Raw genomic sequence first — 124,587 nt, 5'->3', positions numbered from 1 at the left:
TGCCAGATGGCAGCAGTGACTGCCATCTGTTACGTAAGCAGACACACCAGTCCTAGTCTCAGGACATGAAATCCTGGCGGGCGTGGGATGGGGGAAGGTGGTGTGATGGACACTTGCGTAGGCAAAAGGCTAAACAGAGAAACTCCTTTCTCTGCACCCTCCCCCTCCAGGATGGTGTATCCTGAAACCCACATGTTTGTGCCTGGGGGACCATGGCGGGACACCTGGGACCCTTCCCCACTGGTGATTGGTCAGTCCAGTGGGGCAGCCTGGGCGGCTCTGTGCATGGTGGTCCTGAACTGTCTCTCCATGCCCCAGCCTTGACCTTGTGTCAGTGCCTGGCACAAAGCGGAAGTCATGTTTAGAGAGGGAACACATTCGTCCAGACACAACTGTGGCCTCTATCTACGGGGCGGTCCTCACTGCCAGAAGCACCCTCCTCTTGTGTAGCTAGGTATTATTAGAGCCCCTTTTTCAGAGCAGGAAAACTAAGTAGATGTATCGGGGACCCCACCCAGGTCTTTCCTACTCCAAAAACTCGATTATGTCCCCCGATTTCACACTGCCTCTCAAATGCCACAAGTTTGCTGAGCACCTACTAGGGGTTGGTCACTCCCACCCACCCCCACCCAGACCCCGGGTCACAGGAGCTGCACAGTGCATCTGGCATCACCAAAGCTGCTTGCGGGGCCGGCAGGGGACAGGAGTTCTGCCAGGCAGGCCCCAGCCCTGGGCTGCCAGAACCAAAGATCATGCCCTCACCATGCTGCCTTCTAGAAGGCCCCCCGCGGTGTGGAGGGGGAGGGGCTTGAGATTCCCTCTCAGGGGCTTCCCAACTGGTGAAACCTGCAGAGATACCCTGCCCGACCCCAGTCCCTGCTTCCTTTTTCTGATCCCTCCCCCTGCATGGCTCACAGCCTCCCTTACTGTCCCCCCAGCAAGGAACGCGAGACCTCAGAGAGCCTGCCGCAGACCTGGACCCAAAAGCCATTTGGTTCCGAGCTGGCCCAGCAGAAGGGGGTGAAAGCAAACACCAGGATAACCCCCACGCAGATAGGCACTTGGGGGCTGCAGGGCCCAGGGCCCATAACTGGCCTTGTGCGTGTATCTGAGCGATCAGCAAGGTGCAGCCAGAGCCCTCAAATGCCTTTCTTGAAATTCCACCCCGAGTACATGGAGAGATGAGAAGCCTGACGGGGAAAGAGGCGACAGCCTGAACTGAGGCCAGGACAGGACAGGCAGTGGGAGGCAGGGGATGCATAGTGAGAGCCTGGGAACGCACAACCACGATGGCATAAAGAGGGTTGCTGGAGTATGGACGAGGCGTATGAAGAAAATGTCACAGGACAGAGCCGCGGGGAGGGGCGCCGTGGCTCTGTCTTGGGCAACACAGCCTCTTCAGTGCGCTTTCCCTCTGGCTGTTGTCGAACACAACCTCTGTTTCCTGGAACCGGACACAATTTCCTTTTCTGCCTTTCCCACGCTCGCCAAGAGTTCCATGGAGTGCTCTGATGTGTTCTCTGATGCCTGACTTGAGCACACGGGTGTCTGGAGGGACAGGGTACTATCGCTACGTGTCTGGCAGGGCCTTCCCAGGGTGGGGCTCACCCGCAGTCATTTTCTTAGGACCCTGATGAGGTGGCAAAGCTATAGGGCCATCAGGAATTACGGGCTTCATTTTAAGGCTCAAGGGAGAGTCTTCAAGGAGCCTGACCGGGGCCTCTAAAAGTCAGCCATGGATGCTGCTGTAAGTTCGAATTGTGTGCCAATGGGACAAATACCCTGGAATCAGTCCCCCTTTGACTAATCACAAAAAACAAACGTGTCCTCTAGAGTGGAGGCCTCTCCCACCTCCCAGCAATGTCCAGGCACCTCCAGAAAATCCAGGAAAAGGGATGTAGCAGGATCATCCAACCTGACTCCCTCTGGGCACATGCCTCCCCCGGGACCATGTCCCCTTCCTGGCTCTGAGTAAATGGTGCTGTGGACACAGTGATTTTACTGGTGAGTCATAATGGCATTTGATAGTTTCGGTACGTGCATCAACCGAGGACTGGGTTGAAGACAGGGAATAAAGTCTGGGAGCCCAAGAGAGCCACTCCCACCCCAGTCTTACAGGGTTCCATTCGGTTCCATCAGCTCCTGCCCCGTTTCCTGTAGTCGGTGGGCAGCAGCTGGCCCTCAGAAGGAGAAAGAAGAGTATAGCCACAGATCCAAAGGCCAGCACTGACCCACAAAACTCCCACGCCTTCCCCAACCCCGCCAGACTTCAGGCCGAGAAACACAGAGCCGGCAGGTTACATGTGACAAGCTAACACGCGCCCTGGAGGATGGGTCTCCAGATCAAAGCCCCCCAGGGGGATGTGCCACCAGGGGCCATGGCTCTGCTTCCAGACCCTTCTCTAATGTGCTTCTTGTGGAGGGCTCTGCATTGTGACAGGCGCATGTGACTTTCAGACGGTGTTTTGGTGATGTTCTCTGCTCTCTTTCTTCCAGCTGGATTTACCCCCTTGGGAAAGGAAGTGGCTGCACCCCCTCACAACGGTGGGCCTCCCGTGGGTTAAGAACTGAAGGACAGGGGGAAATCATCTCCAAACCTTTTCATATTCGGAGCCTCCTTTGTGCCTCACACAGCGCGGGGGGACTGATTATCACTGTCCCCATTGTCTCGATGCAGAAAAAAATGCGGAGGGATTAAGTGTCATAGATGCAAAGTGGCAGCGCTGGGGAGGGGAGGGTGTCGAAGCTGGGAAGGTGGTGGGCAGCAGGCTGAAATGCCGAGGTCTTTGCTAGTAGGAAAGGGGGGATGGGCTTCTGCTCCCCATCAAAGGGGTCTTCCCCGGTGCATCTGTTCAAAAAGCATTCACTGTGGGCCCAGACGTGCTGGGAGACACCGAAAGACACTTGTGGTTTTCTTCACAGCAGGAGGGTAGCTATTTGCCTACTGAGCATTTATGAAGTTCCAGGAGCTGTGCCAGGAGGAGGCAAGGCAGGGATCCAAAAACACCCACCTTTACCCAAAGGAGCAAGCAACCATGGGAAAGCGATGGCTGTGGTCCTGACGCAGGCAGGCCGGGACTAAGAACCCAGAGTGGGGCGGGGGCGGGGGCGGGGGGGGGGGGGGCGCCGCAGACCCAGCCAAGAGAGTCCTTGGCTCCGCGCAGGATAGAAATCAAATGCATGCCAGAGAGAGTGAAAGCAGAGTTTAGTTTAATGAATAGCATGAGTGACAGAGTGTAACAGATGGGAGTGTCTGGGAGATGCGGAAACCAAAGGAGAGTGAGTCTCATGGTTGCTTCGAGTGGGGGCGGGGCGGGGGGTGGGGGATATACTGGAAAGGAGCCTAGGGTAGTGTTCCTTCGGGAATCCAGGGTAGGGTCCGATCAAAGATGAGGTGGGTGATGGGCGAATAACAGGAACTATTTTATAAACCACCGGAGGGAGGAGGTGTTGATGTCAACATCAGCCGGGGTTTGTTCGAAGCTGATGCCCTGGAACCTGTTTGGGATCTGGCTCCTCTTAGGTGTTCTCAGGTGTTTGAGGCCTAGGACAAAGCTTTTTTGCTTCCCCCCTAGAAGTGGGAACATCGCTTCTTTGGCTTGTTCAGAGGCAAAGTGTAGAACAGGAGTGAAGGGGGCGTAGCAGAAAAACAGCAGATAGAGCCTTGCTTTATTTTTTTTTAACTTTATTTATTTTTGAGAGAGAGCACGAGCAGGGGAGCGGCAGAGGAGACAGAGGATCCAAGGTAGGCTCTGTGCTGAGAGCAGAGCCGGACGTGGGGCTCGAACTCGAACTCACAAACCGTGAGATCGTGACCTGAGCTGAAGTTGGACGCTCAACCGATTGAGCCACCCAGGTGCCCCATTTCTTTTTTTCTTTTTAGATGTTTCCTGCATGGTTTGTCCCCTCAGTCAGCGTCCACAGGGCTCTGAGAAGCCATAGGAATATTCAAGTGGAGACTGTGGACCCGGCTTCATCTTTAACATTATGGAAAAGGACTATACATTGTTATGCCCAGAATTCGTGATCCCCAAAGACCACCAGGGAGCCGAGTCCGATGCAAAAGGAAAAGAGCCTTTATTTGAGCTAGCTCGAGCTCAATCCCCTACCTGCACCGTCGCAGCGGTGAGATACCAGGGAGAGAAAGTGAGTTTCAAAAGGACAAAGGTTTTATTGGGGCCTAGGGGCAGTTGGTGGGGTAATGGCTATGGCCTCAGCCGATTGGCTGGGGAAGGGTCCGAGTCCTGTTAGGCAGGTGGGGGGGGGGGGGTGTTACTCAAGGGGAGGAGGTGTGGTCAAGGTGAAGGACACAGAACAAGATGGAGTCGGCCGGCATAGGCCCGCCCTTTCATTCCCCCCTTGTCATGTAGCTTAGGGACCCAATCATGGGACCGGCTGCATTTATGGTGACAAGGGGAACAGAGTTTGGAGGTTTACGCAAAGTTCTGGGAAGCAAGTGTCCCTGGGGTGGCTCTGGAGGTCTGATTAAGTATTGTCCCCGAGCTGGTGTCTATGATCTGCCAGGTGATGTTTTGGGAGGCGTGGGGACTCCCGGCAGCATGAGCAATGACAGGCAGAGTTAACAGAGTTACCAATATTAGGTGGGTCGAATGCGCTGTAGCTTGAGCTTGAGTGGGTTGTGTTGGTCCCGACTGATGGCCCATTGTGTGACGAAGTCTTTCTGGATCGAGGAGGGGTCCGCTGGCCGAACGTGGGTGTGATGGACCCAGGTCGCGATGCCGTCTACTTTGAGAGCGGTGGGGGTTGTCAGCACCACGATGTAGGGTCCCTTCCAGCGCGGCTCGAGGGTCTCTCGGTGGTGCCTCTTGACGTAGACCCAGTCTCCCGGCCTGTACCGATGAGGTGTCGGGGTCGGGCCAGCCTCATAGATGGCACGGAGGCGCGGCCAAATGTCCTCGTGCACCCTCTGGAGCCCGCTCAAGGAAAGAAAAAGTTCTTGATCTTTAAACTCAGCAATAAGTTCAGCTCGAAGGCTGGGAATAAACAGGGGGTGGCCTGCCAAACATGATCTCGTAGGGAGTAAAACCCAGAGTGTAAGGAGTGTTTCTAACCCGGTAAAGGGCGTACGGTAGGAGAGTCACCCAGTCCCCGCCAGTCTCCATGGTTAATTTGGTAAGGGTCTCTTTTAGGGTTCTATTCATTTTTTCTACCTGTCCTGAGCTCTGGGGCCTATAAGCACAATGTAATTTCCAGTTTGCCCCCACCGCCTTGGCTACTGCCTGTGTTACCTGCGAGATAAAAGCTGGTCCATTGTCTGATCCTACCATGGCAGGAAAACCATACCTGGGTAAGATGTTTTCTAGTAGCTTCTTAGCCACCGTCTGAGCCGTTTCATGCTTGGTTGGGTATGCCTCCACCCAGCCAGAGAAGGTGTCTGTAAATACTAAAAGATATTTAAAACCATACTTTCCTGGTTTGACTTCAGTGAAGTCGACTTCCCATTGGGCTCCCGGTCTGGTGCCTCTGAGCCTGGTTCCTTTTTTATTTGACGTGGCTCTCGCGTGGGTGAGTTGGCAGGTCTTGCGGGCAGATACAACTTGCTCTATTTTGGTGTCCCGTTGGTGAATCTTGATTCCGGCATGTCGGATTAAGTCTTTTAATTTTCGGGCCCCCATGTGAGTAGACCGATGCATGTGCTCTAATATTGAGACTCCGAGCCGGTCTGGCAGCACGAGCTCCTTGTTAGGTGTATACCACCATCCCTTTATCTCCTGGTCCGTGGGGAGTTTCTTGATCCGCTGTAAGTCCTCCTGGGAGTATTTGGGCTGGTCTGGTAAACTGGGTCTCCCGGGTCCGGTAGTTGTATGGTCATGGTGGGGACCCCTCTTATTACTTCCCGGAGGTCTTGTACCGGTCGGTAGTCATTTGTGTGAGGCTTTTTGACCGGCAGTAAGGGGTGTTTCCAGGCAGGACTGCAAGGAACTAGTACCCCTAGGCTTCGTAGTCTCCGGGTGTGTGGCTGGATCCCCTTCCAAGCCCTCCTGAGACATGGGGTATTGTTTGATCCTTACCGGACTCTCTCCTGGCTTGAGCTCTACCAGGACTGGGGTCCTGTGAGCGGCTAGTCCCCTCCCCCCCTCCCCCTCCCCCCCTCCCCCCCTCCCCCCCTCCCCCCTCCCCCCTCCCCCCCCTCCCCCTCCCCCCCCCCCCCCTCCCCCCTCCCCCCCCCCCCCCCCCCCCCCCCCCCCCACCCCCCGTTCTCTGCCCAAACCGAGGGGAATTCTTGTAGCCATCTGTCTATATTATCCTCTCTCGGGAGCGCCTCCTGGTGGAGGAGATATTCATCCTCCAGTTTCATGGTCAGGACCTGGATGGGGTGGCCCTTGCCATCGGTGACCTGAGGCCCCCCTTGTCTGAAAGTTATCTGAGCTCCAATCTTGGTCAGTAAGTCCCGTCCTAACAGCGGGTAGGGGCATTCTGGTATTACCATAAAGGAGTGGGATACCCGGCCCGTTCCCAAATCTACCGTTCTTCGGGTAGTTCATGAATACTGGCTCATACCAGTTGCCCCTTGTACCCAGGACTTCTCGCTGGCTAGTTTTCCTTGTGGGGTGCAGAGGAACGAATGTTATGCTCCGGTGTCGACGAGGAAGTCAACAGGGGTCCCCTCCACTTTAAGACTTACCCTGGGTTCGGGGAGAGGGTCCGAACCCCGACTCCCCTAATCACTTAGTTTATCTAGCTCTAGGACTTTTACTCGATCAGTCTCGCTTCCCTTCCCGCCGGCCCTTTTCGGACAATCTCGGGCCCAATGCCCTATCTCCTTGCAGTGTGCGCACTGATCCTTCTGCAGCCTCTGCTTCCCCCCCTTGGTGGTTCCTTTACCTTTTCTTGTGTCGTCTGCCAGCTGCCGGAGACGGCGGTCTCGTTCCTCGGGGAAGTCAGCAGTGGTAGCTAGTAGCATTCTGGCCAGGTCTCGAGTCTGCTTACTACTGCTGGCAGCCGCCATGGCGCGAGCCTGCTTGTCCTCAGGAGGCTCCCGGTTATTATAGACCTTTTCGGCTACCACCAGTAAGTCCTGCAGACTTTTTTTCTCCTAATCTATCTATTTTCTGTAATTTTCTCCTAATGTCTATGGCCGATTGGTTTACAAAGGCCATGATAACAGCTGCCTTGCTTTCCGGAGCCTCTGGATCCATGGGGGTATAGGTATGGAATGCCTCCATGATCCGTTCTAAAAAGGCAGCCGGAGATTCATCTTTTCCCTGTTGTACATTTCCTACCTTGGCCAAATTGGTTGGCTTTCTAGCAGCCATTCGGAGACCCCCCCGTTAGAGTCTGGCGGTAGACCCAGAGCCTCTCCTTACCTTCTGCCGTGTTGAAATCCCACTGGGGCCGAGTTAAGGGGAAGGAGGCATCTATCTGAGCCTGGTTGGTGGTGGGATTCCCGTCTGCGCCCGGAACTAGTTTTTGGGCCCCCATTGAGGATTCTTTCTCTTTCTTCAGTCGTGAACAGGACCTGCAAAAGCTGCTGGCAATCGTCCCACGTGGGCTGATGGGTAAAAAGAACAGAGTCTAATAAATCAATAAGCCCTGCCGGTTTCTCAGAAAACTTAGGATTCTGAGCTCTCCAATTGTACAGGTCACTAGTGGCGAAAGGCCAATAGTGATGGGGCTGATTCCCCTCCGCGTCTGGGGGTCCGGTGGCTCGCAGGGGCGGAATAGTGGAGTCGGCGGCAGAGGCGGATTGCTCCCTCTGAGCCCTTTGTCTGGTAAAGGGCGGGCTTCCCACTGGAGCGTTTCTGCCTCCCGCTCTCGGAACAGCATCTGCCTCCCCCGGAGGGGGAGGATGGTGTTCTTCCGGCATCCTAGGGGGGTTATACGGGGGAGGAAAAATTAATTCTTCTTCAGTACCCCCCTGTAGGACAGGGTAAAGGGGTGCTGAAGGCTGGGTAAGACTTTTCTTCTTCTTTGTCCCCTGCAAAGCAAGAATGGGTTTTGGCTCCGGAGGGAGCGGGGCTAGGAAGGGCTTAAGCCAAGAGGGTGGGTCTTCTACAAGGTCCTGCCAAGTGATAATGTAAGGGAGCTGATCCAGATGGCCCGTCTTAGGCCGAGAGATGATACTCCTGACTCGGTGGATGGTAGGGAGGTCGAAGGTCCCCTCTGGTGGCCATCCGACATTGAAAGCTGGCCACTCGCTAGAACAAAAAAACTGCAACCGACCCTTTCGGACTTCCACACTGAGGTTGTTAGCTCTTCCCCTCACATCCTTAAAGTGATCAATCATAATACTTAGAGGAGTAGTCGGAGTCTGTCCCATAACGTCCGTCCAGTAAGTCCACAGAACAAAACAGAGAAACACAAAAACAGACAAACAGAGGGCCCCTAGAAAGTCTTCCAACTCCATGGAAGCAAAACTGAGAGCTAGCTTAGACATTTGAGGGGATTCCACATCCCTCCAAAGACGATGGCCTCACGCCGACCAGTGGGAGCAACCCACTTCGTCTCAGACCTTTGAGGGGATTCCACGTCCCTCCAGAAGGGAGGATCGGAACGTCTTCCGAAACTCCCGGCCCGTGGTCCTCCAGTGCGTCCACTTAGACCGCGTCGGGCACTACCAGAATTCCAGAAATGAGCTCACACAGAAAAGACAGAACAAACAGACAGACACTAACCATGGCCAGTCAGGCTCTCCAGGTCAGGGGTCCCTCGGGGGTCTTGGGGATCCCGGATGAGCCCCCAAATGTTATGCCCAGAATTCGTGATCCCCAAAGACCACCAGGGAGCCGAGTCCGATGCAAAAGCAAAAGAGCCTTTATTCGAGCTAGCTCGAGCTCAATCCCCTACCTGCACCGACGCAGCGGTGAGATACCAGGGAGAGAGAGCGAGTTTCAAAAGGACAAAGGTTTTATTGGGGCCTAGGGGCAGTTGGTGAGGTAATGGCTATGGCCTCAGCCGATTGGCTGGGGAAGGGTCCGAGTCCTGTTAGGCAGGTGAGGGGGGGGGGGGTACTCAAGGGGAGGAGGTGTGGTCAAGGTGAAGGACACAGAACAAGATGGAGTCGGCCGGCGTAGGCCCGCTCTTTCGTACATCATGGGGCTGAGCCCCTATGCTCCCTGTGCCACCCAGACGGCACCCGGGGAGAGCGACCTCCCGGGATACCCACGTTGCAATGCCTCTGATTAAACAGCATCACCCCCTCAAAACGTTCTCCAGAGATTTCACCTTCCCCCCATCCCATACCACACAAGTGAATTTGAGGAAAGCCTATTTATAAACCGGTCATGGCTCAGTCAGTTAAGCGTCAGGTTAAGCGTCAAACTTCAGCTCCGGTCATGATCTCACAGTTTGTGGGTTCGATTCCCACGTCGGGCTCTGACAGCTCGGAGCCTGGAGCCTGCTTCGGATTCTGTGCCTCCCTCTCTCTCTGCCCCTCCCCCACTTGTGCTCTGTCTCTCTCTCTCTCTCAAAAACAAATAAACATTTAAAAAAATTTAATAAAAAAAAAAACCCAGCCATTACTGTTGACTCTTTTGGGTTCATCCACCTGATCCGTGCCTCATTGTTCTAGGAGTATGGGGGGTACATATGCTCACCTTCATCTCCAGAATCACGGAAAGGGCTTGTACCTGGGACGGAATCCTTGGCCCCCAAAGACAGAACTCCAGGCAGGTTCACATGTTTTCTTTACAGGGCTCCCATGCAAGCTTTGCTAATTGCAACTTGGGTTAAGTCATCCAAACTGTAACAATGTTTCCATCAACAAAGTAGAAGTTTCTACCCTAGTGAGGATTAAAGCCATGATGAGCCTTTCCAAAATGGAGTCCCAGTAGCTTCCCTGCCTTAGGTGTGGTTTTTTTAATTTTTTTAATCTTTATTATTTATTTCTGAGAGAGAGAGAGAGTATGAGCAGGGGAGGGGCAGAGAGAGAGGGAGACACAGCAGGCTCCATCCTCTGAGCTGGTAGCACAGAGTCCGACGCGGGGCTTGAACCCACGACCCGCAAAATCATGACCTGCCTGAGCTGAAGTCTGACGCTTAACCCACTGAGCCACCCGAGCCCCTCCCTGCCCCCACCCCCCGCTGCCTTAAGTGTTTTATCTGTTATCTGCATCCCCCATAACCAGTGCCACTGACCCAGCTTCCTGGACGCAGTCTGACGCTGAGGATAAGCAGGGGGTTGGGCGGCAGGTCTTTCAGATGTCTGTGATCGGGGGTGGGGCACACATATTCGTTCAGTTGGTGTATGTCGGTCCATTCCCTGAGTGCCTACTAAGGCACCAGGCAGGGGGCTGGGCACTGAGGATGTCACACCCTCCTAGAGCTTACAGTCTAGTTGGGGGGGGGGGGGGGCAGATAATAAGCAGTAAGCAAGTACACTGATAGGGCAACACCTTCCGACAGTGATAAGTGCTACGTGCTACAGAGAATAAAAGATAGGACGCTGCAATCACCTTGGAAAGTGGCCTGGCAATTTCCTCTAAAGGCAAATATGACCTGCCATATGATCTGGTCATTCTGCTCCCAGATGTTTACCCAAACAGGTGTTCCATAACTCTCCCCTGAATGAATGAATGAATGAATGAATGAATGACTCGGTGTTCTTCATGTCTCTCTCTGTACTGAAAGTGCAAAGATAAAACTTGGCTGAGGCACACACGGTTGGTGAGGGACGCGACAGATTTAAACTTGAATTCCAAAACTGTGCTCACTAAAGCTATGACCCCAAAGCCTTGTGGGATAGGATTTGGGGAGGGGGGCATTTGTCCTTCCATAGTCGGGACTGGGTCATGGCAGAAACTCTGACTCTTTTGAGAATAGTCACTTTCCTTTGTTCCTATGAGCTACCCCCCCCCCCCCCAACCCCAGCCAGCTGGGTCTTCTGCCCCCTCCCCCATGCCTCTGGCCCCAGCTGGTCGGGATGAATGCAGTGTCACTGTGTGAGCGGCAAGGACCTTCCACAGACCCAGCCTTGTGCTTCATCCGCAATCTGTCTTGCCTCCTCGCCTCCCTCTGTCCTTTGCATCCCAGCCTGGGCTGTATTTTCCCTCCCAAGATGGAGGCAGTGGAACGGAGGGGCTGAATGTCAGGGAGGGTCCCAGAGCCAGACCTCCTCGGTCCCCAGGCCAGTTTCATACCCACCAGTGATTTGGATAATCTTTCCAACTTCTCTTAACCTCCATCATCTTACTGTAAATAAGGATCAGGATAGCACCTACACCATGGGGTCATTGTGAGCATTTACTACAGAACGCTTTTCACACCGTGGGCCACAAAATAAGTACTTAATAAATGTCAGCCCTAATCCTAGGAGTTGTTTTTTATTTTCTCCTTCTAATGGGATTGCAGTCTTATTACACCCCTACAGGCTTGGATGAAACACCTCTAGGATCTCAGGTGGATGGGGACTTTTTCTTAGAAAAAAAAATTGATAAATAATAATATAGTGTCATAATATCCACCATTTATTGAGGAATTACTCTCTTCTCGGTATCCAACAGCAATAATTAACAATAACTAATACTTAATGACAATAGCAGCCAATCCTGATTTAGTGCTTACTATCTGCCAGGCACTATTCTAAACGCTTTTTGTGTATTAATTACTGACAACGCTTTGAGGAAGTTACCATTACGATCTTCCTCTTACACTTGCAAAAACTAAAGCACAGAGAGGTGAAGCAACTTGCCCAAGTTCAAACAGTAAGTGGCAAAGCCGGGATTCAAACACCTGTTCCGCTGGGTGCTAAATCCCAAAAAATCAAACTAGGTGTAGCCGTTTACCAGCTCTCAACCACGGTGGCCAGTTTGCACTTCTCTGCCCCCTGGGCTGGAGGACTGCATCTCCAAAAGGGCATTAAATTAGGCCAATGGGCCCTGGAGTCTTGCAAAAGTCTCCCTTCATGTCCGGAGAGAGTATGTGTCTTGTTTTTTTTTTTTGTTTTGTTTTGTTTTTTAAGGTTTGTTTGTTTATTTGGAGGAAGAGTGCGTGTGTGCAGGCGCGGGGCAGAGAGAGAGAGGGAGAGAGAATCCCAAGCAGCACAAAGTCCCAGTTGGGGATGGATCCCATGAACCGTGAGATTATGACCTGAGTCGAAAACGCTTAACCGACTGACTGAGCCACCCAGCCGCTTCCAGAGGATGTGTCTTGATTTGATCTCAGGACCCTCCCACGCTTCACCTCCCACCGCCAATCCCAGTAGTTTTGTAGCCTCCCATGAGGTTTCTCCCTCCTAAGACCAAGAACAAGCACTCAGACGCATCCGAGGGGGTCTCTTACCCCAAGTGACTCTAATGGAAGCTGGTGCTCTCCAAATGAAAATTTTCTCTGGTTACGGGTGAAGGATGAGGTGGGGAGGGGGATGGAGGTAGGGAGAATTAATGTTCCTGTCTGGGTTGGGGAGAGGGTGGTCAACAGTCTAAGAGGGGTGCCAGGTAAGATGGCCCTTTCCTTCCTCAATTCTTTCCATTTACAGCTGAGGGGCAGACAGTGTTTAGATAAAATCTTTTGCTCTCCAATCTTCTTCTTTCTGGAGACAGTTGTGTCCTGTAGGTTTTCTGCTGGTTTTCCAGCTAGATTTTCCAGCTAGCTTTTGGTATACTGACTCAAGTGGGCCCAACCAGTATAGTGATAATAACCTTCTGTATCGCTAATAACAACAGCTCATGTGTATTGCTCACTTACTAAGTGGTAGGCACTGTTCTGGGCATTTTACCTTCACAAAGACACTATCCGTGATCAAATTTTAGCTAGGTTCCTCTGAGCCCTCTTCCAGACTAGGCCTGGCCTTCTGTATCCAGCCTATCCTTGCTGGGACTGCAGAGCCCTAAGAACCCTGCTAAATCAATTTAGTGAGACTCTCCCCACCCTTGATATCTGATCACCCTCCATATCTGATCAAGTTCCCTATCCCCCACCTTTGGTGTCCTCGGCCCGCCTTTAGCAAGAATCCTGTTGGGTCAGTTTAGCAAGAATCTCCCTACCCTTGATGTCTGTTCTTGGTATTTTCCATCCACTGACCCTCCCTCTGCGCCTGTCCTTGCTGTCCTGGGAGGTGAGCTTCCTCAGGCTTCCCCATTGCAATACCCCTACGGCAACAGTCTTCCTTACCCGTCCAGCAAGTGTCAGAATAATGTTTTCATTATCAACAGGAATCAGTTCATTTAACCTCACCAGGATCCTATGAGGTAGGTATTGTCAGTGTCTCCACTTTGACGCCAGGAAGCAAGGAGGGGGGTACCCGCAGGGACGAGACGAGACACCAGCTGTGGGCACCTGGACGTTCCCCCCAATTCTTCAGCTGCAGGTGGTCCCCTCGATCCACCTGTCAGGTTACTAACCAGGCGAGATACTGCGCCCTTGGCGACAAGAACCCCAGCGTTCTCCAACCGCCTGCGGGAACTGCCTCCGAGGCGGCCGGAGCTGGAAACCCGGAGGAGGGCGGGCGCCGCCCGACGCCGTCTCCTAGCAACGGGGCAGCGATCACGTGGCCCGCCTCACGTGGCCCCGAGCGGCTCTGGAGGTGGAGTGGCCGAAGCGGAGCGGGGCGGGGCGGGGCAAGGCAAGTTTGCGCCCGGAGTCCGGAGCCCAGGAGCCCCCGCGGCCGCGGCGCAGGTGCCCTCCGCCTAGCTCGGGATGGAGCTCCCTACCGTGAACTTGAAGGTGGCGACGGGCAGGGCAGGGCGGGGCGCGGGCGGGGCGGGCCCTCCAGAGTGTGTCGGGCGTTTGCTTTTTTTTTTCCAAGAAGGATTTTAGAGGTGAGGGGATCAAGAGCTTGGGGCAAGAGGGGTAGTAGAGAGAAAGAGTGCGTGGAGCCGAGCCGGGAAGGAGATGCGCAGACCGGAAAAGGAAAGGGATCCAGGGAAGGGCCGGCAGGGAAGACCGCGAGGGAGCTGGAGGCGGCGGGGGCGGGAGGATCGCTTCGGCCCGGGAGCCCAGAATTCCCCGTGGAGAGGGTGGGAGGGGCGGACTTGGGGGCGGGCGCTGAGAGCCCGAGGGGGGTCTCGGCGGCTGGACACCTGCCCTTTCCCAGAGAGAGGGGGGCAGACCTTTCACCTGCACGCCCAGCACCGCCCTGCGGCTTTGTTGGCTTAATCGGGTTAAGAAAAGCCGAAATTCCCAGACGAGTGCTTTTTCCAAAGTTGATCAGTGCAGCGTCCCTGTTTCTTAAGAAAACGGGAACTCCGAGAGAAGTTACTTAAAAGCAGAAAACCCCCACCGTATACACTTAGGAGGACGCTGAGAGCCTTTCTGGGGTGTCTTCATTTCCTGTGGCGTGTCCTCAGCTCCTCAAGATGCCAGCGGCTTCTTCATTTTCTCCCCGCCCACCGCCGGCGCCTCCGCTTCTGGGCTGAGTTTGCCAGCGAGGGGCTGGGACCTTTAGCTCTGGGCAGCAAGGTGTGAGCCTTGGGCCAGACCTGCCATTTTGGGTCTGGGCGCCCTCCCCCTTGAGGCTATATCCAGGAATGGCCTCTTACTCCCCAGTGACGAAGCACTTAGCACGCGTGGCGTCCAGCACCAAAGGAATCTAACGCCTAGAGGGCTACAAGACAACACGTGATCCGTCTGCGGCTTGTTAGACGGGGTCGTGTTCGGACTCCACATGGGCAGGTTTTCCTTAATGCCATTTGCCTCCCTGAAGCTTCCAGCCCAAGAGGTTTACAGGAGGGCAGCTGCGGTTTGTTGGGGTCAACATCCTCTGTGCTCCGGACAGTTGTGAGTCAGTGCCGGCTGCCTTTTCTCTGATGACAGATTTGCCTACAATAATCGCTAGGAGAGAATCAGGTGAGGGGCAGAGCTGCGGGAATGGAGAGGGCAGGGAACCCTCCTCATTCCCGGGCGCCAGGTTGTTAACTCGATCACAACCACCTTCTGAGAAAGCCGATACTGTCACCTTTTTACAGAGGAGCACACTTCGGCTCAGGTCCGATAAGTAACCTGCCGAGGTCCCACAGGGATTCAGTGGCAGAGTCAGGCTTTGGACCAACTGGGGTCAGACTTCAAAGCCAGGTCCTTTCCTGGCCTCCAGTGAGGACTGACTTCTGCCTTGATGGTTTCCATCCACTGGGGGAGCCTTAGTCCCTTTGGGGCTTCCTTTGTTTTTGAGCAACTTCATGTGCCTAACAGGTCAAATGCACCCACAGGTATGTCCTGGTATTCGGTGCCCCAGAGTGACATGGCTGGCTGTTCCCTAGGCAGAAACAAGACCCCATGTTTCCAAAGGTCACCGATGCTACCAGTCAGAGATAAGGAAGTACTAGGAGGCTCTGAGGGGACAGGTTTGCCAGGTAGCATACAGGACATCCAGCTGAATTTGAATTTCAGACCAACAACGAGTAATTTTTAGGCATAGTATTAGGCAATATTCGGGACATACTAACAAACTGTTTATTAACCAAACTTCAGAGTTCACTGGGCGTTCTGTCTTGTTGTTGTTAAATCTGGCCACCCTATAGAGAGCGGCTGTTGACTCCTTCCCTGGAGGCACCAAAGTGGGATGTTCTGAGATCAGGACCCCCGGGGAGCTGGGAAAACGCACCCCTGTGGCCCCGCACCCCCTCATTTCATACATTCCTTGGCAACTGGTTGGATGCCGGCTTGTGCCCAGCCCAGCCAGAGTGGTCAGTGGTGACAGGTGAAACAGCTGCCACAGGCCCTTTACCCAAAGGGCAGCCCCTAACCGAGCCCCATCTGAGAGGCAAGTCCTCAGCTGCAGAAATGACATTGCGACAAGCTGAGAACAGAGTAGACTTGGGTCCATGAGGTCTGGCGAGAAACGATCTTCGGGAGGAGGGGCCAGGGAATAGCAGCATTAGGTTAAAAATTAGGAAGCCGACTTCCTGACGGGAGTAACGAGGATGGCCGTGTGCTGAGAGCTGCCTCCCTGGCAGGCACTGTGTTGCGTGTTTCTACCTCCCTGTGCCACTAGATCCACATGACAACTCTATGACCCGGGCATTATTGTCCCTACTTCACAGATGAGCAAACAGCAGTTCCAGGAGATCCGGTAACTTGCCCGAGATCACACAGCTTCTACATCATGGAGCCAGGATCAGATCCAAATCTTTGGCCTCATTGCCCAGGCAGTTAACCACCGCCCGACTCTGCCTCCCCGCTGTGGCGTTCCTGACGTGGGTCCCTCAGCCTTAGCTGCCCTGGGCGGTCTTACTGCCTCACGTAACAGGCTGCTGAATGTTTACATAGGACTAATAGAACTATATTCCAGACATTGAGCTGTAGGTTGACCTTAGGTCTGTCTACCACCTGTCTAGGAATCTCCCCCACACCCAACCCCATTCGTCCATGGGCCCTCTAGTGGCAAACAAGGGGTCTAAGTCATGGTCCACATGACCGCTTGGGTTCCCCTTAGCCTTCCCTTCTGCTTAAACCTCATTTCCATCCACCCTTCCCTTTCTCCTCCAGATCCCGACCGTGTAGCATAGACTTTGCTACTTATTAGCTGTGTGACCTTGAACAGGTTTCTTAACCTGAGTATCAGTTTCCTCACTGTAAAAAGAGGATAAAAATAAACCCTACCTTCTAGGGTGCTAAGAGAAGGATCCAGTGGTCCAGAAGTTGGTGGAGCATTACATTTTTTTTTAATGTTTATTTTTGAGACAGAGAGACAGAGCATGAACGGGGGAGGGTCAGAGAGAGAGGGAGACACAGAATCTGAAGCAGGTTCCAGGCTCTGAGCTGTCAGCACAGAGCCCAACGTGGGGCTCGAACTCATGGACCATGAGATCATGACCTGAGCCGAAATCCAGGGTCGGACGCTTAACTGACTGAGCCACCCAGGCGCCCTGGGGCATTACATTTTTATTAGCAGAAAAACTCAGACCAGACAGACCGATTCGGAGATTTGCATCTGAGCTCTCTTGTTTATAAGTGTTCCAGTTTGGGCCAGTGACCTAATCTCTCACTGCCTCCGTTTCTTCACAAGTAAAAGAACCTTCATACTCTCCCCCCCCATACAGTTGCAGGGTGACATGGTCCGAGTGTTCAGGGCAGTGTAGACACATGGCAGATAGGTCCTCATCAGTAACAGGAATTGTGTTATTGACGCTGTTCCAAGATGCCTGTTCACGGGGGTACTTGGCATGACTGGATACGTACAGTAACTATCAGACGCTGTCTCTCTACAGTTGAGGCACCCCGCTGGGACATATGGGGACATAGGTATTGCCTCCATTTCACAGAGAAGGACCCTGGGGCACAGACACAAAGGGACATGGCCCCTGGATCAGAACCCAGGTCTCCAGTCCAGCATCCTGTGACCCCTGGCTGCCGTGGCCCATTGGCCCTCCCCTCCCCAGTCTTCTGACACATTGGATGCTGCCTGGGGAAGAGCCAGGCAGGCCCCCTGTGCCGAGCACTGTATGAAGAGTCCAGGAGCTCAGGTCTCTGTCCTCTTGCCCAGCCAGGAAGGGCTGCCCAGGCACGTTCTCAGAGCCCAGCGCCCCCCATCCCCCAGTCTCTCAGGCAGTACCTGAGAATCCCTGGTGTCCCCTTGGTTCCCAGAAACCTCCCCAACAGCCGGCAGACAGTTCTCTGTGCTGAGATGAGTCACTGTTCCCTCCTGTGTCGGGAAGGGCAGCGCCCATTTGGCTCGGTGTCTGGTTGGAGCTCTCCTGGACTCTAGGCCTGGGTGGGCGTGTCCTCTCACTACAAAGATGAGGAAACTGAGGCTTAGTCTTCTGTGGGTTCCTTTTCCCAGGGCCTTAAGAGACATGATCAAAAGGTGCTTAATTTCTTCAGTAATTATAAAACAAAAATGATGTCTGTCACATGGTGGGGACACCCTGTGTCTTCAAGGATCCTCAGTATTTCCAGGTTGCACTCTTTTCTTCCCCAAACAGATGGCATAGTTTTGGACGTTAGGCAGGCGCTCACTGCATTTACAGGTCTTTTCGGCTCCAGGACAAATCTTGATCTCACAGGTGACACAGAGCGATTTCCCCACAGGCTTGCCTGGGCATCGGCGGGCACCCTGGGGGCCTGCTCCTCATCCAGCTCCCCTTAATCAGGCAGAGCTCTGCGGGGCCCGTTGTGTGCATGGTCTGAATGGAGGAAGCAGAGCACTTGGAAATTAAGACGGTTCCTGGAATAGAAGCCAGCAGTGCGGAAGGCTTAGGTGTTGATTTTCAGGAGGAAGGTGGTGATGTGAGCCGCCTCCCCTGTGCTGTCTTTCTCAGTGTCTTCTCTTAGTCCAAAAGCCGGACACCAGGACTCTCGCGACTGGTCACGTGCTGTGGCCTTCGAGGCAAGACTTCTCCCCTCTTGTGGGTGGGGTTTCCTGTTAAGACAGACCGGGTGGTGGTGGTTAGCTCTTGAGATAAAGATCAGAATTCTTTCCCACACCTCCCAGGCCCAGCCCTGCCCACCCCCCAGCTTCCTGTCCGTCCTCTGCTCTCCTCTTCGGTCCGACTGCATTGGCTTCTTTTCAGGTTCCAGAAGGTTCCATGTTTCCTTCTGCCACAGAGCCTTTGCAGGCTCCGTCCCTTCTGCTTGAAAGGCTCTTCTTTGATCTTTGCCCCTAGTTAATCCCCTGCTTAAAAGTCACTCCCGGGGCACCTGGGTGGCCCAGTGGGTTGAGCTTCCGACTTTGGCTCAGGTCATGATCTTGCAGTTCACGAGTTCGAGCCCCGTGTCGGCTCTGGGCTGACACCTCGGGGCCTGGAGCCTGTTTCGGATTCTGTGTCTCCCTTCTCGCTCTGCCCCTTCCCTGCTCGTGCTTTCTCTCTCTCTCTCTCAAAACTAAATAAACATAAAAAAAAAATTTGTTTTAAAGTCACTCCCTCAGAACCACCCCACGGCCCCACTCCACCCGGCTGTAGAATGGGTCTCCGGTTCCTTTGCTATCACCCTCCTTCTGGAAGAGGTTCTCACTGGAGCCTTCGTTTCTAAGGTGATGATCTGATCAGCAGGTGTCCTCCACCATGTAAAAGTTCTGGAAGGCCAGCAGGGCACCACATCTCCTCTGCTCACCGTTGAGTCCCCAGGGCGGGTGCCTAGCAGGTGCCAGGGATGCCGGGTTAAAGTATAAATGCCTGAGAAAAGGAGCACCATGAGATCGCATCTCTTAAGCCTCTGGGGGAAAAAAAAAAAAAAAAAAAAAAAAAAAAAACCTATGGCAGGGGTACCCGCGTGGCTCAGTCGGTTAAGCATCTGACTCTGGATTTCAGCTCAGGTCGTGACCTCATGGTTCATGAGATCCTCTATTTTCTCATGTTGCCCTACTTTATGCCCCGTGTCAGGCTCTGCACTGACAGCATGGACCCTGCTTGGGATTCTCTCTCTCTCTGCCCCTCCCCCCTCTCAAAATAAATAAACATTAAAAAAATAAATAAAAGGAAAGGGTGCCTGGGTGGCTCAGTCAGTTAAGCGTTGACTTCAGCTCAGGTCATGGTCTCATGGCCTGTGAGTTCGAGCCCTGCGTGCCCGCGGTGCTGACAGCTCAGAGCCCGGAGCCTGCTTCGGATTCTGTGTCTCCCTCTCTCTCTCTCTGCCCCTCCCCTGCTCACGCTCTGTCTCTCTCTGTCTCTCAAAAATAAACAAACATTGCAAAAAACATTTTAACAACCCCGTGGCAGACTAAGACTTCTCTGCCTCAGTTTCCTCATCTTTGTAACGGGAAGAGCACATCTGCCCGGGCCCAGAGAGGCCTGGCAGTCAGACAACACTGGGCTAATGGTCAGATTTGAATCTGTTGAGTGGCTCTGCCACTGACTTACCTCTGAGCCTCAGTTTTCTCAACTGTAAATGGCACCTCCACGGACTGTAAGAATGAGGTGCGTCCGTGTATAGAAAGTACCTAGTATGGGGGTCTGACACTTAGGAAGCGCTCGGTAGTAAACAAAGGTAGCCAGTCGTGAAGATTCCTTTTTCTTTTTTAAGTTTTATTTATTTGAGTAATCTCTACACCCAACGTGGGGCTCGAACTCCCAGCCCTGAGGTCAAGAGTCGCATGCTCTAACGACTGAGCCAGCCAGGTGCCCCGCGAAGATTCCTTCTAGCGCCAGCCTTCCATACTGTACAGACTTGTTTTTTTCAGAGTCTTGGGACCTCCATAAAGTCAGGAGCATCAGTCCTTACAGAACTGTTCTCCTAGTCTGTTGAGCTTTTGGGCCATGGCACCAAAGCTTTTTTGGTTCACTCGCACTGGGCACGAGGGGTGAAGGCGGAACATCCCAGCCATCTGCTCTGGATTTCACCTCCCCCATGTACAGAAAATGTCCACATTTGTCGAAAGTTCAATGGCTTTTCTCCGCTGAAAGCCCGGGCCTCCGCTGCAAAGTTGGGTGCCCCGGAGGCACACTTACAATTGAACCCTGGTTCTACCACTTGCCATCTATGGAATCCGGATCGACTTAATATTCCTCGGACACTAGTTTTCCCATCTGTAAAATGGGAATGATCTTTCATTTTATTTTATTTTTTGAAGTAATCGCTACCCACGCAACGTGGGCTTGAACTCATGACCCAGAGATCGAGAGCTGAATGCTCCCCCAACTGAGCTAGCCAGGCCCCCCAAAATGGGAATGAGCTTCGTGTCTGTTCCAGAGGCTGTTCTGAGGCCCCAAGGAGGTTGTGTAAGGCTTTTGGCACAGAGTATGTGCACAGTAAGTGGTAACTCCTCTCGAGGGGCTTCTCCCTCCCTAGCCAGGGTTCTTTCTTGCAGGTGGCGACCCCCACTTCTTCCCTTTCACCAGTCCAGAAGCCGGGGCCGTTCGCTATACACCCTTGCTCTGCCTGCCCTGGCTCTCCGCTCTCCGGGCCGGCGGGCACGCTATCCCCTCCCCATGCTCTCGGCATTCCCCCCCCTCCCAGCTTGACCCCCACCAATCCCTTGAGTAACTCCTCCAGGGTCCCCCATCCACCACTGGGACCCCATTGAAGCTCCTGACTTGGGGCTCCTGGCCCCCCATGGGTTCAGCACCACTCCCTCTTCCCCTTCCTGCCTCCCCGTTCCTGTTGTCACGCGCCAGCTCAGAACACCTTTCTCTCCTCCCCTTTGCCTGGCGGGTCCCCGCTTACCCCTTAGCACCGAGTGCCCTCCTTCGGAAACGCCAACTCACAGCCGCCCTGCCCTCCCCATAGCATCTGCTCCCTCCTCCGTCTGCTTTCCAAGCAGGGCCCGTTTGATTACCAGGAGTAGAGACCAGTTCCAGTAATGGGGGCTGTGATTTTAAGGACATCTGGGGCGATAAGAGGAGTGGAATAGTGTAGACATTTAGAAAAGAAGCCAGAGGGATTTTTTTTTTCTTAAACCATACCAGGTTACTTCGTTGCAGAAAAGCCTTTGGTGGCGTCCCCTCCATGCACTGAGGATGAAATCCACGTTCCTTGCCGAGACCCTCAAGGCCTGCCTCCCCACCCCCAACCCTCCTCCTGCTCTTCCCCTCCTGTGTTTGCGAAGCCCTCTTAGGTGCTAGACAGGGGCTTGCGTCCTGTGTTTTCTGGCTGCAAAAGCTCCGCCGCGCCCCCCCCCCCACCCCTGCCATCTGGTGGTCACATTCATAGATCTTTTCTTTCCCTCTCCCCTATTCTGTGCCGCAGACGATCCTCCTGGTTCACTGGCTGCTGACGACCTGGTGAGTGACTCCACAGGTGTCCCGGCTCTGTGTCCACCTGTCTCCCGGGATCTGGGTGCACATATTGCCAGGGTCTTGTCCGTGTGTCGCTTGGGGTCTTGTCCGCGAGTCTCCTGGCCAGTTCCAAAGCCAAATAGCACCTCTGCCAAGAACGTCCTCAGCAAGCTCCCCACGTCCCAAGAATGTATGAGGGGCAGGCAGTTTCCAGAGGAAACTTAGACCCCCTGAGTCATTTTCTCACCTGCAAAATGACGGTATTACCGATACCCCTCCTTACCTCGTAAGGTCGCTGGAAGGTGAAAGCATAGCTTTAGAAACTGTCATGACCGCTAACATTTATCGAGGGTGTCTCGGGGCCGGCCGCTGGGCTGAGCGCCTTCTGTGGCTTAACTCAGTGGCTCAGCAAGTAGATATTGTATGAGCTGAGAGATGCAGGGTGGTCACTTGCTTGGGGACAGACCCTTACTCTTCCATCACACTCCTGCCCAGAGATGGCAGATTCAGGATTAGATGGACCCGGGCAGGTCCTGGCCCAGCCGGGGTCCAGCCGGGTTGCCTTAGGCAAGTGGCCCAGCCACCGCTTGGGGCCTTGGTTTCCATCTGTCAGATGGGTATATGGATGGCGCATCGCTCAGGAGCTGTGGGGGAGGGGCGTGGCAGTGCTCATCCCACACTCCCTGGGGCCACAAAGGGAGACTCGAGGATTGCAGGGCTGATTTTCATTATTGCCGCCTGATGAAATAGACGGTTGAGCTGCTGGGGAGATTTCTCTGCCAAACCAGGACTGGAAACAGGTGAGCCTCTGTGTGCGTTTTGCAGACTTCAAGGTACACTGCCTGCGTCAATGGCGGTGTCTTCCAGTGTCTTCTGGAAAAGGGCTAAGGCTGTTGGAGTTCAAATCCCAGCTCCCCCACTCAGAAGCCGAGTGGCCCTGGGCACGTTACCTGATCTCTCTGTGCCTCACCTTCCTCATGTTTAAAAACGAGGCCGGTAATTTGTGCTCCCTTTCTAGAGTTGCGAACATAAATGCACATAGATGAGTTCCTTTAAAGCATCTAGAACTGTGCTAGTCGCTAGCAGGGCCTCTGTGCTAATAGTGTCATTGGGTTGACAGGTCGTAAACACATCCGTCGGGAGTTGGTAACGATCCCCCAGAACAGAAGATACGGGCAGGTGTTGTGTTAGAAAGTGACAAGGTGGTACTTAAAATTAGGTGGTCGGGGGGCACCTGGGTGGCTCAGTTGGTTAAGCGTCCGACTTCGGCTCAGGTCATGATCTCACGGTCCGTGGGTTCGAGCCCCGCGTCGGGCTCTGTGCTGACAGCTCAGAGCCTGGAGCCCATTTCAGATTCTGTGTCTCCCTCTCTCTCTCTGCCCCTCCCCTGTTCATACTCTGTCTCTCTCTGTCTCAAAAATAAATAAATGTTAAAAAAAAAATTAAAAAAAAAAAAATTAGGTGGTCGGGGAAAGAGTCTCAGAGGTAACGTTTGGGCTCAGACTAAAGTAACACAACGGGGCCAAGTGTTCAGGGTAGAGGACACAACACGGGCAGTGGCTGGGCCGTAAGAGAGTCTGTGTCACGGGCCAGATCCCACAGGGCTCCTTAGGCCACAGGAAGGGTCTGTATTTCACTGCAAGTGGGACGGGAAACTGCTGGAGAATTCTTAGCAGGAGAGTGACATCGTTGCCCCTGGAAGGGCAGGAATGGAAGTAAGAGACCGGTGGGCAGAGGCCACAGAGATCAATCCGTGGATGTATCCAGGGGAGGATGGTGTTTTGGAGCTGGAGGGATATGGCCGGATTCGGGGTCCCTTTGGGAAGTGACGCCAAGGGGATTTGCTTGCTGACATTTCCAGGGCAGGGGAGGTGCCCTGGAGCCGGGCAGACGGCTCGTCAGAGGACCCTGAGGCCCGGGAGCGGGAGGGGGCGGGCACCTGGGGGGCGGTCACCTCATGTGACTCCGGTGCCTCTTCCCACAGGGGCTGCATAGCGTTCGAGGGCCCCTATCCCTGGGCAAACTTCACCATCCTGGCCTTGGGCGTGTGGGCCGTTGCTCAGAGGGACTCTATCGACGCCATAAGCCTGGTGAGGCGGGGGACGCAGCGAGAGGACTGGCTTCAGGGTGGTCGTGGCCCCCCCCCCCCCGGTCTCCCCCTCACCCATCCCGATCCTCTCTCCTCCTCGTGCCCCCGTTTTCCATTCTCTAAAGCCTTGTGAATAAGCCCACCCAGGCTACCAGCCCACGTGTGTCTTCACTAGCCTGGCCTGCTTCTCGGCCTGCTGGGCCCAGAGCGCCCCGAGTCTGCTCAGGGCCTTCCCCGAGAGAGTGGCACGGGTGGGGTCCCCCCAGGTGCCCCAGAGTGGCCGCTCCTCGATGGCACTGGACCCCTTTCCTGTAACCCACCTCTAGGTTCTGGTGGGGAGGGATGTGGCTGGAGACCCACGAAGAGGGAGCTCCTGTACTTATGAGGTCAGAGTGGACACAGCCCTGCTGAGCTCTGTCATGGACACCCACTACGCCCCGGCGGGCGGTGGGCGCTCCAGCACCGGCCCGTCAGGATGACCGAGGAAGGGCTTCCCTGGTGCTGGAGACAGATTGGGTGAACTCCAAGGGACCTCTGTCTTGGAGGTTCTGGAGCCAAGTCTCGTGCCCCATCATGGCCTCAAGGGCAACAGGGGCAGTGGTGGGGGGTGGGGCTCTGGTGGAGCCACAGGCTAGGTCCGGACCGGGTCCCCACGTCCCCGCGCTCGGTGCTGCAGTCCTCGGGCAGGCGCCTCATCCACAGGGTCCTGCCTGCTGGCTGATGTGTTTTGCAGCAAAGCCTAAGGACACAGGAGGGCACAGACAGAGCTTCCGGTCTGGTAGATGGGAGGGGTGGGGGGGGGGGGCATGAGGGCATGACAGGGCGTCGGCGCGCTCTTAAGCCCTGGTGGCACGTGGTCACCGCGGGCCCTGCGCCCGGCCTGTCTTGCAGTTTCTGGGTGGCTTGGCGGCCACCGTCTTCCTGGACATCGTCCACATCAGCGTCTTCTACCAGCGGACCGGCTTCTCGGACACGGAGCGCTTTGGTGCCGGCATGGCCATCCTCAGCCTGCTCCTCAAGCCCTTGTCCTGCTGCTTCGTCTACCACATGTACCGGGAGCGCGGGGGTGAGCTCCTGCCCCATATTGGTGAGGCCACCACCCGCGGCCGGCTCCCTGACTGTCCTGTCCCCGGCCCAGGTGCTGGCAGCGTCTTCCTCGTCTCCCCTGACTCTGTCTAGCCTGGCCCACAGCCCCTGCCCGAGTGGGCCGTCCTTGCCCTGGGGACAAAGGCTCGAGGCGCAGGGAGGAGTGTGGTGTGGACGCTGAACCCCAGGCCAGGAGGCGTACGAGCTCCGGCTTCTGCTGCACCAGCCCTGTGCTCCCATCCCAGCCTGCTGGGAGCTTTCCCCGGCATCAGGCCGCGGGCAGAGTTGGGGGTGGCGACCGGACCCCCACCCCCCTTAGCCCGAGCACAGATACAGCTGGGTGTGCCCCAGTTCCGAGGCAGCTCTGGGCGGTAGCAGCCTGGAGCCTCCCCTCCTGCCGTGTGGGGTCTGGGTGGCCAAGGAAGAAGGCGCTGGCATGGCATGGGCCGCGGGAGCCTCGGCTGAGCCCCAGGTGCTCTCCCTGCTGACATCTGTGTCGCCCCGCCCCCGCCCCGGCCCCCCGCTACCCCTCCGACGCCGGCTGGGAGCTGTACCCCTCTCGTGGTGGCCAGGCCGTTCTCCTGTTCTCTCTGACATCTCATCTCAGACAAGTAGGGAGAGGCTGGGGGGCAGTCTTGCCCTGTTCCGTCTGGAGAAGAGAGGCCCAGAGGGGCCCACGACCCCGCCCAGGGGAGCAGCCAGGCCAGGGCAGGGGTGGCCTGTGGCCTCCCCCTGGCTGACCTCAGCACTGCCGGGGGGTTGGGGGGAGCCAGTAACATTCCTCCCGTTGGACACATGAAGGAGCTGGCGCCCTTAGCCCTTGGGACCTGCTCCGGATCACGGGACAGATGTGCCGGGCAGGGATGGGAGGGAGGGCATGGGCACCTCGAACCCTCCCACCTACCCGGCACCCGCAGCCCAGCGCTCTGGGCTCTGCGGCTGTGCCAGCTCTGGGCCTTCTGGACGCAGTAACACGGTGTCCGCTGCGCCTCGGAGAGGAGCCTGTGGGCCCGGGGCTGGGCACCCTCTCCTCGAGTTGCTAAGCGTGCACTGTGCAGGGCCGAGCGCGGTGGCCGAGAGCACTCGTGCTGCCTTGGCTTGACTCTTAGTGTCCCCAGCTTCAAGCTCCCTGCTCGCAGGCAAGTCAGTCCACCTCTTTGACCCTCAGTTTTCCCGTCTGTAAAGCGGGGGCAACAAGACGCCTGCTCTGTAGGGATACGGGAGGATTGGCTGCACGTATGCCAGTAGCTTGGGGGCGGTGCTCTCGCCATCCCTGTCCCAGGGCCCTCCTGGTGGGGGTGGGTGGGTAGAACATCTCGAGTCCTCACCCTTCATTTTTTTCTCCCCTACCCCCACGTCCCCTCGCCCCTAGGTTTCCTCGGACCGTCACAGGAGCGCAGCGACTACCAGACGATTGACTCACCAGAGGCGCCCGCGGACCCTTTCGGAGGCTCGGAGAGCAGGGGTCACGCCCCGCAAGGGTACTGAAGCCAGGCTGCTTTGCCGGGCCCCAGCCTGGGGCCAGTATGACAGGCCGTGGAGGCGGCTCAGGCTGCACCACCTTCCTTGCGCCTCGGATGGTGTTCTAGATGCCCCCCCGCCCCGCCCACCTTGGACTGTGTTCTCCTGTTCCTCATCTCAGGGGTTGCCTGAATCAGGTGCCCCGAGTGGCCAGGAGCCCCATGCATACCTGTCCCAGACTCCCTGAGACCTCCTCTCCCTTCAGGGTAGCTCACTGGCCCGTGCCAGTGAGGCTGGGAACCTGGTCTCTCCTCACCCGCCCGTGCAGCCCCAGGCCGAGCTCTGCCTGGGCCGGGCCTTGCCCACAGTTTGTTGACCCCACCCGCAGAAGCTCTGAGAGCTTTAAGTGGTACTCAGCCCTCAGTCCCAGGAGCAGTGCAGCGTGGCAGTGAGGTCCCTGGGCTTCTCGCTGCCTGGTCACTCGGTGCTTGGGGACCTTGGGGCCGGAGACGGAGGGGTGTCGGCAGCACCTGAGACCCTCTGCAGCCTCCAGCTGCCCTTCCCAGAGCCACGGCATTAAAAGCTTGGGGAATCTGTAGCTGGGTGTGTTTTGAGCCACGTTTAATCTCCCAGCTGGGCTGGGTCCGGGACCTGTCATTCCTGAGAAGGTTTCTCCTTTGAGTCCCCAGGGAAACTGGGCTTAGTTGCCAGTTCTGTCGTGGTGGGAGGAAGCCTGGGCTCACGACCAGCTGGGCCTGCCGTGCACCCAGCTTTGCCCTCGCCGGGGCCTGGGCAGAGGAGGGCCCTCTTTGGTGTGGCAGACGGGCATGTGTGTCTCTGAATCAGATGACTTGGGTATTGGTTTGAATCCCTCTCTGCCACTTCCTGGCTATGTGCCTTTGAGCAACTTAACATCTCTGACCTCAGTGTGTCTTCTGGAAAAGGGCTAATGCCCGCCCGGAGGGTGATGCCACACACAAAGAGCGCAGTGCCTGGCCCTTGGAAAGTTCCCGAAGTAACAGCGTTGGTGGGTTGCTCCTTGAGCCTGTGATGGTGTGGGGTCAGTAGGCAAAGGGCGACATCTCCCTGGCAGACCCTGTGTCTGGGTGTGAGGGCTGAGCAGGACCAACACCTGTCCAGAAGCCCCAAGCGTCCCGTGGCCAGGGTCCCGCTCCACTCCGACTGGACTGAGTGTTGATCTCCGGGCCTCATGTGCCTGGACTTCCCCAGGCCGTCCTGGAACAAAGAGATCAAAGCCTAGTGCGCAACCCCACCATCCTCCTGTGTCCGTCTGTCCCAAGGGGCTTAGTGCCTGCTGCGGCAAGTGCCCGGGGCTGCAGGGCTGAACTCTGGTGCCTGCTCTCAGGGAACAGACGTTAGGAGTCCGCTGTCAGGAGGCAGGAGCTCCGAAAGGAACCTCTGGGACCGAACCTGTGCTCTGGACCAAGGGTTGGTGAGTGGCTGCAGCTGTAAGAAACCTGGAACTAGCTTCACCATCAGAAGGGGACGGGTAGAGGGGCGCCTGGGTGGCGCAGTCGGTTGAGCGTCCGACTTCAGCCAGGTCACGATCTCGCGGTCCGTGAGTTCGAGCCCCGCGTCGGGCTCTGGGCCGACGGCTCGGAGCCTGGAGCCTGTTTCCGATTCTGTGTCTCCCTCTCTCTCTGCCCCTCCCCCCGTTCATGCTCTGTCTCTCTCTGTCCCAAAAATAAATAAAAAACGTTGAAAAAAAAAAATTTAAAAAAAAGAAGGGGACGGGTAGATAATCCGTGCTGTATTCATCCTGTGGCTCTGGTTCAGCAGTTCAAATGAATAAACCAGACCAATTTCTTTTTTTCTTTTAAAGCTTATTTTATGAGAGAGAGTGAGAGTGCAAGCAGGGGAGGAGCAGAGAGAGAGAGAGAGAGAGAGAGAGGGAATCCCAAGCAGGCTCCTCCCTGGTAGTGCAGAGCCCATCATGGATCTCGATCTCACAAACTGCCAGATCATGACCTGAGCCAAAATCGAGAGTCGGATGCTCAACCAACTGAGCCACCCAGGCGCCCCAGACCTATTTCTATGGACAGCGGTCCCCCTGTTGTGAGCAAAACAGGTTGCAGAATGGCGTGTGCAATATGAGAGTGTTAGCATGACTTTAAAAACCTCCAAGCAATCCTGTATGTCGTTCATGAGGGTACGTGTGGTGAAATATTGAAGAGTGGACTGGAAGGAAACACCCCTCAAGGTCATGGTTGAGGCGGCCTTGGGTTGGGGAGGGGTGTGGCCTTCGAGGAATGGGACTAAAACCCAAGTTCCAATTCTCTGGTTTCTACCACTTCCTGGCACATGGGAGGCCTCCAGTGGGCGCATGCTCCCGTGTGTATGTTGTGAATATGTCAGATTTCCAAAGGGAATGAAAAGGTGAGGGGGGTGGGGGGGGGGACAGCTAAGAGAGCCTGTGTCAAGCAGAGGAGATAGTATAGCCAGAGATCCCTCAAGTCTGACCGGATCTTTATGGGGGGCAGAGGAAGGTTCCTATCCTAGGTGGGCATCCCCAGAAGCAGACCCTGAATGCAGCGTGTGACTCAGTACAAAGCAAGGGAGCTGGGCTTTCCGGTCACTGACCAAGGGCTGCTCCGGGGGCGGGGGACCGTGACTTAAACTTCCAGGCTACTCTGGCGCCCTGACCATGCAGACCAAGTGGCCCCAGGAGCCAGAGGACTGTCCTGCAAGAAGAGTGCCATCAGAGGCCCAGAGAGACCGAGGGCCACCGGCAGGGTGCCCCTTTCCACGCAGCATGTCTCAAGACTGATTTTGTAACATCCATTCAACAAGCAGCCAAGAGCCTATGGGAACTGGGAGGCTTCTAGATGCTGGGCTACCAGAATCAGACCAAAAAAAAAAAAAAAAAAGCCCCAAGTGTCAGGGGATTGCACCTGGCATGATGTTGCAGGCAGGGGAACAGCTCATAGGAAGGCCTGAGCGGGTGTGTTCCTGTCCAGCCTGTTACCGAGCATGGCCAGGAGGGCCAGGAGGGCCAGGAGGCCGATCGGCTGGAGCCAAGGGAGGGATGGAGGAATGAGGTCAGAAAGGCAGCAGGGACCAGCTGGCAAAGGGTTAGTAGGTCATTTCGAGGACTTTGGCGCCTTTTTTTTTTTTAATGTTTATTTTTGAGAGAGAGAGAGAGAGAGAGAGAGAGAGAGTAAGTGGGGGAGGGGCAGGGAGAGAGGGAGACAGAATCCGCAGGAGGCACCAGGCTCTGAGCTGTCAGCGCAGCGCCCGATGAGGGGCTTGAACCCACGAACTACGAGATCTGACCTGAGCCGAAGTGGGACGCTTAACTGACTGAGCCACCCGGGCGCCCCAGACTTGGGCTCTTTCTGAGTGAGATGGGGGCCACTGGAGGGCTTTGCACAGAATGGGACACAATCTGACTTACGCTCTGAAAGGACAATGTTGGTGGCTTGGGCTGGGAGGTGGGGTGGGGACAAGTGGCCACATTGACCAGAACACCACGCACCGGGTATCAGTTTCAGGGAGGACATCAGACAGCTCTGCCCGCTGCACCCTGTGGCCAGAGGCACCCGGGAAAGGGATGCAGTCCAGCACTGGATGAATCATGCTTTGCTCACGCCGAGGAGGCAGCAAGATGAGTTTTGGCGGTTGGCGACAGTCCCCTGTGGCCAGCAGGCCTCTCCCAGTAACTGGCACGGGGCCAGTGGCTCGCTCTCCCCGCCTTCCTGCCACAGTGGCAGGACGCTCCCCTCCCCCGAGAGGACAGATCTAGCAGTGGGGCTTGGCCGGCTGTCCTATGACACGCACCCGTAAGCAGAACAAAAGAGCTCACCTTGGGCCTGAAACCGGGAAAGATATTCCCGCTCGAGGTGACAAGGTCAGCACGGGCTGTGTGGGGTGGGCTCTTTATCTCTTGGTAAGGAAGTGTTCCAGCCTCAAGGCCCCTGTTACCAGGCATGTGGGGTTGAAAGACCGCATGGAAGGGGTGGCCGGGGCGGGGTTCAGTCCGTAAAGCGTCTGACTTCCGCTCAGGTCAGGATCTCGCGGTTGGTGGGTTCGAGCCCCGTGTCAAGCTCTGTGCTGACAGCTCGGAGCCTGGAGCCTGCTTCCGGTTCTGTCTCCCTCTCTCTCCAACCCTCCCCTGCTGGCTCTCTCTCTCTCTCAAAGTAAAATAAACATTAAAAAAATTAAAATAAAAAAGACAGCATGCAAGAGACTGCCTTTCCCCACAGGGCAGCTCAGGGGTATGTTTTGGAAACTGCCTGCCCCAGGAAGCAGATTTCCTCCTGCCTCTGGTCTCTGGCTAAGGAGGGCTGAAGCCACTGGTCTGGTTCCCAAATCCTGTATTTCTTGCTTACACAACGCTGAGCCTTCCAGATGAGGGAGCCAGAGACGAGCCCTCCTCCTCCTGGGAGAGATCGAGGTCTTCTATTGGCCCAAACTAGACCAGAGCCAGCCATACATGCAGGGCCCTTGCTTTGGGCCCGGGGGACAAGTCTCCAGAACAGCCTGGAAGTTCCAACTCTCCCAGCCTCCCTCCAAAACAGCTCTAGAGCCAGCAAGGCTTGGTCAAATCCCTACTGCACCCTGTGACTGGCTGTATAAGAGACAGGACAGTGTCCTAACCTCACCGTGACTCAGTTTCCTCATCTGAAAAGTTGGATAATAAAGGTCTGAAAATGTGTCACATCAGTGTTTCTCATTACCTGTGTTGCCACGTTAATTATTCAGAGAGAGGGAGGGAGTGAGGTAAGGAAAGAGTTTTCCTCAACCCTTTTAGGGTCACTGGCTGGGTCTGAAAAGTGAACTGACAAAATTACCCGGGAAATCGTGTACGTTTTATGGGACGTTTACACGTCTACGAGAACCTTCACAAGAGAAGGAAGGCCTGAAGTGACAACAGCAGGAAGCGTTTCTACCTTTCACACAAAGAAACAAATGTGTGAGCGGGGCGCCTGGGTGGCTCAGTCGGTTGAGCGTCTTACCTGGGCTCAGGTCATGATCTCGAGGTTCAGAGTTCGAGCCCCACGTCAGGGGCGGGGGTCTCTGGCACAGAGCCTGCTTTGGATCCTCTGTCTCCCTGTCTTTCTGCTCCTTCCCTCCGCACCCCTGCTCGCTCACTGTCAAAAATAAATAAACATTTTTTAAAAATGTGTGAAGAACCTACAGGACAAAGGGGTGTGGGCTGGGGTAGTGAGCGGTGAAGAAGTGTCTAGGGATATAAGGGTCCGTTTAACAAAGGTTGGTTTCTACAGATTGCTTGGCCATACGTTCCCTGTCTCCGGTGATAAGAATGTCCTCTTTCCTCCTGGTTCAGGAAGGGTAACTTTCACGTAGTAGATTTGGGACCTGTTTCAGGAAACGACAGGGGGAGGGGTCAGAGTGACTTTCCTGCTTCTGCCATTTTTTCAAACGCTCAGGTTAAGATGTCCATGATGCCAAGATGTCCACGATATCCAAGATGCCGTATTCTGGGGGTAGCATGTCGTGAGTCCCATCACCAGTCTGTCTGACTGCCCATTCCTTTATTCATTCATTATTAGTCCTCTAAACATTTATTGAGTGCTTTCTACAAGTTTTGAAAAAATTGTCAGGAAGGAACACAGAGGTTTTCCTCTGGCAACAGCAGACCTCTGAGAGTCCAGTTCTTCAGGTAGTTGAGGGCTTACGTTCATACCTATTAGTCTAGCGACTATGGACAGAGCCAACACGTTATTATAAAACATTATCAGGGTGCCTGGGTGACTCAGTTGGTTGAGCGTCCGACTTCGGCTCAGGTCATGATCTCACAGCTCATGAGTTCAAGCCCCACATTGGGCTCTGTGCTGGCAGCACAGAGCCTGGAGCCCGCTTCAGATTCTGTGTCTCCCTCTCTCTCTGCCCCTCCCCTGCCTGTGCACGTCCTCTCTCTTTCTCTCTCTCAAAAATAAACATTAAGACAATTTTTTTAATGTTTATTTATTTTTGAGAGAGAGAGAGAGAGAGAGAGAGAGCAGGGGAGGGGCAGAGAGAGAGGGCGATGCAGAATCATAAGCAGGCTCCGGGCTCCAAGCTGTCAGCGCAGAGCCCAGCGCGGGGCTCAAAGTCACAGACCGTGAGATCATGATCTGAGCCGAAGTCGGATGCTTACCTGACTGAGCCACCCAGGTGCCCCTAAAAAAGTTTTAATTAAAAAGCAAAAATCCCAAAAGCAACCAGGTAGAAACGATGTTGTCCTAAAAGAAATGACAATTACACTGGCAATTGATGTCTCAACAGCATCAAAAGGAGTCAGAAGACAGGGAACGATATGTTCCAAGTGATGTGAAAAATAACATAAACCTGAAATTGTGGACTAGGAGTTATCTTTCAGGAACGAGAAAAATAAAGGCCTATTCAGAGAAATGACAATAGGGTTTATCACAAACAGACCTTTGATACAGAAACGTATAAAGAATCTTCTTGTAGAAGAAGGACATTTTTCCATGAGGAAGATCTGCCATTCACAAAGGAAACAGTAAACATGTGGCTTAGTGTTCAGAAAAATGCTGGTATATTTCAGGAGGAGCTCACCAGGCACAAAGTGTAATAAAGACCTTTTCTGTCTGGAAGGAGAGTAAACACTGGATTAACTTTAGGCTTTGTTAAATTAATGTCTTGGAGAACCACTGAAAGAATAGAAGTAGAATGTGTGATTTCCAAGACACCATTGGAGGGAAAAAAGGAGGAAAAAGAAAGCCTTGATCAACTCCTTTGTTGTTGCTATGTGAGCAACTCTTCAAAAGGCAAGAAAGGAGAAGAAAGAAACATGAAGTCTGACCACTAGCTAACACAAAAATAGATGTTTTCATAGATACACATCATGATCATACCTTGTAAATGATTTTCCAGGAACTTCCAGCTCTATTGTGTTTATAAAAGACACACCTAGGGGCGCCTGGGTGGCTCAGTCGGTTAAGCGTCCGACTTCGGCTCAGGTCATGCTCTCACAGTTCGTGAGTTCGAGCCACACTCTGGGCTCTGTGCTGGCAGCTCAGAGTCTGGAGCCTGCTTCCGATTCTGTCTCCCTCTCTCTCTGCCCCTCCCCCGCTCACACTCCGTGTCTCTCTCTCTCTCTCTCTCTCTCTCTCTCTCATAAACATTAAAAATTAAAAAAGTAAAAAATAAATAAATAAAAGACACATCTAAAATATAAGGACACAGGAAAGCTGAAAGTACAAGAATGAAAAAAGTTAAAGCCTGGCTGGCTCAGTCTGTGGAGCACAGGACTCTTGATCTCAGGGTTGTGAGTTCAAGCCCCACGATGGGGGCGGAGATTACTTAAAAATAAATCTTAAAAAACAACAACAACAACAACAAAAAAAAACTTTAGGGACATCTGGGGGCTCAGTTGGTTAAGCGTCAGACTTCGGACTTCGGCTTGGGTCATGATCTCTCAGTTGGAGCGTTTGTGTCCCACGTGTCCGGCTCTGGGCGGAGCCTCGAGCTCTGTGCTAAGCCCGGAGCCTGCTTCGGATTCTGTGTCTCCCTCACTCTCTGCCCCTCCCCTGTTCACACTCTGTCTCTCTCCCCCCCCCCAAAATAAATACACATTAAAAAATAATTTTAAAAAAACTTTACTAAATTAGTATCAGACCAACTTGCCTTTAAGGCATAAAGTACTACTTGAGATCAAAGAACACCAAGATCTAAATAACAAACGATTCCATCCACCAGGTTTAGGAGGAAATGTCGGATACACCGACTCAGGAAGTAATAAATACCCCTCCTTTAAGAATTGCTTTAGACTTTTAAGAAGCTCTTTGGCATTTATTTATGAAGTTCTCACGTCAAACCTGTGAGATGGTAGAGGAGGCCTTACCACACCCTTTTTGCAGATGGGAAGCTTGAGGGTCAGAGAATCGAAGGACTTGCCTCAGGCACACAACTGCAGCACCCAGGTAAGTCACCACCGGTCACCTGCCCGGAGGCCGAGGGCTCTTTGCCCTCCCATCTCGGGGAGGAGAAAGCATGAAATCTGGACTGAGGGTGGAAAGGCAAGGCAGGACTCCCAGGGAACAGCATGGGCAAAGGTCGCAGGTGGAAAATGCCGAGAGGGCAGTGGGACCGGGCGTCACGGGGCACTGGAGGAGTGGGGAGGGTGCACTCCGGGCGGGTCCAGCGGTACACGGCCACGGCCAGCTTGGCCCGTCTTCCGCACGCCAGCCACTTGCACGAAGCCACGAGGCTGGATCTCAGTCCCCGGATGAGGGGCGGAGCCGAGACTCTGGCGGAGGAGCACGCGCTCCGCTCGTGCCCTGTAGCCCACGCCATGGGAACCTGCGGCCACGCTCGCGACTCGTGGAACCGCCCGCGCGCCCCCAGGCTCCGCGAGTTCTCTGACGTCCCGCACCTTACCCGCCTGGGTCGTTAGCCCTCGCGGGAGGTCCCCTCCAGGTTCAAACCGGACCAGGCGGAGGACCTGAGGAAGACAGACGCCCGGAGGACGGGTCCCAGAGGCCAGGAGCACTGACCACCGGTTCTTTGGGGGGAAGAGGAGGGAGGCTCTGATGTCCCTAACTGGACAGGGATGGGGGTGGGTAGCCAGGGAGCAGAGGGTGGGGGTGAGGAGCACGCAGATGAACAGATGAACCCAGCCACGGGGCGGGGACACTAAAGGTAGGGATATTGTGGGTTAGCTGTTGGAGATCTCCTTTGGAAAGAGGTGGGGGGCAGGTGGTCTTGGTTATGAGCATGCGCCTGGAATCAGCCCCTCCTCCATCCGTGGCCCCTCTGCCGCCACTGACCAGCTATAGGCTTTGGGCCGGGCACGGAGCCCCTTTAAGTTCCAGTTTCCTCATCTCTAGTTCTTAGGGTTAAATGACAGGGTGTCTCCTAAAGCTGCATGAGGTTTACCACGGTCAGTCGCTTGTTTCACACGGTGTAGAAGCCCCTGTTATGTGCCCAGCACTATTGCATGCAAATACTGCAAATACTGCAGGGGAAAAAAAAAAATAACAGTGGCTCATAGACCCCTGGAGGGATAGGAGCAAACAATACTTTCTTCAGTCTGTTAGGTGGTGGCAAGTCATGGAGAAAAACCACGAAGGGTAAAGAGAGGACAGAGTGGAGAGGGTGCTAAAGTCTGGGAGAACAGTCATGGAAGGGCTCACTGCTGCGTTTGAGGCAGGCCTTGAAGGAGAGAGGGAGAGACAGTTCTAGGCAGCGGGGACAGCAAGTGCAAAGGCCCCGGGGCGGCAACATGCACAGCATTTTTGAAGGACAGCAAGGAGGCCGGTGTGTTTGGAGCAGAGAGAGCAAGGGGGTCTAGGGGTGAGGCCGATAAGGTAACTGAGGGCCAGATGATGCAGGACAGGGATCAGAAAACTTTCGTAAAGGCCTAAGAGTAAATGCTTTAGGCTTTGAGGCCCATAAGGTCTCTGTTGCAACTACTCTGCCTGTATCAAGAAAGCAGCCAGAGACAAGCCATTAAACCACTAGATGTGGCTGTGTTCCAAGAGAACTTTACTTACGTAACAGGCACCCTGCTGTGGGGCCTTGAAGGCAAGAGCTCAGCAAAGGAGGAACCAGCAGAGGTGACTGGGAAGGAGCTGGCAGGCAGGAGGGAGGAAAGGAAACCCAGTCAAAAGCCAAACTCAGCATATTGAGTAAAAGCAGGAAGCCTGAGTAATTGCAAGGCTCTCAACCTGCAAGGCAGGAAACTCAGGGCTCAGGAAGCAAGGAGGTCCGATTGCTCGTAAAGGGTTTTTATGGGATAAATACAGAAGTGATCTGGCTTTTAGAGCTGGTTGGCTGTCTAGTGGTCATTTTTATTTGGATCAGGGTAGCTAAGTCAGAGGGACAAGGACGTCCAGAGAGACTTGAACAGGCATGAACAGACTTGGTGGTTGGGGGATTGGCTGGTGACCTCTGCTGATTTCTGAGAAGAGCTGTGAGTTCCTGTAAGGTTAGGTTAAGTGTCCTTTATGCACCTGCGTTGACCTGTCTCCATTCCGTTCTTGATATAAGTGACTCCCTTTGCATTTGGTTCGATACCCAGGGGGGAGCACCCTGGAGTCAGGGAAGCAAGGGGTCCCAGGAAGATGAGTGAGTGACCACTGTCCTGCTGTTGCTGCTGCCTTAAGAGAACCCAGGGCCGGCCAGGGGTGTGATGTCTCGGGGATCACCTGGAGGAAAGCAGCCTCGGGCAGGTGGGGGTGGGGTGCCGAGTGCAGCGAGGCCAGCAGTTGGAGATGGGAGAGAAATAGGGGGACTCGGGTGTGGTGTGAGGGAGCGATGACCTGGGACCTGAGGCTCAAGAAGGGTGGGGGTGGGGGTTTTGCTTTCTGTTTTTAATTTTGTTTTTTTAACATTTATTTCATTTTGAGAGAGAGGCAGAGCGCGAGTGGGGAAGGGGCACAGAGAGAGGGGGACAGAGTATCTGAAGCAGGCTCCAGGCTCCGAGCTGTCAGCACAGAGCCTGATGCGGGGCTTGAACTCGTGGACCAGGAGATCATGACCTGAGCCGAAGTTGGATGCTTAACCGACTGAGCCACCCAGGCGCCCCTGCTTTCTGTTTTATAAAGTTGGAAGAAATAACCGCCTGCTTAAGTGCTCATGGGAATGACCTTGTAAAAAAGGGGGAAGTACTGATGGGGGAGTGGTTTCTCGAAGCAAGGACATGGCCCTGACCCACCATAGCCTGTGTCCCACCCCCCAAGCTCTGTGTCCAGGTTCGGGCCTGAGTCTGCCGTGGGGCTGTGGGGGTCATGGGTACCTGTCTTGATGTCCAGAATGGCACCTCAGAGGCCAGTGGTGGCTCTGGGTGCTTTCCTTGGGGAGATGAGATGGGATGGCCCCCAGAGTGCAGGGGAAGGTCAGCCTGGGAATAGGACCGCACGGGATGGAGCGGGGAGTTGGGGGGAGGGCAGGTGGGGGAAGGCTGTGTCCTGGAAGCTGGCCAGGAAGGAACACGGAGGCATTTCTCTTCTGTTGCCCTATTTTGTGAGTGCAACAGAAAGTAAGGTCTGCTGGGGGGAGAGGGGAGGGGAGAAGAGGTGGCAGGGGTTTGAGGACAGAGGGGAAAGTGTGATTGGCATCTAGGAGGGAGGGGGGAGGGAACTAGTCTCATTCTCCAGCAGCCTTTGCACCCACGTGGGATCAAAGGCGGTCATTTGGAGCGAGGCTGTCGGTGCAGCAGTAGGGTGAAAACCAGTCATCAGTGTTGTGCAGAGGGAGGAGGGGCGCGGTCCAGGGGCGAGGTGTGCGCACGGGTGTTTTTACGTGGAGGGAAGGGAGAGACAGCAAGCAGCAAGGGACAGTCAGAGGTGGTGGGGCCAGAGGATGGGGTCTGATGGGGGAAAGACCACCGGCATGGGGCACTAGAAGGTGGGGGTGGGCTCCAGAACTGGAGCAGGTACAGTTATTTAGGATGCTAGAGCCTGGGGGCACCGTGGGAGTGGATGGCTGAGGTGGGACAAAGGGCAAGATGGCAGGAAAGGAAGAGGTCAAGGACTCCGCAGGCCAGGAGTGAGAGGCATCCGCCATGTGGATGGTGAGATCGCCAAGGACTGAGGCGTGTGTTGGTGACTGCCACAGTGAGCCAGAGCTGAAACCTTCAAGGAACGAGGGGACGGGGCCTAGACTGTTTTCAGTCCCGTTCAGCTTTGGGCTGCAGTGTTCTGGGGTCGGCGGGGAGAAGGAAGGAAGTGGTCTGAGAGAGCCCCCCCCCCCCCCCCCCCCCGCCCCAGGAGGGCTGTCTGGGAAGCAGGGGCCACAGAGAGGTCTGGGGTCAGTGTTAGAAGGAGGGGGCGCTAGAGGACATTCGAAAATCATCAGGGGAAGGTGGCGGTGTGGGGGCCTGACCAGGACAGCTGGGGCTGGGCCCCAGGGCAAGCAGAGGTGCTGACGGAGGGTACGGTGCGGGCCAGGGCTGGGGTGTGGCCCGGTGGGAGCTGGGCATCCTGTCCTTGCCCTTCAGGACCTATCCGATGAAACAGGCCAGACCGCTGGCCTTAGTGTGGACCAAGGACGCCTCCGCCTTGGCTTTGCCCTCGAGTCCATGGAGCTGAGACACGACGCCAGCTGCAAGGAGAATGTGCCCCCCAGGCCTGCGACGCCCCTGAGGCCAGGCAAGAGGCTTGGTGGGTCTGGGTTGGATGTGGCGGGAACAGGGTCCCCTCTCGCTATTGGCCCAGAGCTTCTTTTCCGCCAGGCCAGCCCAGGGCCTCTCTAATTCCAGAGGTTAACCGTACAGGGCCAGCTGGGCCGGGACGAAGTCTTCCTAGCCTGGGACGGAGGGAGAGTCAGGATGTCAGGAAGTGAGGCCAGGAAGAGGAGGACCAGGAGTGGGCCTGGCTCCCCGCCCGCCGCCCCCTGCTAAGGCGCTTGGCTACAGAGCCAAGGCTGGAAGCCGCCCCCAGACAAATTCAGATTCTGATGCACATGCCAGTTTCTCCAAGTCCTAGCTGCGTGACTGTGGGGCAAGTTGCCAAACCTCTCTGGGCTTTAGTTCCTGTCTTCAAACGCACACCTCCTATGGCCCAGTATAGCTGCTAGGTCCCCAGGCGTTTCCTGGTCTCCGGCTGACGCATGGTCCCGGGAGCTGGGGAGACTAAGCCCCACCCTGAGTCACCCAGAGCAGCTCACCTGCAGCTGTTTGCTGTGTGGGTCTTGGCCCTGACCCCCAGCGCTGCTTCCCCATCACCCCTGCCCAAGCCAGGAATCAGTCATTCTTGATTCTTCTCTTTCCTTCACGGCCCCCAGCCCCCAGCCTCCACGGCAGATCCGCTTCCGCGCCCTTCTCTCCCCCATCCCTGATCCCAGCCCTGTCCTCTCTCGCCTGGGATGCCCTCAACAGCCTCTTTACTGTCCCCCTGCTTCCCTCTGCCCTCCTTCCCCCTCGCACCCCAGCCCTGCTCCCTGCAGCCAGGCATCGAGTCAGACCACCCCTCAGTCCTGGCCTCCTCCTGCCTGGCATCCTGTCTCTGACCCGCTCCCCCCAACCCACCCGAGCACTGACCACCGCGTCTGCCCTTGGCTCACGACTCTGTCCTCTCTTAAGAGCGACGGAGATTTCTGAAGAGCAGAGGTGTCGGCCGGGGCAGCGGACATGGCCGGTGGGTGCGCGAGTGCCCGGCTGAGAGGGAAGGGCCTGCCACCATACGCTCCCCGGGGGCAGAGCGGCACCAGGAGCCCTGCCGGGTCCAGACCAACCTGGCCGGCCCGAGCCTCATCCTGAAGGACGCAACTGGCCGGCTGGTGAACTCAGGCTTGCAACAGCAGAGCAACCTGCAGACCCCGGCCGGCAGGCCCCAGGGGAGACCCCGAGAGCTTGTCGTCCAGCAGAGTAACCTGAGCATAAGGGGGACCAGCTTGGCCGAAGGCAGGAGTCACCTCAGCCCCCGCCTCCGGTCAGAGCTTCTGGACAGCTTCTGGCCCCACCCGATACCCCAGGGAAGCCCTCTATCCCGAGCGTCGCTGGCTAACCCACTCACCAGCCTGAGACAGTCCCGGTGGCTGGGCACAGACACCCCCTGCCCAGACGTCCAGCCTGCTGCAGGCTTCGCCTCTCTCAGTGGGCACACACTTCCAGGCTCCGGACCCTGGTGTGTCATGGGCAACTGGCCCCCTAGGCTCATGGGGGAGCCCCTCACCCTGGAGGACCTGACTGTCCCAGTCCAGAGCCAGGCTCGGGCCCCATCCCAGACTGCCATCCACCAGCTGCTGGCCTCTGTGCGACACCTGGAGCACGAGGTAGCCCGTCTCGGGTGCCGGGCCTCCCAGGAACCCCCAGGCCCTGCTCACCGGGACCCCTGGACCAGCAGTGGCCGGACCCTCCCTGCCCTCCGCCAGCCCGGCCAGCCTGTTCTTGCATCCTGGGAGGGGAGGGAGAAACCCGTGCGAGGCCTCAGGGAAACTGCGGATTTCCCAGGGACACAGGGGGCCCAGGCTGGCCTCTCAGATAGTCGGGCAAGCAGTAAGCCTGCGTCACCGGAGGCCACGCTGAGGATGCCGACGGGGGATTTCCTCGACCCTAAGCAGGGGGCCCTTCTGGCCAACCCCGCGAGGCAAGGAGAGAACTTCTCCCCGGGGCCTACATATGGCAGCAGGCCGAAGAGGGACCCCCGGCTCCCTCCAGGGGTGGGTAACAGGGAAGCCAGACCCTGCTCTTCAGCTTGCTCCCGTGCTGCCCGGGGCGGCCCACCTGGGCAGGAAGGAAGGGAGGTGGCCCTGCAGGAGCTGGTCAGCAAGGAGGAGGAGAGGACAGCTTCCTGCCCACCAGATGCAGCCCCAGCAAGGAGCGCCCTGCAGGTAGAAGCCAGAGGAGGCCGGGTGCGGGACCCGGGGAACCTCAGGAGTGCTCCCAGGAATTCCCTTTGCCAGCTGGCCTCTGCTCCCCTGTTACGCTCCCCGCCCCCAGGAAGGGAGGCCGGGGACAGGCAGGCTTGGTGTCCCGCCCTGCTTGCTCTTCAGCCTGAGAACTGCGTCCTGTTCTTTTGCTTTCCAAGAACAAAGCCCGAAACGTTGGGAGCCTGGAGTCCGGGACGGCCCGGTGAGGCCATGGGCTGTGGGGGTGCGGAGGGGGGGGTGCCAGCCACACTCCCGGGACAGCTGCTCTCCAAGTTGCCTGGGCCAGTGGAGACGAGCACCTGGTGGAGGGCAGGCCCTGGGCGGGGGGCAGATCCACACAGGACTTAAGCGGGGAGGGGACTTCCTTCACCCTGTCCCTGCTGGGGGGTGTTTCAGATGTTTCAGAGCCTGGTGGCATTGGGTGCAGAAGCGGCGGGCCGTGGCTGCGGCGGTGGCCCTGGGCCGCCGGCAGCTGTTGCACAGGGGCCTGCGGGCGCTTCGGTGGGCACTGCGGCTCCGGGAGGCCCAGCTGGAGGTGGCATGGAAGCGACACACTCAGGCCCTGCTGGCCCAGAGCTTCCGAAAGGTCAGGGGCCTCCAGGTTGGGCCGTGGGGAGGTGATGGAAGGCTGGTATGTCTGGGGAGGAGGCCACCTGTTTTATACCTCCTCAGTGATCAGCAGTACAGTGGATGATGGCCCGCCCAGACACCTGACCCAGTTCTGCCCGAATTCAAATCCAGCCTCCACTACTTTCTTTTTTCCACAAATTTTTTGCTGCGTGGCTTTGGGCAGGTTACTTAACCTCTCTGTGCCTTCGTGTGTTTAGCTCCGAAATGGGATAAAAATAATGGTACATACCTCTCGGGGTTGTTGTGAGGTTAAATTAATAAATATAAAGGACTTAGGACCCTACTTAGCACATAGGAAGCACTCTGCCGGATGAGTAGCTGCTATGTTTTTCTAACCGTTAGCCAGCCAGGACTGGGAGGGCACGTCTGTGGTCTTCCCTCCTTGGGAAAGGAGTGCTCTGGGAGGGCCCAGCTCCAGGTTTTGCCCCCCAAGGAAAGCGCTGCATTTCTCCATGCGTTCATTAATTCCCAAAGGGGCAAGGTAGTCTATAGGTTAAGACCGGAGACTTTGGAGTCTCACAGAAATGTCCCACTCCTGTCCGCCATTGGGGCACATTTGAGGCTATGGCCCACATCCTTCTTTCCCTTCTCTCTTGCCCCAGTGGAGAAACCAGACTCTGCAGCAGAAGCAAGGGCAGCCCCGCGTCCAGGCTGGGCCGGGACCCCCACCGTCTGGGACGGGCCAAGGCCAGAGCCCCTCAGGAAGGGAGCCGGTGGCAGACCCCGCCTGGAGAAGCAGGTAGTCTGGGACACCCCGGTGGTCAGTTGGTCAGTGTGGCCTGGGCAGCGCTGGGGGCCTTCCCTCCCCCCGCTTCCTGCCTCAGTGTCCCCTTCTCGACTCCCCCACAAGAGAATGAGAATGACACCAGCAGATGTGGACAAAGATCTCTGCTCAAGTACGTCCACTGCAACATTATTTATACTAGTAAAAACCTCAAAACAGCCTAAATGCCCGACAGCGATTGAGAAAATTACGGTTTAACAACGTGGTGAGCATTTGGCAACCGTTCCGTGTGACGTTTGTCAAGACTTTACAATTTTCTCCCCGTTCTTTTTTGGGAAATTTTTCGTATCGAGTGGCTTTTATTGGTGTTATTTCTAATTATAACAGTCATGCGTGCTTGCTTTGAAGAACATTCCAAATGGTTGAAAGTTTCATCCCTCTCCCTTCCTAGAAGTAGTTTCACGGGTCTTTGCATGGAATTTTTGCTGACAAGGAAAAATGGTTATGATGACGTTAAATGGGGGGGGGGGTGGAGAATGAAAATAGTGTGTAAGATATGCTTTCTGTACGTGAAACAGTACAGAAGGAAAAATCTGTTGCCCAATGAGTTAGCACTATGGAACTGCTCACTCAGAGATGATTAAGGTGGTTAAGTTTTATGTTTGGTGTATTTTACTGCTGTTAAAAATGAACATAAATAAATATTTCACACACACACACACACACACCCCCAAAACATGCTAAGATAAGCAGGTCGTGCTTATCTCTGGAGCGGTGGAATTCAAGTTGACTCTTTTCTTCTCTCTTCCCTCAATCTTCCACCATAGGGGTGTACTGTTTTGTTTTTTTTTCTCGTTTGCAAATTGACTAGACGTGCTTGACATCATTATTCCAATAACATTTGTTTTATTTTATTTATTTAATGTTTATTTTTAAGAGAGAGAGAAAAAGAGAGAGACAGAGTGTGGACAGGGGAGGGGCAGAGAGAGAGAGAGAGGGAGACACAGGATCCGAAGCAGGCTCCAGGCTCCGAGCCGTCAGCCCAGAGCCCGACGCGGGGCTCGAACCCCCCAACTAAGCCACCCAGGCACCCCACTGATAACATTTATTTTAACACACGTTTGTTGCAAGAGCCCAAATAGCACTGAAGAGAAGGGAGCAGAAACAGAACCTCCCTGCAGACTGCTTAGATAATCGGGGTGAAATGAGAAGGGGGTGGGGGAGGGCCAGCTCAGCACATCCTCAGCGTGGCCGGGTTGGGACTGTGCGCCCTCCCTCTGATGCCTGGGCATCGGTTTCTCTCTGGGCAACTTTACTCTCAGTCCAGGGAGTCAGAGGGAGGAGGCGGGAGCCTGGCCGGGACCAGATGGAGGCGATGGAGAAGTACAGATGCTTCAGGCCTTGCAGCAACTGGCTGGTGAGCCATGGGCCTGCGGGGGAAGCAGGGGAGAGGGAGCTGAGCCCCCACACTGGGCAGGGCAGGGGGTCCTGAGCGAAGGTTTGCTGAGCATCTACTCAGACGGCTTTTTGGACATGATCTCATGTGAGCCTTGGGGGACCCGGGCGAGGCACTGTGCCTAGTTTACGGATGGGGAACTGAGGCACAGAGAAGTTAAGTGGCCACCTAGAGGACATGCAGTATGAGAGGCACACGTCCTGCATTGGTGCCACCGATGCTAGTTCGGGTCCAGCCCAGGCTTGCATGGTAGAACCAGAAAGTCCCTCAGCCATCCCTCACTCACAGGGAAACTGAGGTCCAGAGATGGGGAGCAACGTGGCCGCCTCCTGTCCCTGAGCCTCCCCACTCACTCATTCTCTCTTCTTGCTCTCTCTCCTCGCTTTCCAGGCTTCCTCAGGTGCCATCAGAAGGAATGGGCCAGGCAGGAGAGGAGGATCCAGGGAGAGGCCTCCAGGGCCACGCTGAGGACTCAGAGGAAGGGGAGACCCCCCCAGGCCTGGTGCTCTCATGCTGCAGACGCACCCAAGGTGGCCTCGCTGGACACCCAGCAGCAGAGAGCCTGGCTCGGCAGGTAGGGAGAAGGGGAAGAAATGTGGAGTGGGGACCCCTCTCCTGGAGGCAGAGGCTGGGACGCAGCTGGGAGGTACCCTTTGAGTCCGTTCTTGACTCCTGGTATCCAGAAACAGTGATAAAAATAAGAAATGAAAACAGCTGCGGTTTGCTGAGAGCCGAAGGCACCTCCCCGGAACTCTGGAATATGGTCCAAAGCAAAGCTCAGTGGTAGTCCTGCCCCTGCCACCCTGGTGGAACCATGGCAGTCACAGAGGGTGTGCTCCAGTCCCGCTGAGTTCAGTGTTGTGAAAGGAAGGAACACAGATCTGTAAGAGGGGTTTTCTCTGGTTAACCTTTTATTATGGGACATTTATATCTTATACAAAAGGAGAGAGAGAGGGTGTCTGGGTGGCTCAGTTGGTTGAGTGTCTGACTTTGGCTCAAGGCCATGATCTCGTGACTTGTGAGTTCGAGCCCCCGCGTCGGACTCTGTGCTGACAGCTCAGAGCCTGGAGCCTGCTTCGGATCCTGTGTCTCCCTCTCTCTCTGCCCCTCCCCTGCTCATGCTCTGTCTCTCTCTGTCTCAAAAACAAAAAAATAAATTTTTAAATAAAATTAAAAAATTAGAATAGATCCTAAACCCCAGGGTCCCCATCACCCAGCTTCAAGAAAATCACCTCCTAAAAAATTCATTTCATCTGTACCCCAACTGTTTCCCCCTACGTTATTTTAAAGCAGGTCCCCCACATCATAGCGTCTCATCCGTAAGTACTTCTGTAGCATCTCTAAAAGATGGGGACTCTTTTCAATGACACAACCACAATGCCACGATCACCCCGAAAAATGGACAGTTATTCCTTAACACCAGAGAATATCTGGTCAGCATTCAAATGTTCAATTGTTTTTTTTTTTTTTTATTTTTTTTTTTTCAACATTTTTTATTTATTTTTGGGACAGAGAGAGACAGAGCATGAGCGGGGGAGGGGCAGAGAGAGAGGGAGACACAGAATCGGAAACAGGCTCCAGGCTCCGAGCCATCAGCCCAGAGCCTGACGCGGGGCTCGAACTCACGGACCGTGAGATCGTGACCTGGCTGAAGTCGGACGCTTAACCGACTGCGCCACCCAGGCGCCCCTCAATTGTTTTTTATAGGTATGCATTCTCTTATGGTTTGTTTGAACTGGGATCTAAATAAAGTCCACATGTTACAGTCTTTGAAAACGATTCCAAAATAAGAAATACAAAATATTTTGAGGGGTGGTCACTCACCAGAATATGTGTCCAGCTTCCTAAATGACAACCCAGAAGAGGCCGACATTCATTCAAACGCCAAAACTTTGTACTGTGTTTTTAAAGAATCAGTTTCTTTTCTTTATATTGTACCCAAATAGTGCTTCATTAATGGGGACTTTTTTTCTGACAGCCCACAGACTACTTATAGAAAATACTAGTTGTTGAAACATTAAATTTAATATTTTCTCTTTGGAGTACTTGAAGAAGTTAAAATAGATGTTGGGGGGGGGGGGGTGCCCTGGGTGGCTCAGTTGGTTAAGCTTCCAACTTCGGCTCAGGTCATGATCTCACCGTTTGTGGGTTCGAGCCCCGAGTTGGATTCCAAGCTGACAGAGACAGCCTGTTGCGGATTCTCTCGCTCTCTCTCGCTCGCTCTCTCTGCCCGTCCCCAACTCGTGCTTTTTTCTCTCTCTCAAAATAAATAAATAAACATTAAAAATAACATGAAATAGGCGTTAGAATTTCATTAGATTCACTTAGATTCATTAGATTCATTAGATTCACTTAAAATATGATCTATTGCCTTCAAAAAAGAAAGAAAGAAAGGCAACATGTTGAAGTTGGCTGGAATCTTTAGCAGGCTGCACACTTATCATGGAGCTTGACTCCGGGCTCTCTCCCAAGACCCTGCAATCATGACCTCAGCCGAAATCCAGAGTCAGATGCTTAACTGACTGAGCCACCCAGGCGCCCCTCATTATGGGGTCCCCTCTAGTTTTTTTCTCTGCAGTTTATCTGTTGAGGAAACCAGGCCGCTGGTCCAATAGAGTTAACCCGTCGATGTCTGCATCCTGCTGACTGCATGTCCCCCCGGTGCGGTTTTCATTTTTCATATATATATTTTTAAGTTTGTTTGTTTGTTGAGAGAGAGCTCAAGGAGCAGAGAGAGAGAGAGAGAGAGAGCAAGACTCCCAAGCAGGTTCCACAGTTAGTGCAGAGCCCAATGTGGGGCTCGAACCCATGACCTGCAAGGTCGTGACCTGAGCCAAAATCAAGAGTCAGATGCTGGGGCGCTCAGCTAGTTAAGCGGCCGACTTTGGCTCAGGGCACACGATCTCCCGGTTGGTGAGTTCGAGCCCCGCATCCGGCTCTGTGCTGACAGCTCAGAGCCTGGAGCCTGCTTTGGAGTCTGTGTCTCCCTCTCTCTCTGCTTCTTCCTCCCTCGTGCTCTGTCTCTCAAAAATAAACATTAAAAAAAAAAAAAGGGTTGGATGCTTAACCGACTGAGCCACCCAGGCATTTCCCCCCCCCCCCCCCCCCCCCACACACACCGCCAAGAGCAGTTTTCCATGAGACCTTTGAGTGAAGGTTGCTGAGCTAGACTGGGGTTCAGCGGAGACGTGAGGCTGGGTGCTTGGCCGGTTAGTCGAGGGAGAGCTGGCAGGAGAGCGCCCGGCGAGGGAACAGCACAGGCACAGGCCTGTGACGGAGGAGCATGAGAAGCGCAAAGGACACCAGTCAAGTTGGAGCCCCGCGGGGGCCATGCCGGGGCCAGACCTTGCGCGACCTTGTGGGCCGTGCAGCGTAGCTGACATTTTGTCCTAAGAGCAAGGGGGCAGTCACCGGACGATTTCAGCAGGGGAGCGAGATTGACCGCGTTTGAGATTTGAAAACGATCACTCTGGCAACGGAGCAGCGGCTGTCTGGAGAGCCGTTGCAGGGGGCCGGGCAGGAGGCTGCTGAGGCCATCCGGGCACCCAGAGGCCCGGGTGTGGCGGCCTGAGCCGGGGGCGCAGTAAGTCCTTACAGCTGCCCCATTTTACATACGGGAAGCCTGAGGCTCTGAGAGGTGATGCGGTATGGGGCAGGCGGCTGTTGCTGCAATCATTGCTCTTAGTACCAGCACCTTCTCTCGGCTCCCCAGGTGCTTTGGGGCCTGGCAGCAGTTTGTGCAAAGAGGGGCCCGGTACCGGGACCGCCTGGCTCACCGCCGGGCCAGGACCCTGAGGATATGTCTGCAGCAGTGGGTGCAAATGAAGCAGCTCCAGGCCTCAGATGGAGCGAAGGTGACCCAGCTGTCCCTCTGCCGGCAGAAGGCAGGTGAGCAAGCGAGTGGCGGGCGGAGGGGCTCCCTTTCCCTCCCACCCCAGCAAACAGCATCACCTAAGCTCCGTCTGTGATGGGCCCCGGTTGAACCGATGGCTTCTTGGGATGGGGGATGGTGACGCAGGGAGCTTTCCGGGGGGGGGGGGGGGTGCAGTCTGACGGGCGCGGAAGGTCCAGGCGGGGTCCCCGGAGTGGGCAGGCTTTGGCTGGGCCCCATTCTCATCCCCAGTCGTGAGCTTCTCTGGACAAGGGACTTTGTTCTGTCTTCTGCAAGAGGGGGATGTGGTCCCTGCTCTCAGGAAGCTCCTGGTCTGGGGGACACACAGACCTTGTCCCCCACCCCAAAATCTGAAAGGGAAAGATGGGGCCTCTGAAGGGAGGATTTGGAGGCAGTGGGAGGAGGCAGTGCCTGAGAGGGGAAGGGTCCTCAGGAGGGGCGGGGGGAGGTGAGGCAGCAGCCTCTGTGACAGCCTCTGTGACTGCCGTGGGTTCCACCAACGGATTTGGGTGGAAGGAGGTCACTGGGGACGGGACTGATTCGTCCCTCGACTGCTTCTCAGGGAACGTGGCCCTCTGCAGCTCAGCCCCTGGTGTGGCCACAGCCCAAGGCCTGGGGACGATGGCCCAGGTGCAAGGTGGCAGCTCCCTGCGGGAAGCCTGCCGGAGACTGGCCCTCCGCCGGGCGCTGCTGCTCTGGAGGACGCGGCTCTCCCAGCGTCGGAAGGCTGAGTAGGTGTCCGCGAGCCAGTGGCCCGGGGCTGGGCCTGGGGGATGCGTGCAGGGTGGGCACGTGAGCAGTGCCCAGCACTGGCAGGAGTGCCCCATAGGGAACAGGCCAGACCCCGCTCTTCCCCGTGGCACACTGTGGTTCCCAGCAGGTGTGGGACTGGGGGGAGGTGGCCCAGGGACCTGGAGGCCGTGATGGAGCAGAGAGCTGCAGGAGCCACGGGGTAGCAGGGGGCACAAACACAGACTTCTCCCCGAGGGGCTGGAACCCTGATGAGAGAGGTCGGTTTCTTGCTCATCTCCCGGCCGGGTGGGAGCCCCCGGGTGGCAGGAACCGTGTGTGAGGTGAGCCTCTGTCCCCCAGTGCCTGGCAAGTGTCTGACACGTCAGAGGCATGGGAAAAATCCTGTAAGGGAGTAAGTGCCCCTATCTGCCTCATTATACTACTAGAGAAACTGAGGCTCCGCGGGTCAAACAGCTTGCTCTAAATCACGTGAAGTAGGAGCAAGAAGGTCCCCGTTGCTTTTCCACAAGACACTCGCGGCCGGGATTCAGAGTCCCCGGGATGGTCGTGGTGGGTGAGGGGGGTGGAGGGGGTCAGGAGGGACCAGCTGCGTCGATGATACGACAGGTGGAATGTACACCAACAGTTGTAGGGATAAGAATTCTGTCACTGAACGCCACATGCGTAGCATCCATTATCCCCCGCCCGCTTGGTCCACTGGGACCCTCAGTCTCTTGTAATGTACCCCTAGAACTCTCGGGAAAGTCAGTTCACCGTGATCTCCCAGAAGGCAGCTTTCCCTCCTCCAGTCCGTCCTCTACCCTTTGGGCATCAGGGAGCAGTCCATATCTATCTACGACATAGCTGGGGCCACCCTGTGACCTAGAAGGAGTATTTGGGGGTGCCTGGGTGGCTCAGCTGGTTAAGCGTCCGACTCTTGATTTCGGCTCAGATCTCTCTGAGTTCCAGTCCCACGTCGGGCTCTGTGCCGACGGCAAAGAGCTTGCTTGGGATTCTGTCTCCAACTCTCTCTGCCTCTTCCCTGCTTGCGCGTGTGCACACATACCCTCTCTCAAAAAGAAATAAACGTTACAATAATTGTAGAAAAGAAAGAAAATAAAATGAGTATATGGAACCCACATCTTCTGCTATTTGGAGTTTGGGGAAATGACCTTTCACCAAGCCTCAGTTTCCCTGTCTTCCTAACTGAGCAGAGGCAGAAGTGGTTATACCTGTGGCCTCTTGAATCTGGGGGCCTGGGGCCTGGGGCACAGCTCCATACCCATCAGGAGTGTGGCAGGGATCAGCCAGGTGATGCAGGTGTAGCAGTGGTCTCAGCCCGAGAGGCTCACGAGGGTCACTCTGGGAGCTTTGGGAAAGTTAGGAAGCCCAGGCCCCACCTAGGTTGTTAAGTCAGAGACTCTGGGGCTGGGATCCCAATGGGCCTCAGTACTTCCCAGGACTCCCCAAGAGTCCCACGTGCAGCTGGCTTTGAGAGGTGGTGCTCTAGCCTTTGTTTGGCACGCGGTGGCTCCCTTCCAGCCCAGCGCTTTTGCAGGGACCCAGCTGGGGGGTGGCACCTGCTTGGGGCCCAGGGACCCACCTACCCCTTCCTGTAGCTCCTTCCTCCAGGGCATGCGGCAGCAGATGATTCGGCGTATCCTGAAGGGCTGGTGCCTGAGGGCCTGGGCTCCAGGCACCCCGTCAGACAGTGCCAGGACCACCTTGACCCCGGAGCTCCTGGGCAGCATCCCGGGCGGGGAGGACTTGCCGGGCTGCAGCACACCCCGAAGCTCACTAGAGAAGGTGAGGGGCCGGGGGTGGGGATGGGCTAGGGTGGCAGGTGGGAGGAGAGGGTGGGGACGGAGCAGGGGCCCGGGGATCCAGGACTCCATCCCTCCTTCCCCAGGTTTCCAGGGCCCCCACCCTCCTGGAGACGCTCCGGCTGAGCTTTGTGTGGGCAGCTGGGCGGCAGCAGAAGAGGCGGTGCCTTCTGCTCTGGCAGGTGCGGGCACAGCAGTCCCGGAGGGCAGCGAGGTGGCACCGATGTACTCTTCAGAGGCGGTAGGGACCCCTCCCCTTGATGGATGAGCCATGCTGCCCACCACTCCATAGACATCCTGTCTCCCAGCCCCCTTCCCATCAGTCCTTGTCCTTCACCACTCATCCCTTTGGGGTCTGCATCCTAGAGGGCTCCCATCTCACACCCCAGACTCAGATCCTCTGGACGTCTCCTGCCCTCTTGGCCTGCCCTGCTGACAGGGAAGGGGGCCTGAGGCACTCTACGGGGTAATCGTTTCTCCCAGAGACTTCGTAGCTGTGGCGCATTCATTTATTCATTCGTAGCACAATGCTTAATTAAGGGTCGGTCTGCCTGGGTTCTAATCCCAGCTCTGCCCCTTGCTGGCTTGGCTGTGTGATCTTGGGCAAGTTGCTTAACCCCTCTGAGTCTCCGCCTCTCCATTTGTTCAGGGATAATAATAGTACTCCAATGGGAATCGACAAGGTAGGGGCCTGTAATCCCCTAGCACAGTCCCTGGCACATAGCAATGTTTGTCACCAGTGGCTGAGCCCCAGGACTTGGCGCTGGGGTCCGGGATCCCATTTTATCCCTACCGCCTGTCACCGTGACACTCAGAGTAGCGTTTGAGCGGTCCGGCCCCAAGCAGCCCGCCCTCCCCCAGGATGGAAACAGGGAGAAGAGTCACCTGAAGCTCCCGACGGAGGGGAGGGCCGGGAGAGCCTGGGGTGGCCGTGCCCACCCTCAGGGTGGGCTCTCCGCTTCCTAGCATCCTTCTCGGCTGGAGCCACTGGGCAACAGCCCAAGGGGCCCAGAGAGAGCTGGCTGTTGGCTGGGCCTGGGATCGGAGCTGCAGGGCCGCACTGGGCTTGTGGCGGCGGCGGCTGGCACAGAGGCTGCAGACAGAGCGGTGCGTTCGGGCCCGGGGTCGCACACTGGTCCGGGGCGCCCTGCACCGCTGGCACGGCTGCTGGCAGAGTGAGTCAGGGCCTGGGTCCGGGCCCCCGCGGGTGAGGGAAGGGCCAGGGCTCATCGGGGCGACCCGGGATTTTGTGTCCTCCCGCACAGAGTCCGGTGATGGGACGTCCACAGAGCTCACCCGGGATGGGGAGGGGCAGAGCAGAACGTGGGGGCGTGGACACTGTGAACACTGCCCTTCCATTCCCCAGCTGTGTGGACCTTACACAAGCCACTTAAGCTCTCCGAATCTCAGCTTACTTAGCTGGAAAATGGGAATCGGAGCAGCACCCTCCTCAGGGGGCAGTTGTGGGGACACTCGGAGACCATCCATGCACAGCGTTTGGCTCAGAACCCAGCTCCTCGCGGATGTTCCATCGTCCTCGCCTCTGTCCTCATCCTCATTATCCTCACCTGGCCTTCAGGAGTCATGGGTCTGAGCGCTGAGTCACGGTGCCCTCAGAGCCCGACATGGGAGGTGGGGATCGTTGGGGGCCCCTTTCGAGGCTTCCCACTGCACAGATGCATCGTATCGATGGGCTGGCAGGTGGGGACCCGGTGGTTCTGGAGAACCCCTGTCCTGTTCACTGAGGACAGCTGCTGCTCCAGCCCACTTGCTGTCCCAGTGTTGTCAGACCTAGCTTCCAAAGAAAAGCTGGAAGTCTGGATTTTAACGTGAATTCTCCTGATTCCTAAACATTGCCAAGAAACGAAAAACAGCGAGTTGGGTTGATCTGGTCATCACTGGACACTTGTCACCGAAGCATTTATCTATCTATCTATCTATCTATCTATCTATCTATTGTTTAACCTTTATTCATTTTTGAGAGACAGAGAGAGACACAGCATGAGTGGGGGAGGGGCAGAGAGCGAGGGAGACACAGAATCCGAAGCAGGCTCCAGGCTCCCAGCTGTCCGCACAGAGCCTGACGTGGGGCTCGAACCCACGAACCGCGAGATCATGATCTGAGCCACAGTTGGATGCTTAACCGACGGAGCCACCCAGGCGCCCCATAACCCCCAATGGTTAGGGGGCCTCCTCTGTCTGCATTTGGCTGAGGAGGGCCCCACAGTCACCCGGGGCCAGAGGGGCGAGGCTGGGATGAACACACAGTGGCATTTCAGCCTCTCTCTGGCCACAGGGCGGCAGCTCCTGCACGAAAAGTACCAGCAGTGGGTGCAGGTGCAACTCCAGGGCCTGAGGAGGTCCGTGTTCCGGGACTGGCGACAGGCAGCAGCTCGTCGGAGACGCACAGCGGCCCCGCCAGAGCAGCCCCTACTGCAGAGGTGGGTGGGCCTTGCTGGTAGGGGGATGAGGGTCACACCCTCTCTGGAAGAAGCAGGGAGAGAGCCCAGAAGGAGCCAAAGAGCCACAACCACCGACCTTCTATTACCTGCTTTGTTTGAGTGGTGGTGGGGTGGGGGCGGGGGGGTGGCAAGGCTTTAACTCCACCCGATGCCCTGATGAGCCCCAGATCTCCGACTCCCGACCGGGTCAGTCCTTTGGTTTCAGAGGACACGGTAAAGATGGGGGAATTCAGCTCCTCAAACACCCAGCATGTCGTGTGCTCCAATACCACGTGTTGTTCAAACACAGGCAAGCTCTCCTCTATACCATTGCCAAAGGAGTGAAATCTTGAACAGAGACGTTCTAGTAAAACGCCTATACGTCATTCGTGCGCATTTAAAAGCAGAGCGGGGGGCGCCTGGGTGGCTCAGTCGGTTAAGCGGCCGACTTCGGCTCAGGTCATGATCTCGCTCTCCGTGAGTTCGAGCCCCGCGTCGGGCTCTGTGCTGACGGCTCAGAGCCTGGAGCCTGTTTCGGATTCTGTGTGTCCCTCTCTCTGACCCTCCCCTGTTCATGCTCTGTCTCTCCCTATCTCAAAAATAAATAAAACTTTAAAAAAAAATTAAAAAAAAAAAAAAAGCAGAGCGGGCAGATGACGCCTCTTCCCACTGTTCAGCCACAAATACCCCGATGTTCACGATGTCCGCACATGGGCCGCCGGCCACAGACCGCCGAGCGGCTGACTCCTGGGCTTTCACCCCTGAGCAGTGGACACCGTTTTTTCTGGCCCCTCCTGGAGTGGGTGCTGTGCTCCCCTCACTGACCTCCTGCCCTGGAGTGGGCTTGTGAAGGGAGACCAGGCCTGGCTGCTCCCCCGATCGCACTGGGACTGACTGGGACTGGACCCCACATCCGCTGGGTTCCCACAACCTCCCGGAGAGCCCCTGCCGCCCTGAGTCAGTTGGCTCCTGCAGCAGCTCTTAAAAGCCAGCACTTTGACCTGTTAACACGTGGGTCCGTGCATTTTTAATTTTTTTAGTGTTTATTTATTTATGAGACAGAGAGGGACAGACCATGAAGGGAGTGGGGGTGGGGGGGAGGTCAGAGAGAGGGAGACACAGAATCCGAAGCAGGCTCCCGGCTCCGAGCTGTCAGCACAGAGCCCCGACGCGGGCCTCGAACTCCTGGCCTGTGAGATCATGACCTGAGCCGAAGTCGGATGCCTAACCGACTGAGCCACCCAGGTGCCCCAGGATCCGTGCGTTTTTTAAGGTGCAGGGTTGTATGTGCAAAACCACGTATTACCTCTGACATTGTGGAGGGGATTTGCGGGTGTGATTTTGAATTGTGACTTCTGACTCTGAAAGCCCGCCGGGCCCCTCCTCTGCTCCTGTTTTGCAGCCATTTCCAGGCCCCGTGTGGAGTTGTGAGAGACACAGGGGTGTTCCCAGCCATCAGAGCCTTTCGGGATGGCCCGAGAAGGGCCCTGGGGACCACATTTTCCATGTGGCAGGAAGCCGGAGCGGCCAAAGCCTGGGCACAGGAGCAGCCTGTGGCCCGGGTCCCCGTGACCCACTGGAGAAGCCGTGCACGGGGGGGCCCGACGGACGGGCAGCTGAGGAGGTGAGTGGCTCTGGGCCGGCGCTGCAAGGCCCACCGGCTGGCGGAAGAGAGAACAGCTCTGTGCTGGACGCGGTGGGTGCATGGGTCCCACCCACGCTGAGTCAGCAGAGCCCATGCTGCCCAGAAGCTGAGCGCCAGGTGGGTGCCCACGGCCCGCGGGCAGCCCCACACTGTGCTTCCAGCTGGGTTTGTTTTTGAGGTCTTGAGCTTGTTTGGGGCACAGGTAGAAGGTATTTGGTGGCTGGTGACGGGGCTTCGGAGGCGGGGGTCAGAGGGAGAGGTGATCCCAGCCGCTGGGGCTAGTGCTGGGGTCCAATTCCAGACCTGCGCTTCCCAGCAGTGTGACCCCTCTTTGGGCAAGTCTCTAACTTGAAAGGTCAAAGGGAGAGAACAGGCCTGCCTTATAGACATACCGCACGCAAATGCTCAGTTCAGGGGTCAGAAACACAGCAGGTGCTCAACAGACAGTGCTCTTTCTTGTGAAGGAGGGGGAGGAGGAGTGTGGCCACAGGACTACCCACTCTCTGTCCCCTCAATGGGGCGCTTGTCCCCGGGCGTGTGATGTTCTGCAGCTTTCGGTGCCTGTTCGAACCGGATTTCCCCAGAAGAGGGATGAGGGGAGGAGCACTGGCAGGGGGTTGGCCTGGGGCAGGGGAGGGCTCCCTACAGCCCACCACAAAATGGGCTCCTGCCTCTCTCCCAGGGTCCTAGAGGCCTGGGCCCAGGCAGCAGCCAGGGGCCGTGTCCAGGGAGCCTCCATCACCCAGTTCCGGCAGGCTGCGTCCAGACGCCTCCTGTGGACCTGCTGGGCCCAGTGGCGGGCAGTGCTGCTCAGTGGGCAATTGGAACCACAGGAGGCAGAGGCGCAGGAAGCCTGCCCGGTTGACCGCAGGCAGCGGCCCGGGGTGGCCAGCAGAGGGCGCCTCCTAGCACTGATGGACACTCCAGCCCCGTGGAAGCAGGTGAGGTAGCCTAGGTGGGGTGGGAGGTCCAAAAATGACCTGAGGGCCAGTGGCCTCAGAATCAGCTTGTTTCAGCCCAAGGTGGCAAGCGTGGCTGGATGCTTATCCGGGGGCCCACTGACCTTGGGGACAACACCCCTACCTGGTTGTGGGACGGTCTCCTGGCTCTGGAAGACTGCCATCTTTGGGCCCATCAGCCAGTGCCAGCCCAGTGCAGATCTGCCCCAAAGACAAATGCTCTGGGCACCATCTACCAGGGAGACGGGCACCTAAACTCACACATGTCACGGTGCAACCTAGATCTAGATGGGTGCAGGGGAACAGGAGCAACTAGCAAGTCCTTTTTATTCTTTATTGGAAAAATTACGCATGGTCACTACGGGGAAATCAGGAAATATAAATGGAAAAAACAGTTTCTTTCATAACCCTCTCCACCCAAAGATAAACCACCAGTCAGTCACTCTCCAGACCAGAAGCAGTTGGTTCTGTGGGTACCTGGCTGGCTCAGTCGGTAGAGCATGTGACTCTTGATCTCAGGGTTGTGGGTTTGAGCCCCACATTGGGTATAGAGATTACTTAAAAATAAAGAAACAATTGGGGGGCACCTGGGTAGCTCAGTCGGTTAAGCATCCAACTCTTTTTTTTTTTTTCCAACGTTTTTTATTTATTTTTGGGACAGAGAGAGACAGAGCATGAACGGGGCAGGAGCAGAGAGAAAGGGAGACACAGAATCGGAAGCAGGCTCCAGGCTCTGAGCCATCAGCCCAGAGCCCGACGCGGGGCTCGAACTCACGGACCGCGAGATCGCGACCTGAGCTGAAGTCGGACGCTTAACCGACTGAGCCACCCAGGCGCCCCAAGCATCCAACTCTTAATTTCGGCTCAGGTCATGATCTCACAGTTCATGAGTTTGAGCCCCTCGTCTGTCTCTGTGCTGACAGCACAGAGCCTGCTTGAGATTCTTGCTTTCCCTCTCCCCCGCTCTCTCTCAGCCCCTCCCCAGGTCGCACATGTGTGCTGTCTCTCTCTCTCAAAAATAAAACATAAAACATTTAAAAAATAATTTTTTCAATTTTAAATATCTTTAAAAGAAAAACAGTCCTGACACTAGCAAATGGCGACAAGAGCTTGATGGCAAACAGGACTGATTCAAAGCCACAGTGAGAGCCGGGGACAAGGAATAACACAGTATAGCAGCCTTGGGACGTGTCACTGGAGGACACACAGCCCCAGAGTTACCGGCCAGACACTTAGTGTTCCTAAAAAGGAATTGGAATCACCAAGAATCCTGTTTCAGAATGCTAGGAAGCATAAAATAAATTCTAGAAAGAGTCTAAGAAAAAAGATTAAATTGTTTTTTTAAATGGAATAAGGGGCTAGCTTGGTTATTTGCAGAATCCGTGTATTCACACGTATAGGGCTATAGCAACAGCAGATTCTGGGGTTCAGAGTATTTTATTTCTAGATCTGTGTCACAAGACAATTTTATTTTCAGAGTGTGCTTAAGAATATTAACATTCCGGGGGCGCCAGGGTGGCTCAGTCAGTTGAGCATCCGACTCTCGGTTTTGGCTCAGATCATGATCTCAAGGTTTGTGGGATCGGCTCCCACGTCAGGCTTTGCGCTGACAGTTTGGGGCCTGCTTGGGATTCTCTCTCCCCTTCTCTCTCTGCCCCTCTCCTGCTCGCCCGCACTCTCTTCCAAAATAAACATTAAAAAAATTTTTTTTAAATATATTAACATCCTGGGGTGCCTGGGTGGCTCAGTCGGTGAAGCACCTGACTCTTGATTTCAGCTCAGGTCATGATCCCAGTGTCACGAGATGAGCCCCTTGTTGGACTCTGCCCTGTGCGTGGAGCCTCCTTAGGATTCTTCCCCCCCCCCCCACCGGCTCTCTGCCCCTCCCTAATTCGTGCGAACATGCACGTACTCTCTCCAAATAAACATTTAAGATAAATAAATTAACTCGTTATCGTTCCATTCTTATTGGCAAAGGCAGGCGGGGATCCCATTTGCTGGTGGAGAAACAGGCATACGGAAACCAAAAGTAAACGAGACCTAGGGTGCTTGGTTCCAGGCCTCTCCTTTCTAGCACATGAACGCACGCAGCCAGGCAGCCGTCCCCCATCGACATGAGCAGGTTTTTTGCCACCTCATGGTGCAGAGGCCTTCGGACAGCCCCTGGCCTGTAGTCGAGTAGAAGCTGGGTCTCAGGCTCTGGAGTCACACTGCTCCCGAGACAGGGGGCCTCAGACAAGTAATCTCATTCTGTAAAGCCTAAGTGGGGGCAGGGAGGGGGGCAACCTGCTCACAGGCTGTGCTGGCACCGGTACGCTGTCACCAGGTGGTGGCTGTCACTGGCCTGCCCTCCGCTTGAATTTCCAGCCTTGCTGGGGAGAACGGGGAAGAGGCTGTAATGTGTACCGATGGCCATGCTACCCCTTCTCCGTCTCCCCCTGGGAGCCCCAGGGCCGCGCAAGAGCAGGAGGCCCTGCTTCTGGGGCAGGACAGGAAAGGATCCTGCCAGGTCGCCTGAGTGCCAGGGGGTGCAAACCCCTCGGGTTCAGGTTTTGCTCTCCGGCTGTTCCCTCAGACCCACCGCTGCAGGACGCGGCCCAGCCCAACGCGGCACCACGGCGGCGGTGGACCGAAGGAGCAGAGAGAAATGTCCTGGGCTCAGAGTAAGGAGACCTGCCCCTGGGGTCCATCATCTCGCAGGCCTGGAAATCAGCTTCCGGCAAGGTGGCAAATCCATTCTATGTACTTATTCTTTATTAACCTCTTCTTTCCAGGTGACAGAGAGCCTCGCCTCTGCCGTGCCTTCCAGGTCCAGCTGCAGTGGCCTGGACGCGCCAGCCAGGCCCAGGGCCCGCCGCCCGGAAAACCAGGAGGGGACTGCAGCTCTGAGGCCAGTGTCCTCAAAGGCCAAGGCGTGGCCGCTGAGAGGCAGCTGGGGTAAGATCAGCTGCGCGTGCGTCTGTGCGTGCAGCAGGGCCCCGGGGCTTGCCTGAGCCATGGCCGGAGCTGGGCTCTTTCTGGCCGGCGCTCATTCCTGGAGGATCCTGGGGGATCCGTGGCGCTGCCCTTCTACCTGGTCATGAAGGGCTCGTGACGGTCTGGGCTGTCGGGGTGCTCAGCAGGGCCTCACCCCACCAGGAGGAGATACCTGCAGCGCTGGCACCTTGAGGCCTTGCTTCGCCGGCTCCAGGGCTCCCAGCAGGCCAGGTGCCTGGCGGCAACATGGCAGCACTGGGTGGACGCTCAGGGAGAGGAGCAGCTGGCACGGACGCTCGTGAGCAGGCTCAGCCCCGCCCCCCCCCCCCCCCCCCCCCTTCCCAGCCTTGTGCTGAGCTCTCAGCTCATCTCACCTCAACCCTAACCCCTAGAAATGAAGCCTCCCGAAGCATCTTGGTCTGCATCCGTGGGGTCAGGCGACGGGATCTGCGTTAACACGTCTCAGGGGATACCCCCGTCCCCGCCCCATCACGGCCCCTCTGTCCTGTGCTGCAGGGGTGTAGGGGGAAGACGTGGCAGAGGGGCGGCGGGCCAGCTTGGGGCCTCACCACCTGTCCCCACAGCTCAGGCAGTGGCACCTGAAGCGGGCCTGGCGGGTGTGGCGGCGGCGAGTCCTGCGGCTGCGGGCGGCTCGGCGATTGCAGCAACAGGAAGGCGGCCGGGTCCTTTCCCAGGTACTGGGGGGTACCCCCCCCCCCGGCAGGCCTTCCCAAACTAGGGCCACACCTGGACATTTCTGAGCTGGGGGCCCCTTCGTTTCCCGGGGAGGAGTCAGTTCCTTTGAGAAAACACAGCTTGGATTCTGATTTGGCTGCTGGCCATGTGCTCAGCCCAGTCCTACCCTGCCACTCAGCGTGGGAACAAGGCTCAGTCACAGCACAGCTGCCACTCAACGCCAGCCCACGCTGGGTATGGGTCCCCGGGTGCCCACTCCCTCATCTGCCCCACTCAGAACACAGCTCCCCAGATCACAGATCAGAGCTGTTCTGAGCCTCTGCATTTGGCCTGGGGCAGAGCCGGCTGAGTAGCTGGGGCAGAGGGAGGGATCTCCTATTCCCTCTGGGGACAGGAGGAGCTGAGCACAGGCATTCGCCTAGCACAGACAGCACTGACCCAGGAGGGGGCCAAATAGCCTTTCCTTTCTCCTCTCTGGCTCCAGGACTTTGAGAAGTGGTGCCAACAGCTGGCAGCCAGGGGCCGGAAGAGAGGAGCCACCAGCAGCCCGGTACCCCCTGAGCAAGGCGGGCATCGGGAGCCCTGGGAGCAGGCTGGAAGCTGCTGGGGTGGACGTGGGCGGGGCAAGGGGCCCAGCTGCAGCTGTGACTTGTTCCCCTGGAAATAAAAACAGAACTGTGCCCAGCCTTCGTGAGGAAGGAACCACGTCCCACCCATCCGGGGAGTGCAGGCTCAAGCCACCAGGCACTCATCCCACAGCCTGGGGACAGAGCTCTGAAGGACAATAAAACACCCTCCTTGGTCCCAGCTGCTTCTCTTGCTCAGTCTCTCCTAAGGGCTGCCCCTCTGCCTCAACCAGCCACCCTGGGAAGGAAGAGGGTAGGTAACCCACGACTGTGCCTGCCTCTTCTGCCATCAGGCTGCTCTTTGGACACCCACCCCCACCCTTGCTGAGCCAGCGAAGACCAGCAGGCAGGGACGGGGACAGGGACCAGCTTCTGTGCATCCCCCGGTCACTGTCCCTGAGCAGTGGGGCTTGAGGGCTGACTCCAGGGGAGCAGGGCCAGGCAGACAGCTTTGGGAATGGCGAGGGAGGGGGGGGCGGGGAGGGAGCAGAGGGGACAGAGCAGCTGGCAGGAAAAGGTCCCATCTAAAAAAATAAGCCAGGAAGAAATAAATCCTGCTCAGTGGAGCCTCATCTTTGCCCTTGACGGTTAACAGTCAGGGTAGCGCTCCATGGCGGGGGTTGGGGGGAGGGAAGGCCGAGGGCTCCACCAAGTAGAAGGGTATAGATGCCTTCGACCTTTAAGAGACACTTTCCCTCTCGAGCCGCCAGAACATAGAAACGGCTCTTTCAAAAAGCAGCCTTGTGGAAAGGTGAAAGCCCGGCTGGCTCGCAGGCAGACGCTGGCAAGAAATGCCCACGCTATCACGTTTCAGGCCAAGGCCTGTCCGGAGGCCTGGGACGCGAGCAGGTAGGCAGGGCAGTGGTCTGCCCTTCCCGCCCACGAGCACTTAAGTGCCCGGCGGCCAACACCTCGGAGATGAGGGTGCGGCGCCCTCGCTCTATGTCTCTTCTGCAGCACTGCCCGTGCCCGCTACCCAGGTTCGCTTTGCCATCCCCGTGGGTCCCAAGTACAAGGTCACTGGCAGCCCCAGGCCGGCTCCCAGGGGCTGCCCTGGCTCGAGGCCTCGGTCGGCAACAACCATCCTCTCTCCTTCCCAGGGAAGATGCCGTTCCACCCCCCACGGTCCTCTGCAGGAGGGGGGTGCTTCTCACCAAAGAGCACTAGGCTGAGCCACAAACGCCCCGTTCTGACGTGGGGCGGACTCAGGCCCAGCCCGAGCCGGCAAGCCTCACACCAAGTCTAGCTGCCATCACCGTGTGAGGAGTGGAGGCCAGGGCTCGGGGAGAGATGGAGGAGAAGAGGGGTCCCCAGGAAAACCAGGACTGGGGAGGAGGAAGGCAGGACACGAGTGGCCTCAGGCCAAGAACATCAGGGCGCGGGATCACAGGGTCTCTGTCTCCTGCTCTGGCCCGGGTCTGTTGAGCAGCTCAAACGTGTCTTCTACCACTTGCCACAGGCAGTTGTCCAGCGGAAACTCGTTATCTACCAGGTTGACCAGGAAGTAGTTGTCGTGGATGTACTGGATGATCATGCGGGACGGAGACTCCTCCTCGTACAGCTTGCCCCACTGCTCGATCCACAGGGCAAAGGCTTCATCCTGCACACACGGGCACGTGCGGACACACACACACACACACGCACAGACACACACGCACAGACACGGGCAAGGTTAACAGAGCCGCAGGTCAGGGCTCCACGCTCAGCGCCCCAAGGGCTTCCATGCGGCCCAACAGGACATTTCCCGGAATAGAAACGAGGCTCACTGCCAGGGTCGCGTCCCATCCCCCAGCCCAGAAATCAACACCTCGAGGCAGAGTCCACCAGCCCTGGGCTACCGCTGCCACTGCCAGCCTAAGGCTTGCAAGGTGGGCAGGGCAGGCCCGCTCCCAGCGTCCTTACCTTCCAGAACATGAAGCTGACAGGATCCACCACTGTAGGCTGGATGATTTCTCGCCCAGGGAAGATGCCCCAAGTGACTGCATTGGGCTGCAGCTCGGGGGCATTGGTGATGTTTTCACCCTGATGGGGGGGTGGGGGTGGGGGAGGGGGTCAGAACAGACCTGGGCACAGACACCTGCAGTCCTTCCAGTGCCTGCGAACCCAGCTCACCCAACCCACCGGGAGTGCGCTCTGTTCCATCCCCTCCACCTGCCCCTCCCAGCTCTGCCACCCTGTGAGAGACCACGGGCTGCTTCCTTCCTCCTCCCAGCCTCCAAGCTCCACTCCCCCCCAGTCCCATCCCCCACATCCGGTAGCTCCTGCCGGCTTACTCTGCAGTCCGTCCCCTCGGGGCTGCCCAGCCGGGCCTGTCTTTGCCAGCGGACTACCACAGGGGCCTCTGACTCTAGTCTTCCTTGGCCCTACCATTCACACCACCGTCCGCCCTGACTTGCCTACGACAAAACACGGAGCCAAGCTACCGCTGCTGGCAAAGGCTCCTTCCTGTGTTTAGGGGAAAACCCAGCTTCCAAGCCTGACAGTCGATACTTAGCCTGACTCTGAACCCACTCAGCGGCGTCCCCACGGGCTGTGCAGACAATGCCTTCGCACACCCTCTGCCCTCTCCCCGTGATGTCCTTGCCCTTGTCCTCAAAGAGTCCAGCCAGCCACACGGGACCCCTCTAAGCCTTCCCTGACCTCCCAGGTCAGACGTCCCTCCCCTGGGTCCCAGCATCCCATACTGAACTTTATTGTTAAAAGTGCAGCTGGATTTGTAATTACCCACTGACTGGGCCCCCTCACTAGGCTGGGGGCGCTCTGAGCTGAGGGCAGGGGCCTGGCTCTGTGTACGTGTATCCGTTTCCTCCGTGCCTGGCCAGGGCTCGGCGCTCGGTGCTCGCTGAGTGGAGGAGTAAGCGTGGTGCCTTCAGCCCCGGGTGTCTGGGCCTGCTGAGCGCTGTCGACACCCCGGAAGCCGGCCTACCTTCACATCCACGATGTGGTAATTAACCCGGAGCTCGTACTTCTTCAGCACCTGCAGAAGCGCCCCCACCGTCTCACGGGAAGTAAAGAACTCCAAGTAGGCCTGCGGGAGAGGGCGGGCACCGCCACATCAGCCCCGGGCCTCGCACGACCCTGCTCCGTGTGCTGCTAAGCACACCACGTGCTCCGCGACACCGGGCGCTGGCCCTCTGGACCGTCCCAGGGGAGGCGCCCACGCCCACACGTGTGGCAGGACTTGAGGCACTGGGACTAGCGTGGCCGTGCGGATCGCATCATGAATCCAGGCAAGGGGGACAGGAGCAGGTATGTGAGGTGTTTCAGTCTGGACAGGTCTGAGGGACACCTGCCCCCCTCTCGCCACTAGGGAAGGTTCCACGGAGAAGCCATCTCAGAAAACGGACGGGAGGCCCAGTCTGACGAGCTGAGACATGGGAGAGAGGCCTGACTCATCCCAGCCTCCCCGCTCCCTTCACGGTCACACTGATGGCAAGGGCTTCTTGAACCCCAACTGCCTGTCAGGGGTTGAGTGGGGGCACTATTGTCCCCATTTCTCACATGGGGAAACTAGGTTCAGAGACGTTGAGCAACTTGGCCGCACGGAAGGTGCAGCAGACCTGGTACTCAAATCCACGTCTCTGAAATTCCAGAGCCCACGGGCTTTAGTTTATAATGTAATTTTACCTCTAGCACCCCTTTCTAGAGAAAGGTGCCAACTCAGGAGACCAGTAACAGTTCCATTTCGTGAGCGCTTCCCGCGTTCTTCCCACGTGCTAAGCATTTCCCATGCGTTGTCACGTTTCCGCCCCGGAACGTGACGGGATCTATCCCCATTTTGCAGAAGAGGCAGTTGAGGCTCAGAGCGGTCATGCGACCCGCCTGCCCAGGTCTGCCTGACATAGAGCATGAGCTCCTATCTGCTCTACCTCTCAGAATAAAGAGACCCCAGAGAGGAGGGCTTCTCTGTCCTCCTCTCTGGGGAACCCCTGGATGCCGGCCGGGGTGGGGAAGCCCCATGTGTCCCTGCCACACCTTCTGGAAGACATAGCCCCCACTGGGGCCCCAGCCCACAATGGGGTCGGAGGATGGCTTCCCGTTGATGTTGGGCTGGGAGTTGATGGTGAGGATGCCCTGCCGGTTCACTCGAAGCAGCTCCTCCTTCATCAGGCTGGTCTCGGCTGCCAAGGGCTCGTCATTCCAGGGCAGGCAAGTCACCTGGGAGAGAGGGCGGGCCAGGCTGGGGCGGCATCACGCCCGGCAGCCCGGCATCCTCCCTCTTGCGGGCTCCGCCGGTCACCGGGCACCCCAGGCGGGGACTTCCCAGCTCACCCTTCCCTTTGCTGAGGTGCTGTGTCCAGAGAGAGGTGAGGCTTAGGTAAACAGGGGGCGGCATGAGTCCCAGTCCCGAGGCCTGGCCCATAGGGAGACAGGGCAGGGGACCTAACAGGGCCCCCCGCGGCCCTCACCTTATAGCCATTCTGGTTGGGCTCTCCCGAGAGGTAGCAGGCAAAGACTTCAAAGACGCTTTCTTCCCCGGTCAGCTCCTCCCCCCACATCTTCAGCAGCTCCTCCCTCGGGGACTTGCTCGTCAGGTAGAAGAGATAGTAGTCCTTCAGCTCCCCGAAGGCTGGAGAGGAGGAATTGCCCCTGGCCAGGGAGGCACCCGGAGGGCAAGGCACACTCCTGACCCGGGGCTCCTGATGGAGGGACAGGCGCCCCCACCCACCCGGGGGCATTCTTGCGGATCCTGTCCCTGACTGCTCCCCAAAAAGCATGCAGAGAAGCAGGCAAACTCCCTTCAACTCCCTCCCAAGAAACAGGACACACTCGCACTTGCTACGGGGTCCCCAGCAGGTGCTCACCAGCGGCCGTTGGGGAACTCGTCCCACTCCTGGGTGCGGTAGATGTAACTCTTCGGTCTGGAGGCCCAGAAGATGGGACGCACGTCCTCCTCCCGGCGCTTGGGGTGGGCACTGACGGCCCAGGGCAGGGGACGCCTGGGGGAGAATGGAGACAGAGCGAATGAGCAACTGGCCAGAGGACGCAGGAAAGAAGGGCGCACCACTGAGCCGGACGGAGACCTCTGCTCTCACTCTGTGCATGGACTTCCCCCTGAGGCGGAACCCTAAGTGTACCGCTAGCCAGGGGAGACCTCCCTCTGGACGGCTGCGGCGGCCAGCACCACTAGGGCATGCTCACTCTGTGGTTACTGACTTCTCCGCCCACCCGACCTTCCTCTGTGGCTCCTAGGCCTGAATTCGGGGCCGCCGGCTTCACCTGGGGTCCTCAATCCACATGCCCAGGCGCTTCAGCACCTCTGTGGTGGCCATCTCGCGGTTGAGGGTGTAGAAGTGAAGGCCTGGCACCAAGCCACTGGTCAGAAGCTCCTGGCACAGGCTCACAGCTTGCTCGATGCCATAGTTGCGGATAGCAGCGTCATTGTCTTTGATTGGCTCGATCACGTCCTTGATCTGCTGCGGTACCTCCAGCTTGGACAGTTTCACAAGCTGCCGGAGGGAGTGGTAGCCCTGCCCGAGACACAGGGGACTCTGGGTGCCATCTCCCAGCCCGTCTCTTCCCCGAAATACTTACCGCCCTCCCCATCCCTGCCGGGCCTCCTGGCCAACTGTCGCGTGGCACAGAGGGACGCCGGGAGGTCAGACCAGACTGTACACGTGCCCTCGCCCTGTCCTGCTTCTTCCACTCCGCAGAGCATACCGGCTGCCCACGGCATTCCTGCCCTCGGTCTGAGCCAGCCCTTCCGCCCCTAGTTGTCTTTACTGATAACATAGTGGGCATCAAGGCCAGTGGTTCCCAAGCCACACTGATCATCAGCACGGCCTGTAAAACTTAAGTAACGTGAAAGCTCCCAGGCCCTACCTCAGATCTATTAAATCAGAACCTCTAGGCATGGGATTTGGAAACCTACATTTTGAAAAAGCTTTTCAGATGATTCTGATGACGGCCAAGTTTGGGAAACATTGACTTAACCAAGATTTATAACGACAGTGATTATCCCCTTTAGTGACACTTGTCAGCAGGCCCCTCCAACAGCCCCTGTTGCTGTCTGGGAGGGTGGGAGACGAGGTAATCAAAATGGGGTGGCATTTTCCAAGGACTGGAGCATCTGTCAGAAGGGAAATCCAAAGAGCATCAAAGCACTTTACCAGGAACTTGGCATTTCAATTTCACCCCAGGGCCCTGGCCTATGCTTGGACAGCCCTCCTGGGACCCTCACCTGGATAGGAAAGATTCCGGGGAGGATGGGGCAGGTAATGCCTATCTCGCTGCAAGCCTTAACAAAGTGGAAGAATGTGTCAGCCTCAAAGAAAAGCTGGGTGATGATGAAGTCGGCTCCTGCGGATACCTTCTCCTTCAAGTACTTCAGGTCGGCCTCAAAGCTCCCTGCGTCGGGGTGGCCTTTGGGGTAACCTGCCGATAGGGATGACAGTTGGGAGAGGCTGGCTCCCACCTGCTCAAGGTGAATGATGAAGAGATCAGAAAGCTGGGAACCCAGAGTTCTCTGCCTCGGGGGTTCTGGACTCGTCCCCTGCAATACTGCAGCACGAACGGGCCGAAACAGTGGGTGGCTGGGCTCGCAGGGATGTGCCTCTCACTCTGGACATGACCCTCGGTGAGAGGCAGCCTATGGCCACCCGCCAAAGAATTGTGGGGGACAGCTCCCTGACCTGCCTCACGTCCCTTGCAACCAGCCAGGCAAAAAACCAGGCCTGCACTTTGTGGCCACAGAAAAGAGGAAGTACCACATTCAGCACGGGTCAGGCAGCATCTGGGGTCTGGGCAGTGGATTAATTGAACATCAAAATTATTCAGGGATCCAAGAGACTGAAAGTTCGAAACCATGCACACAGAGGGAAGCCTTGACTAAAGTGGAGATGTTCCACCTGAAGGAAAGAACGGACGGAATTCCGTAACTACCGCCAAAAGCCCAATGGTCTGTCATACGGGGAGAAGGGATTCACCTGCATCAAGTTCCTTATCAGTCATAGTCTGTCGCTTGTGATGACAGAGCCAGGATCGGTCCCAGCGAGCAGCCCCACCAGGTAACAAGCTCCTGGAGGGTGAAGCACTGGGGCTGCCGGGGAGGCTGAGGATGGGATTCGGGAGGTGGGACCACATGTCACCTAGGCTCCTCCCCAGCTCTGGAAACTGATTGCTTCCCTGAGCGGCCCTGCCTACAAAGGATGACGGTAGGCCTTGATGACGCTACAGCGGAGAGGGGCAGAGGGAGAGGGAGAGGAGGAGACAGAGAGAGACAGAGACAGACGGAGAGAGGGAGACAGAGACAGAGAGAACCTCAAGCATGCTCAGCACAGAGCATGACACGGGGCTCAATCCCACGACCCCTGGGATCATGACCTGAGCCAAAACCAAGAGTCGGATGCTCAACAGACAGAGCTACCCAGGTGCCCCCATTTTCAACTTTTTATTACAGAAGTTTGAAAACTTACTACTCCCAAGTAATGAAAACAGTATAATGAACTCCCAGATCTCTAACAGGGATCAAACCAGAGGAAAGGAATACAAATATCATCAGGGACTGTCCAGTGAAAAGATGCCCACAGAAGAATGCCCTGCCCGTGGGTGCACAGCTTCTGGAAGCAGAATCTGGTTAGAAACTGCATGCATACTCCTGACTCTGGTCTTCTTATATTTTTATTAAATTTTTTTTTTTTTTTTTGCTTCCCCTCTGTCTTCTTGATGATGAGCCCCAGGTATCATTAAAGTTGAATTATGTCCTGGTGAGGGGTGCTTGGGTGGCTTGGTCGGTTAAGTGTCCGACTCTTGATTTCGGCTCGGGTCGTGATCTTAAGGCTTCTGAGCTGGACCCTGGTGTTAGTCTCTGCACTGACAGTCCGGAGCCTGCTTGAGATTCTTTCTCTCTCTCCCTCTCTGCCCCTCCCCTGCTCATGCTCTCTCTCTCTCAAAAATAAATAAAAAAAATTTTAAAAATATATGTGAAATCTTAAAAAAAGAAAAAAAAAAAAAAATGAAGCTATCGGGAGTGCTGGCTTCCTCAGCCTCAGCCCTGGGCAGGACCCTGAGCCAGGCTGCAGAGAGACAGCCTGCTTTGCTGTGATAAAGGCAGTTTTGTTCTGAAGAAACTGCAAGTCAAAAGGGAAGATAAAAACTCTTGTTTCAAGGGGTGAAACATGGGAGGGACTGAGCACCACAATTTCACTTTCAATAACAAGCTATTCTTCCAGCAGGAATTTTAAAAACAAGGCGATTTTCACAGCTGAGACTAGAGCTGTAAATCATCAGTATCAGCAAACACAGCACATACTTACATTTAGATTTTGCTCCATTTACTGTATTTTCTGTCACAGCCCCAATCTGCTGTTTTCCAACCCTGGGATCAGCCTTCTCACCCACTTTATGACAGGCGAAGCACCAGACCCCTCGGTACCTGCAAGCTCACAGCTCAGCCAGTCTCCATGCATGTAATGCCTACTGCACATGTGCGTGTTCCTCAATTAACTGACCCAAGGGTGGCCAGTGTGGGCAGCTAACACTTGAACAGGTGGCAATGCCCGCCATGTGCCTGACTCCTCATCAGGGCCTCCTACACTCACCTAAACACGCCTGTTGACTGTGAAAAGTGGATACGTACATGGGGGCCTGGGACTAAACCCAAAGCCATAGGCAACAACTGGCTACCTTGAAGCCACGTGGCTTATTTTGTAAAAATCACGTCATTTGGACATGCTACTCCAGAATGTGGCTATGTTTGTTTTAATATAAAAATGATATGATTTTCCCAAAAAATGTTTCAGAAAAGTTGTCACGCTAAATGATGTGTCAAAGCAATCCCTGGACTTCTGGTATCCCTGGCACATTTGCTTCACCGTACCCAAGCCCTGGTTTGAGAAGCTGAGGCCCAATCCCAGTAAGCGGGGGTAAGAGGGAAGGCCATTTCCAGCAAGTGCAACTTGCCTCTTGGCTGTAGCCCACAGAACGGACGCTGAGCTGATCCAATGCTCTCTCCTGAGAATTCAGAACCGATACTGAGACCTGTCAGTCAGTCTGGACTATTGGCTGGACGTGATCATGTACACTTAGGAGCTGGCAGCTGGTCAGTGTGTGTAAAAGCAGACCTATCAGATCTATCGGAAGCATGGAGCAAATGTGCGGTGGGAGGCAGACAGGGGGTCGGGGGTGGGGGGGACTATGTGGCTCCAGACAGAATGAGGGAGGCCTTGGTTTCTGACTGCTTTCTGAGCCGGGGCCTAGTGAGGTCAGATGCCATTTCCTGACTGGGGTTCTGAGATTCCTTGCCCCCCCCCCCCACCATCTTAATAAATATTCTTTTTGTTTAAAGAAAAAGAATAGGGCTAGGAAGCAAGGTAAGAGTGCAAAAAGGCAGAGGAATAAAAATTCAAAGGGTGGGGCAAGACAATGAGAGCAAGGGCATTGTGTGATGCACCCCCGAGCCTCCCTCACCTGGCACAGGCTCAGGCCCACGGCGCCCTGGGATATCGGGTCCTGAACTGAGTGCTGGTGGGCGTTCTGTGCCCTCTGGGCGCGTCATTCCTTCCCTCCCCTGTCCCCATGCACTGGGAAGGCCCAGCCACTCACCTGCCACACAGACGTCAAAGTAGTCTCCAAACTCGCTTCGGATGTGCCTCACCAAGTCTGCAGCATAGCTGAAGCCTCCTTCCTCCTCTTCCCACTGGTCACCCACGGGGTCTGCAGGGGTGGCAGAGGTCACAGTCACTGAGTGTCACCCACCCTCCAGACAGCCTTTCTGTTCCTTCTCCCCACCCCCCACCTGGGTTGTCAGCTCCTCAGAGGTAGAGCCTTGATTTCCTCCAGGGTGCGCGTCCCTTCCTCCCAGCGTGGCACTTGGCAAATGGTGGCCAGGAAGACTGTGGCCATCCTGCCAAACGCTTACCGAGCACCGACTCTGCGGGCAGCGCGCCGGCAGGTCTAATCAGGGGGCAGCTGCGCCTCCTCAGTTAGCCTGGGGCGTCGGAGACCCCTTCCCTACCCAAATCTGGCTGTGTTCAGGCACCCTCACCCAACCCTACTGCTTACTCTCCCGCCCTCTTGGACCTCTTGCCTCCCGGGAGAATGTCTACTCAAGTGAGTTCTTGTGGAGGGCACGAGGCCACAGAATCCCACCCGTCTGGCTCCTCCTTCTCACACTTGGGTGGGACAGCAGGTACTAGAGGCACCGGCGACTGTCTCACCCCTGGGATTAATGCCAGAACCACGCTCTTTGATTGGGCCCAGGGCTGGGTACAGCCAGCGATCGATGAAGCTGTGTGCGGCCAGGGCAGAGGGTTATCAGGCGCTGGCTGCATTCCCGCCTGAACTACGCCGGGGTCAGGAGGTCAAGAAGCGGCTCCATGTGTGTGGTACCCACAGTGCTCACTACCCACAGTGCCCGTGGACACTACTGGCAGGGAGGGGACTGAGCGCGCTCAGTGTGGGACGCAGAGAAAAGTAAAGGACCGCTCCAGGGACAGAAGAGGCCTTCGAGGAAGTGAGATCCCAGATAGCAGGGTGCGGGCTCCACACCTCCCCTCAACGCCAAGATGTTCTTCAGGCCCAGCCGCTTGGCCTTGTGCAGATAGCCTGTGATCTGTTCCCGGCTCTGACAGCAGCAGGTCATGTGCAGGATGGTCTCCAGGCCACAGTAGTTCACGGCGGTGCTGGCGATCACCATGGAGGAGGTCTCCTTGTCTGAGCCGGGATCCCCTGCCGGGTGCCAGGTCACATCTATGAAGAGGGGGCCACCTGCCCCCATCCGATCAAACCTGTATGGAATTTCTTTCTGAAGAGGGGCTCCTGAGAGCACACTACCCTTCACCACCTTCCCTTGGGGCCCAGGGGTTAGGGAACCATCACACGCAGGTGGTAATCGGGCCACCTCCATTCATCTCCTGCTGGCTTTGCTGCTTATTAGCTGTGTGATCTCAGGAAAATTACTTGATCTGTCTGAGCCCCAGTTTCTTCACTGCAAAAACGTGCGAAGAACGGTACCTACTTCGTGATAACCCTATGGAAGTACTACCATAGACAGCTCCACAGCTCTTAGAAAAGTGCCTGGTACACACCGAGCACTCAGGCAGTGTGAGCTTCGATGGTGATGATGACGACTGTAGAGATAACTGATGAGCAACAGCGAAACCCTTTCGTGTGAGAGCAGTACATCAGCCTTTTCAAAGTGTTTGCACGCTCATTATCTCGGGTGAGCTAAGACACTTCGATGGTCAGAGGTTTGGGGAACTCTCAGAGTGGCAAACAGAGGCTCACTCTAGGAACGGGGAGAAAAGAGGGTCGGCAGACACAGGTTTCTTTCATGCTGCCTCCCGGCTGCGGTGCAGCGGCCAGCAACGTTATGGAACAAGGCCACGGTTCCCGAAGAGCCACAGGTGTGCACATGTGCACGAGCTGTAACAGGGTATTTAAACATCCTTGTGCCTTTAAACCTCAAAACCGTGAGAGCGAGCGACACATGGAAGATACAAATGGTAAAAAGCAGACACTTTCTTTCTTAAAAAAGGAACTGCAATTCATAACGTGCTAACGTAACTCATTTCGCGTTTCTAGATTTCAAGAGGCCTAAGTCAAATTCCTAACTTGTGGAAAATGTTCTCCAAGCCGCTGCTTTATGACTTCCTAAACTGTATTTGTGCACCAGCCCCAAGTTCCGCCAAAGAATGCGGTCTGAGAGAATGAACATTTTTAACCCGTTGCGTGCAGTGTGTGACTCTAAAAATTCCAAGTTGCTTCCAGGGACTTTTATTGACAGCCGAGAAGCTGGCGCTCAGATGATCTCCCCCCCCCCCCCGCCCCCGGCTCTTTTCCACCCCCTCTGGCGGCCTTCTTCTGCCGGGTCAAAGTGTGGCCCTGCCCCCGGGGCTGCCGGTTTGCCTCCCCCACCCCCCTCATTCGGCCCCTATTTCCTAAGGACATCAGCGCACCTCGAGATGAGATTGACGGCTCCCTGAGCGGTCCGAGGAGGGAAGAATTCTAGGGAGAACCACTTGTCACCAGATTCTATCCTCCGCCTCATCTTCTCCCTGAGTCTGTCGTGGCGCTCGGGGTCCAGCCCCGGCGTGGAACATCTCGAACTATCCTTGGAGCTCTCGCTGCCACTGCTGCTGCCCTCCGAGCGGGACGTGGGGCCACCATCCCCTCTGGGTTCGTTCACCATGGCCGGGTTCCTGCTGCACGGGGTGGAGGGCAAGAGCGTCAGAGGGCAGGCAGCCAGGACCCAGAGTGGCAGGGTCAAGTGAGAGATGCTGCATTTCCACGCGGGAAGAAGGCTGGTGAGGGTAAGGGTGACGGTGCCCCCACCCAAGGGCTGCACACACCACAGCTATGACTGTCTACACTGCTTCACTCAAAGCTTTGCCCTCCACAGCTGCCTGGCTCTAAATAAACCAGCCCCCACCCGGCACAGAAACACGCTCTTTCAGCCCGTGGATCCTCGGTGACAGCTACCTGATGGAGGGTGGCACTGAGAACCTCCCGCTGCTGGCCTCCAAAGCCCACATTCGTAGGGAGGGGCAGTGGGGCCTGGCTAGGAGGACCTTGGGTGTTGGATGGTCCATCTCCGCCAGCTCAGACCCAGAGTGGGTGGGGACAAAACAGGAGGAACCTTCCCCCAGCCAGTGTGTTTGTCTGGGCGGAGGGAGGTGTGACAAGGGAAGAGCCCAGAGCTAGAGCTGGGGCCCTGCGCAAGGGGGCGGGGCAAGGCTTCTAGGCGAGAGAGAGAGAGAGAGAGAGAGAGAGAGAGAGAGAGAGAGAGCGCGCGAGAGCGAGAGCGCGCTGGGGCTCTAGCAGCAGAAGCTGGAAGGAGGGGGATGTTGACTAGAGGCTGCAGGGGTTGGTGGATATGAGACCAACAGACGTTCAGGGTCACTGGATCACTCTCCCAAGAAGGCAGAGCTCAGCCTGGCCCTGCCTGGAATATCTCCTGTTACTTGGAACAGTTTGTGTGCTTGCAGGATGGAAGGGTGCGGGCATGACAAGGCAGCCAGATTTCTCCTGAGTTCACGCTTCTCCAAAAAAAGACGCGTCATGGCTTAGAACTTGACATTGAGTAGGTTCCACAAGGAAACAGACCCAAATTCAGTAAGGGCATGAATTTATGTTCAACTCAGAACAAAAGCTGTCCCGTCTGTGCCTGCCTTCCAGACTGTCCTCCTTACACACACCACTGAAGTCAGTTAAAGTAATTATAGTGACTGCACAACAACCACATAGGAAGCCCTGAGCCTTGGCAACCACAGGCAGGCCAACAGAGGGCACGGCGTCATTGGCCGGTTTGGTGGGGAAAATAAGACAAATTCTTAAAAACAAAACAGAACGCCACTCTTGCACAGCAATGTGCAAACACACACTTTTGGTAGCGAAAATCCAATGTGTGGTGACTTGGGGTCATCAGAGGAACAACCAGGCCAAGTTCATTCCTTTCAGGGATCATCCACTGCCAAGCCAGTGTTCTTAACTATTTGGGGGCTCTGGACTCCTGAGAAATTGATGGAATCCACTGCTCCTCTCCCCCGAAACACACACAAGTGCACATAACACAAGTTTGCACGTCCAAAGTCAAGGAGTCAGGACCAGAGTAAAAACACTCATACCGACAATTTTTCTCCCTAGAGATGCCCATTTTGATCCTAAAACTCGAGGTTCTCGGCAGGAATGGCCAACGTGAGTGAAGAAGGGAAGAATGTCAAGATGGGCCTAGCTGGCCTTCCTCCTGAACTCAAGAGAGTGGCTCATTAACTGTCTGCTGGAACAAAACCAGGAGAGGGGGCAGGAAGCAGAACCACCCACGAACTACCTGCTCTTTCATTTCTTTAATAAAGACTTACAGCATTCCTAGAACGTGCCAGGCATGTGCCTTCTTTCAACCTTCTACCTCCCAGCACTACTTACCCATTTTAAGCTGGACTCCCATAGCGCCCAACACAGGGCCGTAATTGTGGCTTCACGGTTTTGTCTCCTCTCCTACCCCCCACCCCCACCCCAGTGCCCTGAAAGGAGAGCCCAATATCCTGCCTATGGCATCCCCACGATGATAAAAGCCAGCACTCAGCGCCAACAGGTCAGGCACCGTCACTCTCTTCCCAAAATAACCTTCTGCCATTTACTGACCACTCGCTTAATCTGTGCCAAGCACCGCGCAGTGCGCGAATGCAAAACCCATCGCTCCCAGAAGGGCCAGGGGTGGACACCTGTGCGCAGCCCGACGCAGTGGGCACCGCAGACGGCAGTGCCAGCGGCCCACAGGTGCTCCGCTGGGAGGCAGGTTTAAAAGGCTGGAGCCGGAAAAACGCCACCGGCACCCGGGTGGCTTCCAAAACCGCGAATCGAGTCACCGGGTCACTGGGTCATGGTGGGGGCGGGGACGCGGACCCAGACCCGGTCCCGAGGGTCTGGGTCACCACCCCCGTCTCAGGGCCGCCTCTTCCCCGGGGTCCCTCCGTCCAGGTCGGAGACTGCAAGGGAGTCTTCGTTTCAGGGTTGGAAGTCACTGAGGTTCGCAGCCATTGGAGGTTACAGAGGTCCCCCAGGGGGCGTGCGCCGAAGAGCTGGAGCCCACCACCTCGAGGGCCGGGCCGGGCCGGGCCGGGCCTCCCTCGCTCCCCGCCCCTCGGTGGGTGGTCCCCACTTCCCGGATATCCCTCCCTGGCGACCCCACGCCTCGCTTCCACTCACCCTCCCTTGGCGGGTGACTCAGAGCCCTCGCACCCGCCGCAGCTGCGTGACCGCTGTGTGAGCGCCGGAGGACGGGCAGGGCGCGCGGGGGGCGGGGCGCAGCGCAGGTGTCAGGTTGCAGTGCAGACGGAGGCGGGACGAGAGGGCGGAAAACATCCGTGCGGGAGACCGGAAGCTCCTTCCCCAATATGGCCGCGCCCAGAGGTCTCTTTGGAAGTGGTCCCTCCACCGTCATGTGACGCGGGCCCTCGCCCCACCCGTCTGCAGCCACTCCCTGTCTCGGTCCCAAGCTCGAGAGGGCCACGTGACACTGTCGGGGCCAGTCACGTGAGGCGCGGATTCTGGGTGGGAGGGGGTCGGTGGAGGGTTCCGGAGTGGCAGTGAAGGAGGGAGATGGCGGGGTGCAGGGGGTCCCTGTGCTGCTGCTGCAGGTGGTGCTGCTGCTGCGGTGAGCGTGAGACCCGCACCCCCGAGGAGCTGGTAAGGAGCGGGCGGAGCCCGCCTGGGGAGGGGGCGGTTGCCAAGGGATGGCGAGAGGCGTTGCCGGGGGGGTGGGGCCGAGCCGCGCTGGGGCCTCAGGTGGCAGCGGGTGGGGTCTGGGGACTGCATCCTAAGCTCTCGAAGCATCTGCCGGGCTTCACGTGCCCAAGTCTGGGGTCTTTTCTCATAACCCCTCCCTGGAATCTGAGGGAATATCCAGGCCCGCTCCAGTTAATCCCCTCCGTGTTTTCTTTTATTTCCATGTGAAAAGAGTTTTGAATGAAACCAGCGTTTTCAGAATGAGCCCCTTCACTGGACTTTGTGCTTATCATGCAGCTGGCTTAGTTTCCCCAGCCCTTTCTCACCGTATCCCTCACCTTTTCTGGGTCATTGATAATCCAGCTTCCCTCTGCAAAGCACCCTGGGAAGACTTGAGTTGCTGTGTCCCAGAGTTGACAGGTCCCTTCTGTTTTCAGATTCGCCACATTGTCAGATGGAACCTGATTTTTTTCCCCCTTTAGCTGGCAAGGGACATCTTTGAGGTGTCCTGAAATCGTTATTTGAAGAACACATCAATAGAAACAAAGAGCTCAGCTGGATGACCGTAGATTGCCACCCACAACACCCCCTATCCCAAAAGTGGTTTTTGTTTTTTTTTTTTTTTTTTTGAGGTCTTGTTCCCATTTGGTAATAGTTCGAGACGATTTGGAAATTAGCAACAAATTTCCGTAAATACTTCTGTCTCTTTTTACTTTTAACCGTTAAAAGAGTCTTGCTTTTGTGGATCTGTTTTTCTAGACCATCCTTGGAGAAACACAGGAGGAGGAGGATGAGATCCTTCCAAGGAAAGACTATGAGGTGAGATTCTTAGATGCTGTCTTGGGTAACAAAAGCAGTGAGTGACCTGGTCACTTCCGACGGAAACATTAGGATTTCAGTGAGAATGCTCTTTGTCTCTCCCAGGGAGTGAATGGGTAAGAAGAGGTCATGTGTCTCTCTCTCTCGAGAAACGAGCTGTTTAACAAGTCCTTTTCTCACCATGACCCCAAAACAGGGTCTGGGTATGTCTCCATGCATTCACGGGTCTATGGTACCTTAACCTGGATAGAATATGTTTGCTGTTAACTATTTGCTCTTACAGCTAGAGACCCAGAGTCAAAGCCACTGATAGTGTGTGTTCATAACAGGTGTGGGACAGGAGTGTGTGCTTCTCTTCTGAGAGAACTTCGTTTTCAGATAGATGATTGTTTCCTGCCCAAGGAACTTTTTTCTGAAGTGCTCTTAATTATAGTCCTTGTTTCAAGTATGGGATTTTGTGTGTGTGTGTGTGTGTGTGTGTGTGTGTGTGTGTGTGTGTGTTTAGTAAGGCCAGTGCTGCTGGAGTAAAACCAAACAAATACACCTCTTTATCATTTAATCCGTTTACGATAATGTGTCTGATTTTTGAAATAACAAAAACAAGCCTTGGTTGTGATGGAGAATTCTTAAACTGTTTACAAAAAGAAGCTAGAGAAAAACCCATAACCCTGTTCATTAAAAGATGACCATTAACCTGACTGAATGTCCTTTTCCATGTTCCCATTCCTGCTTTTTTTAAGTAACAAGTGTGATTTTTACTACATGTACTATTTTAACATGTTTTCCCCCAACTTGAAAACAACTTTCGTATTGCTAAGTACTTTCCTACAGTATCTTTTTAAATAGACAAATATTTTTGGGGCGCCTGGGTGGCGCAGTCGGTTAAGCGTCCGACTTCAGCCAGGTCACGATCTCGCGGTCCGTGAGTTCGAGCCCCGCGTCGGGCTCTGGGCTGATGGCTCAGAGCCTGGAGCCTGTTTCCGATTCTGTGTCTCCCTCTCTCTCTGCCCCTCCCCCGTTCATGCTCTGTCTCTCTCTGTCCCAAAAATAAATAAAAAACAAAAAATAAATAAATAAATAAATAAATAGACAAATATTTTTTATTAAGCCACAATTTATTTAATTTGATTTTTTTATAGGATGAACTGTATAGTCTTGACTATCCTTTCTTGTTCATTTTTAATCGCTTCCTTAAGCAATTCTAAGAAGTGTAATTAATCATGCATGTATAACGCTTTTTTAAAAATGTCACATAGGGGTGCCTGGGTGGCTCAGTCGGTTAAGTGTCCGACTTCGGCTCAGGTCATGATCTCATGATTTGTGAGTTCGAGCCCTGAGTCAGGCTCTGTGCTGACAGCTCAGAGCCTGGAGTGTGCTTCAGATTCTGTGTCTCCCTCGCTCTCTGCCCCTCCCCCACTCATGCTCTGTCTCTCTCTCAAAAATAAATAAACATTAAAAAAAATTTTTTTAAATGTCACATAGACTAAAAGTTCAATATTTTAGGGCACTAACAGACTAGTTTTCTTTTTAACATTTTATCTTTTGCTGTAGAATTTAGTACAGCTAATAGGATTTATTAGTATAACATGGAATTTCAAAAAAACCTTTCATTATAGAGAATTTCAAACATAGAGAAAAATGGACAGGATAGTATATTGAAATCCCTTGTACTCATCATATAGTTTCAGCATTCAACTCCTGCCCAACCTTGTTTCATCTGGCTCCCATCCTCTTCCCCTTCCCTTATTATTTTGGAGAAAATTCTACCCATCACATTATTTCACCCATAAATAATTCAACATGCATCTGTAGAGGATAAGGTTTTTGTTTTTGTTTTTTTAATGTTTATTTATTTTTGAGAGAGAGGGAGAGAGGTGCAGAGTATGAGCGGGGAGGAGCAGAGGGAGAGGGAGACACAGAACCTGAAGCAGGCTCCAGGCTCCAAGCTGTCAGCACAGAGCCCGACACGGGGTTCACACTAACAAACTGTGAGAACATGACCTGAGCCAAAGTAGGACATTTAACCTACTGAGCCACTCAGGCGCCCCAGGGATTTTTTTTTTAGCAAAATAGGATATCATGTTCATACCTAAGAATTTAACAATAATGCCTTGATATTAAATGTCCAGTGTTCAAATTTGTCAGTTGTCTGATAAATGTCATATAATTTTTTAACAGTTTGTTTGAACCCAGTTCCAAATAAGGTCCTCACATTGCATTTGTTTGATTATCTTTTAAGGTATTTTTAAACTTTTTTTTTTTTTTTTTTTTTTTAAGTAATCTCTACTCCCAGTGTGGGGCTCAAACTTGCAACCCCAAGGTCAAGGGTCACAAGCCCACCAGGTGCCCTCCTTCTAAATTTTTTTTAATCTGTAGGTCTCTCCTTCATCTTTTTCTTCCCTTGCAGTTGACAGAATAATTTTAGGACTCTGGCATTTGCCAGTTGCACCACCGTGGTATATGCTACACTGACGGGAATGCTTTTCATGAATCAAAATAAAAAAGCACAGTATCTACTGTGCACACATCTACTGATGTGTTTTCCCATATTTCTAAAATATTTGTGTCCGTGCACACTGTCGAGAGGTTTGCAACAATTAGTATAAGAAGCCCCATATTGCGCTGTCACCTTACATTCCCTCACTGAGCCCAGTGATGTCACCCTGAATGTGTGACCATGACTGGAACTTTCTGGCAGCCTTCATCTACCCCCCTGGAACTCACCATGGTTTCTCTGCTCCATTGATCCTGCTATTCCCAAGCCTCCTCTCCTTTTACTAAATTGCACTTACATTTGTAATGCGTTTACTTTCACCTGATATGCATATTTATGTAAATGTTATGGGTTAATGTTCTTTCATGTGAGTCATTAATATTTCTCAATTAACTATCTTCAAGGATGAGCTTCTTGAGAACATTTGCCTTGCATAAGAGCAAATTTAGCTGGACGCTTAATCAGAAAAGTCTGCTCAGATTTTATTAGGGATCAACTAGAAAACCCTTCTTTTGAAAATCTTTCTAAAATGTGCTCCTTCTCCTTCCTGCCTCACTAAGAGTTCATTACACCTACTTGACTAATTTCTTTGATAAGTTGGGGGTCTTACAAGATGTTAGGATTGCTGTTTTGACATCCTTTCTTGAACTGGATGGTTCATCTGTGGGATGAGTCTGTTAACAGACAGTGATGTTTCATGCTGGTCACAGACCCTCTATTGCTGTTCTGAATTAGGGAACGGCACCCCTCAGAGCAGAGGATTTAGAATAAAAGGCCTCTCCCTCTGGGCCACAGCAGCTCCTCTAGCTCAAGACCCATTGAAAGTGCTTCTTGTTGGTGGAACGTGGGCTGCCTTTCAGCCCCACTTGCCCTCTTCCCCCGCTCCCCCCACCGTGGCTGTATACCATTTTGCTTATAACCTTGGGCAGCAGGACACCTATACACATTTTATTAAAAAAAAAAAAAAAAAAGTTGAGGCGCCTGGGTGGCTTAGTCAGTTAAGCATCCGACTTCAGCTCAGGCCATGATCTCATGGTTCGTGAGTTCAAGCCCCACATTGGGCTCTCTGCTGTCAGCACAGAGCCCACTTCAGATCCTCTGTCCCCCTTTCTCTATGCCCTCCCCTGTTCACGTGCACACGTGTACTATCTCTCTCTCTCTCTCAAAAATGTAAACATTAAAATTTATTTTAAGTTGTTAGCCCCCCACCCCCGACCCAAGAGCAGAATACAGCAGAAATAAAAGGAAGTTCGTTGTCACAAAAGAGAAGTAAACGATATCTCGTTTTAATGAATAAATTATCTAGTCCATTGGTACGTACTTAACAAAGTGTCAAACTCAATTTTAAAAAAAGAAAAGATCGATGTCCTGGTGTTAGAATTGTTTTCAAAATGTCCCTTTTAACAGTTTTATTGTTCTTATAACTCATAGTCTATACAGTTTATCCATCTAAAGTATATGATGGAGTGGTTTTTGTAGTATATTCGCCGAATTGTGCCACCATCACCAGATCACTTTTAGAACATTTTCATCACCCCAACAGGGAACCCTGTACCCATTATTGGTCACTGCTCACTCCCCTTGACCTTGACCCTCACCCTAAACAACCACTAGTCTACTTTCTGTCTCTAGAGATTTACCTGTTCTGGACATCTGAAAAACCTCTTAAATGTTTATGAAGCCATAGCATTATTAAACAAACCATGAAGCACATAATTGGCTGGCAATTTCTCTATATGTTTGGTATGAAGGACATTCGTATTTTTCAACATTTTTTCCCTGTTTGTTCCTGGAATGTGATATAACCTTAACTTTTTTTTTTTTAATGTACATATATATTTATATGTATGTATATAAAATACATATAAATATGTATGTATTACGCGCACATATTCTATATCCCACCCCTTGCACAGTAAAAAAATCTACATATAACTTTTTGACTCTCCAAAACTTTCTACTAATAGTCTACTGTTGGCCTTACTGATAACATAAAGTCAGTTAACCCATAATTTGTATGTAACGTGTATCATATGCTGTATTCTTACAATAGAGTAAGTTAGAGAAAAGAAAACGTTAAGAAAAAAGAGAAAATACATTTACAGTACTGTACTGTATTTTTTGAAAAAAATCCGTGTACAAGTGTATTTGCTCAGTGCAAATCAGTGTTACAGGGTCAACTGTATTACACGTATAGTATGTTATATATATGTAATCACTAAATACATACACATCCTCATCATTCACAGATGAGTCCATTTCCTGGCAGAAGTATTTTTTACCTACTGCGGTATTTTGTTTCGTAATCAGAAAAAAGAACGTCTTTTTTAAATATAAAAAGTACATGTGAGAATTTCAAACAACACCCAGATGTGAACAGCCACCTCAGAGATATGCATTGTTAACAGTTTTCCCAGGGGTGCTTGGGTGGCTCAGTCGGTTAAGCAGCCAGCTTGATTTCAGCTTAGGTCATGATCTCACAGCTCATGCGTTCAAGCCCAACATCAGGCTCTGTGCTGACAGTGTGGAGTTTGCTTGGGAGTCTGTCTCTCTCCCTCTCTCTCTACCCCTTTCTGCGCCTCTCTCTCTCTCTCTCTCTCTCTCTCTCAAAAAATAAATAAGCTTTAAAAAAAATTTTTTTTAAGTTTTCCCAGATGTCTGGCATTATCTGCTGACATTCAAATAATCTTAATTTTGTGTCATCAAAACAGGATCATATTATATATTTCATTCTGCATCTGGCTCTGTTTGTGTACTTTGCATTTTCTTTTACTTAATAACTTCTATACATTTTCCACATCCGTCTGTGGAGACCTATCATAATTATGGTTATGTAGTCTTCCATATTTGGATGTTGGATCATCGATTTACTACGTTGCCTGTCGATGCCCCAGGACCCTTTTAAAAAAGGGATTTGGACTTTGGGGATACGTATGGATGGAATAAATTGTCACGTGTCACACCTGTGTTTGGCTGACTGCTGACTCTTGTCGTGGGAGTGTGGCTACCGGGCCAGCGTCCAGCTTGTTCACCAGCCTATGCGTAGGTAGCAACAGGTTTAGGAAGGAGAGAACACAAAACACATCATTTCCTTTGTTGTCAGACTGCTGCTTCTCTTACAAAACATAGAAGAAATAAAATTAGTTCCTTTGAGTTGTTTCTCAAGATGCCTCTGGCACACACACAGATTTGTTGCAGAATAGCCGTGTTGCAGAATAGCTCAGTTTAAGGAACACTGCTGTCGATGCAGTTTTAGGAGCTGTGCTGAATCTGTGCCTCTTCCCAACATAAGCTGAAAGTTGCTTTTTAAAATACCTTGCACGTTGGTTCGTCTCGTGACTAACCTCTCTCTCATGGAAGCTGACTACTGAAGACACTTGTAATTAACTGATTCTCTAAATGAATTTGGTTCTGGTTAGTGGATGTAGTGGGATAAGTTGGGTAACACTGATAGCCAGAGGTCTCTTCATGTTTTGCAGAAGCAGGATGTTTAAAGGTAGGTAATCGAACGCTTTTCCCACAGCGGGAGTCTGTAGCCATGCTGCTGGAACGTTCGTGCACGTCCAGCACCAATTCTGATGTGACAGATCAAAGGTCTGAGATGCTGCACTTCTAACCAGCTCGCCCCCCCCCCCCCCCCCCCCCGGTGCTACAGACCCACTGCCCTACCCGTCCACACTTGGAGTAGCAGGAACCTAGAGCTTTATTTTCCAGGTTTCGGTAATTGTTCCTGTCTTGTGACTTTTCTTACTCCCGTTTGTCTTTCAGAGTTTGGATTATGATCGCTGTATCAATGACCCTTACCTGGAAGTTTTGGAGACCATGGACAATAAGGTGAATCCCTTATTGATTTCTTGGGACTGGAGAGATCTCACAGTAGCTTCTTTTTCCCATCTAAATGCCCCTGTGAATAGCCTTACTCCCGTGGCTTTTAGCCCCTTTCGTGAGATATCTGCATTTACTCCTGAAACCTTCACCCTGTCAACCACAGTACCCACAGCCAGTGTACCTGGCCCAGCCTCTTACAGTATATCCTTCTAGCCTTGTAAAGCACCTGCTATAGCAAATGCCGTTACCGTGCTTGCTGTCCCTGTGGAATCTAGCCTGACCCTGATTGGCCAAGATGTGTTCCTTCCTTGCTGCTAACAAAACCGTATAACGAACTGAGCTTGTCTTTCTCTGTGTGAACAGAAGGGTCGCAGGTATGAAGCCGTGAAGTGGATGATGGTGTTTGCCATTGGAGTCTGCACTGGGCTGGTGAGCAGGCGGGGGCGTGGGGACGTGGCGGGCCAGAGGGGTGGCAGAGGTCAGAGGGCAAGTCATTTGTCATGATAACAGAGACCACCTTTTCTGTTTTTCTCCCCCGCCCCCAAATAATAATCCTGACACCGTTTTCATGTCTTGTTTTTCTCTTTATGAAAGTGAACCAGACATCACTGGTACTCTTTAAAGCACTCAAAGGCTTGGTTAGGACCAAGCTGTCGTAACAGGGCATTGTCCCGTCAGGCAGACATAGTGGGGAGAGTACTGAGTGGAATTTGAGGTCACTCTGTAGGGAAAAAGCAAAGTAGTGGAACAAAACCTACCGTTGTACCCTTTCCTTTAGTATGGCGTGCCCATAAGCAGGACACCGTAGACCTCCGTGAATTTATTGTCCTGGGCTGCTTCCCTGCACGTGGCTTGTTTTATCTAGAAGGTAGAGCTGGTGGCTGTGGGTGGAGGAACATGCCTGAATGCACAGGGGCCTGGGGTCGGCTTGCTCGTACGTGAATCACAGACCAGAAAAGATTATGAAACACTGCCAAACTTGAGTAGTAGCACAAGGCCTGGAATCCCAACTGCTGACCTAACCACACTTAAAGCTGGGGAAGAGAAACTGGAAAAGTCAGCAGACAGTCAAAATGAGATGTCAGATATGATTTGCCATCAGTACAGTGTTAGAATAGGCAGTCTTCCTCCATCAGGGCTGCCTTTTATCCTATAATAAAAACACCGACTTGCAGGGATTTAAACGACAGGTGTTTATATCTCACGGTCCTGGAAGCCAGGAAGTTCAAGATCAATGGTACCAACAGATCTGTGTCCTGGGCTTCCTGGCTCCTGGTTGTGTCCTCACAGGGCAGAAGGGGGCAAGAGCTCTGTGGGTTCTTTTATAAGACTACTAACCTTATTCACGAGGGTTGCTCAGGACTTACTTAAACCACCCAAAAGGCCCCATCTCCTAAGGTCATCACAATGGGGGCTAGAATTTCACCAGATGAATTTGGGGGGAGGGGGGATGCAAACGTTCAGTCCAGGACTGGGGTTATAAGTATTCCTAAGCAGCAGCCTGTTTATCTCTCTGGAATGACTACAAGTCTCACCTCGACTCTGTATGATATACCCATAAAATGCAAACATGTGTTTAATGTAACGTACCCACAAAGGCTATGATCAATTTTTATTTTTCTGGCGCTTGTCAAATTTTTACTGTAGTAAACTCAGAGGCCAAGGACCATCTTACTAGTTAAGACAGACGGCACTCAGAAGGCCTCTTTAGTGACATTCTGATGGATGCCGATGTGGGGGGAACTTGGGTTGACCGAATTGTTTTACTGAAATTTTAGAGTGTCTACTTTGTTGTGTATGTTTCTGGTTGCAAATTTCCCGGCAATAAGCATCTACATGTTTAGTCTTTCTGCTACTTTCATATCAAACTCCTTTGAGCTGCCATTTACCGGTACCAGCAACTATACCACGTACCTTCGTGTTATTGGAAGGCAGACTTGCCTTTATAGCCTAGCAACCAGCCCTTGTTACTGCTTGGCTCTCTTATCCTTAGATCTGTCACGGTATCTGCTGCAGTACTTGAAAGCCTCCAGGCGTTGGCTTGAGGGAAGGCCAGAGTCAAAGGCATGAAGCCTTTGATCCTGAATCCACCGAATCATAAACCTTTCCTGAAGTTCTCCTTTAAGCCCCGAGCCGAGACTTGGGGCTTAACATGGACTGGTTGGTGGAGCTTTTCCATACACACCTGAGTAAATGTTGTTTTTCAAAGTTACATCCTAAGCTATATACTTAGCTAAGCATCACTGAAGATATGACTGGAATTCTTCATCTGAAACTGCCTTTAGAACATGCTGAGCAGTCCACGATTCTGGATATTACTGTAGTCACAGGATGGCCTTCCTCGGTTTCACGTCTTTTCCGGCATCCTTTTCCCTCTTTGTTTTACTCTCCTTGTCTTGGCAGAGCTATGCCCCCATCCTTTGTTCTTTGGAGAGGCGGTGGGGCCAGGCTGGCAGGGAATCTCCTGGAGAGTCAGAGTCCCTAACAGGAAACCTGTTTCTGCATTGCCTGTTGGTAACACGGGTGCAAGTGCCAACCAGGAAAGGCCAGGGGGTCATCCCAGCATCTGAGCAAAGTACCTGCGCCCCGGGGGGGAAAAGCTGTGTGACGGTTTGCTTGCTCTTCACAGGTGGGTCTCTTTGTGGACTTTTTCGTGCGCCTCTTCAGCCAGCTCAAGTTTGGAGTGGTTCAGACCTGTATCCTTTTCCCGGTTCTTGGCATTCCCAGATGTCAGCAGTCTCTGACTTTGCTCTCTTACCTAAGAACAGTAGACAGGGCCTGTTGAAGAGTTTTTATTAGCCATTCAGCTTAAGTTTTTCAATGATCATTGAAGGACACAGGAGGAAGAATTTGATAGAGACTCGTGTTCAGGTTGGTAAGACACAGATCCCACAAAGATGCCTGCTCTTCCCAATCATCTGTAAATTCAGTGTGTTCCAGTCACAATTCCAGTAGAGTTTTCGAGGAACTGGAAAATTCTCTTCCTAAATTTGTTGGAAAGAGTAAAGGGCCAAAGGTGGTCGAGACAGTTTTGAAGAAGCAGGGGGAACTTGTCCTACTCAACGTGAAGGCTTGCATAATTTAAGATATAGTAACTGAAACCATGTCATATTGGTGCAGGAATTCCCAGTTAGGCCAACGGAAGGTAACAGAAGCAGAAATTAGCTTGCACATGTAGAGAGGTATGGTGAATGACAGAGTTAATGTTGTAAGTCTGTGAGGAAGAGATAGATAATTTAACAAAAGATGCTGGGACACTGGTTATCCATCTGGAAAAATATAGATTCCTACTTTGCACTGTATATTAATTCCAGATGGATTGAAGATGTAAATAAGCAAAACAAAACTTGAAGAGACCACGTGATGTCAAGAGTAGGGAATAATTTCTTAAAACTCCAGGAGGCACAGAGTGAAAGGGAAAAAGATCAATAAACTTGACCACAGCAAAGTAAGTTTGTTTTTCTTTCTTTTTTTAAAAAAATTTTTTAACGTTTATTTAGTTTGGAGAGACAGAGTGCAAGCAGGGGAGGGGCAGAGGGAGAGGAAGACACAGAATCAGAAGCAGGCTCCAGGCTCTGAGCTGTCAGCACAGAGCCCGCCACAGGGCTCAAACTCACAAACCGTGAGATCATGACCTGAGCCGAAGTCAGATGCTTAACCGACTGAGCCACCCAAGCACCCGAGTTTGTTTTTCATGCAAACAAAAAACCTCAAACCACAACAATAAAACACCATAAACAAAATGGAAAACGAGTCCACAGCCTAGGAGAGGTGGTTCACCATACATTTAAGAGGCAAGCAATTCGTATCTGGAACACAGGAAGAGCTGCAACTCGGTAAGGAAAAAGCCTAATAGAAAAATGAGCAAAGGAGCAAACAGGCAATTCTCAGAAGAGGAAAATTGAATGGTCAGTAAATAAACCTGGGGAAAGGGTTCCCCTCACCACTAACCAGGGAAATGCCAGCCAAATAGACAGCAACTCCTGAATCCCGCTTTTTCCTGCAGACCTTGGACCTGGGACATGTACGTACCCGTTCATAACAGCTTTGTGATTGCAGAAAGGTGAAACCACACCAGGTGGGAGAATGGAAACATTGTACCACTACAATGGTACCATCGTACAGTGGTTCGTATGGTGTGATTTTACGCAGAATTTACAATGAATGGACCAGCGCCGTATATATCAACATGACTAATTCTCAAAAACTTGATGTTGAAGAAGAGAAAAGAGGAAATTGTAGAATGTGTATGAAGTGCAATCCCATTATTTTAGTTTTAGAAACATATACTACGATACGGCTACGTATAAAAACACAGAAAGACACAATAATTTCAGGTTAGTGGTTTCTCTGAGGGGAGAGAGGGAGGGAAACAAAGGATTTTTTTTTTAATGGTATCTAATATTTTAATTAAAAAAATAACCTGGAGCAAATTCAGGATTTGTTAAAGTAAGGATGGAGGGGGGTGGGAAGGGTGTTTGTTACTTTTTATAAAGTGAAGTGTTGATGTGAAATGTTGGGGTCCGGGAGTGAATGGTCAAGAAAGATTCCTGCGACGTTTTCGGTGCAAAAAAAGGTGGTCTTATTAAAGCACAGGGACAGGAGCCATGGGCAGAAAGAGCTGCCCCAGGATTGTGAGGAGTGAGTGATTATATACTTTTAAGTTGGGAGGGGGTCAAGGATAGTGTTAAGTCTTTTTTTTTTTTTTTTTTTTTTTTTTTTTTTTTGCGTTAAGTCTTTAAGGAATTTGGAAGCAAGGTTTCCAGGGCCTTGAGAGGCTAGCTGCTGTTAAGATAAGGTTATTTACCATTGTCCAGTAAAATCTTTGTCGTGGAACCCTTCAGATGTGTTATCAGTGGGCCGTATGTTTGAAGGATGATTGCTAACATAAACCTTGGGTTGGGAGTTCAGATAAAAGAAGTTTCCAAAGGGATTTTCGTATGTTAAAGAAGACTGAGGATCCCGGAGGTCGAGCAAATGTCACACTAAAGTTGCCCTTTGCCGGGAGCATTAAGGGTCAGACATTTGAGCTCCTGGAGGGCAATCACTGTACCACCTCAAGTATTTGTCGATGGGCTGCAAGTTGTAAGGTTATTTGAGTTTTTCTACATTCCTTTTGCCTTTGTTCTCCCCATCACTATTTCATAATTTAAAAATGGCCCCTCAAAAAAAAAAATAAATAAAAATAAAAAAGGGGCGCCTGGGTGGCGCAGTCGGTTAAGCGTCCGACTTCAGCCAGGTCACGATCTCGCGGTCCGTGAGTTCGAGCCCCGCGTCGGGCTCTGGGCTGATGGCTCGGAGCCTGGAGCCTGTTTCCGATTCTGTGTCTCCCTCTCTCTCTCTGCCCCTCCCCCGTTCATGCTCTGTCTCTCTCTGTCCCAAAAATAAATAAAAAACGTTGAAAAAAAAAAAAAAAAAAAATGGCCCCTCATGTAGAAGACATCTCAGGCAGTTTCCTTTTTTTTAAGTTCACGTATGGAGAACAGGAAGATGCACAGGGAACAGCCACTACGTCTTAGAGGAAGGGACACCGCACCATTTCAGGTGATGGTGGGAACGCCCTTGACTGGCGGAGCATGTTTTCCTTAACCCTGGTTCTGTAGCTGTGGAGGAATGCAGCCAGAAAGGGTGCCTTGCCCTGTCCCTCCTCGAGCTCTTGGGTTTCAACTTGACCTTTGTCTTCCTGGCAAGCCTTCTCGTCCTGATTGAGGTGAGGTGGTGTGGGTGTTGCCTTTTTGCTAACGAAGTTTCGGATTCTTTCGTGTCCACTGCTGGAAATGCCGGGAAGCTGAATCAGACTTAGAAATGTAAGTTCCGGCAGAAAGTGGCCCCTCCTACACTTAAGAGTTGTTTCTGAAAGTAAAGGTTTCAGCCTCTGGTGAGATTACAGAGGAAAAGTCCAGATTAGGAGGGTGGTTCTCAACCGTGGCAGCACATTAGAGTCACCTGGGGGACTTTAAAAAATGACTTTAAACTAACTTTAAAAATGGCAGATACCCGGCTCAAATGAATGAGATCGGAGTCTCTGGAAGGCGAATGTCTGCATTGGCAGATGCAAGTTTCCCAGGTGATGCTGACTCACCAGAACCTGATAGGAATGCAGCTGTTTCGGTTTCCCCTCAGACCTGCTGAGTCAGAAACTCAGGGTGGGGCCCACCGGGTGATGCTGATGCGAATGAAGGGCAGCCCCACCCCCCCACCCCCCCCACACCTTGGTAGTGAGGCTGTTGCCAGTAAGCCATAGGACCAATGGATTTTGAGTTTACGGGTGTCCTACTCTCCCCCCTCAGCCAGTGGCAGCAGGTTCTGGAATACCCGAAATCAAATGCTACCTGAACGGTGTGAAGGTGCCCGGAATTGTCCGTCTCCGAACCCTGCTCTGCAAAGTCTTTGGAGTGCTGTTCAGTGTGGCTGGAGGTAAGGAAGCTCTTTCTGACTTTTATCCTTCCAAGTATTCAGGGGGTGAAGATAACAAGAAGCATCATGTACGTAAATTAAGTCGATCTGGATTTGAAGGGCCTGCCCTCTGACCCCTGCACTGTTTCTTGGTAAGTCATTGTTTTAAATGTAGACACGTTAGGAAGTTACCAGAGATATGTGACAAACACATTTAGTTTTGGAGTAGTGTGACCATCTAGTTGGTCCATGGAGTTGGCTTTTAGCAAAGTCAGCAAGTTTTTTGTGTAAACAACCAGACAGTAAATATTTTAGGCTTTATGGGCCAAGAGACAAAAGGGGAGATGTTATGTATGTACTTAAACCTCTATAACCATTTGAAATAGATCCATGTAAGGATGTAAAAACCAGGGGCACCTGGCTGGCTCAGTCGGTGGAGTGCATAACTCTTGACCTCGGAGTTGTGAGTTCGAGCCCCATGTTGGGTGTAGAGATTGCTTAAAAATAAAATCTTTAAGGAAAAAAAAAAGAATGTAAAAACCATTTTTAGCTCCCAGGCTGTAGAAACAGACATTGAATCTATCTTGGCCTACAGACTATAGTTTTCTGACACCTCAATTTAAAGAGTATTTTCTCTTATTTGATGGGAATTTGACTCTCTTACAAAGTCATATACTCATCTCTGTTGCACGGCTGTCAAGAGAAAAGTCTACATAACAAAGGTCTCCTAACCAAGTGGGGTGTCTGTGCTGACTGATGGTCTCCCCTTTTCCACCTGTTCCCAGGGCTCTTTGTGGGGAAGGAAGGCCCCATGATCCACAGTGGAGCAGTGGTGGGAGCTGGCCTGCCTCAGGTGAGAGTTGATGGGCTGGGACGATACATCCCTCCCAGCGGGCCCCTGGGCAGGGGCACATCCATGGTTAAGTTGATAACCAATTCGTCGGGAGCACCTAACGTGGCTTTGGAATCAGATGTCAGTTTGGGTCGAGGTGGAAACCGTCCTGTCATCCAGGAGAGTGGGTAACTGGTACCTCGAGGTTTTAACAAGGCCCTGCTGAGTGCCCGGAGCAGCCATGGGACATTCTGTTCGAATGAAAGTCACCTGGTGCACCCATAGCCATCGCCGAGCACCTGCACGTCCAGGGGCTTGATGGGTCATCTACATGCTGCCAAACCTGAAGAGGCTGGAGGCATTGACCGAGGCGGTCTCAGGCCCAGGTCTGTGCCGACCCCCTTTGGGGTAGCACAGGAAAGGTAGCAGCCGCTGTCTGCTGAGTGCCCTCTGGGCCAGACTCTCCATATACCGACTTCTTTCTTCTTTCAAGCCGCCTCAAGGGTTTGGTTGGCCTCAGCCATCCCCATTCGCATTTGAGGGAACTGAGCAGCTGGCTCGGGACGCCAGAGCTCCCGCTTCTCACGCTTTTTCTGGATTCCCCAGCTGCGAATTGGAGAAGTCTGTGTTTCCTTGTAGACAGCCCTCGTGCTCTGAGGGAAGAGTCGCTGTGGCTGTGGGTTGTCCGAGCCCATCTTCTGGTCTCTCTCTTGCTACTGCATCGTCTCCTTCACATCAAGTGCTCATCCTGGCCTCCCAGGAGTGAGCGGAGACGGGGGGAGGAGGCCAGGCGAGGGCTGGGGGGCAGCAGCCTGAGAATTTGCTGGACACGTTGGAGGATGGCTCTCCCGGCCCCTTTCTTACTGACCTCCCCTGAGCAGAGCCTATTTTGTCTTCTGCTGCAGCTTTCACGTCCTCCTTTTGCTCAGCAGTTTCCCCTTTTGCTTTGCTTTCTTTCTTTTTTTTTTTAAGATTTATTTATCTTGAGAGAGAGAACATGAGAACACGTGCACGCACATGTGTGTGCGCACGTGAGTGGGAGAGGGGCAGGGAGAGAATCCCGTGCTGTCAGCGCGGAGCACATCGTAGAGCTCAGTCCCATAACCCTGAGCCGAAATTGAAATCAGTAGTCGGACGCTTAACTGAGCCACCCAGGCACCCCTCTTCTCTTCCTTCCTGACTGGTTGTGCACTAAATGCCATTTCCAAAGATCCTAGAAATATGGGCGCAGGAAAAGAAGTTCTTTCCAAAAATGATGCCTTCCCTCCCCGCCGCCCCCCCCCCCCCCATGTTGTTCTTCTGGACTTCTCCTTCTTGTAACACATCTGGCTGGGTGTGCTCAAGCAAAGGGACTTTCCAGGGCCTCGGTCCCTGTGGGCCCCCCTCTGACTTTGTTTTCCCTTCCTCTAGTTTCAGAGCATCTCCTTACGGAAGATCCAGTTTAACTTTCCCTATTTCCGAAGTGACAGGTATGAAAACCCAACCATCAGAGAAGGGGGGGGCTTTGAATGTTTCTGCGAATACGCAACTAGGGCCATGCTGGCATCGTGGCTTCTATTTTATCATGACCTAAGGCCTAGAACCATCTCAGGCGATGAAGAAGACAGCCCAGTATCAAATACATGACCAAGAAAGTCCATAGGCATATTGTCGAGAACGTGTTTTATGTTCCAAAATGTCGTACTTGGTCAGCTGCCTCTGTGGGTTGCAAGGTGCTCTTCCTGGTACTTTTTCGCCCCATGGGATTTGTGTGTGTTACTGACCTGCACGCCTTGCTGGGCCCTTGCAATCAGGGGCCCAGGTTCAGAGCTGTCCATCTTCTCGTATCAGGAGTCCCGCCGGTCACTGTTACCGCTCCTCTGCATGTAAACAGCACTTTGACATTTTTCACTGATGCTGAGGCTTGCTGGAAGAAAGATCTGGTGAGAACCTGGCTCAGCAGTGACCGACAAAAGTCTGCACTCAGTCCGTGTTCAGAGCAGACTGACGTCAGGGAGCCCCTCCGACTCAGGAGTGTGTTTGGCTCTTAGGTAAACCGTATTTGCTGCTGAGTCGGCCTCACCAGACACCTGCCCTTCATGAGCCCTGACTGCACGTCACAAGACGTTGGTGGACCAGGAAGTAAAAACTGCCTTCTGCGGCCTGAGGACTCTTTTTTTTTTTGGGTAAACCACCTGTCTGTCTTCTCTCCCCCAGAGACAAGCGGGACTTTGTATCAGCGGGGGCCGCTGCTGGAGTTGCTGCAGCTTTCGGGGCTCCCATCGGGGGGACCCTGTTCAGTCTGGAGGAGGGCTCATCCTTCTGGAACCAGGGGCTCACGTGGAAAGTGGTAAGGAGGACTTTGAGTGAAAACCTTTTCCTAAACCTAAAACCGCTCCCGCCCCCGAATTAAACTAGACATCTCTTTCTTGGTGTGTTTACCTGTCATTTGGTTGAGACCAGGACGGGTGACTGTATCAGAAAGTCCTTTGCTCTAGCTCCGTAACCTCCAAACTTTGGACTTTTCTGTACTTTTCCCATTAATGCCCCCATCCTCAAATCAAACTGCCCTTGTCCTCTGTTGATGAGCCGTCTGGCGTGACAATGGGAGACCGGCTGAGGTCAGAGGCAGGCAGTGGCAGAGCTTGGACTTGAACCCTACTAGCGTCCTACCTCAGACTACTGTGTTCCTCCTCTTGTATTTGCTGTTCCTTTTAGGGCACAATATCCAGTCCATAATAGGCGCTAAATAAACAGACTCTCCCAATAGGCTGTTGAATGCATACTTCTTACGGCCTGATTTCACACTTTCTCACGCTTGAGGTGTGCCCACGGCGGGTTTCTATGCAGGGCAGTAGGTTTCCTGAGGCCGCGTCCAGCAGAAAGTAGGACTTGTCACTACTGAATGTTCTCGTGCGTCCCCTTTTCTCCTAGCTCTTTTGTTCCATGTCCGCTACCTTCACCCTCAACTTCTTGCGTTCTGGGATTCAGTTTGGGAGTTGGGGTTCCTTCCAGCTCCCTGGATTGCTGAACTTTGGCGAGTTTAAGGTAGGTTTTATCCTTTCTTCCATAGTTGTTGGTTTTTGTTTTTGTGTTTGTTTTTACTTGACCTATGAAAATCGCTCTTAAGTACCAGAGAGAAGTGGTCAGAAGGGCAGGTATGGCTTCCGGTGGGGCATCTCTGCCCCGTTAGTCTCGTGTGTGTGCTCAGTGCTTGGCGTGGGTGGGCTTCCAGCACCGCATTGGCTCTTGTAGAAAGAAAGCAGCCTCGCCTCTTACTTCTTTCTTCTCTGCTTCTATCCCTCCCTGTTCTCACGGGCACTATGGTTTTTCTCTCTCCCTCCCTTGCCCCTTCTCTCAGTGCTCTGACTCTGATAAAAAATGTCATCTCTGGACAGCTATGGATTTGGGTTTCTTCGTCGTGATGGGGGTCATTGGGGGCCTCCTGGGAGCCACATTCAACTGTCTGAACAAGAGGCTTGCAAAGTACCGTATGCGAAACGTGCACCCGAAACCTAAGCTCGTCAGGTACCTGTGCAGTCGCCTCCCCAGCCTGCCGTGGCTCCCTGAGCTTCCTGTGGACCGGGCCACCTCTCCCTAGGAGGGCGAGCGTGTGAACTGACCCTCCTTCCCGTGCCACCTTTGATTTCGTGTCTCAGACGGAAAACACAGACGGGGTCGTAGATCTCCTCTATTTGTCAGACAGGCCAAAAGGCTGAGTCTGAGCCTAACTTACATCAGGGTTGCTGGTTGAGTCCCCACCACTAAGACACGTGACAGAGTCAGAAGGCTCTCACCCCGGGACCTAAAATGGAGGGCCATTTTGTTCCTCTGAGAGAGATGATGTGGATGTAGCAGCCCGTGTTACTGGCTACCCACTGTTTACATACGCCTTGCTGGGATGCAGTGAGTCGCTGACAAATTCTGCACAGATGCTGACTGACTAGAGGCTGCCGGGCATGCTCTTTGGGGAAGTGAAGGTTGGGGGTAGACAGGGTTGTGGCTTTTTAGTTCCCAGGACTGGGGTGTCTTTTTATCTTGTAATAACAGCTGTGCTTTGCTTCCTAGAGTCTTAGAGAGCCTCTTGGTGTCCTTGGTAACCACTGTGGTGGTGTTCATGGCCTCGATGGTGTTAGGAGAATGCCGACAGATGTCTTCTTCGAGTCAAATCGGTAATGACTCATTCCAGCTCCAGGTAACCCGTGTGCACCTGCTACCTTTGTCCTCTACCCACAAAAAAAAAAAAAAAAAAAAGAAGAATCCAGAAATGTATGACCTGCCTCTGCTTAGGGCTAGTAGCTACGTTGGGTTCATTGCTCTGCGCCTGTGTCAGATTGCTAAGAGATAGAGGAATCTGTAGTGGCCTTTGTACTGAAGCAAGAATGTGCACGCTCTGTCCTTTTCACTTTGGTGAAGAGTCATGGACATCCTAGAGGGGAAGTCTTCTCTCTCTCCAGCCCCCCGGCCCCCCTTTCTGTTGATCCATATTAACTGGAGACCAGCTCAGGAAGCTGATCATCCCTTCTTCATCAAGCCCCAGTTTCCTCTTCTAACTCTTCACCCCTGAAACGTGCCCACCAGCCTCACCGTGAATGTGAGAATCACCCCTAAGATGGGGAGAAAGGAATGTCTGTTTTGGGGTGATCAGTGATCTGGCTCTCCTGGCATCTTCTGGTTCTTACTGGGTTTAGGTCATTTACTGGCATGTGTTCTTTTTCCGTCTCCCTTTCTCTCTCTTTTTAGGAGTATTTAGTATTTTCTAGAACCTTTCCCTGAAAGAGCAGGGTCATTGAGGGAAGCATTAGAGCTTTGTCCCGCAAGTTTTTGGTCCAACCTGTTGGGTTTAGAGAGCCGCATCTGGTCAGCCAGATGCAAGGTTCTGGCCTCTAGGTTAGGGGCTCAGGAGTGTTCACTAAGTCCTCTGTCCTCTTGTTGCCCCTCAAGGCCTCGGTAGGGACGTTGTCTTGGATGACTGTCCTTTTGGTGTCCCCAGGAGCATCCATGAATAGCACGTGTTAGATCAGGTGTCAGCAAACTATGGCCCACGGGCCAGAGCTGGCCTTTGGCAACTGCTTGTTTTTGTGTAGCCCCCGAGCCAAGAACAGTGTTTACATTTTTAAAGGCCGTTAAGGAAAAGAAGAATGTGCAACAGAGGCTGTCTATGGCCCGCAAAGCCTAAAAGATTTATTATGTGGCTCATTATAGAAAAAGTTTGCCAGCCACTATCACTAGTCTAGTCCTGAGGCGATCTCATCACCAGCCCAGCATTTTCCAAATGTGTTTTGTGGAATGTGGACATATGTGATTCGGGAACAAACAGAAAAGAATTCTGCAGTCTGACAGGTTAACCAGAATTAAACAGGTTGCTCTAATACGGGACTTCCTGGGGCCTTTAAGATTCCAGGAAGTGTGACAGACGTTTGGAATGTTTATTGGGTGCCAGGGATTCCACTAAGCACTTCACGTGCATGACTCCATTGAATCCTTACCACTGCCGTGTTGGCACCCCATTTGACAGGTGGGAAGACGGACAAAGTGAGGTCTTGACCGTGATCTCTCAGTAGCGTATAACACGAGGTCGGCATTATTCCCATTGCATAGGTGAGGCAGCTGAAGCTTTCACAGAATGAAATGCCTCTCCCACGGGGCTGGCGAGGGGCTGGGTCAGAGGCCAGTCCTTCTGCATGTGGAGCCTGTGCTCTGCCTTCAGCAGGTTCCCTGATCTCCAACAAGTGCTGTGCTGCATCTCGGTGCACTCGACCGCAGGACTCTTTCCTGGGAGCCCTCGGGACTGGGGTTCCTCTAGACATAGTCTGGGAAACACTACGCCTGTTGGTCATTCCGCGGTCACACACACATTTCTCCCTTGGCAGCTCCTCCCTGCCAGGTTCCTCCAGTAGGGGGCACCGACCTGCTTCCTGCGGCCCTCATCCAGCTGTATCGCCCAGGCAGGCTCACCTGGCAGGACTTTGCAAACCCATCACCTCACAGGAGGGCATCTCTAGAATGTCCTCAACAGAACTGAATCCAGGCAAGATCCATTCCTTGTGATGAACTTTGTAGTAACAGTGTACCCGTACACGCAGTGTTAAGTACCCCACCTGTACCGTTGTGCACCAGAAGCTAAAACACAGGGACTGTCCTACCCCAAATGCCCTTGTCCCCCGATGAGTCAGGCCGCTACCAGGATGTCCTCTTCCCACACAAAATGGCGGAGAGAACGAGAGGTCTGAATCGTGGAGAAATCACCTCTTTTCCCGGTTGGGGTTTTGTTCAGCCAGACGGGCCTGGGAGGGAGAGACGGCCAGGAGCAGAGCATCTCCTCCAGGCCCAGGCCTCGTGTGGAACTGGCTTTTCTCCTGCAGAAAATGCAGTGGGGAGGCTTTTTCCATTTGGACCCGAAGTCGGGGCATTGGGTCAGGCAGGAACCTGGCCTGTCCTCCACCATCACCTGCCACCTCCCAGCAACTCATCTGTCACCCACCTCCTCTTCCCACAGCCCACGGGGCTCTGGGGTCAGGCTGCTGGCAGTGTCACCTACCAAATTAGCACCAGGAGAGGAAGCAGAGGCAGATCCATGGCGAATGTCATTGTAGTAACTCGGGAGCCCTCCTCCCGATTCTTTCGTCCTCAAAACATAAGGAATACAGCGTTACGGTTGGCTGCTCGTGGCTAGAGATCTGTTTTTGCCACAGGTTTAATTTCTGGGTAAAACTTGCGAGCCAGACTTTCTCAACCTGAGCAGAGACATCCCACTTGAAGACGCTGAGCGCCCTGGTCCGGTGTATTGACCCTTTAGTGACCTTGTGCCTACTTTTTGATTCCTGTGTCCCAGGTCACATCAGAAGATGTCAATTCAAGTATCAAGACCTTTTTTTGTCCCAACGAGACCTACAATGACATGGCCACACTCTTCTTCAACCCCCAGGAGTTTGCCATCCTTCAGCTTTTCCACCAGGACGGTGAGAATCCGTGAGCCTGCCGTTCTCGGGCGATCGCTCTTTTCTGCAGGGAACAAATTACCATTTCTCTGCCCCTTCCGTTGGCCCACGGACACAGCCACGCTGGCCCTCAGATCTTAGCAATGGGACTTTTCCTTTGTAATACCACCCCAGACCAGGCCAGAGTTTCTGCCTCCAGTGTCGGAGGTGGACCAGCGGGGTGCGGAAGGATCTGGAAGGAGCCAGGGCAGCCCGGTGGGCCTTGGTGGCATCCGGTGGTGGGACTCAGGGTGGCCCTTGCCTTGCAGGCACTTTCAGCCCTGTCACCCTGGCCTTGTTCTTCACCCTCTATTTCCTGCTCGCGTGTTGGACCTATGGCACTTCTGTTCCCAGCGGCCTGTTTGTGCCTTCCCTGCTGTGTGGAGCCGCTTTTGGGCGTTTAGTTGCCAATGTCCTCAAAAGGTACCGTGTGTGCGCGTGAGCACGCCCGTGCGTACATGCTCGCGGGTGTGGAAACCTTGAGATCCTCAGCCAGGGTCTCGGTTTCCTTCGTCCCCAGCTACATCGGCTTGGGCCATATCTATTCGGGGACCTTCGCCCTGATTGGTGCCGCAGCCTTCCTGGGTGGGGTCGTGCGCATGACCATCAGCCTCACGGTCATCCTGATCGAGTCTACCAACGAGATCACTTATGGGCTCCCCATTATGATCACTCTGATGGTGAGTGCTCCCCTTCCCGGCCTCTCTCAGGTGCGCGGCCAAGATTCCCCACACCACCACCCCCCCCCCCCCGCCCCCCACAGCAGCTTCTTTTCAAGTCTTTGTTTCCTGTTTCAGGTGGCCAAATGGACGGGAGACTTTTTCAACAAGGGCATTTATGACATCCACGTGGGCTTGCGAGGTGTACCACTTTTGGAGTGGGAGACAGAGGTGGAAATGGACAAGTGAGGCCACGCCTTGTCTTCGTGTGCTAGTTTCAGAATTTATAAACTCTGGGGCCCAAGGGATGTTTGTATCAGGGTGGGAGGTGGTAATTAAGGTTCTGCGGCCGGACTGCAGGAAGCATGTGGGTGTGGCGGGGACCCGGGGGTGGAGGACAGAGGGGCCTGGTGGGGGCAGAGGTGGGCAGGCTGCTTCCTGGTGGTCTTTGGCTCCTGTGGCATTCCGGTTAAACGCGAAGGGGGGGCGGGGTCTCTCGATGAGGCCTGTGTCGTGACGACGTTTAAGGGTCTGCCGAGCCCTGTTGAGTGGGAACCAGCCTGCGTCCCACGTGCCTAATGAGTGTCATGCTATCAGCAGTGCTTATTCTGGGCATAATCACCAAATTCTCCATCCGCCCACAAATGGTTTGGGCCGCCTGTGTCTGGGTATCCCACCCAGCCCTGAGAGTCCCACAGAGGGATCAGCAGACTTTCTGCAAAGGGGCACATAGCATTTTCAGCCTTGCAGGCCACGTGGTCTCTGGTAACGTATTCAGCTCGGCCACTGCAGTGCAGACGCGGGCACAGATGACACGTACGTGAGCGGGAGAGGCCAGATTTGATCTGTAACCTACAGTTGCCACCCCGGTGTGAAAGGACACCCCGCGCTTTTTTTTCTTTTAATTCCAGTTCAGTGGTAACACAAGCAGCGTGCCATGGAGGGCTGAGGAGGGAATGGCCGATCACCCGGCCAAGTGGTTGGGGTCTGTGGGGAGGGGACATTTTGTGTGGAGCTGAGGGGTGAGGAAAGGCCCACCGGTTTGGCAGAGCAGGGAAGGGCGTTCCAGGCACAGGGAAGGGCATTTGCAAAGGATAGAAATCCAGAGGAGCTGCCAGAGAGAGAGGGAGACACAGAACCCGAAACAGGCTCCAGGCTCTGAGCGGTCAGCACAGAGCCCGACGCGGGGCTCAAACTCACGGCCCGTGAGATCGTGACCTGAGCCGAAGTCGGACGCTTAACCGACCGAGCCACCCAGGCGCCCCAAGAGGAGCTGCCAGAGATGGTTCGGAAGAGGGACCCCCACGGTCCAGGAGTGCAGGAGCGCCGGGACTCGCTCCCGAGTGCTGTGGGCTCTCTGCTGAGGCCGGACGGCTTTCCTCCCTCCTCTAGACTGAGAGCCAGTGACATCATGGAGCCCAACCTGACCTACGTCTACCCGCACACCCGCATCCAGTCTCTGGTTAGCATCCTGCGCACCACGGTCCACCACGCCTTCCCGGTGGTCACGGAGAACCGGGGCAACGAGAAGGAGTTCATGAAGGGCAACCAGCTCATCAGTAACAACATCAAATTCAAGGTACAGCAGCCCGAGGGGAGCGGTGGGCGACAACCAGGCAGTTTCTTGACACACACCCTCATCTCGTGCCTGCCAGCCCGTAGATGGGGTGCCCTGGTTGGCTCTCGGCAGGGAGAATCAGCCAATCAGCCTCTTCATTACGTGCGGCGAGCAAGTGAGTATAGACACGATAGCAAGTGTGGACTTCGTTAGGCCATTGGGACATGTGTCCGTTCTCATTCCGGCAATCCGTGTAGGCGGATCTTTTGTTTTAATTGACGTGATTTATGGCGTATAAGTGGTAGCAGGGGGCTCTCTAGAGTTGTCAATGACAGAGATGGACTTGGGTCTACTTAAAGACAGAAAAAGAAACAAGCCGGAGGCTGCAGGACTGACAGGAGAGCTGGAGAGTGGGGAGCAGCACGCCGGGTGTGCGGGCGGCTGGCAGACGCCCTGGAGGGGACGCCAGCCGCTGCTCCTGATTTGAAATCCAGGCAGTGGGAGAGTCCCGCTGCCTCACGGAGGCCTTGTGCCCACCCCTTGGCTCTGGGGGCCAGGCCCACATACATCGACGGTCCCCCCACGACTTGATGTAGGAGAGGGGCTCTCCCTTGGAGAGTTGAGGAGGGGCTGCTCCCAAACCTAAGGGGTGGGGAAGTTGGGCCGGCAGAAAACCGCAAGATCCCAACCCCGAGGCTCAGAGAGGTTCCTTTCAATCCCAAGCCCCCTGAGCCACCGTGAAGATTCCTTGCAGTTCCTCTGTCGGCTTATGCTTTTGACCCCACCGTCCCCCAAGTCCCCAAGCTACGAACATGCCACGTTTGTGTGCCCGTGCCCAGCAGTCGCTGGCCGCCCCGCTAGAAACCTGTCCCCTCCCCTCCTGCCCACGCACAGAAGTCCAGCATCGTCACCCGGGCCGGCGAACAGCGCAGGCGGAGCCAGTCCATGAAGTCGTACCCGTCGAGCGAGCTGCGGAACGTGTGTGACGAGCACGTCCCCGAGGAGCCGGCCGAGAAGGAGGACCTTTTGCAGCAGATGCTGGAGCGGAGGTGAGCGCGCGGGCTCCGGAAGAGCCGGCGCTCTGCTGTTAGCTCCCCAGCTTCCTGGGGATTTGGGGAGCTGGTTGGGGACGTGGGGGAGAAGCAAGAAGCAGTCCTGCTGAGGGTGTGCTAGGCAGCGTCTGGTTTTTATGTAACAGATACACTCCCTACCCCAACCTATACCCTGACCAGTCCCCGAGCGAAGACTGGACCATGGAGGAGCGCTTCCGCCCTCTGACCTTCCACGGCCTGATCCTGCGGTCACAACTGGTCACCCTGCTCGTCCGAGGAGTTTGTTACTCTGAAAGTCAATCAGTGAGTGTCTCTGGTCTGCACTGGGATTCTCGAAGGCACGGGGTGGCGGGAGGACAGTCTCTGTGCCTCCGCTGGGGAGGCCAGGTGCCAGCGGGCTGCTGTGAAGGGTGCGTGCAGCCCTGTGGCTCCCTCTGCCGCGGTCCGTGCCTCTCAGGTGACCCTGAGCCGCAGGGGACTCTCCCAGTCACCTTCCCCTTAGTCAGTGCTCTGGCTATCGAGTGTCCTTCTAGCCTGCAGACTCTTAACATAGTTTCTACGCTTTGATTTCTGATTTGGGCGAACTTTTATACGTACGTTACCAAAAAATACTGTTTTTTCCCATTAATTTGCTTTTTCCTTTCCTTTGGTGTTTATGGAGAAAAGCAGGGGTAGGAGGGGGTGTCTTGTTCAAAGTGGTCCCTGTGGCGACCTGAAGACCCTGAAGGTTGCCCAGAGGCCCGGTTTCCAAACTGATACTCCCGGTTCGGCTCTTGCCCACAGAGGCCAGCCTGAGGTCACTCGTGGTCCTGGTGGCCTGTGGAAGAGAGCCAGCGTGGGGCAGGACAAAAGGGGCCACGGGGGAGAGCGGTCTGTGGTGAGGACAGCCTGGCTGGATGAGGGTGGAGGTGGCGTGTGGGGCACAGGAGGGGTGAGGTGGGCTGGGTGACTGAGCAGAAACCAGCCGGAGCAGGTACCGCCCGGCAGGCGGCGGGTGGAAGACGCTGTGTGCAGAGAGAGCGGGGTCCCCGGGGAGAGAGATCAGAACAGAGCAGTGACTGGCGCTTGCAGCCACTATGCCCAGCCTGAGTGCCAATGGTGGTGGCCCAGGAGCCCAGGGAGGGCGGAGGGAAAATCTAAGATGCTCAGAATGCAGGGATGGTAACAGAGCTGCTGTGTCCATTCCCCATGGCTGCCGTGTCCGTTCCCCGTGGCTGCCGTGTCCGTTCCCCGTGGCTGCCGTATCCAGTTGCCACAAACTGGGTGGCTGCAAACCACAGAAATCTATTTTTTTCATGATTCTCAAGGCCGGAGTACCAAGTCCACACGTCAGCGGGCCTTGCTCTCTGGAGAGGCTCCGGGGGAGGGGCATTCCTTGCCTTCCAGTCCGTGCTGGCTGCCGGCCATCCTTGGCACGGCGTGGCTGTGGATGTGTCACTCGAGTCTCTGCCTCCATTGTCACGTGGGCTTTTCCCTCCGCATCCTCTCCTCTGTTTTGAGAGACAGCCGTCATTGGATCTAGGGCCCACCCTAATCCAGTATGACCTCACCTTAACTGGCTCACATCCGCCAAGACCCTGTTTCCGATACGGCCACGTTCCCAGGCAGCAGGAGTTAGGACTCAGATCTTTTGAAGGATACAAGTCAACCCACGACAGCTATTGGCTAGCTCTTCTCTCATTTAGACTCCAGAATAAGCCACATCCATCTTACAGGTGAAGAGAAGCAGGTTCCGAGAGATCAGGAAACTGCAAGGGTGGCGGGCTGGCGGGGAGCCGGCTGGAGACGGCGGCGGCTCTCTGCTGAGCACTCTGTTCTGCGCTCCTTGCGCCGGGTGGGGCCGTGGCTGGGGGGGACATGGACTTAAAGGGGGAGGGGCCCTAGACGTGACCCCGACGGTCGCTGTGCCCGAGCAAGGACAGTGTCTCGGTCGGGATTGCAGAGCGCCAGCCAGCCTCGCCTTTCGTACGCCGAGATGGCTGAGGATTACCCGCGGTACCCGGACATCCACGACCTGGACCTGACGCTGCTGAACCCACGCATGATTGTGGTGAGCGGGGCTGTCCCTTTGGGGCGGGGACCCCAGAGAGGAGGCCAGCAGCCCGTCCCACGCGGAGCTGGTCGGCGCCGTTCGCGCCTCATCCTGGTTAGGGCGGCGGTGGCCGCCGGTGACTTGCGTTGTCCCCTCTGCAGGACGTCACCCCGTACATGAACCCTTCGCCCTTCACCGTTTCACCTAACACCCACGTCTCTCAAGTTTTCAACCTGTTCAGAACGATGGGCCTGCGGCACTTGCCCGTGGTGAATGCCGTGGGGGAGGTGAGTCTGACTTCCGGTCTGCCTGCAGCCGTGCCTCTTCTGGAGAGGACCCCGTGACCGCAGCGCCCCTCCCAACCAGCAAGGTTCCTGGGGCCAGAACCTCCTCCGCAGCCCTCGGAGGACCTTCGCCTCCTGCGTGTTGCTGACGCGCACACTCCGCTCGGCCAGCAGGTGTCGCCAGTGTCACGGCAGCCTTAGCACAGTCCAGTTTCAGGTTTCCAGGTTTTCGTCACCCTCCGTGGGGGCCTCTACTTCCTGGAGGAGGGGCTCTGCTCTCCACCTAGGATGAGCATTTATAACATTAAATGAGAGAACGTCAAGCAAAACACTCGAACGGTTTTAAAAGATACAGCCAGGTACAACTAGTAATCATTGCTGCAGACTTTTCCTTTTTTTCTTCTTAGAACTCCATTTTTTTTCTCTCATTACACAAGTATTGTTTGGTTGCTAAAAAGACGTATATGAGAAAATGTAGAGAAGCAGAATATAAACAAAAAGAAATACCAAAGCGTTATTTCTAAGAGGTAGCCACGCTGTCTAGCCAAGGTAGATCCTTTGTCGTTCTTCTCCGCATCTAGGAGTAGAGATTTTATGTATCAAGTTTTAATGAGAATGTTATCAGTTTATACTGTTTAATACCCTAATGCTTTGTTTAATCTAGAGGAAATGACTTTTCGTGGCAGAAAACTTTGTTGGCCTACAGTATAGATATATTTTTAAGTTTGTTTATGTTTATTTTGAGAGAGAGAGGGAGGAAACACGGGGAGGGGCGGCGGGGGAATCCTAAGCAGGCCCCCAGCTGTCAGCACAGAGCCCGATGCAGGTCTCAAACTCACGAACCACGAGATCATGACTTGAGCAGAAATCAGGAGTCAGGCGCTGAATTGACTGAGCCACCCAGGCGCGCCCCCCCCCCCCCCAACCCGGCATATGGTATTTTAGTTGGCTGGATAACATTCCACTGGCTGGCTGTCGGCCACTTACCCAGCAGTCCTCTGTTGGGGGATATTTTGTTAAATGTCACTCTGGTGTTCACCCTCCTGAGACTTTGGATCTGTGCTGCCAAGTGGCCCCCCACCCCCGGGGAATGAAACCTCTCTAAATAGAAGCATCCTATGGCAGACGCTGGCACCCCACAGCCTGCTCTTCGTGGGTGTAGTTGTGGGGGATCAGATCGTGTTCCTTGAAACACAAGTGCAGTGAGGGTTCTGACACGTTTCACGGTGCAGAGTACCCACGTGAGTGACAGATGTGTGTTGCCGCCTCGGTCACAAAAACCTGTTTCTCTGGATGGATCCTCTGCTGTACTTCTGTCCCTGTTCCGCACACGGGCAGTTCCGAGTCTCCGAACACCGGCTCGGCGTCCCACGGCGTAGCTCGTTTCTGACACCATGTACCTGGAGGTAGCATGTGACCGCACATGTTAAGGGCTCAGCCCTACCAACCCCTCCCCCCACTTCGGATGTCAGTCAAAAGTCCAGTTGTCATCTGTGTTTCTGGCTAGGTGGCTATAGATTGGAGGTTCCCGTGATCCTCTGCTCCTAGAACTCAAGAAAGCAGTTTACTTACCCGATTACTAGTTTACTATAGAAGACTGTGATTCGGGAACAGCCAGATGGGAAGAGACGACGCATAGGACAGGTGTGTGGCGAGGGGCGCCACACGTCCACGCTCTGCAGCACGCTGCCCTCCCAGCACAGAAGCTCTCCACACGCTGTAGTTCAGGAATCTTCTTGGAGGCTCTATTACGTAGGCATGATTGATCACATCATGGGTCATTGGTGATTGATTCAACCTCCAGCCCCCACCCCCCGAGATAGGGGGTGGGGCTAGAAGATCCAATCCTGTAGGCACATGGTTGGCCCCCCTGGCAACTAGCCTGTGTCCTCAGGAGCTTCCTAAAAGTCATGTTATTCACGTAAACTCAGGTATGGTTGAAAGGAGCTTGCTATGAATGATTAAAGACACCTTCTCACTCTCATCACTTCATTCCACGAATTTCAAGAGCTTGTGGCAGGGACTAGGACGAAGACCTGTTATAAATTTCCTATTATAAGTCCCATTATAAATTACAGGATCATAATGACTCAGGTGATGCTGAGAGACCATATTTATGAGCTGTAGCGGGGTCTGGGCCTCTCGGAAGCCTGCACTGAGCTATGCCTTTTGGACATGTGTGTGAGGCAGGCTCTAGGGGTGGTGGGAACTGAGAAGGTTAGGGAGCATGTGCCTTGCTCCAAAAGACATTCAAATTCAGGGGCGCCTGGGTGGCTCAGTCAGTTAAATGTTTGACTCTTGATTTCAGCTCGGGTCATGATCTCCGAGATCTTGAGTTTGAGCCCCACATCGGGCTCTGTGCTAACAGCTCGGAGCCTGCTTGGGATTCTCTCCCTTTTTCTCCCTCTGGCCCTCTCCTGCTCGTGTGCACCCTCGCTCTTGTGCTCGCTTGCTCTCTCTCTCTCTCTCTCTCAATCTCTCTCTGTCTCAAACATTTTTTTTAAGACATTCAAATTCAGATTTTAGCTGGCCTGACTAAAACTCCTCTTGGGGGTGAATTTGTCCCATTGGCCTCCAGTTTACAAGCCCTGGTTACGTTGATCTCCTTCTCATCTGGAAACTGGGTAACCTTGAAGTGCACAGCGTGACCGGGTTGTCCCCGCGCTCTACAGGCCCGGTCTCTGTCTCCTCCGCCTACTGTGAAGGACCGGGCAAGCTCCCTTTGCTCCTGTTCTTGCCCCAGTGAATTTATTCTGCAGGTGACGTGGGTCTTCTCTTTGTTCTAGATCGTTGGGATCATCACTCGACACAACCTGACGTTCGAGTTTCTGCACGCCCGACTACGGCAGCACTACCAGACCATCTGATGGGCCAGGGTGGCCAGCCCACCCTCTCCCAGAGCTGCCTGAGGGCGCAGCTCACTCATGCTCCGCCGCCACGGCTGGCTGGGGCCGTGCCAGGGCACGGAAGATTCCCACACACCCACTCGCTCGGAAAGCCTACAATCATCGAACACTTCGTTGGTCAGACATCCCGGGGGTGGTATTGCACCAGGAGAGCGTGAACTTGCCTGACTCTCTCAGCAAGTATCTTCCTGTCTCCTGCTCACTGCTTTCCTGCCGTCCAGCATCGGCTCAGGCCCCAGGCCCCTCCACCCCACTAGTGCCAGGACCAGAGGGGACGTCAGGCCTCACCCCCCAGAGAGTAACCCCCAGAGCAGTTTTCCCGCCCCTTCCTGCTGCTTTCCTAGGGAGCCCAGCTGTTGCCTTAAATCGTAACAGGAGGGACTTTGACCAAGGCAGACACTGGGGCAAGCGCCAGTCGCAAAATTAAGTGAATTCCCAAATTTAGGGATTGGGCAGTGAGAAAATGACCCCTTTCGGGGAGGTCTTCCTTCGTTGGGACCCTTAACTCGATGTGCTCAGCAGTTCGTTTGGAGGAAGCACCTGTTTTCTGGAGGCGGCTGCTCTGGGCGCACCCCTGCGGCCGCGGTCTCCGGGGGAGCGGCGCCTTCCAGAAGCACAAAGCATTAAGGTCCCACTGATCGTCCCTGAGATAAGTCTGACCATACGCCCGGATTTACAACCCCCCCCTAGTTTTTAACATTTCAGCTTCTCTCTCCTCCACTCCGTCCCTCGTCCCTTTGATCTGCATTGACTAACTTTCCTTCAGTTCTTACGTGCGTCTTCCTGGTGAAGCAGCCTAGTGAAGCAGGAGGATCTTGGCGTTCCCCCCGCCACCCCAAGTTAGCTAAAAGGGCGCCCCACGATCAAACTGCTGTACCTAACTCCGGGGGGGTGGTACAGTTGTGTCTCAGACAGAAAGAAGCGAGCCCTGAGCCAGTGACCTCGGCAGGAACGTGATGTAGCTGGAGAAGCCAGTGTCAGGATGAAGCTTCTTCCCGGAGGAGGGTGTGTGCCCCTCACAAACCTCTCTCAGCCCCCTGCTGCCAACCGGTCCCCAGGGTGGGCAGGACCAGGCCCTGAGGCTATAGCGTTAACCTTAGGAAGGAGGCCTCTGGCTGTCAGTGACCTGCCTCCCTCCGGGCCGGGTGGTCCTCTGACTGGGCACCCAAAGTGAGCACTTGCCGTCGGGTATTTGCACTTCTCCCCTGTCGACCCCCGTGCTCTCCCCTTATTGTGTCCCCATCCGAGGCCCATCCTGCAGCCCTGGGCCAGACGCGCTTTGGGACTCAAGACGCCCATTCCTTCGCATTTAAGTTATTTTTGTAAATTGTGGAAGATGCCTGAGGGCGTGGACGCCAGGGCTTCGGCAACACCTCTTGCCCTCTGCCTGGGGGTGGGCGTCCGTCTGTCCTTCCGTCCTTCTGTCCATCCGTCCATCCGTCGGGGCCGGGCCGGCCCAGGCCTTATGCTCAGCACACTCTGCTCACTCAGGAGGCTGCTTTCAGGGTCTTTCCCACCTGACTGCGGCCCCCTCCGTTCTTCCCGTTTTCTTGCCTCTTTGACCAAAAGTACGTTAACTTGTACATTTTTCAGTTTCCTTGGATGCACTTGACTTGTGAGATGTGGATGGGACCCCCCCCCCCCAATAACTAGTTGGGGGAATCACAAGGACCAAAAAAGGCAAGCCCTTCTGACTGTGACAGTGTTTAACCGGCTGCCAGTGTGTTTTAAGGCAGCATTCAGAGCTTGGCCAACATTAATCTTTCCCTTTATTAAGAAAGAAAGCAGTTCCCCGAGTCAGGCAAACATCAGGACCACCCATCACAGGAACAACCCCCCCTTCCCATCCCTCCCTGGAATTGGCAGAACTAAAGTGCTGCGGAGGGACCTCTGGCCTCTGGGGGTCTGGGACGCCAGCTGCCTGCCTCAAGGCCGCCCTGGGTGAATGCTGTTGGAATGTACCTCCCCCCCCCCCCCCCCCCCCCGCCCCGCAGTGCACACTGCCTTGCATTTAAGTCACCAGATACTTTGGCCCCACTGGTGTAGCCCAGGGGCAGATGGCACCGTGCAAATGCCTCCCTCCATCCGCTGGCCGCCACCGACCCAGACTCCCTCTGGAAAGGCACGTTGCTTCCTGTCCTTTGTGGGCGTCTGCCCCTCCCAGATAAGCCCAAAGACAGCGACTGCCCCACTTATAACAAAGTAACTGGAAGCCTCACCCCTTTGACAGTGAGAAGCCCACGTTGTCACCATCTCCCCCATCACCAGCCCCATCGCCTCCGGGTGGGATGGCATGTCCATAAACAGAACCCACAGGGGGACCACGGGGGTGGCCGGAGACAGTTTTCTGTGTTTCATCTCGTGCTTGGTGTTTCCGGTTCCCCAGCTGAGGTGATCGGGAGCTAGGGAGCGAGAGTCCCTCCCGACCGTGAGACCTTTGCGCTCTGGGGGATGATTTGCTCATGACCTTGATTAACTAATGGTTCCTGGCTGAGATGGACACTTGCTTGCTTGACCCAACCAACTCTATGACATTTTTGATGCAAAATCGCATACTGACGCGGCCCTCGGAGACCAGAAAGCCTCTGGAAAGGCCAGAAGCGCCCTCCTGGGCCCTGCGGGGTCAATGTACATACAGTGTTGCCTCACAGCTCCGTGGACCTTGGTCACCTCGACAGTAGCAGCTTCCTTTTCTCTGTTTGCACTGTTGGTTTGTATAGTAATACTAGCTAATCCTGTTGTGTACATAAATTGTATTTTTTTTTAATTTGTAAAATTCTATTTTTATTTGGACTTTTGGAACTTGGAAGTTCTCATTGTAACCGTAACACATCAGAATAAAATGTCTTCATCTGTCTCCTTCGAGCTTTTGTCCCCACGGTGCTCTTTCTTTGGAGTTGCACTTCGCTTTTACTTTGCTCTCTTTCTAATATGGAAAAATCACAGAGTAGATGTAGCGTCTCAGCTGTCTCCTGCTAGAGCTCTGCCAGCAAGAAGGCTTCGTCCCCAGGGGTCCATCTACTCCCACCTTAGTCCTGTGGATCTTAGCAAAAATCAACCCAGTTCCCAGTCTTCCGTTTCTCCCCTCCAATGAACACTGTGCGATCTCAGTTGCTGATGCTTTGCACCTGCTCCCTCAGCTACCGCTGTCCCCTGTCCGCTGTCATTGTCGCTGTCCGTAGCAGGAGGCAGAGGATCCATTTGTATGCCTGAAGGGCTGCGTGTAGGACTTCGCCCCACCGACAGGTTCCCCGACACCCAGCAGAAGAAGTGAAATCCATACTGAGTCTGTAGATGTTTAGACCTTGGGGCTGGCTTCCCTGGTGCCATCTGTCATTCTCTTTGCTCTGCCAGAAACAGGATTCTCTTTGTCTCTGGTTGATCTGCTCTAAGTTACCCTTCGACCAGCAGTAGAGATGGTCTCCGTTCAATCCTGTCCCCTGGTTTCCTGAGTGCCAGGGGCACTTTCTGTGTATCCGGCACTGTCTGTCAGTTCCGTTCTGCGAGAGCCCGCCGTGTCCCAGTGGCCCCTCAGGAGCGTGTGCGCGGTTCACCACACTCCCCTCCTAGCAGCCCCTCCTCCCCGGACCTCGGCAGCCACGTTTGGACAGACACTTCTCCCTGTCGCTGCTCTTGTCCTTGCTAGGCCTTCCCTGCTTCTTGGTTTTCCATCCTGTGCTCAAAGTCCACGTGAAGAATATTTTTATCAGAGGTGGTTAAATTAAAGGTCTTTCCCCACCTCTACTCCCGAACTGTCAATTCACTTCTGGCCTCCCCTCTTCTCTACGAAGAGCGAATTACTACTTTATTTCCCTCTTTTCCTAATTTCTGTACACGACCAAGACAATTTGACTTTTTTTTTTTTAAGTTTATATATTTTGAGAGAGAGAGTACATGGGCAGAGACAGAAGGAGAGAAAATGAATCCCAAGCAGGCTCCACACCATCCGTGCAGAGCCCAACACGGGGCTCCAGCTTAAGAACTACAAGATCATGACCTGAGCTGAAACCAAGAGTCTGGCGCTTAAGCGACTGAGCCACCCAGGCGCCCCGACAATTTGACGTTTATAGGGCACCAAGAATCCCATGTGCTGCAGCGGTGCTGACCAGGCCTTCACCTTCAAGGAGCTTCCAGTCCAGGGACACAGACACAATCGCATACCAAGGCAAATTGTCTTGTGTTGTAATAGTCCTATACAAAATGCTGCCGGTGCAGAGCTTAATTAGTACCGGGCATATGATCTCAGGGTCAAAGTGGCATTTTCGATGAGCCTTGAATGTGTAGAATGTTCCCAGGAGCACTGGCTAAATCGCATTACAGGAGGGCATGAAGTGAACGTTTTGGCGGGGTGGGGGTGGGGGGGCTGGTCAGAGGAATGTCGTAGAATCTGACATGGAGAATGAGGCCTATAGGGTGGGAAAACAGGTTCGAGCACAGTTCCCTGTTGTGGGTGAACCTAGTGCCTGGGACTCTCTGCTTTTCAGAAATGGACACAAGGAAACGGCATCCTCTCCAGTGCAGCCCTGCTCCGTCACCTTGGGCCTGAATTAGAGAAAGCTGGCGGCTACTTTTTAATTATGTGTTAGTACCCAAAAGGCACATAAATGTGTGGTTCGTCAGCAAACGTTTTTTCTTCACTTTGCTCAGCATTTTGGGGATGGGGGGAGAGAAAAAGAGCGCATGAGTGAGGGAGGGGCAGAGAGAGAGGAGGACCAAGGATCTGAAGTGGGCTGCACGCTAACAACAGCGAGCCTGATATGGGGCTCCAACGCAAGAACCACGAGATCATGACCTGAGCTGAAGTCGGATGCTCAACCGACTGAGCCCCACAGGTGCCCTGCTTTGCTCAGCTCTTAAACCCAAATGCTTTGCCCACTTTCTTAAAGTGCAGTCACTCAGCTGTGCCAAGTAACTCTCTCAAAATGTATCAGAGAAAGTTTTGTTAGTGCCCTCATTTACAAATGTGCCTTGATTTTTTTTTTTAGGCTCTGAGTATATATGTGCTTCCAAAAACAAACAAAAAAAAAAAACTACTGGGTGTGCAAAATTGTCTATGGGGTACAAGCTACATTAGATGCAACCAGAAAAAAAAAAAACCCAGATGTTTGTAAGTTTTCTTTTTAATAAATAAGTGCCCTGAATATGAGCAAATCTGAAAAATAAATGTCCTTTCAGTCTCCTGGGGCATTTCCAGGATCTGTGATAAGGCCAATGTGAGAGAGTAAACTGTGAACTGTGGTTTGTGCCCCACCTTCCACCAAAGAAAAATTTAAGGGTAAGAGGTGGGAGGGAATACAAGCAAGAATTTGTCCAAATCCACAGCATGCCACCAAGAGTGACCCTAATGTCAGCTGTGGACCCTGGGTGACAACAATGTGTCAGTGTAGGTTCATCAGCTGTCACAAAGGCTCCATTCTGGTGGGACACATTGATGACGGGGCTGGCTCTGCATGTGTGAGGGCAGGGGGCCTATGGGAAGCCTCTATACTTTCTGCTTCATTTTGCTGTGAACCTTAAATGGCTCCCCAAGATAAATTCTATTATGTTTAAAAGGAAGAAGAGAGAAACTGGGCATTCTCTCTGACAAAAGGTAAATGGGTATCAGGCTGAATTCTCTTCCCAGGAAAAAGAAAGAAATCACCAACCCGAGCCTTCGGCTTCTGTCCGTGGTGCTGAAGTTTATTCATGATTCAAACAGCTTTCAGTAATGGGTGAGCGTCTATCCTAAAATTTAATGCATAGGATGGGAGCAGAGGGGAAGCCACAATTAAACCACTTGGTCTGCATTCAGCATAAAATGTGAGAAACGTTGACAAGAGGCTGCAGCTTGAATAGGGTGCTCATCACGGCTCAACTTGATGGCAATGAGATGGGACAAAGTTGAGTGAGAGACCCCAAAGGATGAGGGTCTCTCGAAGTCTGCGCAGGGCCTGGCCTGCCTTTTCCTCCCTGGCCATTATCTTCGGTACTACAAAGAGAACAGAGACAAGGTTGGCTTGGTGACCTGGCCCTATTGGAAAAGTCAACCTCACAGGACTGTGCTCACTTCCCAGCAGCCCCCACTCCGGCCTGACAACCCTGAGTTTCATGAACTGGTACACAAATTGCTTGTTAGAAGCTATAAGTCAACCCTGGTCATTTTCATTTAATCCTTCGGGGTCTGACAATTCTGGGGAGGCACATGAACTGCCAATCAGCAGAACAAAGGTGACTTGGCTCCATGAACATTTTAAGTCCCCAGTGCTCATGGCAGTAACTTTTTTTTTCTTAGCATTTCCTTAGCAGACTGTAGCTGAGAATGATGAATGATGTCATTGCCCCAAGTTGGGACACAAAATTTCCAAAAAGAAAGCTTCTACTCTGGTCTCTTTACTGCAGGAGGCATCCCCTGGTGGTGTTCTTTGACAAAGTTTGAGTCTCAGTGAAACCATAACCGCCTTCCTCCCCACTCCATTTCCACCCCCAGCTCCTCTTACCCGGAAGCTGTTGCAGCCCAGTCCACTCTGAGCTCCAATCCTGTCCATCCTGCCTCCAAAGCAGCTGGACCTCCGCAGACTCCGAGGGGCAGCAAGCAGTGCCCTCAACTTGCTTTTCAGGAGGGCAGATCTATCGGAGGAGTCCCAGGAGCCCCGCCCAAGGGCACCCCCATCTCTCTGGGCTGGGTTGACCTCCCCAGCCCAGGGAGGCACCTCAGGGAGGGGGCTAAGAGCTGCCCCAGCTTCCTCATTCTGCTCACTTAGTACTTGTGGGGGCACGACTTCATCTTCTAAAGGCATCTTGTCCTCCAAATGGTCCAGCAAATTCTTTACAAAAAGAACACACGGGGAAAGGGAGAGGTCTCAGTGACCAGCACAGTGTCACAAAGCCCCCTGGTCCCAGACTGTGGCCCCTGTCCCGGCCCTACCTTGAAATCCATCAGGTCTGCATTGGACACAGAGCCATATACCGGGTTAGCTCCTGTTTGCCACAGGAGCTGACACGCCAGGAAGAGGAGGAAGCTCGCGGTGATGGTGGAGAAGGAGCCCATGATGGCGTCGGTCAAGGAGTGTTCTGGTGCTTGCTGCCTCTCTGTCCTCTCTTCTCCTTCTCTCAGCCTCCCTCCGCCTGTCTCCCAGCTGCCCTGCGCCTCCTCTTTTTATAGCCCCCCAGCTCTCCAAGAGCGCAAGAGGGACGGAACCCTCCCCATTCTGTCACTTGCAGCGATAAAGCAGCTGAATGAGGGAACAGCAGAAGATGACCTTTTAAAGCTATCAGCCCAGCAGAGCCTGTCACTGCCCCCTCCACCTTGAGCAGCCCCAACAACCCCAGACCCTCAGCTGCAAGAGCCACATTCTTGTTGATTTGCCTCAAGAGGTTCCCACTTCAAAGGTGTGAGAAGAGCAAAAAAGAGTCCTTGGTTATCTCACAGTGATGCCTGGGGCTTCTTTCTCCTGGGCAACAGGACCCATGCGGAGAGGCAGAGGGTGACGGTTGGCCAGCGCCCAGCTCCCCGGGTAGGTTTTTCGGCTCAGCTGTCAGGGGCTCCAAATAAGGGCGGGAGAGGAGGAAGTGGCAGGCGGCCGGCAGCTCGGGACAAATTAGTCCAGATGCTCAAGCCGGCCTCACACCTGACTCATCAGCCGTGAGGGCAGACCTCTCCCTCCAACTGAGCTGCCCTCACTCCTGGCAGTCATTCTCGGCAGTCAGGTGAAGAGGGAGTTATTATTTAGAATATTAAGTCAGCCAGGAACCAAATGTAATGAACATCCCAAGAACTCAGCTCCCACACGTAAACACCAAGAAAACTTTTGGGAACGCAACCATCCCTCTGCCAAGCTCCTCCTCCTTCCCGTCCACAGTGTTGAGGGAGGTGGGCACTTCGAGAGGCCAATGGTTTCATCCCTGTCACCTCGCTGATTAGAGCAGCTCAGACTCTGAGTTTGAAGTTTATGATGGCCCCAACACTCCCAGGAAAGCTCCTGTGGCGAGTTGGCTGGTGGAGTGATGGGGAGGTGAATGTGGCACCCAGTTTCCCTTAATGTCTTCCATGACCTTCCATGAGGCCAGGCGAGTGATGAGCCACTGAGGCCTCCATTTTCCTGACCCACCCCCCCCCAAAGAAAATTAACAGGCAGCAAGTCTTCCCCCCCTTTTTTTTCAAGATTTTAACTTTTTTTTAAAGTTTATTTATTTTTGAGAGAGAGAGAGAGAGAGTGACAGAGCATGAGCAGGGGAAGGGCAGATAGAGAGGGAGATAGAGAACCAAAGCAGGCTCCAGGCTCTGAGCTGTCAGCCCAGAGCCCGACACGGGGCTCGAACCCACAGACCGCGAGATCATGACCTGAGCCGAAATCAAGCTTAATCGACTGAGCCACCCAGGCGCCCCTCAAGATTTTAAGTAATCTCCACACCCAACGTGGGGCTCGAACTCACAACCCCAAGAGCACGAGTTGCACACTCTTCCAACAGCCAGCCAGGCTCCCCAAGCCTGCCCACATTTAATGAGCGCCCTCTGTTCACTAAGCACTGAACTCCATGTTAGCGTACTACTCAATGCAAGATGGACTTGGGGGGAAAACCCCAAATTTGAAGGGTTGAGAGACCCGTGCTAGAGCCCCGAGCAAACCAAGTTACACACATCGTCACAGCCTTATTTTCCCCATGCTCTACCCACCCCTCAGTGTTGCCATGAGGCTTAGATGAACTACCAATGTGTGCATTCTGCACACGCGTTCTCAAGTGTGAAGTGCTATCTGTTTGAAAGATGGTGAGAACAGTTGCCCGTGTTGATCAGCTGTAACATGCCCGACACCATGTGGACCACTTTAGATGGATTATCTAATTTTCATCACAGCCCCCATGGGGTGGGTAATATTATTCTCATTCACAGAGGGGCAGAACTAAGACAGAGGTTATGTCACTTGCCCAAGGTCACTGCCTAAGTGGCGAGGCCAGGGTTGGAACCCCAGGTCTGACACCAGCGCCCGTAATTCCTAATCCATTTCACAGATGCTGCTGCCCCTTAGCATGACAGTTCCTTGCCAGCCCTTTCGGTGCAGTCTCTGATTAAACACACCCCGATCCCCACTCTCCAGGTGACCTCTGAGCAGCTCCTTTACCCTCCCCCTTCCAGGCAGAGGGTGTGCTTGGCAAGTCCGTGAGCATGCGTGTGTGTGGACTACCTCACGGAAAGGGTCATCCAAGCCCCGCGACCGGCCGACACACCCGATGTGTTTCCAGGGGCTCCCCGGAAGCCAGGAAATGCATGTGCCAAGCCCCCTCCCTGGCTGGTCAAGTAGAGAGGCTGTTCTGCGGGTGGGCAGGAAATCGGGGCAGTACGAGGCCAGAGGTCACAAGAGGTATCCAGGGTGATTTTACTCTAAGACAGAAGGAGAAAGGAGCGCTCTCCAGGAAACTTATCAGGGTCAGCCGAACTCAGCTTGAAATCCAGAGTGGGTGCAACCCTGAACAGGAAGTCTGGGGGCAAAACCCTCATATCCTGGAGTCCCTGGAATGTGCTCACAGCTTAATCGCTTGGTTGGCAGGGTTATTATTAGCAAAGAGGATTCAGTGAGCAGCCACACTGGGGGAACTGATGCTCCTTGCTGTGTGCGTCACACGGCCGATCCCCTGGAGATGCCCTTTCAGACAGGCCTTTGAGGTGGGCGGCGACTTCCGGAAGGGCCTTGTGGCAGGTAGTCCCTGCAATAGCTCAGCCGGAGGGCCTGTGCTGCTCCTCTGTCCTGAGCCACTTCTGAAGTCTGCAGGTGGCCCGAGGAGAGGGGGAAATGCCCTTCCAGGTTCCAGAAAGAGAATTTCAGAATTTTCTCGGCTCCTTGTATTAAAGTAACCTCTCCTCTTCCAGAGTGAAGCCCGAGCAGGGCCTCAGTGTCAGTTGTCGCATTTCTTCTAGTAGCCTCGGCTTTTTGTCCGGGTTGCGTTTGGTTTTTATTGCTGTCTATTTTGTGGAAGGGAGGTGGCAAGAAAGAGTATATTCAGTTTTGCTGCCCCGAGGACTTGACGTTGAACCAACTTACCACCTTCTGCACTGACAAGGCTTAGTGGAAACAGAGACCAGCCCCAGACTGTCTGATTACCCCAATCCTGGTGAAGCCTTCCATTTGCACCTGAGACAGAAAATGGCTTGATGTGAAGTTTCTCTTCTTTTCCATGCCCCGGCCCAATTTTGGGGGGTGTGCACACTGCCCATGTGGAGGAGTTAATATTTGACGGCGTGTTTAGAAGCCAGACTGGAGGAGTGAGGCAGAAGAAAAGCAAAGGCACAGAAAAGCAGATCCACCCCCCACCCCCACCTCTCCCACTAGCTAAAAAGTCAACAGCCTTTATTTCCTTATCACTGGAAAGAAGTTGTCTCAGTCACACAATGGAATGAGCATTGCAAAGGGGGGGGGAGGATCCAGAATTGGGGTGTCTCTAGCTTCTATCGCAGAGTCCCCATCTCAGGATTCTCTGCGGGGACGCTGTGGGCTGCTTCGGGGAGCCATGAGGTCCCAGCAATGTCACACATGGTCTGCAGCAGAAGCCCCAGTTGGAAGAAATTGGCAAGATCCTGCTGCACGTTTAGGGATGGTTGTTTCTGACTTTGAAAATAATGTTTGGGGCGCCTGGGTGGCTCAGTCGGTTAAGCGTCCGACTTCAGCTCAGGTCATGATCTCACGGTCAGTGAGTTCGAGCCCCGCATCGGGCTCTGTGCTGACAGCTGGGAGCCTGGAGTCTGCTTCGGATTCTGTGTCTTCCTCTCTCTGCTCCTCTCCTGCTCACATTCTCTCTCTCTCTCTCTCTCTCTCTCTCTCTCTCTCTCAAAAATAAATAAACATTTAAAAAAATTAAAAAAGAAAACATTCAGTCCCAATACTATCTTGACTTCTGTAACCTCAACACTTGGGACCCAGCAAAGCCCATCCACTCTCTACTTAAATCCTTTCCAGCTTTGAAGACGTGGGTTAGGGCTCCTGGGCTCTATTTTCACCAGCACATCTTTCTGGGAAGATGACAGTGATGAGCATCTACGGGGAGATATAATCTGGCAGCTTCGTTGGACAATGAGGTTGATAATAGGGAAGTCAGGGAGGTGAATGCCATGGCTATAGCTACATGGGGGGGGTACATTTGAAGGGGTCAGGGTCACAGGTTAGGGAGGGCCATGTTTTTTTCATGTTTATTTATTTTTGAGAGAGGCAAGGAAGGGCAGAGAGAGGGGGACCGAGTATCTGAAGCGAGCTCTGCGCTCATAGCAGACAGCCTGACTCCGGGCTTGACCTCACAAACTTCAAGATCATGACCTGACGCTAAGTCTGATGCTTAACTGACTGAGCCACCCAGGCGCCCCAGGGAAGGCAGGTTTTAAAGGGCATCCATAGGGCTACCTGGGTGGTTCATTTGGTTTCGATTAAGTGTCTGACTTTGGCTCAGGTCATGATCTCACGGTTAGTTGGAGTTCCACGTCAGGCTTGCTGTTGTCAGCACAGAGCCTGCTTCAGATCCCCCGTCCCCCTCTCTCTCTGCCAAACCCCACTCTTGCATGCTTTCTCTCTCTCTCAAAAATAAACATTTAAAAGAATTTTAAGGGCATCTATAGACAGGGCATGTTTGCATTGCTCCCCACAAACACCAAACACGAGGGGAACTCAATGAGAGGTCCCTCCACTGAGTACACGGGCTACCCACCCCCATCCTCCAGGGGTCACATTTGGCTCCTTTGCTGTTCTCTCTGCGGTCCTCTTTCTCAGACTTTTGCCTGCGGAGAAGACCCAAGTAACACACGTATCATATGTACAGACCCCACCCACCTGAGCCCTACATATGGATAAGCCAGACTCACTGGGAAGAACCCTGAAGCGTTGGCTGGATTTGGGGAGTGGGTGTTCTGGGAAAGGCCCGCCTTCATCACCTGAGCAGAGGGGAGAGGTCACCAGCGGGCAGCGGCAGTTCACCAAACACGGAGCCGAATGATGCCATTAGGAGGGCAATTTTCCTCCCACCAGCAAACCTGCTTCACTGACTTGGGAGGGACGGGGTGATGCAGTGGTTAGGGACCTGGGTGCTGGACTTGAACCCTGGCTCTGCCACTTACTAACCGCATGATCTTGAGCAAGTCACATCACCTCTCTGTGCCTTAGTTTCCCCCTCTGTTAAAATGAGGGTTAGTAAGAGCTCTTCAGAGGTTTGTTGCAAGGACTATAGGAGTTAACGAGACAGTAGCTGGTGCCTGATGAGGGCTTTGTGGAAGTTAACTACGCTGAGTATTCATTGCACTCCCTGGGTCGGAAACACCAGGTAAAGGTGGCTCACAGTTTTATTAGAAAGCAACTCGCTCCTCAACCTCATTTTAAAAACCTTAATTGATGTCATCGGCTGTCCAGAACCTTTGGCACACACTGGGCTGACATGAGAAACGACACAGAGACCTACCACTTGTGGTTTCCCTCGGTGGAAGAAACATTAGCTGAGAACAGCAGGAAGGTCAGGAGAGTGAAGTTCAAGGCCAGGAGCGCGGGGAGAGGGCACAGGCTCAAGAGTCACTTGGCTCTCCACTCAGTGGGAGAGCTCAGAGCATCCGTGGCCACATGTGGCCAGGTAGGGGGGCTTCGGTTTTCTGGGTCTCAGTTTTCTCATCCATCAAACGGGGATAAGAATAGTCCTGTCCCTTCTGCACAGCTAGCATCCTAAAAGGCATTCTGGGCAAGGGGACTGCAGGAGCTGAGGCCTGGGAGCCTGAAAGCAAAGGAGTGTGGCCCGGGATGCTCGAGAGGCAGGGCGCTTGGGAAGGGGGGACCGTGGGGTACAGGGCAGCGTACCAACAGGACTCCCTGCTGAATAAGACAACCCAGTATGACTCTGGTGGTTGTTTCCTTTTCGGCCCTAGAGATGAGAGGTTTCTCTCTCTGAGGCAGAGAGGAAGTAAAGATGTGGAGCCCCCGGAAAAGGGGCACCCTAAATGCTGGGCCTTTTGTCAGACACTTCTAAACCTGGGATGGGGAAATGAAAATGCTATTGAACTCAGGGCTTTAAAGGAAACAATCACCAGGGAGAATGTCTCCGATGGCAGAATTCCAGACAGAGGGAAAGCTAGTGAGCAAACAAACACTGACCCACACTCCCGTGTTGCGTGAACGTCTCAGGGCCCATCTGCACCCCCAGGGAGAAACTGCCAGCTTTGAAAAGCAGTTTCTGCAAAGTGTCTTGAGTGCTTGAGGTATTTGTAGACATTTCAGAACAAGAAAAACCCTTCAGGAGAAGCAGGGCACCCCTACTCCTACCTGACCAGCTCTGATGCCTTCTCCCCACCCCACCATTAGGACACTTTTAGAACCTTCAGGAAAACAAAGGCTTTGGGTTTTTTGGTGTGTGGGTTTTGTTTTTTTTTTAATGATGTATTTCTTCTAATGCACTAAGACAAATCAGTTTCTTTTCTTTAACATTTTTTAAGTTTATTTATTTATTTTGAGAGAGAGAGAGAGAGAGAGAGAAAGAGAGAGAAAAGGAGGAGCAGAGAGAGAGGGAGAGAGCGAGAATTCCAAGCAGGCTCTGCACTATAAACGCAGAGCCCGACAACGGAGCTTGAACTCACGAACTACGAGATCATGACCCAAGCTGAAACCAAGATCCGGAAGGAAGCTCCACCAACTGAGCCACCCAGGCGCCCCAGGACAAATCAGTTGCGAAAGAAGAAGATAAAATGTTGACTTTATTTCACCGTGGAAAATGTGTGCTCGGAGATAAGAATCATCTTATATAAAACAATCACAATAAATAAATAAATAAAAATAAATAAATAAGAATTGCTTCAAAGGGGCTCAGGGAGTTGATGAAGAATCAGACGCAGATGTCTGTACCGGCACTTCCTCTTAATGCCTTCTCAGCACTGTGTGGGGGGGAGAAAGGGTGATGACGGCGTCAGGTGGGAAACTGAGGCAGGATCTGAGCTTCCCCACACTGGGTGTGATCCCTGCCACCACCACCCCCCACCCCCATCCTCGGCTGATCTGGGTGTTTGAGGCTTTAGAATAATCCATCTCTCTGGACCTCAGTCTCCTCATCTGTAAACTGGAAATTATTGCTGCCCTGGTGATCCCGTCCTCTGCCTTTGAGGCTATAGACAGGCTGGGGGAAACCAGGAGGAAAACGTTTAGGAGTCTTTCTGCTCCAAGGAGATGCAGCCAGAGAATGACTGGATTCCATCCTAAGGCGACTCTGCCCCTTTTTGTCAGCAAGGCAAGAGAAGGTGGTAGGGACTCGTGGACATAGTAACGAATGATGTCCACATTTAATATTTCTAGAAAGGTGCCCCTTGGCCCTAAGCACTGTCAGCAAGAGAGAGTAAAGCCCAAGTGTCTTTTTCTCAGAATGTGGTTCCCAGAGACAATAAACCCAGAAGTGGTTCCGATGGTGGGACCCATAGGAGTGGGGCAGGGGGATCAAGCTGGCAGGGAGGGGGCTTACCATTGCAGCCCAGGCCACTGAGGGAGCCAATCCGGTCCAGCCTCCGGCCAAAGCACCTTGAATCACGCATCATCTTGGAACTGCCTAGTCGTCTCAGGGCCCGGAGGACATTGTCATGGGGCGCAAGGACCCGCGCAGGGGGTTCCTCCTGGGCCTCCCAGGATTCTGCGGGGCTGTGGCCCTGCTGGAGGGGTCCCAGGGCCATCTGGGCTTCCTGCAGCTCTGAAACTGTGTCCCGCAGACCGTCCAGCAGCTCCTGCAATGCGTGGGGACAGCCCCAGCCTCAGCAACCCGCACCTGGCCAAACCGCCCTAGACGGAGCTGAGATGAACCAACCACCTTACGTAGGGGTCCTGGCACCCAATCCGGTTGCTTTCTAATCCCTTATCACTAATTCGCTAGGGGGGCTGAGGACCTTTTGGGACAATAGCTCAGGACCCGTTTAACTGCTGCTACCCACAGCAGCCTTTTCGCAGGCTGAAGCTCTCTCACCTGTATTGCGGACGCTTCCGAGGCGGGGCCGGGACCGCCCAGCGGGTGGGAGCGACCTCCTAGTGGCGACAGGTGCAAGAACAGGAGGAGCAGGAGGGCCCGGAGCAGCGCCGTCTTGGGGTCCATGTCACCGGAGAGAAAGAGATCGTTGCCGCTGCCGCTGCGCTGTGTTCCGGGTCACGTCTCACCTCCTAGAGGCCGGCGGACGCTCTCCCGGATCCTGGGACAACCTCGGCCTTTTATCCCGGGCCTGGGGTTATCTCTGATTTATCGGCCGCATTCCGGCACGCTGAGCTCAGGGCGGGGGAATGTACCCCTCCGCGCCTGCGACCATACTCGCTGGGGGTGGATGCTGGGGAGAGCAGGCCTTGTATAGCAATGGGCCCGGCCGGGGGCGGGAGCGCGCGTGGGACACCAACAGGTCCTTCGCCTCGCGCTGCCTCCTTTCCTGCAAAACTCCCAGGGCCTCTCCTCCCCACCCCCAACCATTCTCGGAGAAGGCAGACACAACTCCAGCGTTCCGAGGCCCCACGACGCAAGTGCGGGGCGCACGGGGTGACTCAGAGCCAGAACAGTCCCAGCCAACCCCCCGCCACCGGAGCGCGTCTTCCCTCGCCTCGCCTGCCTGTAACTCGGCACGGGCTCTGCTCTCTGCACCCTGCGCCGCTGCGGGTCTTCAGGGCACCCTGACCGCTGTCCGTGGTTCTGATGGTTCTGAGCAAACTCAACCAAGAGGTCTCGCTCTCCTCAACCCAGGTCTGGCCGGAAAGACAAGCATGCAGCAGGGACCTTTGAGACCCCTCCCCACCCTCTCACAACTGCCTGCACTAGGATGCTAATTCTCCAGTATCATCTGATTAAAAGCCTGGGTATGACAAGGAACTTCTGGAATGCTGACCCTGCTTCCATCCCTTAAACGGTAGAACTGATTTGGCTGGAATTTTGAGAGGCAAGGCCCAGAGATGAAGTCATCCAGGAATGCCTTCTATCAAACCTCCTCCAGGTGCCAACACTTCCTCTCCCCCACCAAGCCAACACGTGACGGAAAAAAGCAAGGATGACTGGAAGATGGTTATCTATTTGGTGGGACACTACAGGTATGAGGAGTGCCCCTCCCCCGTGCCCCCCTCATCTGACCATCCGTGACCTAATTCCCATTAGCAGATGGTCTGGACCTCCCATCTGTGATTGCAAATGAGGCTGCAAGGAAAAATGGCCCTGGGAAGAGACACAGCAGATTAACCACCCCCCCCCCAAAGCGTACATGACTGATGTCACCACCCCTTCCAGATGCCTTGTGTTGACAAGCAGCACGATGAGAGAATGGGGTATGGGTGATGGAAAAAAGGCAGCAAGGGGCAAAAGCAGTGACCTCTAAACAAATCTTACCTTCAAAAAATAGCATCTGCCAGATATGTGAGAAAAATACTGTTTATTGTTTTTCATTTTTTAAATGAGGGAACAGGGGCACCTGGGTGGGTCAGTCGGTTAAGCATCCGACTTGATTCGGCTCAGGTCATGATCTCACAGTTTGTGGGTTCGAGCCCCGCGTCAGGCTCTACTCTGAATCCCTGCTTAGGATTCTCTCTCTCTCTCTCTCTCTCTCTCTCTCTGCCTCTCCCCTGTTTGTGCTCTATAAACAAACAAACAAACAAACATACTTATTTTTTTAAAAAGTGAGGAAACAGAGCTCAGAGGAATTAATATGCTTTCTTAGTTAATGACTAGGAAAGCTTGGGTTCCAACCCAGGCAGTCTGATTCCAGACCTGACCCTCTTAATCACCGCCAGGGTGATTGCAAGGGGTTTCTACTAAAAGAAAAAGTAGATTAATTTACTGTCATTTTCAAAGGTAGAGAAAGCTGTGCCATGAGGGATGTGTAAGTTGGTGGCTGTGTGCAAGAAAAAGGATGTAAAGTGTGGCTAAGATGACCATTTTACAGATGAAGATGGGGGGACAAGGGGTAAGAGCTCCATAAAGATGCCAGTCCTGGGAAGATTCTGGGGAACGGAGTGTGTGTGTGTGTGTGTGTGTGTACATACACCACAGGAAGAATATCCAGAGATTAAGTGAAAGTGAAAGAGAAAACAAAATCCAGTCAAGTGGCAGAGCTGGTCAGAGGGTCAGAGGCTGCTGAGAATGTAGGGTCCCTCATGCTGACGTTAGAAGTAAAGAGTTGGGGGGCGCCTGGGTGGCTCAGTCGGTTAAGCGTCCGACTTCAGCTCAGGTCATGATCTCACGGTCCGTGAGTTCGAGCCCCGCGTCGGGCTCTGTGCTGACAGCTCAGAGCCTGGAGCCTGTTTCGGATTCTGTGTCTCCCTCTCTCTGACCACCACCCCCTCCCACCCCGTTCATGCTCTGTCTCTCTCTGTCTCAAAAATAAATAAACGTTAAAAAAAAAAAAAAAAAAGAAGTAAAGAGTTGGAAGCAAGACAGAGTCCATCAACCAGCATCTATCAAGAAATGACCCGGGGCGCCCGGGTGGCTCAGTCGGTTAAGCATCTGACTTCAGCTCAGGTCATGATCTCTCAGTTCATGAGTTCGAGCCCCGCGTCGGGCTCTGTGCTGGCAGCTCAGAGCCTGGAGCCTGCTTCAGATTCTGTGTCTCCCTCTCTCTCTGCCCCTCCCCCACTTGTACTCTGTCTCTGTCTCTGTCTCTGTCTCTCTCTCTCTCTCAAAAATAAATAAAACGTTAAAAAAAAAAAAAGAAATGACCCTGCATGTAACCTGAGCCTCACTTTGCTCTTCTGCAAAATGGACACATACTCCCTCCTTTCAAGGACTACAAGAGAGAAAATGAAGTCTGTGAAAAGCCCAGGGCATCATGGGAAGAGACAAAGAATTAGGAATACAATTTCCCTGAAGGAGATAGTGATCTCACTGGGAGAAGAGTCAGGCCAGGGAAACAATTAAGTGCTAAGCACTCTGACAGAGCCTCCACCTGCCCCGGGGTGGGCCAGGAGGATTGTAGAGGAGATTTTAGGGAAGACACAGGACTGGATACATCCTTCAGGACCTTCTGTCCAGTGAAGAACAATGTATTATCAATCAGCTGTCACACCAGATCATCCCCACGAACACTTATGCGCACCCCCTGTGTGCCACACATCTTCCACTCCTATTAAGTGGAGCTTGTACCACTATGTCACAGCATTACTGTACAAGGGTTAAATGAGATGGTATATGTTGTAGACTGCACAATTTTCCCCAAAGATGTCCATGTCCCAGTCTCCAGAAACTGTGAATATATAGCTTAATATGGCAAAGGAGGCTTTGTCTATGTGATTAAAGATCTGGAGGTAGAAAGATTATCCTGGATTATGGGGGGGTGGCTAATATAATCACAAGGGTCTTTATAAGACGGAAGCAGGAGGATCAGGATCAGAGAGAGAAAAATGGAAGGATGGAAATGGAGATCAGGTATGAGAGAAGATTCTACACTACAACTGACATCTTCGAAGATGGAGGAAGAAGCCATGAGCGCAATTGGCCTCTAGAAGCAAGAAAAAGCAAAGAAATGGTTTCTTCCCTAGAGCTTCCAGAAGGAACACAGGCCTGCTTGCCAGCACCTTGAGTTTAGCCCATTGAAACATACTTCAGGCTTCTGATCTCCAGAACTGTAGGGAAATAAATTTGTTATTCTAAGGCACTAAGTTCGCAGCAATTTGTTTCAATGGTAACGTGCGATTAATCCAGTATACGCAAAATGCCGAGCATAGTGCCTGGTACTTAATAAGCTTCCGTAAAGGTGGTTGTGGCGGCAATGTTGGTTCTTACCAATGTCAAACCTTAGGTGGTAGGTGCTGGCTACAGAGAAAGAAAGAAGCCCCTTAATTCATTCAACAAGCCTTTATTGAACGCATGGGGTCTCCGTGGTCTGGAGCCCGGACTCTGAAATCAGACTGCCTAGATTCAACAGCACCTCAACCTTTTGCTACTTACGGGATCTCAGGCAAGTTACCACGCATCTCTTCATCTTTTCTCATGTCTGTGTTACATGGTTGTCATGAGGAGGGATGAGACTGTGCAGGCAAAACTAAGCTTTCTGCTAGGAAGTGGGAACACAGAATGAACGAGACAAGCTCTGCTCTTGGGGAATGCACAGTGCAGGGAGAAAGATGCGGTCACAGACTCCCCAGGGTGGTGTGGCCACCGACACTGGAGAGTCCTGGGTGTGCTCTGTAAGCACAGCAGGAAGACTCAGTTGAAGGGGGAGCTTCCCGAAGAAGTTATTACTGAGCTAAGGCTTTGAAGGATTAGAGAGAATTATCCACGGGGGTGCCTGGGTGGCTCAGTCGGTTAAGCGTCCGACTTCAGCTCAGGTCATGATCTCGCGGTTTGTGGGTTCGAGCCCCGCGTCGGGCTCTGTGCTGTCAGCTTGGAGCCTGGAGCCCACTTCAGGTTCTATGTCTCCCTCTCTCTCTCTCTGCCCCTCCCCTGCTCATGCTCTGTGTCTCTCTCTCTGTCTCAAAAAATAAATAAAAACATTAAAAAACAAAAGAAAGAATTATCCATTAGAAGGAAGATGAGGAGGGCATTCTGGGCAGAGCTGAGGGCTGCTTAACTGACCAACTACCACCTCTAGTCTCTTAGTGTGGGCTGCCTTATAGCAAAATACCATAGACTGGGTGGTTTATAAGCAACAGAAATGTATTTCTCATGATTCTAGAAGTTGGAAAGTCCAAGATCAAGACTAGTAGATTCCATGTCGGGTGAGAGCCCTCTTACTGGTTCGTAAGCACCGTCTTTGCCCTATAACCTCAACTGGCAGGAGGGACAGATGAGCTCTCTGGAGTCTCTTTTAAAAGGGCAGTAATCCCATTGTGAGGGCTCCACCCCCACGACCTAATCACCTTCCAAAGGTCCCACCTCCTAACCCCCTCACATTGGGGAAATAGGTTTCAACAAATGAATTTGTCGGGGAGGGGACACAGACACTCAATCTGTAGCATCTAGGCTCTTGTCGGAAGGGAGAAGACGCAGACAAGGAAAGGTTTGGGGCAAATGTGCTGACCTACTTCTCCTCAGCTCCCCTCTGACTCTGACCTCCAGCCCTGGGCAGCCAGAAAGGGCAGCACAATGAGAGCACCGACCTCCGGGGAAAGGGGAAGGAGGAAGCAAGGCACACTGTCCAGGGGGTCCACAGGTGGTAAGTCTCTGCCCGCTGTTGTCTCATGGTGTGGCTTTTATGCACGTCATTTCTCTGCTCTGGGACTCTGTTCCCCCTTGTGTAGAATGAAGGAATGAAATGAAGATTTCTCACGGGTGCAAAAGCCCTGTGAGAGTCAGCTGCCCCTCGTTCATGGTTAGGTCTGCTCGCCGGCTCCCAGCCCCTGCTGGTATCTGCATCTTCTGTGACTCTTTACGCTTTCTCCAAAGGCCAGAAAATATCTGCAGAAGAGCCATCAGATCCTTCACAGCTGTGGCATCAATGCAGGTGTGCGTGTGTGTGTGTGTGTGTGTGTGTGTGTGTGTGTGTTGGGGGTGCTTTGGAAACCAGCATGAGTTCGTGAGTGTGCAGCTCTTCTTTGCTGTGAAGCGAATCTCTAAACTGATGGTTATCAGAGGGAAGGCTGAGATCGGT

At 53.9% G+C, this 124,587-nt stretch overlaps 7 protein-coding genes, 2 non-coding genes and 1 pseudogene across 23 annotated transcripts; 5 read left to right on the top strand and 5 right to left on the bottom strand.

Annotated features, from left to right (window-relative positions):
- Positions 1 to 3,881: 3,881 nt before the first annotated feature.
- On the bottom strand, positions 3,882 to 4,064 carry LOC131505867 (small nucleolar RNA SNORA73 family). Its single transcript, XR_009258622.1, has one exon. It is a non-coding gene; the product is annotated as a small nucleolar RNA SNORA73 family (small nucleolar RNA).
- A 533-nt stretch (positions 4,065 to 4,597) lies between these two features.
- LOC131491332 (uncharacterized) lies at positions 4,598 to 10,010 on the bottom strand (annotated as a pseudogene).
- A 3,452-nt stretch (positions 10,011 to 13,462) lies between these two features.
- On the top strand, positions 13,463 to 27,693 carry AGTRAP (angiotensin II receptor associated protein). 2 transcript variants are annotated; one of them, XM_058719073.1, is made up of 5 exons: positions 13,463 to 13,623; positions 21,520 to 21,554; positions 23,533 to 23,638; positions 24,529 to 24,703; positions 26,096 to 27,693. In XM_058719073.1, exons 1-5 carry the CDS (start codon positions 13,597 to 13,599, stop codon positions 26,209 to 26,211), a joined length of 459 nt encoding a protein of 152 aa, XP_058575056.1. In that variant the 5' UTR covers positions 13,463 to 13,596; the 3' UTR covers positions 26,212 to 27,693. The 2 variants fall into 2 exon arrangements, with proteins under 2 accessions (XP_058575056.1, XP_058575055.1); XM_058719072.1 differs by having other exon boundaries at positions 24,529 to 24,724.
- A 5,827-nt stretch (positions 27,694 to 33,520) lies between these two features.
- LOC131505475 (uncharacterized protein C1orf167-like) lies at positions 33,521 to 43,621 on the top strand. 3 transcript variants are annotated; one of them, XM_058719069.1, is made up of 8 exons: positions 34,685 to 35,729; positions 36,163 to 36,240; positions 38,114 to 38,276; positions 39,197 to 40,446; positions 40,644 to 40,687; positions 40,882 to 41,071; positions 41,718 to 41,854; positions 43,162 to 43,621. In XM_058719069.1, the coding sequence occupies exons 3-8, from the start codon at positions 38,195 to 38,197 to the stop codon at positions 43,418 to 43,420; spliced, it is 1,962 nt and encodes a 653-aa protein (XP_058575052.1). In that variant the 5' UTR covers positions 34,685 to 35,729; positions 36,163 to 36,240; positions 38,114 to 38,194; the 3' UTR covers positions 43,421 to 43,621. The 3 variants fall into 3 exon arrangements, with proteins under 3 accessions (XP_058575051.1, XP_058575054.1, XP_058575052.1); XM_058719068.1 differs by lacking the exons at positions 34,685 to 35,729; positions 36,163 to 36,240 and adding an exon at positions 33,521 to 34,672 and having other exon boundaries at positions 43,162 to 43,620; XM_058719071.1 differs by lacking the exons at positions 34,685 to 35,729; positions 36,163 to 36,240 and adding an exon at positions 33,521 to 34,672 and having other exon boundaries at positions 38,114 to 38,264; positions 43,162 to 43,619.
- A 3,321-nt stretch (positions 43,622 to 46,942) lies between these two features.
- Positions 46,943 to 59,264, top strand: C2H1orf167 (chromosome 2 C1orf167 homolog). Its single transcript, XM_058694112.1, has 13 exons — positions 46,943 to 47,183; positions 47,750 to 47,918; positions 49,539 to 49,725; positions 49,829 to 49,983; positions 50,709 to 50,917; positions 52,039 to 52,183; positions 53,586 to 53,807; positions 54,511 to 54,769; positions 57,363 to 57,450; positions 57,562 to 57,724; positions 57,926 to 58,061; positions 58,348 to 58,458; positions 58,944 to 59,264. Exons 1-13 carry the CDS (start codon positions 46,943 to 46,945, stop codon positions 59,124 to 59,126), a joined length of 2,268 nt encoding a protein of 755 aa, XP_058550095.1. The 3' UTR covers positions 59,127 to 59,264.
- Positions 55,263 to 55,335, top strand: TRNAK-CUU (transfer RNA lysine (anticodon CUU)). Its single transcript has one exon. It is a non-coding gene; the product is annotated as a tRNA-Lys (tRNA).
- Positions 59,265 to 59,637: 373 nt separating the features above from the next.
- On the bottom strand, positions 59,638 to 73,848 carry MTHFR (methylenetetrahydrofolate reductase). Of its 11 annotated transcripts, none has more exons than XM_058719061.1 (12): positions 73,732 to 73,848; positions 70,983 to 71,228; positions 69,574 to 69,812; positions 68,629 to 68,739; positions 65,267 to 65,460; positions 64,306 to 64,556; positions 63,891 to 64,025; positions 63,495 to 63,675; positions 63,061 to 63,243; positions 62,012 to 62,113; positions 60,988 to 61,107; positions 59,638 to 60,685 (listed from the first exon to the last, which is right to left on the bottom strand). In XM_058719061.1, exons 2-12 carry the CDS (start codon positions 71,213 to 71,215, stop codon positions 60,470 to 60,472), a joined length of 1,965 nt encoding a protein of 654 aa, XP_058575044.1. In that variant the 5' UTR covers positions 71,216 to 71,228; positions 73,732 to 73,848; the 3' UTR covers positions 59,638 to 60,469. The 11 variants fall into 11 exon arrangements, with proteins under 11 accessions (XP_058575044.1, XP_058575047.1, XP_058575046.1 ...); XM_058719064.1 differs by having other exon boundaries at positions 70,983 to 71,225; positions 73,732 to 73,846; XM_058719063.1 differs by lacking the exon at positions 73,732 to 73,848 and adding an exon at positions 72,949 to 73,652 and having other exon boundaries at positions 70,983 to 71,303.
- Positions 73,849 to 74,001: 153 nt separating this feature from the next.
- Positions 74,002 to 106,934, top strand: CLCN6 (chloride voltage-gated channel 6). 2 transcript variants are annotated; one of them, XM_058719055.1, is made up of 23 exons: positions 74,002 to 74,211; positions 75,010 to 75,069; positions 81,332 to 81,397; positions 81,755 to 81,820; positions 84,021 to 84,087; positions 86,995 to 87,101; positions 87,682 to 87,808; positions 88,573 to 88,640; positions 90,030 to 90,088; positions 90,816 to 90,948; positions 91,533 to 91,646; positions 91,960 to 92,126; positions 92,667 to 92,793; positions 95,434 to 95,560; positions 95,848 to 96,001; positions 96,099 to 96,258; positions 96,376 to 96,482; positions 97,630 to 97,816; positions 98,690 to 98,844; positions 98,994 to 99,150; positions 100,790 to 100,897; positions 101,041 to 101,166; positions 103,950 to 106,934. In XM_058719055.1, the coding sequence occupies exons 1-23, from the start codon at positions 74,125 to 74,127 to the stop codon at positions 104,028 to 104,030; spliced, it is 2,610 nt and encodes an 869-aa protein (XP_058575038.1). In that variant the 5' UTR covers positions 74,002 to 74,124; the 3' UTR covers positions 104,031 to 106,934. The 2 variants fall into 2 exon arrangements, 1 of the variants encoding a protein (XP_058575038.1); XR_009258409.1 differs by lacking the exons at positions 101,041 to 101,166; positions 103,950 to 106,934 and having other exon boundaries at positions 99,028 to 99,150.
- A 2,793-nt stretch (positions 106,935 to 109,727) lies between these two features.
- Positions 109,728 to 111,197, bottom strand: NPPA (natriuretic peptide A). Its single transcript, XM_058719054.1, has 3 exons — positions 110,974 to 111,197; positions 110,546 to 110,872; positions 109,728 to 110,037 (listed from the first exon to the last, which is right to left on the bottom strand). The coding sequence occupies exons 1-3, from the start codon at positions 111,094 to 111,096 to the stop codon at positions 110,026 to 110,028; spliced, it is 462 nt and encodes a 153-aa protein (XP_058575037.1). The 5' UTR covers positions 111,097 to 111,197; the 3' UTR covers positions 109,728 to 110,025.
- A 6,541-nt stretch (positions 111,198 to 117,738) lies between these two features.
- Positions 117,739 to 119,564, bottom strand: NPPB (natriuretic peptide B). Its single transcript, XM_058719053.1, has 3 exons — positions 119,004 to 119,564; positions 118,512 to 118,767; positions 117,739 to 117,933 (listed from the first exon to the last, which is right to left on the bottom strand). The coding sequence occupies exons 1-3, from the start codon at positions 119,127 to 119,129 to the stop codon at positions 117,917 to 117,919; spliced, it is 399 nt and encodes a 132-aa protein (XP_058575036.1). The 5' UTR covers positions 119,130 to 119,564; the 3' UTR covers positions 117,739 to 117,916.
- Between the last annotated feature and the right edge of the window lie 5,023 nt (positions 119,565 to 124,587).

Source organism: Neofelis nebulosa, chromosome 2, assembly GCF_028018385.1.
Source record: "Neofelis nebulosa isolate mNeoNeb1 chromosome 2, mNeoNeb1.pri, whole genome shotgun sequence".
NCBI classification, from domain to species: domain Eukaryota; kingdom Metazoa; phylum Chordata; class Mammalia; order Carnivora; family Felidae; genus Neofelis; species Neofelis nebulosa.
The sequence above is the reverse complement of the archived record's forward strand: the minus strand, read 5'-3'. Positions and strand labels throughout refer to the sequence as shown.

Coding starts and splice junctions, on each gene's coding strand:
- AGTRAP (XM_058719072.1), top strand. CDS start 13,597: ATGGAGCTCCCTACCGTGAACTTGAAG. Junction 13,624..21,519: donor TCCCTACCGTGAACTTGAAG/GTGGCGACGGGC, acceptor TCTGTGCCGCAG/ACGATCCTCCTGGTTCACTG. Junction 21,555..23,532: donor CACTGGCTGCTGACGACCTG/GTGAGTGACTCC, acceptor CTCTTCCCACAG/GGGCTGCATAGCGTTCGAGG.
- LOC131505475 (XM_058719069.1), top strand. CDS start 38,195: ATGGAGCTGAGACACGACGCCAGCTGCAAGGAGAATGTGCCCCCCAGG. Junction 40,688..40,881: donor CTGGAGTCCGGGACGGCCCG/GTGAGGCCATGG, acceptor GGGGTGTTTCAG/ATGTTTCAGAGCCTGGTGGC. Junction 41,072..41,717: donor TGGCCCAGAGCTTCCGAAAG/GTCAGGGGCCTC, acceptor CTCTTGCCCCAG/TGGAGAAACCAGACTCTGCA.
- C2H1orf167 (XM_058694112.1), top strand. CDS start 46,943: ATGGGGCAGGCGGCTGTTGCTGCAATCATTGCTCTTAGTACCAGCACC. Junction 58,062..58,347: donor AGCAGCTGGCACGGACGCTC/GTGAGCAGGCTC, acceptor CTGTCCCCACAG/CTCAGGCAGTGGCACCTGAA. Junction 58,459..58,943: donor GCGGCCGGGTCCTTTCCCAG/GTACTGGGGGGT, acceptor CTCTGGCTCCAG/GACTTTGAGAAGTGGTGCCA.
- MTHFR (XM_058719056.1), bottom strand. CDS start 71,615: ATGGACCATCCAACACCCAAGGTCCTCCTAGCCAGGCCCCACTGCCCC. Junction 71,304..71,505: donor TCAGTGCCACCCTCCATCAG/GTAGCTGTCACC, acceptor GTGGAAATGCAG/CATCTCTCACTTGACCCTGC. Junction 69,813..70,982: donor GCCGTCAATCTCATCTCGAG/GTGCGCTGATGT, acceptor AATTCCATACAG/GTTTGATCGGATGGGGGCAG.
- CLCN6 (XM_058719055.1), top strand. CDS start 74,125: ATGGCGGGGTGCAGGGGGTCCCTGTGCTGCTGCTGCAGGTGGTGCTGC. Junction 87,102..87,681: donor GCCTTCTCGTCCTGATTGAG/GTGAGGTGGTGT, acceptor CTCCCCCCTCAG/CCAGTGGCAGCAGGTTCTGG. Junction 90,089..90,815: donor CCCTATTTCCGAAGTGACAG/GTATGAAAACCC, acceptor TCTCTCCCCCAG/AGACAAGCGGGACTTTGTAT.
- NPPA (XM_058719054.1), bottom strand. CDS start 111,096: ATGGGCTCCTTCTCCACCATCACCGCGAGCTTCCTCCTCTTCCTGGCG. Junction 110,873..110,973: donor CAGACCTGATGGATTTCAAG/GTAGGGCCGGGA, acceptor CTTTTTGTAAAG/AATTTGCTGGACCATTTGGA.
- NPPB (XM_058719053.1), bottom strand. CDS start 119,129: ATGGACCCCAAGACGGCGCTGCTCCGGGCCCTCCTGCTCCTCCTGTTC. Junction 118,768..119,003: donor CGGAAGCGTCCGCAATACAG/GTGAGAGAGCTT, acceptor CACGCATTGCAG/GAGCTGCTGGACGGTCTGCG.